Source organism: Oculina patagonica, chromosome 11, assembly GCF_052425735.1.
Source record: "Oculina patagonica isolate OP01 chromosome 11, crgOcupat, whole genome shotgun sequence".
Classification (NCBI taxonomy): Eukaryota; Metazoa; Cnidaria; class Anthozoa; order Scleractinia; family Oculinidae; genus Oculina; species Oculina patagonica.
This window is the reverse complement of record NC_135768.1, coordinates 21808897-21935243: the sequence shown is the minus strand read 5'-3', so window position 1 is coordinate 21935243 and position 126347 is coordinate 21808897. Positions and strand designations below refer to the sequence as shown.

Genomic DNA, 126347 nt, shown 5'->3' with positions numbered 1-126347 from the left:
GATAGGGTTAAGAAATCAGAAAGTTTTGGTCTAGAAAAGGGTAGCATTTGCCGAGAAACTGATCTGTGTTATGACGAATTTAGTCCAGAATAGGAATAGAAACTCAGAAGAGAAAGAGCAGGAGGGCATTTTGCGTACGCATGCGTCGATATGGGCTAGTGCGCACGACAGAGAAGTTCTGCTATCGATTGTTTACATATTTTTCACAATTTATGGCCTAATTTTCAGCTCAAAATAAAAGGTGTTTTAAGTTTTATTTGCTGTATACGATACTAAGAGTCCTTGCTTTATCTTCTGACAACAACAAGCATACTTTGGTGTCGGCGTGCCGTTTATCTGATCGACTTTGGCTATGTGTATTAATTAAACATTGCGCGTGGACAAAATGGCGACCGAATGTCGAGAACCTAAATACCTTGCCCATGTTTTTAATAGCTGGGAGATCTAAATGGACAAAGCGCTACGGCTACTTAGTACTAAAATATAAAACAGCAGTTTTAACTATACGATGTTATAATCAAGTATCCCGGGTTTGAGCGAGTGGTCATGATTTTGTTCAGATTTTTCATAAAACTGCAATTTCATCGTTCTCACGATGCAAAAATCTCAAAATCTAACCTTGATCGCCAGCGTCTACCGATGATATATGGAGCCTGAAGTACTTGAACTATCGTCTAATGCTGCGAAGGTAGCGTTAAAAAATGGTCTATTGTGGTAATTTTTAACTTTCTTTAACGTACGTTCTCGCTGGTTTATTCTAACTGAGAAACTATCGTTTGTGATTATTTCCTTAAACTTAAGCATTGGTCAAAATAACTTCACATTTCGATGTACCACAATTATTCCGTTGAACAAGAAAAGAATTACTGAGATCGGTCTTAATTTTCAAGGTTATGGTAATTCTTTGCTGGTAGACTATTTGTTTACATTTTACTATGTTAATTAGTACATTTTTGGCTCCTTTATCAAAATCTAGCCTTGATCACCAGTCAAAAAATAGCATGAAACGAACAAGCGATATATATATTTTTCAGAAACGTTCTAATAACTGCTGCATAAAATGTCTTAAGAAATAATTTTTAACTATAAACAATGTTATTTTCAAATTTTCATTCAACGTTTGTTTCTTTAAGATTGATGTTCATTCTGTTATAACGACTGTTTTACTTCTGTGTCGCCTAAATGTGTTTTAAAGAACTGCAGTTCTTGTTCCAGGAAACCCTGTTTGCCAGTTGAGGGCAAGTTGGCTTTGCTTTAGAGTCATCAGTGAGCTGCATTATCATGTGCAGAACACCCAAACATGTCTTTCCCCTCAGGGAAAACCCTTTTCTTTGGTGGCCGTCCCTTTAGGCAAAAAATCTCCCGACAAGCTATAATATTGCTCGCACTCTGCCTGTATTACAGCAATTGATTTGATGTGAAGTTTTGATCCTAATATATCACACTCCAGCACACGAATAAATGTTTTCCTCTTTTTACGGCCTGTTTGATTTTTGTCGGTGAAGGCTTTCCTACCTGTCCCACATATTTCCCCATTATTTGCAACAACGATCCCGAAGCAGGCCAGAAAATCTGCTTTATAAGAGCCTTGCCACACACAAAACACTTTTTCTTAGCGAAATTTACGTCTATATTAAATTTTGTGACGATAAAAAGTACAAAAAACAAAGTTTGAATCTTCCACCCCATTTTTAACTCGGAAAGAGTTGTAGTTAGCGAAGTGAATTTCACTCCTTCCCTCCTTCACTCGTTTCCTGTTAGACATAGGCACGCAATGCGTGCAAGTGTTTTAAGGCCTCTAGAGAATCAGACCTGTTCTCTGATTACTTACTTTTCTAGTTAAATTACATAATATTAACATGCTTAATTGCCAGCCGAAGCATTGTTTTAATGTCAGTTTTCTTGAAATAGACCAAAACTTAATTTTTCCAATATTTTGCCTAACCTTCAAAAATCAAAAAGGAAAAATAAAGAGAAAGAAAACAATTTGCAACGGATGGGAACTCTATCTCTTGTCCTTTCGGCCTGCTCTTGATGAGCAGCTAGATGAAAATCAAGCTAAGTGAAGTGAACTGAAGTGTAGAATGTTTAGCATAATTCGTTTTGGCAAATCTTTATTTGTCAGTTTGTTGGTCGATTCTTGTTTCCAAATACATTTTCCGAGTTTTGTGGCTTATAGCCACAGTTATTATTCCCAAGATCACGCGGTCTTTGTACAGCGGTTGCACGCATGCGCCCGCAAAATGCCCTCCTGCTAAGAGAAAGAGGCTTTCCTAAACGTAAATAAAATCATCCCAGCATCGTTGTTGACAGATGGTTTTCCATTAAAACACTGATAGTGATACAGTTCTAAAAAATGCAAGTCTGGGATAGGGTAGGGATTTACGGTGTCTAGTCTGGTATAGGGTTGCAAAAATCAGCTGAACATGGTCTGGTATAGGGCAAGGGCTTCAAATTCCCAGCGGCACACCCCCACCCAAAAATATACAGGGTGCCCCCCCCCCCGGGTTTCCACCTCATGATTTGCGTAATGGAAACAAGCTAAATACCCCAGTTTTAGCGCTAGTACTGTGGTCCCCAACATAATGACAAAAAATATTAAACGTGTTTCCTTTTACGAATATAACCGCTCTCAGAGGCGCGGTATTTTACAAAAATAATAATGTAGAATATGTTTTGTTTAGGAATATTTAATAAACAGTACTGTGTTATTGTAAAACTTCCTGAAGAATTCTGCGCTAGTTAGCCTGAACGCGTTGGAGAACAAGCAACTTTTACAACTTCAGTTCGCAGAAGTACGTGCTGTTCACTTTTAAAAAGTCGTGCCGGCAAACATGGAACATGGAATCGCACACTGGCACAAATGTACTTCACTTTGCAACATACTCCCATGATGTTTTGTGTACGTGCACACTTAGGAAGTGTAGCTAATTTTAAACAAGGCCTTTATTAGGTAATTAACATATCTGATGTGACCATTTCAACGCCTCTGAATTCTTATCTAAGTATATATTGAACTACGAGCAGCTTCCCGCCATTGAACTTAAGAAGTGTAGCTAATTTTAAACAAGGCCTTTATTAGATAACATATCTGATGTGATCATTTTAACGCCTCTGAATTCTTATCTAAGTATTTAACTACGAACGGCTTTCCGCCATTGAACTTAAAAAGTGAAGTTTATTTTAAACAAGGCTCTTATTAGGTAACATATCTGATGTGATCATTTCAACGCCTCTGAATACTTATCTAAGTATTGAACTACAAACACCTTTCCGCCATTGAACTTAAAAGCTAATTTTAAACAAGACCTCTTTTAGGTAACATATCTGATGTGATCATTTCAACGCCTCTGAATTCTTATCTAAGTATTGAACTACGAACAGCTTTCCGCCATTGAAAATAGCAAACGGAAATCTGTCATTGTTTGCAGGTTATAATTATATTCCTGGGTGGAATAATTATTTGTTCCACCCAGGTGCGTCAAATAAAAAATATTTGGAAAATTAAAAAAAATAGTCATTCTTCATCAGTTGATATGAAGAACGTGGCGAGAGCACGTAAAGAAAAACAATCGTCTGTTTTCAATACTGTGAATATGTATTATTATGGTTTATGTGTTTATTTACTGGTTCCCATGGTTATGTTGCCAGCTCTTATTTTTATTTGTTACATCTATCCTTTGGGCTTGGCTCCCAGCTTGGAATATGATGGTATATCACAGGCTTCCCAAGCTCAAAAGTCGTCTTTTTTATGTGTTTTTGAGAGCCCTTCGGGCGGCCGACTCTACATACGTGGTGTATGCGACAGCTTGTGTATATAGAGAAATGTATGGGAAAATCACGGATTCTCTAAAATCGGGTAAATAACTATCTATTTTGAAATAAAGTTTACCTGCCTCAAATGTGTCGCTTACTTGTGTCTTGTGCCGAATTTGAAGCCATTCCGACGCCATTTAGCGAAGTTATTCGAAGTCGTTGTCTCCCCTTCTAAAAAGAAGGAAAGGCAGACCACTCCATCAATCGCTGGCCAGAGCTCACTCCACAAATCGCTCTCTCCTCAAAAGGAAAAGTCCCGAATCGCAATAAAACCAACAGTTCCATAAAGCCCAATAAATTTCACTCCACATACGTGTGCTTCGGCGGTCGAAAGTCTCGTAAAGAACGAGAAATTTTGCTTTAAATTCGCCTATTTGGCTTTCCAGATGTGTTTGTGACCGACCTCGCGCCAACGGTCAAGTTTCACGCCAGGACTCCCAAGGGATGTTTTCTGAAAGCTGTATTGTTCGCTAATCACAGCCATGTTTACATATGTCAGGGAAAAGCCGCGTAAATATAAATCTGACACCTCCACGTGCAGAATAAAGCAAGATATTTGCGAGCATTCAAGACAAGATAATATCCCAAAGTCGCAGGAAATTTTGTTCGATCACCGCGTCGATCAAAAACTACATTTTGTATGATTGCGGCTTCAGGGCTTCAGCCCTAGCGTGAAACTTGTTGTCGTGTTGTCAGCGCGTGACTTGGTTCTAATGGACCAATCAGAACTGGGGATGAAACCAGATACTTGTCGTTGAGTAACGACCGTTGGCGCGAGGTCGGTCACAAGCACATCTGGAAAGCCAAATAGGCGAATTTAAAGCAAAATTTCTTGTTCTTTACGAGTCTTTCGACCGCCGAAGCACACGTATGTGGAGTGAAATTTATTGGGCTTTATGGAACTGTTGGTTTTATTGCGATTCGGGACTTTTCCTTTTGAGGAGAGAGCGATTTGTGGAGTGAGCTCTGGCCAGCGATTGATGGAGTGGTCTGCCTTTCCTTCTTTTTAGAAGGGGAGACAACGACTTCGAATAACTTCGCTAAATGGCGTCGGAATGGCTTCAAATTCGGCACAAGACACAAGTAAGCGACACATTTGAGGCAGGTAAACTTTATTTCAAAATAGATAGTTATTTACCCGATTTTAGAGAATCCGTGATTTTCCCATACATTTCTCTATATACACAAGCTGTCGCATACACCACGTATGTAGAGTCGGCCGCCCGAAGGGCTCTCAAAAACACATAAAAAAGACGACTTTTGAGCTTGGGAAGCCTGTGGGTATATGAGCTCATATACCATTGACCACAAATATGGTAGCCGTAACCCGTTAACGAGAACAGCTGGGGAGCTCAAATATTACAATACTTTGGGTGTTCAAATAAAGCAATTTTTATACTGGCCCCACCGATGTTTTGGTTTATATTATCTTATGACCACAAGTGTGTGACTAAACGATATCAGCTGGGTATGCGTGTCATTATCTGTTATTACATACTTGAGAAGAATAACAAAACATGTAAAGCACAATACGAACGATTATTCCGCTTATTGCATCATACTCGCAGGTTATATACGTGAGAACATAAGAAGTGTAAAGCTAATTTTAAATTAACACCTCTGCATGCCACTATATCTGTGTATTGATGATTACAATGCGCCATTGAAAACCAATGACGGAAATCCGTCAGTGTTCACATGCCATGATTATTACAGTCCTCGATGAAGCATAAAATCCAACGCTTTAAAGAACGATCCATTTCTCAACCTTGGACGAAAAAATCGTCAGTGCAGACGACCTCAGAACACCGATGTATTTACTCAGTATGTGATTTCTCATGTTTTCTTACTTGTACTTGTTGTTTTCTTGCCTGCCATGACGCAGGCACGATATTGTCGATATTGTCTTCCACGTCATATTTTGCGAGCCATTTAATAAGGGCTAAAATAAATGTTATGCTTGTTAACGAACTTTATTTTAACGGTGGGTGGAATAGTAATTGGTTCCACCCAGATGCGTCAATTAAAAAATAAATTTGGAAAATTAAAACCCTTAGTCATTCTATGTCAGTTGACACAAAAAATGTGACAAGAGCACGTGAGAAGTGTAAAGAGAAACAATGGTCTGCGCCAAGGCTGTGTGTTGGGTTTTTCTCTACTGGTTACCATGGTTACGTTGCCCACTCTAAATCTGTCTTTTTTCAAGTCAGCTATTTTGAGTGCACGGCTTTTAGCTTGGGAAATATCATAACTTTGATGAAGTCCCACAGAAATGATATTCTTTACAAAAACGTGTTACGAATTGGAAAGTGAAACGGACATCCTTACATTTTCCGGTTCCTCGTTAGAAAATAGAAACATGGTAATATATGAATACATGGAAAATATTACACGTTAACAACTGATGTCGATGAGTTATTTTATATTGTACTCTCAGCCCTATTGGTGATTACATTATGACCAAATTTAGCGTGCAACAAAAAGATATCACGCAGTTATACGTGTTATTATCTGTTATTGCATACTTGAGAAGAATAACAAAACATGTAAAGCACAATACGGATCATCTTGCACGTTGATAATGGCCAAGGAGCATGCCTTTTAGCTAACGTTTATGCAAAGACGTTCTGCGACAAATGACCAATTTTAATTAAGTACACAGACCTTCTCCGCTTTGCATCATACTATACAAAAAAAAAATAAACAAGTTATAGTACCTGACGGTCACGACTGACCTAAGACTGTTTTATAAGTTTGCCAAATAGTCGCTATGAAACTTAATGTTAGCAAAGAAAAGAAATCACTCCTATGGATCTAAATGACAAAAGTATAGCTTTATTATAAACAAATATGTTTCCCGGGTGTTACAATAAAACGTTAAAAAAAAAAACAAATCAACCTTGATATGAAACTATTTAGCCTAACAGCTTTTAAAAACCAATATCGCAATCCTTTTAATCTTCGTCAATTTGTGACCATCCGTACCTTCTTTTGTATTTTCTGTGTTATTAAAATGTTCCATCACTGTTTTAAGTGGTTATTTTTATTCTTTACTCAATTTGGTGGCCATCTTCTCATGTATAAATTTGGTCAAAATACACGAAACAGTAACTTTACTGGACATTTTCCATCAGTTTTTCAGCAGTCTTCCCTTCATTCGATTGATATGAAAGTTACACTATAGTGATAGTCTCTATTTTGATTTTGAACATACTAAAACAGTGGATGCGTTTTTAGCGCGATGATTAGCCACTCAAACTCCGGATATCTTTTGCTATTCACCTCCGAGCAAAGCGCGCGAGAAAAATTGTACTCGTCGCAGGAATAAATTAGTCAAAATTCATCCTTTCGGGTTATATTATCTTTCTATTTAGCTTGGATCGCACAAAATTCACATTTAAATGATTTAGAGGTTTTCTGCTTGATGGCTATAGCGATTTCCCTAAAAATACCATATACCAAACTTTGATCTAAGAGCATAACTGATATAATTTTCAAATCATTGCTATTATGGCATTTCAAGATTACAAAAAAAAAACTGATCGAGAATGTTAGGTATGGTCCGGAAAAACTGTATCAAGACACTAAGAAGTGTAGCTAATTTTAAACAAGGCCTTTATCAGGTAACGTCAGTCTAATGTATATCAATTCAACGCCCTTGAATGTGTCACGGATGAGTTTAAACCACTTTAATATTATGTTTTGCCAAATACTCGCTATGAAACTTAATGTTAGCGAAAAAATAACTTCTACGTAAAAGAACAACATGTAAATGACAAAACCATAGCTTCGTTACATATACAAACATGTTCCCCCCCCCTTTTTTCGTATCTCCCGTGTTGTTGAAATATTTCTTCACATTTTAAGTGGTTATTTTTATATTTCACTCAATTTAGTGGCCATTTTCTTTTGTCTAAATTTGGCTAAAATCCGTGACACAGTTCTTTTAAACTTCGAACAGATTTCCGGCATTATATTTCAACAATCGGAAATCTTAATTAAAAAATCGAGGCCGCAGAAAAAGTCAAAAAAAGAATCCAGGAAATCTGATGTCTAAATTTGGCTAAAATCCGTCAAACAGTCTAAATTTCGTACAGATCATGTTTCGCCATTAAAAATCAACAGGGCGGCGGAAATTCGTAGTTTTCGCAAGATACGAGTTACAGCCTTCGCGAATTCAAATTATAAAGCACAAAATCTACCGCTTCAAAGAACAATTATTATTTAAAACGAGCCATTTCTTTTTCTAACATTATAGGATGTAGCTCTGGAATAATCATGAATAATCACTGTAGATGGCTTTAGGCCGCCAGTGTATTTCTTCTGTATGTCTCATAAACTATAAAACGCTAGCGAGCTCAAGCGCGTGAAGTTGGTATTTTGTTACGTTAATGTAAAGTAGTTTCAACGTTCCTTTTCCTATTAAAATTTGCTGGTTAATAGGGCATGTGTGTTCGTCAAGACCTAGCGTTAAAGAAATAATCGCGAAATTGAATACGCGCGAAATTTAATCGCGAAATTTATACTCAAGAAGTTTGGCTCCCAAATTTTCGCGAAATCAAGTACGCACAAAAATGAGTAAGAATAAGGTACTAGACGCACGTATTTAGCTTCCCACGTCATATTTTACGAGTCTCTCGAGGGCTGTTTTAAATGTTATGCTGGTTAACAAACGTCACGGTTTCAATGACGGGTGGAATAGTCATTGGTTCCACCCAGATGCGTCAGCTGAAAAAAACATTTGGATAATAAAAAAACCTCTATGTTCAGTTACAAAGGAAGTTAAGAGAGCACGAACGAAGTGTCAAAGAAAACAATCGTATGTCAGTGCTGTGTATTGTGTATAGCTCTACCGGTTACCATGGTTACGTTGCCCAATCTAAATTATCCTTTGTGCCCGGCTTCAAGCTTAAAGTAGATCTTGAATTTAAAAACAAGCTTTGCAAAAAAGCCTTAAAACGAACAAAATAGTCTACTTATAACCTGTTATTAGCTTTATTTATTGGTGAGCATTAGTTCAAGTAAATAAACCCATATACCGTGGCGTGGTTAATGACCGTGCACTTCAAAACAATTGTATGTCCTTGACGTACAAGGCACGTACGTCTTGTTGCGTGGCGTACAAAACAAAACAGCTCTTTTATGTGTAGTGTTAAGGCATCCGTAAAAATGTCATTATCTCTTTGAACCTTAAGGAATATTGATAGCTGTTAAAATTTCTATTGTTTAACAAGTCCTTAGAATATTTTAGCCTTACTATAAAGTTTTATTAGATTCCAATTGATTCAGTTAGAATAGCGTGGCAATCCAACGGGAACACAAAAAATGCCGCAGAGAGCGTTAACTAAATGTTGGTTTCTACCAGTCTTTTTTGTCTTCTGTATCTCCACAGTAAAAACAGAAGATGAATTGCAGAAGAAATACATCAGTGATCCTGAAGCCATTTGTAATGATAACTCTAGAGCCACGTTCTACATAGCACCGGGCTCTCGTAAAAAATGGATCGTGTTCTTCGAAAGTGGTGGATTTTGTGCGTCTTATGAAGACTGCAATGAGCGGTACCTACATGAGAATTCAACAGTGTTGATGACATCAAACATGTTGCCTGATAAAATAACTGGAAGAGATTTGCTTTCGGCATCAAGGTACGAAAATCCAACATTTTATGAGTACACTCATGTTCTTGTGCCATACTGCAGCAGTGACTTGTGGCTTGGTTTAAAAACTAATCCAAAAGAACCGTTTCATTTTGTGAACGATTCGTCTGTCGATAACTTCAGTTTTAGAGGACACACAATATTTCGCTCTGTTTTTCTGGATCTTCTGCAGCAATATAACTTGACTGACGCTGAAGAAATTATTCTTTCTGGAAGTAGTGCTGGAGGGGTCGGAGTTCTGAACCACGCAGATTGGGTTTTGAATCACGTTATCAAATCACATGGATTAAACACTAAACTCTTATCTATAATTGATTCTGGATGGTTTATAGACTTTCAGGGCAGTTTTGAAGCCAAAGTAAGGCCTGGATTTACATCATTTGCAAATATTTCATCGCGTGCTTGCATGGATGTTTCGCCAGGTCACACTTGCTGCCCATCAGCACCATGCATGATTTCGCGCGGGTATTATCCCGCGAGTGTCCCGCTACTGCTGATTTCTAGCATGTACGATATTTTTATGTTTGGAGAAGTGCTTACAAGGCTAGAAGATGAAGGAAAGACAGCGATAGACCACGCTGCGGACTATCTATCCGTTATTAACATGTACGGAGGTGCAATGAACGAGTCTCTTACCTTAACTGAAAGCCAAGCTTCAAACGTAAGCTTTTTCACTCCGGCCTGTTTTCAACACATTTACTTAAGTATGTCAAGTTTGTACGATGAAAATGGTGCTTTCCAGCCTTCAATGGAAATTACATTTGGAACAGGAAAATTTAGGTGAGTCACTCAGTGAGTAATATAAACCGGGATATTTTGCAAGATAACTTGTTATTATGTAACAGGTGCTAACAAGTTACGGACAAAAGTCGTTTAGCATATTTATTTGAAGTTAAAGAATCTCAAAGCCTTTCAGTTATGACTAATTTTTGATCAACAGGCTACGCCTAGGAAATTGTGATGTTATGTGTGCAAAATTAATTTGTAAAGGTTGAAATTTTGCTGTTTGGCTGGGACTCGTGATTCTTCGTGACTCCTTCCTACTTGGAGCTCATTTTGGCTCCCTAATAAATATCCAGTTGTTCCTATCCTGCCAAATAACAGCAGTTTGCATTGAAACGGAAGGATTTTAGTTACGGTTTATGTTTTGGCAAAGCTAAAATCGTGGTTTTAAGAAAAGAACGACTGATATATTTCGAAAAGTGCTTCTTTTCATGAAAGTCCAACTAATTGGCCTAAAGCGAACTGAAGCGAGCAAAATCACAATAAACGATCTTATGTATTATCAAGAGAAAAGGACAATTTCTTTCAAAACGTTTATCTTTTCATCTAAATCTGATTTATTGACCGAATGAAATCTAAAGCGAGCAAATTTGGCATGATTAAGGATTTGAGGTACTTTTGGTTAAATCAATTAGGGTTGATTTGGTTAAAGGCTTGGTTCATGATTAGAGTTGCGGTCATACTTAGGGTTTGGGTTAAGAGTGTTGCGAGAGACCCTCTTTATAGTCATCTGACTAGTTTTGACAATTGCAAATGTTCAGTAAGTCTGATATACGGTAAAACCCGCGAGTAAGAACCTAACATTTAATTGAACCCTTGTTAGGCTAAAAAATGTTTAATTTTGGGAAAATAAGTTTGGATAAGGCTTAACTGTACACGCATGCAATGTCATGCTCTGAATGATTTAGTGCTTCATTTCTTATAAACACTTGTGTGGTATGCAGATTTTAAGTAAATAACAGGCCGAGTATCGCTAAAAGTTCTATAAGCAACAATGTTAATTTTCCTTTAAAAAATAAAGACATATTACGAACCTAAATAGCCTATATTTGTGTTAACTACCATTGTAGTAAGAACCTGTTTAGGCTAACCTGGAAAAACTTCCTTCTTACTTGCGGGTTTTTATTTTTTCCAATACCATTTTTGTAATATTAGAAACAGTTTAAAATCCTAAGCTTCCGGAACAGTAGGCCGCATTACTTTATTTGCAATGGCCAATATAAAAAGCGCTTGTTCCAAAGGTTCTTTTTCTTAGTTTGTGTTGTTGTTTGCTTCTTTCCTTGCAAAACGTTTTGAGGACGTTTCCGAAAAAAAGCTTTTATAAAGATTTTTTCTGTGCCAAAAGTGTGTTCGGAAGCCGATGAATTTGCTGACAATCTTTTTGAAATGTTGCAAGAGTTCTAGAAAATACTTTGAAACACTTTTTTTGTTGACTCTATAAAACAGCTGTTGTTGCTGGTACGTGTCTGTATGAATGTATCAATGTTTATCATCTTATACCAAAAAACTAAAAGGGAAGGCAAGGGCCCGGGGAAAGGATGGGGGAGGGAGAGGAGGGGGCCAGAGCGGGGGGAGAGTTCTGTGACTTCCCTTCACATTTAGTTAGTTTATCTTATACCTATAGAGTGATTTTGTAAATGTTACAGTCAATGGGAACATATACTGAGCAGAATAATTTTAAAATACCTTTTGCAACTATTTAATTTTGTTGTCAGACAAATAACAGTCGATTAAAATTAACCATAGGGCCACGCGCCCCCATGCCACCTTTTTCTTCATTGGAAAGAGACAAGTAAATTGCATGGGCTGTCGGAGCGCCATTTTTTGACGTTTCATTTGCTACTTTGATAACGGATAGTATTACATTCTCAACCTCGGAAATTGCATTTCTAGCTTTCTGATTGGTTCACTGAATCCCGGTAATCAGCTCGTATACCTATGTTTGACCTTATATGGGAAATGGGTGCGGCAAGTGCCGCCTAGCCTAAAATGTTTTTGCGGGAAGCGACAGTTCCATCAGAAAAATGATTGAAAACAGCAAATTTGGCGAGCTTTATGAACAAGAAATAATCAGCGGTGCCTACAAAAACCACAGAAATGCCATAGTAAAATAAACTACGCAAAACAAAAGGATTGATGCGAAATAATTAATTTACTAATAATACTTGTAAACGCACAACAAGAGCGAGTGAATAAAGTAGAAAAGCAGTAAATAATTTACGAAAGAACGGCAAACTTACACAGTTTCACTCAGTGTACGTCATAAAATTAGGATCAGCACTTCTGTAAAGTTTGATACCTTTCAATCTTGGTCTTGTCCTTTTATACTTCAATAAACCTGTTCCACTTTGAGCTCAATTTCGCTTCAAATAATATAGCAGTCTTGATGACTGCCTGCTTCGTTCGATTTGCACAAGACGTGTAGTTTCCAAAAAAGCTTTTGCTTCGGATCTTCCCGTAAAGTTTAACTGTAGTCACAATTTCCAGGATATATAGACGACTTTAGAGGGGATTGTTCGAGGAAAATCTTGGGAAGAAAACCCTCTTGGCCGCTTTCCTCGTGTGTTTCATTCAACTCAAGAAGTGAACACCGCGACACAAATTTTCCCGCCTCCACATACTATCTCTTCGTTTACATCAAAATGAAATGTCCAGTCGATTTAAAGTTAAAGAAGAATTTAATAAAACAGTTATTCCATTCGCCCTTGTTGGATACTAGTCGTTATAGCCAACGATTCGCGAAGCGCCTCGTTGGCTCCCCTCGTATCCAACGCGGGCTCATAGAATAATTGTTAAATAACACGCAGACGAAACTGGAATAACAGTTAACACTGATAGCTACACTTGCTTCTTATCTTATAGGAACACAATACAGAGCGGAAACTGGGAATCAGTTAAAATCGAAAAAGGAGACAATAGCACCAGCATCAGAGATTTCATAGGAACATGGGTCAAATCACGTGACACATCTATAAAGTTAATTGACGACTGTATTGGTGCCCAGTGTAACCCCACGTGTCCCCGTCAATTGCTGTTTACAGATCCTGCGGCGGACTGGGGACTGACTATTGAAACTATCATTATTGTACTTTCGTTGGTTATCACTGTCATATGCTTTGGGTTGAAGTCCATATTTTTGTTTCGTCAATATTACTTGGCGTGGAAACAGAAACTGTACTTGAATGACCACGACAGTTTTTTTACACAAAGAGAGGTGAATAATTATTTATGTACTTATTTAGTTTTATTTAGTAATTTATTTGTTTATTTTCTTTTTTTAGATTTTCTGTGCTGCCTTGTTCCCGCCGGGCGCCGATCGGTCGGTTGGTTAAGGCGGTAAAGGGAAAACAGGGAGCACACGCCAAGGGAACCGAACTATCAATTTACAACGCAAAGCGCGCACAACCAAGCCAGAGGACGTCTGGGAACGAGGCAACGTTTTATCTTTATAAAACCGTTTCGCAATAAAAAAAAAATATCTATATAAATACACTTTTTGTTCTCATTTTTACACCAGCTACCACCGTGCCGTTCAAATGAAATGATCAGTATTGCTTGCTTGTCATTAAGCTACTCAGTTGATGTTGCGAAGAAGATGAAACAGGAAGACAAAGGTGAGATTAAATCCATGTGGACTGAGATTGATCAAGAATAGTGGATATATGGATAATTTTTCAAGATTGCAATCCATTTCCATCCCAGCCATCCCCAGCCAAAACGCTTGTTAACAGTTTCAGTGCTCTAATACAGCAATTTTTAACAAAAATGGACCATTATTTTTAGGTTTCCTACGACACATATAGATTTTTGCTGCTATCTGGTAAAAGCCGACATCATAATAATATTAAAATTTCTTGGGCGCAAGTTAACACATTACTTTGATAAAATGCGCCTTGCAATTAATTATTTATGCTTAACACTAAGTTAATAAGTAGTTGTTAAAAACTAGTTATATACAATTACTGTTAGATATGACTGTGGTTAAAAGGGCATACCGACAGAGGTACAGACAGGACCAAATATAGACGGTGTACAACGTGACATTTATTTTGTTAATAATTGTCTTACCTCCTGTGTATCTTCCCAAGCATCATCCTTCATGTTTCATTTTGCAAAATCTTCGTTTACTGCTGATACATGCATTCATGACGATAAGATATAGCCATTCATACCTAGCGAGAAAATGTGTGAGCAATATTGTGGAGTCATAATAATCATTATTAATTTTGTTCGTCCTTCGTATTCGAAGATGACCAAAGACATCTAGATTCTTAATAATCATCATAACTCATCATCATTGTCGAGCTTTATCATCAACGTTACTGAATTGCCACAATCCATTTTTACCTAGGAGACCCCGCTTTGAAGGATAGCGTCAAACAAACCGAGCCTATAGAAAGCGCCACTTCTCCCAAACATGAGTACGGGAAGTTAGATGATGTTTTAGAAGAGGAAGACGAAGTTTTTAAAAGTGACGACTCGAGTAGCACTGACAGTCAATCTTCTGACCAAGAGAACTACGAAAACCCCAAAGTTCATCCGGCTAACAACTTTGGGTTTGATTCCACTGCAGAGAAGGGCATAGCTCCAGTGCGAAAAAAAGAAAATGGGTTAGCCAACAATTCTGTGCATGTACAATTTATGGAGAACAACAATGAAAGTGATATTGAGAGGGGTAAAGATTTTAATCCCTTAAAAGAACCTCTCCATGTTGATCATCGTACGAGCAATAAGGTACTTCAGCAAAAGCAGATTCTAAAGAACGTGTCAGTATATTTCAATCCTGGAGAATTGGTAGCCATCATGGGACCTTCAGGATGTGGAAAGACAACCCTACTTGATTTGTTGACAGGAAGACGAACACAAGGAAACTGCAAGGTGCGTGGCAGTACTAGAACTCTAAACGTGGCAGCTTTGTTTTATCAGATACAACTGGTGTCGTTGGAGAGGCTTCTTGTATTCAATATGCAGTAAAATCTCTCCTTAGGGACATCTTCATAATTCGGTCACCATTACCAGGTGATCTGGTCGTCTAAAATCAGCCAATCAGAGCCGGGGAGAAAAAATTTTTAAAGCCGCACAGAATTCCTTGCGCGCTTCGGCCGAGGCCACGGCATTTGAAATTGTGATTCGGGTTTAGGAGTTTATTTTGAGAGAAACTCTTCTTCAATAACAGAAGATTACGTAACTTACCGCCATAAGATGCAAAAGACGTTTTATTCGGGGCTGAGAATGCTAATTTGTTTTCGATGAAGCAGAAGGTCGACTGGCCTTTTAATCGCAGGTGGAATGGCGCTTCAACCTTTCTTGCAGCAGCTTGCAGAAAGTGCCTGAATTATAACTCGACGATGTGTATATTTTTGTTCCACACGGCTTTCGGATTTCGTGAAAGGCTGTCAAGAAGATTCAGGGAAGCAAGGTGTACCGCTCTAACCAGTGTATGTTGGATCTTTGAGGACAGGGTAATTTTCCTATCCGAAACCCGTGTAGTCGGACAGCCGGCACGGCGCAAAATTATTTTACAGGGTCGGATTTACGAACACATGAAAGTATTGCTCTTCAAGATCGGAATAGCTGCTCACCAACCGTTGTAAATGTAAAAGGACAAAACAGAAGTGGAATTAAAGGCCTCGATGTTCTTCAAAAGGCGAGTATTTATTTCGTTCTTGACAAAATCGGAGTGAGTTTTACCGTTCGTGGTTTGTTGTTGTTTCTGTATTTCAAAATGATTTTCACGCCACTGCGGGTTTTCAGACTCCATTTGCGAGTGAACTGCCTTGTTTTATTTAAAACTATTTGCCAAAAGAAAACACTATTTGCCGTCATTCAAGAAAATGTGATTCTTTAATGAAAAAAAAGGTATAATTAATTTTCCAATATTGTACCGTGCGTGGACGACCAAACTACGCAATTCATTCAGTTTCGCGGGCCATGTTTGACATGCATGTTCATCAGAATAAAATTATCCTGTCAACGCAGAAATGATTTGTGTGTATAGCTTGAGAAACTGCTTTTGAGTCGGAGTATTTTAGAGCCAGAAAAATTGGCTTAAGGTAACACCCTGCGAGCAGTTTCTTTTAATAAAAAACATAATTTTATCGGGAAGCCGAAATCCATTTACAAGTGTTTAGTTTTGCGGCGTTATATTCACTACTGCCCAATTTCGACTAATTTCTATGCTTTCCTTGACTCTCTGCAGTGCAAATTCAATATACGAACCTTTCTTGAGTACGATACATTCTTAGCGAAGCTAATTTTCGAAATTAAATAGCAAACACTGATACTTCACTCATTCCTACCCGTCAATTTAACTGCAATTTCAAGTTGAAATTGCACAAATGCGCGCGTACACAAACAAAGAATTTCCAACACATTTTTTCTGGGTTTCTTTTCAAAACAAACTTAAGTAGGACAAAATAGAAACATTTTTTGCCGGCCTAGGTCGGTCCGTATAGGAAAAAAACTGTACCCTTCGATCACAGCGAAATCATCCGGGTGGGTTGTTGATCGACCTAATTTTACGCTTACAGACAAATCACCCGGGCGGGTAGTAAGCTATTCGCCCTAATTTTTTTTATTGGTATATAAAAATAATTGGCCTTTTTATCGTCTACGCACATTTTTATGCATTTATAGTACTGTCTTATTTTTTTTTGGAAAACTGGCATAAAGGTTAAATCCCGCTCAGCCACAGCTTTTTAAGGCTATGTTTACACGGGACCGGTCCGGAACGGATCCGGTCCGATTTTCGGACCGGATAGGCCTTCTGTTTACACGGGACCGTTCTGGAACCGGTCCGGAACGGATCCAAACTGGACCTGCTATTTTGCAGGTCCAGTTATGGATCCGTTCCGGACCGGTTCCAGAACGGTCCCGTGTAAACACCTGAATCGGTTCCAAATGGTTCCATGTAAACAGGTCCGGTTCGGTTCGGAACGGTTCCGGACCGGTCCCGTGTAAACGTAGCCTAAGAAACGACCTCCCGGTCGACAACTTGACAATATTAAAGCTTATGTTTTGACAAACACAACACACTGAGATCTTAACAGTAACGGTAATCTTTAATTCTTTTGAAACCTGAACTCAGAACTTTAAAAAGACATAAAAAACAAACACATACAGCAAAACATTCAGGCTTACAGTCAGGATTTTAGTTTAATAAATTAAATCCACGGCATTTCACGTGCATAATGCTACAAGAGTCTACGTTTTCGCCGCAAACGTACGCGTTTTTGAATGCTAAATTTACCATTCCGAAACGTCTCCATCCTATGATGACTTTCTACTGCCTCTGTGACACGTTACAATTTGATGGCTAACATGATAAGGCGCAAAAAGGAATCTCTAAGCTCTGATAACAGCCACCATGAAAGCTTCGAACTCAAACTTACGGGCCGCGCGCGTTTGTGGGATACGGCATTAAAATTTTTCTCCCCAGTCCCCCAATATGACGTCACAGATCACCTGGATGTGTAAGATAGAGTGCTCTACTGTAAGCTAGATGGGGTAGGGTAGGTTAAGTCTGCATAAGAGCCTAGTGGCCCATCAGGCCAGAGCTTATGCCGGTTTCCGTAGCATGAAGCGCCTAAGAGTACTTCTACTCCCAACTGGATGGGATGCTAGTCCATCGCAGGATCACCATGAACAATAGATTCGCCGGTACCCAATTCATACACCAGGGTGAAAAAGACATTATGAGAGTAAAGTGTCTTGCCCAAAAACACAACGTAGTGGCCCGAGCCCCGGCTAAAACCCTTACCGATCAATCCGAGGTTCAGTGCACTAACCATTTGGCCACCACGCCTCCCACAATTTTGACTCTGCTCAGTTATTAATTTCATGTGCGTTCTTTTAAATTGATAGGGTCAGGTATATATCAACGGGATCGCAATGAGCACTAGTGTACAAGACTGGTACTCTCGTAAGATTGGTTATGTATTACAGCTCGCTGTACCTTACTATGAAGAACTTACTGTTCGACAGAATCTCTTCTTCGCTGCACATATGAGGCTGCCTAAATCGATGAGTCACACAAGGAAGTTTGAGCGAGTAGAGCAGATCCTTGAAGAGGTATAATTATATGGTAGTTTGTCATTGAAGGGAGTTGGGGCAAGATTTTGAGATTTTATTGAATTTGATTCCTTAGAACTAGATGTAACAACGATACTTACTTGTCTTTAAGAATTGCAGTTTAAGTGAAATTAAGGAAAGTTTCTTCTAACTTCTGTAATGCCATCCCGCTTCAGACCGGACTAACATCCCTGGCTGATACAGTTGTTGGTGGATCTGTGGGTCAAGGTCTCAGTGGAGGACAGAAACGTCGATTGTGTGTTGCTCTTCAGATGATCAACCTGCCATCTGTACTTTTCCTTGATGAACCAACTTCAGGTAACGATTTTTGTATGTTAGTATAAATCGTTAGTACAGTGTGTTCAATTCGATGTAGTACGTTCGGTTAGTTGGGGATTAGCATGTACGAAGAACGAGCGACGAGCGTCGGAGAGACGAGACAAAACCCAACCTCTTGGCATTTTTGCCATTCGTCGTTCTTCGCGCTAATCCCGTTTTCGCGCTACTCTTCAACTAACCGAACGCCTGGAACAGGCTAAATTCGTAGTAAGTCCAAAGTAAAATACAAAAAGACTCTGCAAAAAACCCGGTAAAGACCCTTTTAGTCAAAGGAAGCATTATCGGATCAATCTTCTTGATAATCGTAATATGGACAACCTTTAAAGGCACTTGTAGGCTGCTAGGAGGTAAACGATGTTGGAATGCTCAAGTAATTGATTGCTATTAGTGCCTTTTATGGATGCATCGTGGCCAAGAATTGTTAAAGCGTTGTTGTACAAATCCGTTTGAATAGGTTTGAGTCTTCCACGCCTACCAATAGCTGCATGCAGTTGTTTTCGATAGTCCGCACTTGTATAATTGCCAACTTGTCCGCCTCCGACCAGTAAAGGTTTCTTAACCATGATTTATTTATTTGCAGTATCATTACCATTATTGTAACTTAGCCATAATGGTAAATTAGCTTCAGTCACACAAACACTCCGCGACATGTGAAACATTTTTTCCTGATGACTTTAAATATAATCACAATTTTCAGGTCTGGACGCGACATCTTCCCTTGAGGTATTAAGTCATCTGAACCTTGTAGCTGAGTCAGGCAGACTTGTTATTCTTACCATTCATCAGCCGAGACTGGAAATCTTCCATATGTTTCACAAGATTATTCTCTTGTATGAGGGCCAGGTAAATTCATTAAACAACTTAATATAATTTTTCTATAGGCAAGACGAGCTAATGTGTTTAATATGACAAAATAAAAATATCATAAATAGAACACACCGGAGTTTGTCTCTTTTGAGGACGCTCCTTAAAACGAAATTTCAAAATTTCATTTGCCTTTTGAAAGTGAACAGATTCGTTTTACACGTGTGCAAGATGAACACAGTCAGCACCTTAATTTATTTTTAGCGTCGTTGCTGTTTACCATTCACAAAAACACATACCAGGCATTTTGTTTGGGGGATTTTTGTTCGGAAAATTGTGTTTCATATGAAGTTTCTCCAAAGAACATGCCATTTCGGTTGAATAAGGCTGTAAAAGCCTGGGACGGGTGCAAAAGATGCAAAACGGGTAAACGGAACACGAATTCAGTCATTCGAAACTTTTTACCTAGAAAACGGGACTACCTTTCTTAAAGTTCGTACCTCTTGGTAATTTTCCAGTGGAAAGAACCAAAACGCCATGTGACATTTACATCTCAACCGGAATCTCCGGAAAGTTTTTGTAAATGGTAAAATCCTATGAGTACCGGAATAAACAGTCCCGACTCCCGAGGGATGGCTTCCCGCCCGTACATGGTTCTTATCTCTACTATTTTGTATACAGGTGGCGTATTATGGCGAGCCTTCCATGGCCCCAGCTCTGTTTCTTAAAGCTTATATGGAGTCAACAACAGAAAAAGATCGGCTCAGTGAGGACGCGCCAAAAATTGATGCTAAAAATCCTGCAGGTTTGTTACTAGTTTTTTTTTTCATGGACTGACAGCTTTAGTAAAATCGTTGTCGAAGACCTCTACTACACAGTTTAACCCTTTCAGCACTAAATTACCGAGGATCTTTTTCCAATTTAATAAATAGACCCCTATACCCATGTATGATAAACCATTTGAAAGCTTTTGACCTGTGTTTTCCAAAAATAGCATTAACAAACACAAAAAACGTGATACATTTGACAAATGATGGTTTAAAAAGTAACAACGAAAAAGTTCAAAAAAGTCAAAATCTTCATATATATAAGGTATACCCCTAAACTATACCTTATATTATAGCTCTCAGCAAGTAGGTTCATAACCAATGCATTAGAGACCGTAAAATTATTTCAGAAAAAAACTTCAAGGGGTGGTGAATCATATCATGTATATGGGGGTTCACCATTTTATCCTTTCAATGAGTAGATCTTTTCAAGACCATTTTGATGTGGAAATTTATCAAAATCGGCCAGATTTCAACCAAACAGTGACGTCATAAGCACATAAGTGCTCTCCCGTGGCGAAAGGTTTAAAGTAAGCCTGCAATACAGGCGTATTTCAGCGAGCGAGCGCATTTTGATTGGGCGAGAGCCATCTTGGATTCGAATCTCGGAAGAGGCTTGGGGACTGGAGAGGGGAAAAGCGTTCTAGGGAGTAGAAGTAAAGCTGAATTCCATTTTCTTGTCTCTATCCTCTATGTTTGCGACTCAAAAACGCGAACAAAATTATCGAACGCTCGTCCATTAAAAACGCCTACATTGCAGGCTAGCTTTTGATTCGTGATCTCATTTTAAGTCACACTTGCCTTTCTTCTTCATTTAAGAGCTCCAATAGTTATAAAATTTTACACAAGGAAAAAGTAAGGGTTTCTCAACAATTAAAACAAGTTAAAACCAGTTTGATACTAATTGGCGCGTACTCTTCTTACAACATGCGAACGCAGACGAATTTCAACCTGTCGTGCGCTCGCCAGCTTATAACTCTCCTGTGACTCCCAAATATTTCTGGTTTTATTCCATGATAAGTTCGTCCCGTTTTTGTAAGAAATCATTAACAACACAGTGACCTAATTTCTTCTAATAAAAGCAGTAGCCAATCAGTCGCTACCTTTCCAAGAAGAAGGCTGTAAGCTAGCAGTCCTGGTTCGACCTTGGTCGGGGTCATTGTGATAGCTTGTGCATGTGATGTGTTCTTGGGCTAGACACTTAACTCTCATAGTGCCTCTCTCAGGTGTATGTATTGGTACCCACGAATTAATGCTGGGGGGGGGGGGGGAGAGTAACCCTGTAAGGGACTTGCATCCCATTAGGTACTCCTAGTCGCTTAATGCTAAAGAAACTGGGATAAGCTTCGGCGGTATGGGCCACTTGACTCGACGCCGACTTTATCTTTCCAATAAAAGCCAACCATTTTTGCAAAGATCTACCCAATTCTGAATGAGCTATGCTATCTTATTTAAATAAAGTCCAAAAATCAAAAAAGCTTTGCAGATAAGGAAGCACCTTGTAACAAACTCAGTAATTCTACTGGTAGTGACTTTAAATCTTTAGTCAGTTTAACATTTAATTTGATCTATACCCAGACACCATCATGGATTTGCTAAACTGCAGTAAAGCTCGCCGATTTATTCTGAATTATTATCAAACAAGTGGTGAACCGCAAGCAGTCCAGGAAGCGATCAAGACGTCACAGAAAAACACCGTCGACGCGTTCACTATAAATAAGAAATGAGAAAAAACAGTAAGTTCATGTGTAAATGTTTGTCCAAAAAGGGGGGGAAGGAGGGGGCCATCGGATCGGATTCCCAATTTTAAGATCTCTTACCGCTTCAACCGCCATTTTGTGCCACAATGAGACCTGTCATGGAAAAAGAGCAACATAGCCCTGTTACATTTGCTTGTATTTGTACACTTTATGATTGTGTCTCTGCTACAAGTGAACAACAACAACAACAACAACAACAACAAGGTAACAACAACAACAAGCTTGATTTTTCTTATGGGAGGCCCACTTTGCGTTATTTAGGACTCAAACTATGGAGAAAATTGTCTACGGCTGACAGATCAGCCAAGACACTTAAAGCTTTTATAAGCCGTATTCGTAAAGCGATCTAACTAGCTAAATGGACACCGACTGCAAGGGTTGCTCCCTATGTTCCACATAGCTTACTTTTGAAATAGTTATAGATTTTAATTAAAGTTTTCACAGATAGGTACAAATTTTAACAATAGATTTTACACAGAGCCATAGATTTTAGATTGTTATTGTTATTTACATATATACTTATATATTTTACTAACATTACTATTAGTGTCCCCTAATAAGTGTGGGTATATCCCAAGCTTCAAGGCTTTGACACTCTAATAAAGCTCTTTATCTATTGAGGTCTTCTATCTACCCCAGAGCCTACAAAAAGTATTCATAATGCAAAAACAATCCATTTAGATAAATAGTAGGGGAACTGGCTACCCAAAATAGCCGTTAAATTTTAAATGTCAGGCAGCCAGTTAAGACTCAATTAATGGAAAAGATATTTTATCTGTTTAGGTCGGGCACACAAACAAACATAGACTCATACGCATAAAGGTCAAAAATTGGTAAAGTAGATAATCAGTCAATTGTATTGTGCAAAACAGCATTTTTATCGAAAAGGAGCGATGTACAGAAAACCAGTAATATTTAATGTAGTGGTGTTTCATTTTCTTCCTAAACAAAGATAAAGAGGAAGATTTCATAACTTTGCCAATGGAGCTCCATATTGAAGGGCCTTGAAATCTCAGTTATTTTGAATATTACATTCCGTAATTTTCTCTTGCTTTTGGAAGATAAGACTGTTTTGCAGCAAACGGCCTTCTGGGTGCGTTTTATTTTAGCAAAATAGGATTGTCACTGAGACATGTCCCTGCAACATTTCCATTCGTGTCTCACCCCTTTATGAGTATCTCCCAAGCTAAGAATTTGTAAAATATTTTGTAAAAAATGACTACTAACCTTCACTTTCTTTTTCTCAATCAGTGTGAATGGTTCGGGATCATTCAACAGATTATTCGTCCTGGAAGGCCGAACTTCCGAGAGACAAACGCTTGGACAGATGTTTTATTTCCCTTTTATATTCTTCATGTATGGACTTGTAATAGGTTAGTAGCAACAAATAGTCATGAAGTATGTTCGGTCAATTACTGTACCCAAATTCGTAAGTAGCCAATCAGAAGCGCGATCTACTGTCCTGATATCCTACGATATCAAGCCACTGACCTGATATGCCACGATATCATGGTCACTGAATTGAAAGAGGTTTTACCCAATAAATCAGAACCTCGTAGTTCAAATTTGGCTGGTGTTTACCGGTCGTAAAAGGAAAAAACTTTCCCGCCCAAACTCAACTTGAGCGCGCTCGCTAATTGTGCAATGTTTGACGACGAGTACTAAAACATTTAGACTGAAAAAAAAAAATGGAGTCGGAGTTTCCAAATTTCCAAATCGTACCTTTTTGGTACGCTTTGGCGGCATATCAGACTCGTTTGGTCTCGCCATGGGTATTTTGGCTCGACTGCGTCTCGCCAAAATACGATCCATGGCCGGACCAAACTCGCCTGATATGCCGCCGAAGCGTACCAAAATGTTACAATTAGGTATAAATATAATAAACTTTCTTGGTGGAATCCGCCACATTTAACATAGGGCAACGTTAGTGTGAAACTCGTGAAGAGTTTGTATGGAAGCTTTTGGAGCTTTTTCACTGTTGAAAACTGAGGCATGTAGCCAGGGTGGGAACCAGTCAAGTTTTTACTTTTTCATACTTGTTTCTATTTCCATACTTGATTTGTCTACAAGGCTGTGCCATGTCTATATCCTGCTGTAAGACTTACAGACGAATTTATAAAAACTCCAAAGGGTGCTATTTTTGATAAATTACATATTAAAAGTTACATGCGTGTAATAAATAAAAGATTAAAAAATGATTTTTCCACTGAAAACAATAAGGACCAAAGTTATTTCAGTAATAAATATAGAATTTTGAAGCATAACTTTTCACAAAAGCGTCTTGTGGACTGACTGAAGAATAAGCAGATCAATCTGAATTAGTTGCTTCACAATGGGCAGATTTTAACTAATTTGAAGTAAACAAAAAATGTATCCAATAAATAATAACTAAGCTAAGATTAAACACACGGTAATTCTTATCAGTGGGTACTTTCCTGAACTGTATATTTGTTATTTTTTTTTAAAAAAAGGAACTGTTTACCTGCGCGCGGAGGATAGAGATGGAATTTTGCTGATGTCAGCATATTGTGTTTACTGCTGCTCAAGTCCTCTGTTCCTGAGTTCCATTCTGATGGCGCATCTCAAAAAGGCTCTGGATGTGAGTAGAGAAATTAATCTTATCCGACATAGGAAGAGTTAAAGGTTTCTTTTATATGACTTGCAAATTTAAATATGGCTTTATTTTCCTTCCTTGAAGGTGGATTTCCACTGACGCGTAATTTTTTACGTGCGTTTACATACGTGAAAAAAATTATAGGCAATGTATGAGCGACTTGCGTAAACGTGCACGCAAGTCGTTCATACATTGTCTCTAAATTTTTTCACGCACGTAAACGGACGTAAAAAAAAATTACGCATCAGTGGAAATCCACCTTGACTGTGTCACGGCTGAGTTAAGTTTATTTTATTAAGTTTTGCCAAATACGCCCAATGAAACTTAAATGTTTGCAAAGAAATTTCCTCTATGGATCTAAATGACAAAACCATAGCTTTATTTCAACCAAATATGTCTCCCGGGCGTTATAATTTACTGTTACAAGCAAACGAGGTTAACATTGAAAACTGTTCAGCCCGACAGTATTTTAAAAACCTATATCCCAACCCGTTACAATCTTCTCCACTTTTGGCCACCCGTTCCTTCTTTTGCATTATTTTGCTGTGTTGTTGAAATATTATCAGTTTACTGATTTAAGCGGTTATTTTTTATATTTCACCGAATTTGATGGCCATTTCCCATGCCTAAATTTGGCTAAAATTTAGGTTATTCTGTGACACAGCTCCTTTACAGTTGCCGTTGTTGTGCTGTTTATCATGCTATGGAACGTTTCACCTTACAGATACTTCACCTTGAGCATGCGGATGGCTGTGGCCGGCCATACGAAAATGTGATTCAAACATACGTACGAACTGCTACCTTGTGCGTGATTCCTATTTTAGTTTGCTCTGCCATGTCATACTTTATGGTAAGTAACGCAAGCTTTAGTAAGCAATGTCACGCAATCGATACAAAAAGTACCTGTATGTACAAACTGCTACCTTGTGCGTGATTCCTATTTTAGTTTGCTCTGCCATGTCATACTTTATGGACAAAAAAAAAAAAAACACAACCTCCACCATACTTTATAGGTAGTGCAAGCTTTAGTTTGTAATGTTGAACGATCGATACAAAACATACATTTATGCACCAACTGCTGCTGTGTGCGTGATTTCTATTTTAGTGTGTTCTGTCATGCCATACCTCTTGGTAGGCAACGCAAGCTTTAGAAAGAAATGTCATGCAATTGATACAAACTCACCTGTGTGTACAAACGGCTACTCTTTCCGTGACTTTTATTGCAATGTGTTCTGTCTGTCATTTTGTGAAGTGAATTGTCTAATAACAACTCTATCATTTAACTGTCAATTACCACAAATAGTGTGGCAAACGACTAAGCCAGAATGCCAATTTTCGAAAAGATTATTTCAAATATTCCGACTTAATAGCTAATATATTGTATTAGGTTATTTTCGACAATGTTAATTGGTATAATAATTTGTATTAATTAACTTTCATTTCTTTCGCTTTATTTCTCAGGTGATGACGTCATATGATTTGTGGAAATTCGTGCTGGTGACAATCATTTCATTGGTTTTAAACCAAACTTGGATTGCAGTCTACATGATGGTGATTTGTGCGTACCCGAGTGTCGCTCATCGTATTTGTCCAATGGTGTCCGCCATTGCAGGCTTTGCGGGGGGCTTTTTAGTACCTCTGCCTGCAATGCCACCTGGGTAAGTGCCTCATTTATAAAAGTTTAAAACACACTGTCGTGTATTGTAGTGATCGAGTTTTTTGTTTCGTTTTGTTTCTTTGCTTGTTTCACGTTTCAGTTTTCCAAACATGTATTTAGAGTTAGGAAAGTATAATGTTGCCTTAGGTGACATGTGCCCCAAACTAATTTCACTGAAGCAAAATGAATAATTTTTGGAGCTTATGAAAAATGTGACTGTTCAGTGGGTACACCTGGAAAATGAACCTGGTGTAATCGGTGATGATTTTGCACTTATAAGTGCCGCCAAGGCAGTTGGCCTATCATGTCCAAAAATTAGAAAATGGAAAGTAAGAGCTTTAACTAGGCTTTATTTTCACCAAGTTAGCCACGTTTGCAAAAATCTAAACATTTTTGTCCTGGGGATAATGCCAGTTCGTAATATAGTTTGTAATATATTTATAGCTTTATTTACTTTCGATAGAAGATGTTAAAAGGCCATTGATATTTCTAAATACCATATGATTTAGACAAAAGAGACTGATTTTTTTTTTGTTTCGATAGACGCTTAACTTTCTTTCTTGTGTTTCATTTTAAGGTACAATATTCTATTCTACATCAATCCACAGTTCTATGGCTACGCAGCCATAACTAAAGTCTTGTTACAGGATGTTAGTCTAAAGTGCGAATACGAGTCAAGAGTGAACTGTATCAGTACAGATGGGAATGCTGTGCTTGCAAGATTTGGATTTGCCACAATCAATATTTATAAAAATTTAGCGGTAAGTTAACGTAATTGAAAGGAGGGCTCTACTAAAACGTTGCGACACATAATGTTTTTACTGCAAAAGAATCTGTCAAGAGGAAACTGTAGAAATCGAAGTGGCTATAAGCCACTAAACTCGGAAAATTTATTATGAAACAAGAATCGAAAACAACCACCTGACAAACAAAAATTTGCCACAACAAATGATGTTAAACTGTTGCACACTTCAGTTCACTTCACTTAGTTCGATTGTCATCTAGCTGCTAATCAAAAGCAGGCCGAAAGACCAAGAGATAGAGTTCCCATCCGTTGCAAATTTTTTTCTTTCTTTTCATTTTTCCTTTTTGTTTATTATTAAAGTTAGGCAAAAACAATATCATTGGAAAAATTAAGTTTTGGTCTATTTCAAGCAAACTGATTCTTAAAATTGTGATCATTTTTTAATATCGTCATCCTCCTCCTCCTCCTCCTCCTCTTCAACCTCTTCCCCACACCCATTCACCTCCTCCTCCTCCTCCTCATCATCATCATCATCATCATCATCATCATCATCACCATCATTATTATCATTATCATCATCATCATCATCATTATCACCACCACCACCACCCCCATCATCATCATCATCATCATCATCATCATCATCATCATCATCATCATTATCACCACCACCACCACCCCCATCATCATCATCATCATCATCATCATCATCAACATCATCATCATTATCACCACCACCACCACCCCCATCATCATCATCATCATCATCATCATCATCATCATCATCATCATCTGAATTATATATAAAGAGAACCACACTATATAAAAGAAAAAAACCGTTACAAACCGTAAGACTTGCACTTTTTATTTCAGATTATGCTCGGAATGACGGTGCTGTCATTTATTCTCTGCTGCTTGTTCCTCGAGATGAAGTATATCAATATGAGCTGTGCCAAAAAGTAAGTAAGACATTTTCAGTTAGATCATTATGTGAATCCCAAGACTCTCCGGGGGACATGGCATGCAAGGGTTTAAAATTGAAAACTTTGAAATATTTTAAACATAATCACCACCACTGTGATAAAAGTGCTCATAAAAAGTTTCCCCCAAAGTTGCAAATACTAGGATTTCATCCCATGTCTCAATACTTTATATGTGTACATTATCAGTTTACCAATTTTTTTTTTTTTCCAAAAAAAACTTGGAAGAAATAACTGTTAAATTAAAGTAAAAAGATGGATGAAATTTAATCTTTGAGTGACTTCTTAAACTCCCGCGAGCAATTTACAGTCCAGATGTGTTCCAATATTCTAATTTTGATTGTAACCCAAGAAAAAAGAAAGAAGCACAGTTAAACATAAAGGCAAGACTAGCAAGGAGGAATTATAAACTTTACTGACCTTGTTCTTACAATTGTGATTTTTAATTTTAGGTCATCAATATGTTCTAAATTGGATACGGTCTCAGGACTTTCAGTGGAGCCACAGCACAAGCCACTTCCTGCAGAGCTACGAAGTCGCCGGAAGTCAACTTTACGAATTATCTCAGAGGACTTGCATACTGTAAAACTTCCAGACCAAGGTGCCAATATTCCAGAGAAGAAACACATTCAACAAGAGACCAACCTCAGAAAAACGTCTAGCGACCGTTCTTCTAGATGGGAAAGCATTCGACGACGAATTAACGAAAGAAAGCTAAGCACCGAGTTACAAACAAAGACTGCCCACCGAATAGCAAGGAGATCTATTAAACAAGCTCAGCTCCAAAGGAGAAAGAGCCAAGAAATCGATGCAAGTGAGGCTAGTAAGATGCGAAAGAGAAGAAATATCACATTTCCTCCTGTGGCCGAAGAAAGTACGCCGAAAACGAGAAAACGAAATGTTTCATTCGACGATGTTCAGGAAAACCCCAAAACAAATAAAAAAAAAAAAAAAACAACAAACTTAACGATGTCGATTTAAGAGACGTAACATTCAAAGAACAAACAAGAAAACGTAATGTTTCATTCGAGGATGTCCAGGAAAACTATAACGATGTCGATTTAAGAGACGTAGCATTCAAAGAACAAAAGGACGATATGAACGGACACGACGAAACAAGATTTTAAGAGAACCGTAGATCCCGGGGGGGGGGGACTCGCGTATGAAAGTGGCGGGGATGCTCGTCGTCTCGCTTAGGGTTATAAAACTTTCGAACCTTTTTGGTCTCTGCTTAGGGTGTTCCGAGCAAAACGCCAATATTTAATTTTAGCCATAATGGTCTCGTTAAGGGGTTACAAACGAAGAAATATACAAATATAAATTCTATTCGTAGTTTTTTCCCTGGTATCTTTATAGGGCTTATTTCTGAAGTGGGAATAGATACAAGGCAAAAAAAGCTTGAGCCACACCCAGATTACTCTCTTTTAGGGTTTCTTTTCAAAAAAAAGTTTCCGACGAGCATCCCCGTCCGTTTCATAAAGGAGAATATCCACCCCGGGCCGTAGATATTTGCAACACATCAAATTTCAATGCTATAGCAATAACCGTTGTTTAGTGTTATAAACAACTGCGTACAGAACAAGACCATTTAATGCATAGACTATATAATATAGTAAAATAACATCAACATCTGACAAAGTAATCTTAATATTACAAATGTGGTATAAAAAGGCTTAAAAACTTGATTTAAAAAAAAAATTTAGGCCCGCGATGATTTTCCTTTCGTAAATACGTTTGTTCTGGACAAAGGACTCTCCATTTGAACGAATGGAATGGATTTCTAGAAGGCCAAAAAAAGTGATCAAGGGCCTTATTATTCAACGTAAACAGCCAGCGTTGAAAAGACAAATCAAGTGTAATATTGTCCAATTATCCCCTTTTGACATAGTAAATAACAAAATATGCATGTACAACCAAAAATACGGGCGGATAGATTTTAAACTGGCCTGAAGAGAGCTGTTATCGGATGTTTAGTTTTATTGTAAAAGTTTTTAGTCTAAATGTTTTGGCTTTTTTAAATACCACCCTTACTTGTTTTTAGCGAATATTATGTCAATATTCAAACACAACTCATTAATATGGCAAGCTATGAAAAGGAAAACGGCGTTATCTGATTGGATGTTACTCAGACGGAATTCTTACGAACCATTGTTTTCAGGATTCGTATATATGTAACCTTTTATGATATATTTTCCCAATGATATCGATTCTTGGACCAGTCTTCACAAGCGCGTCCTTTGCTCTTAGTTCGTTAGAAAATTAGGCCCGGTTCAGACGCCGTTCTTTTCTATGAGCCGAACTCAATTCGAATTTGGACCGACCCAAATTGACAAAAGTACGCCTCTTGATTCAGTCGCCGTACTTTTTGGCCGTTCCGAGGCCGTTCCTAATACAGTTCCAATAAAACCAGTCAAAATACATTATAATAATTTATGAATTCGGATCGGCACATGAAAAGCACGGCGTCTGAATCAAAGCCGTTCCAAAGGCGTTCCACAGGCGAAATTCTCGGCCAAGCCAGGCGGGAAGAACGGGTGAGCCGTTCCAAATTGAAATAGCCGTTCTAATTTGATTCAGACGCCGATCTTTTCCATGTACTTAATTCAAGGAATTAGGTTCGGCTCATGAAAAGATCGGCGTCTGAACCGGGCCTTAGGTATGTAATTGCACACAAATGCATGAAATAAATTATTAATAATTTATACTGTTCCATAATAATTGGGCCATTCACTAAACATGCTAAAGCGTTTTTCTTAGCAAGGAAGCATTTTGCAGGGAAATAGTTATTGTGAAATTTGGTATGAAATAATAAAGTTAAACGCTATTTATTTATAATTCATACAATTAGAATAATCAAAAATAAAACTCTTTATATAGGGTAACACATTATAGTTTTTACACTAATAAACTTGTGACCTTCCTTAAAATATATATTTATAATAACATCTACAATAATTATATTCTATTACGTATATATATAGACACCATAAATCCCAATAAAAATTTACAAAACAAGGCTAAAGCACTTTTTTGTTTAACTATGGAACTACCTTAAAGGCATCTTTAAGGTAGTTCCATATTCAGCTTCTTCGATGAAGAAGCTCAGCCCTTCACTGGATCGTTTCTATTTCCATCCTAGCGACCGAACATATCTGAGAGGAATAGAAAAACCAAGTGTTAAAGGTGGCTCCTTTGATACTTAGGCCGTACTCGTCTACTTCAATTTGGGTCATGCCTTTCTTGGCTTTACCGCAATGGTTTTTTTTTTTTTTTTTATTTTTTTTATTTATTAAAAAAAAAAAAAAAAAAAAAAAAATAAAAAAAAAAATAATTTTCATTCGTAAACAACAAACCATCAGAAAATCTTTCGCCTTTCATTATGTTTTAACTGACTTGTGGAAACAAATTTTCCGCGAAAATTTCATGTAAATAAAAGAGATTTAGGTGTTGAACTCACCATAAATTGAGCCGTTAATTGCTTCCATTGTGAAGCCAAATGTTTCAGCTTAATGTCTTTCTGTCAAACAGTTTTCAAAATAAACTTGGAAATTTTAACTATTTAAATACCATTTTAAAAGTCAGCACATTACTTACCATAAATACTGTGCCGTTTTTGCCGCTATATTCGTCAGATCTTTGCCTTTGAGGGTGGTCAGCATATACTCTTCAGGAACTTTTTACAATGTCTTTTGTTTAACAAGTTGTTTGTATTTATGCATATAAAGAAAACTCTGTACTTGAAACTCTTGGGAATGCCGCTAAAACAACAGAATTTTCACACATTCTAATTTGTTGTACAGCATGATTAAAAGGTAATTATTCAAAAAAACATCTTGTAAATGTATTTCGAGCGCGTTCAGCGAGAGCGCCGTAACAGTTTTGGCTGAGCTAATTATCTTATGTTGTCAAGATGGGAAAAGTGTATTCATCTTTCTAACGAAAAAGGGAGTATACATCTATATGAAAAGAATACTATCTCTGACCATTGAATGGTGATATCAATCAGGTATGGCTTGGAAGGCTAAATACTTACTCCTCGCAATTTTCGCTCTTCACTGTATCTTCGCCGAAAATACATTTTTACGGAAAAAGTATATCCGCAACACACAAGCTATCTGCAATGATAATTCGAGAGCTACGTTCTACATTGGACTGCAGTCGACTAAGAAATGGATTGTGTTCTTCGAAAGTGGTGGATTTTGTGCGTCGTTTGAGGATTGCAATAAGCGGTATTTGAATAAGAATTCGACAATGTTGATGACATCAAAAATGTTGCCGGATGAAATAACTGGTAGAGATTTGCTGTTTGCTTCAAAGCACGAAAATCCGACATTTTATGAGTACACCCATGTTCTTGTACCGTACTGCAGCAGTGACTTATGGCTTGGTTTAAAGACAAATCTAAAAGAACCGTTCCATTTTGTCAACGATTCGGCTGTAGATAACTTCAGTTTTAGAGGGCACACAATTTTTCGCTCGGTTTTCCTGGATCTGTTGCAGCAATATAACTTAAGTGACGCTGAAGAAATTATTCTGTCTGGAAGTAGTGCTGGAGGGGTCGGAGTTCTGAACCACGCAGGCTGGGTCTTAAATAAAGTTATCGAATCACATGGCTTAAACGCTAACCTCTTTTCCATCGTTGATTCAGGATGGTTTATAGACTTTCAGGGTAGCTTAACAGCCAAAGTACGACCTGGATTTACATCGTTTGCAAACATAACGTCACGCGCGTGTATGGATTTTTCGCATGGTCACACTTGTTGCCCATCAGCGTCATGCATGATTGCGCGCGGGTATTATCCCTCGAGTGTACCGTTACTTCTCGTCACAAGTATGTACGATGTTTACATGTTTGGAGACGTTCTCAGAAGACTCGAAGACGAAGGAAAGACAGTAGATGACAACTCTGCGGATTATTTATCTGTTATTAACATGTATGGCGGTGCAATGAATGAATCTCTTACCTTGTCTGAAAACCAAGCCTCCAATGTAAGTGTTTTTGTGCCAGCATGTTTTCAACACATTTATTTCTGTACCTCAAGTCTGTGGGATGAAAATGGTGTGTTTCCGCCTTCAGCTGAAGTTGCACGAGGCACGGGAAAGTTTAGGTGAGTTGTTTGTCTTACAGGGCTGATTTTAAAAACCTAAGTGTTTAATGGATATTCCAATCGAAATTATTAAAGATGATATTGTAGGAGGAAAAATGTTAAGGATTAGAGGATTTGAAAAAAATAGAAAAATATTAAGAAGTGATAAAGACTATCATACTTTCATGTTAAAATTCTAAATCTAACTACATCTTACTTCTTTAACTTTCATTCTTTTTCTAAAATCTACCCTAAAAAGTGTGATGTCCTATTCATCAATGTTTTTAAGGTGACTCGATCGAAATAAATGACGTGCTGTATGCCTGTCAAAAATTTCTAATAACTTCACCATTTCTGACTCGATTTCCCTGGAACTTTCGCATTTTACTCGAAATTTATCGAAGATTAATACGCACGTAATATGTCGATGTAATGATTACGAGTTTTGCGCGATGCTACTTTTATTGAACACACCTATTTGGACTAAACTGCTATTTACAGAAAACTGAGCGCTAAGATTTCGTTTAAACTACTGCAGTTAGCTCATTATAACATCTTATTATGACTCTCTAAGTTTCCGAAATATCATCGGAACAGAAACCTCGATACAATTTGATCATCAAAATATTAATCTCAGGCAAACTTCGAGGCTTGGAACGCTCCAGCACTTCCACATTTCGCCCAAAAGTACCATAACCGAAGACAAAGAAAGTTCAATGCATAAGTTTTGTTAGCTCCAAATCACATTCGGCTATTTGCAAAGATAAAAAAGTTTGAGCAAATATTATAAACTCACCATTTGCGTCAAAATGTAGGAAGGTCTCCAAATTTACGTTGTTTTAAATTACATGAAAACTAACCGTACGAATTAAATAAAACAACCGGAACATTAAATTGAACATCTTACACAAACTTTGTGCTACTTTACGATTCTGGAGCTGCCTTGATTTGGATGAAATAATGTTTTAAAGAGAAGCACTGCTCCAACTCTCTTTTAAACACGGCCATGTTGTTGTTTGAATTCTACAGCTGACGCTATGCAAATTGCCTTTGGTTTGGTGAGAATTTGAAGAATTTACACATAGATAAGGGGGGTGCATTTTACGCCATAAGACGGCGGTTATTTGAATTAAAATAAACAGACTTCAATGTGTTAATTTCAACTTTAGTACCAACCCTTTTCAAATTTCATGTGTCATAAATTAAGGACACCTCTGACATCAGAACATGAAGCAACCGAACACTGTCAATGCACCCCCCTTATCCATGTGCAAATTTTTCAAATTCTCGTCAATTTCAAGGAAATTTGCATAGCGTTAGTTGTAGACTCCAAACAACAACATGGCCGTGTTCACAAGAGAGTTGGAGCAGTGCTTCAATTTAAAACATTATTTCATCCACATCAAGGCAGCCCCAGAAACTTAAAGCAGCGTAAAGTTTGTGTAAGATGTTCAATTTAATGTTCCGGTTCTTTTAAGCAACTCGTACGGTTAGTTTTCATGTAATATAGAAAAACGTAAATTTGGAGACCTTCCTACATTTTGACGCAAATGGTGAGCTTATAATATTTGCTCAAACTTTTTCATCTTTGCAAATAGCCGAATTTGATTTGGAGCTGTCAAAACTAATGCATTGAACTTTCTTTGTCTTCGGTTATGGTACTTTTGGGCGAAATGTGGAAGTGCTGGAGCGTTCCAAGCCTCGAAGTTTGCCCGAGATTAATATTTTGATGATCAAATTGTATCGAGGTTTCTGTTCCGACGATTTTTCGGAAACTTAGAGAGTCATAATAAGATGTTATAATGAGCTAGTTGCAGTAGTTTAAACAAAATCTTAGCGCTCAGTTTTCTGTAAATAGCAGTTTTATCCAAATAGGTGTGTTTCATAAAGTTAACATCGCGCAAAACTCGCGATCATTACATCGACATATTGACGTGCGTATTATTCTTTGATGAATTTCGAGTAAAATGCGAAAGTTTCAGGGAAATCGAGTCAAAAATGGTGAAGTTATTAAAAATTTTTGACAGGCATACAGCACGTCATTTATTTCGATCGAGTCACCTTAAGACCATGACCTTTTCTTCGAAATTATAGTAGTAGATTTAATAGTTGCTTTGGAAAACTCATTTTTAAAGAATAGTTTAATATGTATTTCACAAAATAAATGGAACAAGTTTTTATCTATCCACAGCCAAATCGTACAACATCAATTGACCTCGTAGTATTCACTTTATAGGTTATTTTTGTTAATTTCTTCACGGCTTCTTTTGGTAAATATTTGCCCTCCTTGCTGCAGAGTGTTTGGAACATTTTCATTGAAAGCTTTAACCCTTTTCAGACCCGGGGGGGGGGGGCTTTTGAGGCCCGCGCTGACTTTGAACGCTTATTTCTTTTTCAAGATTCAACCAAACCCTGACAAACTTTCTGAGTTTACCTAACATTTATCTGGAAATAATTTGGTAGGATAGGATGTTGTGTCAGGAACTTGATATCACCATGGCAACGGCATTTTGATAGGCATGTTTTCCTAAATTTGTAATTTTCGTGTTTCTTTTAATGAAAATTAACTTTAAATCTTTAATACAATTATTTTTACCTTTTTGCGGTTTTTAAGCACAGTTTTATTGATTTTGTGTACTTTGCAGTAAGTTTGGGTGGTTTTCTGGCATTTTGGAAAAAATTTCGAAATCCAAGATGGCGGCTGTTTTGACATCATGATGTTATTGTCACGCGATGTGACGTCATCATTCCACGTGACGTATACCAAAAAAAAGATGTTTGGACATACTATATATCCTATAGGTTTCATTGTGAGTGCTTAAATATTCTGGAAGTTACATAGGGGGGCTTCCTAAGCCCCCCAATGTATAACTCGACCAAAACTTTTCTCATCGTTATTTTTAACGTTTGTTAAATTAAAAGTATATTTAAAATTAAAATTACGGCTAAAGTCACCTTATTTTCTCTTGCTATAGTATAAAAATAATCACGATGATCAAAGCTATAAAGAGAAAATAAACAAGTGCAAAAGCTATTCAATGACTTATTTATTTACAAATTAATTCGATGTCGTCACTAACTCCACCTATTCCTTTTACAGCCATAAAATAAAGAGTGGGATCTGGGAATCAACAAAGATCGTCAAAGGAGGCAACAGCACCACCATTAAAAAGTTTATAGCAGCATGGTTCAAGTCACATGGCTCTCCGATGAGTTTGATTGACAGCTGTATTGGAGCCCAGTGCAACCCAACCTGTCCCGGTCAATTATTGTTCATAGATCCTGGGGCTGTCTGGGGCCAAACCGTTAAAACTGCTATTATTGGATTGTGCTTGGTGATAACAGTATTATGCGTCGGACTTAAGACCATATTCGTGTTGCAGCGGTATTACTTGGGGAGAAAGCAAAGACAGTTTTTGCGTGAAAATGAAAGGTCTGTGGCAGAAAAAGAGGTGCGTTTCATGCATTTCCTCAGTTGTTAATTCTCCTCTTTTTGTAATTAAGTGAATTTTCCGTCGACGTTCTACTTTACTTGGAGTTCATAATCTTCATTTATTCTTCTTTACTGTGGTGAAGTTTATAGTTACTAATTCATGTCCATGAATAACGACCATTTGGGCCAGCTGAATTCCTGTTTCTACTTTGCCTGTCTGTTATATTCAACAAATTGCAAGCAATAAAAACCCTGTATGTGGAGGGGGAGGGCAGTATTAGATTTCAAAAAGGCGTATAGTGGTTGCCATGTCAATAGTGCAACCACGTCCTCAGGCTCTCTGTGCAAGGCGTTTCTGAATGGAGTAGTCATTACCTTGGATTTGAACCACACTTAGAGCGGGAGTTACGGCTGAAACTTCAGCCATCATAAGGGGAAAGTGCCAAGGAATTTGTAAAAAAGCACGATATTATACTATCCAGATCTGTCCCTTAGAGCTAAATTTAAATTGTTTTTGTTGTTTTACTAGCTTCCACCATGCACACCTCATGAAGCAATCAGCATTGCCTGCTTGTCCTTAAGCTACTCGGTTGATGTGACGAAGAAGACGAAAACAGCTATAGGTAACTGCATGTTATCTTTCCACCTCAATAATGTTTTTTCAAAGAATGACGCGATCATCACAGTGCTCCCACTAATAAAAGCAATTGGGGAAACAGAAGTCCGATAAAATCAGAGCTTTAACGGGATTCGAACCCGTGGCCTTCGCGATACCGATGTAATGTTCTACCAACTTAGTGATGGAGTCACAAACTGGGAGCCAAATTTTTCCTTTCCATGATTGATTGATTGATCGATCGATCGATCGATCGATCGATCGATTGGTTGACTGACTGACTGACTGACTGACTGACTGACTGACTGACTGATTGATGGATGGATGGATGGATGGATTGATTGATTGGTTGGTTAATTGATTGAATGATTGATTGATTGATTGATTGATTGATTACCTTTCAAACCCTATTAACATATTTAGGAGATACACGGATGGAAGATGAGGTGCCTCGTGAAGAACCGCCAAAGACCATCCATGTAATTAAGGAAAAATATGACACAAATCTTTCGGTCTTAGAAGAAGAGGACAGCAGCAGCAGTGATGACAGCGACTCTATTGTGCTCGAGAAAGTCTTACAGCCCAGATCGCTTCCAGCTGAAAACCTGGGCTTTGACATCACGTCGGAAGAGGCAGCTTCCTTTCAAAATGGCATAGGTTGTGCGTCTGCTGAGTTAACAAGTCCTTCAATGTTGCTTGAAAGTGGTAAACATAGAGAAGAGGAGTCTGGAAAGCATTTGCCTAGGATCAACAATGGTGTAACTCACAAGTCTGTGCATGTTCAGCAGGACAATAACTTTACTGATGTTGATGGCCATTCAACCGTGGCAACAAATGATGAAGAAGACGGCAGGGAGCCTGGGCAAAATATGGCATATTGCTTGCCTGATATCAGAAGAAGATCCAGAACTCCAGAGGTTGATTACGTAAGAATGGACAAAAGTCCACCGAAAAATCAGATTCTTAACAACGTGTCAGTTTACTTCAATCCTGGAGAACTGGTGGCCATCATGGGACCTTCAGGATGTGGAAAGACAACTTTGTTAGATTTATTGACAGGAAGGCGAACACAAGGGCATAGCAAGGTCAGTGTATAGTGACAACTAATGGCCTTGATTGGTATTTTAATACTCCAACTTATCTGGGGTTAAAATTTATAAAGAGTGTGACAGAGTGGTTTTTACTCGAGCGTCAAAAGTAATTCGCGACTGCTTTGGTTTTGCATTGCCATGTTTAGTAATTTGTTTAAAAACCTCGCGCCACTTTCCCAATCAATCACAAGTAAAACCAAAACCAATCGTGAATCTCTTGCCCACGTTTACCGGCGCTTCATGCTGGCTACCTGTATTTGCTTCGAGCTTGGTTGGATAACTGGATTGTCTGCGTTCTTTGTGATTGACAAGAGTGATTACATTGGTTTTGGCTTTACGACATTCAATAGAAAACTGCTCTCACTTTAGTTTGACATAGCATTTTTATAACTGTACGTTTTCTGCACGTTCACAGGGCCACGTGTACATCAATGGAGTTGGTCTGGGTCGAGTACAAGACTGGTATTCTCGTAAGATTGGTTATGTGCTACAGCTCGCTGTACCTTACTATGAAGAACTTACTGTTCGACAAAATCTCTTCTTCGCTGCACACATGAGGCTGCCTAAATCAATGAGTCACTCAAGAAAGTTTGAACGAGTAGAACAGATACTTGCTGAGGTAAGTCAAGTTCTTCATCAAATCTAATTCCACAGAAATGACTATAACTTAAAGGAACTGTGTCACGGATTTTAGCCAAATTGAGACATATGAGGAATGGTCATCCTGAAATTCGGTTAAATGCAAAAATAGTTGCTTAAAACAGTAAAGGAACATTTCGATAACACAGCAAATGCAAAAGAAGGTACGGATGGCCAAAAGTGAAGAATATTGAGAGGGATTGGGATATGGGTTTTTGAAATACTGTTGGGCTGAACAGTTTTCAATGTTAATCTCGTTTGCTTGTAACTTTAAATTATAATGGCCGGGAGGCACATTTGGTTGTAATGAGGCTGTGGTTTTGTTATTTAGATCCACAGAAGTAATTTTATTGCAAAAATTAAGTGTCACAGCGAGTATTCAGCAAAACGTAATAATAATAAAGATCACTCAGCCGTGACACAGTCCATTTAAGGTTAACGTGAAATCAAGTATAGGTTCTATTTCCTTACAGACTGGACTAACACCATTGGCTGATACAGTTGTTGGTGGATCTGTGGGTCAAGGTCTCAGTGGAGGACAGAAACGTCGATTGTGTGTTGCTCTTCAGATGGTCAACCTGCCAGCTGTACTTTTTCTTGATGAACCAACTTCAGGTAACAGATAAAATACATCTACCACGCACTTATATATTCAATTAACCTACGCTACTGGACACCCATGCGCTGTTAGAGTAATTACAATGTGTGGGTGCTCTGCAGTCCCTTTGGCTCGAGCACGTATCTTGATTATATTATTACTAGCGTAAACTATGTAAATGGGATATCTCAGTGAAGTTAAAAAGCTTAAATGTTTTAGGTCTGGATGCGTCATCTTCCCTTGAGCTGTTAAATCATCTGAATCTTGTAGCTGAGTCAGGCAGACTTGTTATTCTTACCATTCACCAGCCGAGACTGGAAATCTTCCATCTGTTTCACAAGATTCTTCTCTTATGTGACGGCCAGGTGGGTTAACTTCTTTTAACTTCAAACACTGAACAAGAACAAGCGGAGAAGGCAGAGACGCGTTCCTCGCTGTGAGGCCACCAATTTAAGCAATTGAAAAAGAAACCAAAAAACTTTCAGGACTTCAACGGGAATCTGATTTTTTTTCAGGTTTCCTTTATTCTTCAATTTTCTGTTTTGGTTCTGAAATGAACTCATTTGATTTTACTTCAGGTTGCGTATTATGGCGACCCTTCCATGGCCCCCACTGTCTTTCTTAAAGCTTACATCCAATCAACAACTGAAGAATTTAGGCGCAGTGAAAATGCACCAAACATTGATGCAAAAAATCCAGCAGGTTGGTTTATTTTAAAATAGTGGTATTTTGGAAAAAAGGTTGAATCTTTATCAATCATGGAGGCCATTGTAGCAAAAACAAGTGTAAAATAACTTTTAGAGTGATTTTCACTTGAGTATCGAGAATTGCATGCTTTGGTTTTGCATTACTTCGTTTAGTGATTGGTTTAAAAAAAACTCGCGCCACTTTCTTAACCAATCATTAGTGAAACCAAAACTAATCGTAACACCTCACGTACGTTTTCCCGCCCTCCGTTCCGGTAACATGTTTCTAAGTGGCCTGATGTGTCCTTTGTGATTTAGAAGAGTGGTTACGTGCGTATGGTGACATCAGACAGAGAAAGCCAAAAGCAGTGATCCGTGAAAGGGTGCACGTGTTTTCATGATGATGATGATAATGATGATGATGATGCCACGTTACTCGTTGTTAAAGATTTCTACTTAATTTGTTAAGGAAACTAAGCAGTTATTCCGTATTGAGCAAGAAATAAAGCAGATATAATTTAGTGTACATGTTTATAAAAGATCTGATTCTAAACTGCATCGTTTCGACAGACACCATCATGGATTTACTAAACTGCAGTCAAGCTCGCCGCGCTATTCTGGATTATTACCAAAGAAGTGGTGAACCACAGGCCGTCCAGGAAGCCATCAAGATCTCACAGAATCAGGCCAGAAACACGTTCACTTTGGAGAGGATGAAAAACAAGAAGAAAAAGTTAAGTACAGTAATGATAAAACTGCTTAATTTTTCTCAACTTTTTCTGTTAGGTGTGCTGAAAACATTATGATTAAAGGAAGAGACGAGAAAATGGTTTCTCAAGAAAATTATAGCAAACACTTCTTATATTTGTTTCTTTTATTTGTTCTCTCTCCAGTGTGGATGATGCTGGAACCTTTAACAGAATCTTTGTCTTGGAAGATCGAACGTCTGAGAGGCAAACTTTAGGGCAGATCATTTACTTTCCTTTTATTTTCTTCATGTTTGGAGTCATAGTAGGTAATGAGAAAAGAGTTCAGTTTTTGTAAAAAATAAATTACGCGTTTTTCCAATTGAATAAAGGATACCTCAAGTGAGTTAACTTCTCGTAGAGGGTTATTGCATACAACGTTTCTCGTAGTTAACCGTAGTGCTGTGTTGAAAGTGTTTGCAATGCATTTGGCACAATAAAACTCGCTACGAGAAAAGAAGTGACACCAGGCGATAGAGCATATGCATTAAGGAAATGGTCAAAACTATTGTACTCAGAACGGACCCACCACTCTGCAAAAAGACAGGTGGTCTCTTCATGTACCCCCTTCCCCACCTTAAAAGATGGTGTCTTGTTTGTATAGCCCCCACTCTATCAGGAGTAGAAACTAAGAAAAAAGATTCAAACATCCTTGTGCCATTTCCCCAGCAATGCAAGCTTCTTGTACACCTAATATGAAAGTCTTAACTAAAATTTTGAAGCAAATAAATTTTTTCCATTTGGCTAATCAGACAGGTGGTATCTTGCATAACCCCCCTACCCCTACACAAGGTGGGTACCCGTCGAGTACACTTGTTATGACCACTTCCCACCAGTTGTTACAAAAATATGTATGATAATTCTTCTTTTCAAATCGTTGCCAGGAACTGTTTATTGGCAGGCAGAGGGAAAAGATGGAATTTTGCTGATGTCAGCATTCTGTGTTTACTGCTGTGCAAGTCCTTTGTTTCTTAGCTCTGTTTTAATGGCGCACCTCAATAAAGCTCTGGATGTAAGTACAATAATTCAGTTTGGTTTAACAAATGAATTAAATAAACTACAGCCATGAATGTAGGTACAGTTGACATGCACTCCAAGAAAAACGTTTTTATTAAACGATGTAGGCATAGATGCGTATAGTATTTTACTCTGACTTGTCAATATTTTTCCTTGTAGATATTTCACCTTGAGCGTGCAGATGGCTGTGGCCGGTCACATGAGAATGTGATTCAAACATACGTACGAACCGCTGCTCTGTGCGTGATTCCTGTTTTGGTGTGTTCTGTCATGACGTACTTCATGGTAAGTCACGCAACCCTTATATAGTCTACGTCACGGAAACATACAATGTACAATCATACTTGTACGTACAAAATGCTGCTGTGTGCGTGATTCCTGTTTCAGTGTGTTCTGTTATGACGTATTTCATGGTATGTCACACAAACCTTGTAAAGTAATGTCACGCAATCGATACAATCATACTTGTGCGTACAAACTGTGCGTTTTTTCACCGTAAATTACAGTAACAACAAACGACATCTTAATTGTAAATCGAGTTTTTTTGTTTTTAATTGATTAAAAATCTAAATTCAATATAAATTCCTACAAGTTTACAAGCAGAATTGTTTCGAACTATATAATTTGTAATTTGTTTTCTCAGGTGATGACGTCATATGATTTGTGGAAATTCGTGCTGGTTACAATCATTTCATTGGTATTAAACCAAACTTGGATTGCAGTCTACATGATGGTGATTTGTGCTCATCCGGGAATCGCTCATCGTATTTGTCCAATGGTGTCCGCTATTGGAGGCTTTGCTGGGGGCTTTTTAGTACCCAGACCTTCAATGCCTGTTGGGTAAGTTGTTAATAACAACGCAAGTTGTTTATAACAACGTAAAGTTGAACATGATTTAAAACTGTTTAGTGAGTTACGGCTGCTTTCTGAGGGTGTTAACTTTAATTAAACCTCTCATAAATAAGTACTTGTTTAAACTCACTTAAACCAATGGTTTAAGCTGTCTTTGACTGCCAATGTTTAGTTTGTGTGAACGGAATAAAAGGTGTTCAGGATAAAAGAATACAATAAAACAACAACATCCATTATTTAAACACGATATAAGTTAAAGTAACAGGCTTTTAGAACCGAAATGAAAGGTCATCTTATATCACAAGGTTGTAAGTGCTATTTAAAATTGAGGTTAAATGGTGGCTTTTGGATATAAATTAGTTTTACTTCTGACTGAATGCGGGCAAAAAAAGCTCAAAATCTGATAATTTTGCATTGAAGACGAGCCACATTCTGCTGAAAATCGCGCTTTCTTTCATGACTCATCAGTTTGTTCTACTTCATTTTCAGGTATAATTTACTGTTTTACATAAACCCACAGTTCTATGGCTACTCAGCTATCACTAAGGTCTTGTTACAGAATGTTCGTCTGAAATGTGAATACGAGTCCACATTGAACTGTATTGCTACAGATGGGAATGCTGTGCTGGCTAGATTTGGATTTGACACAGTTAACATCTACGAAAATTTAGCGGTAAGTTTAAAAATAAACAAGGAGCCTTGCTCTGAAAAGTGTCATTTTTCAATTATTGTGAACCAATCGAGGGATTGTAGAGCAGGAGATAATGCTTCTCTAAAAACTCGACTGTTCCTCTACAAAAATAATCGGTCCGGACTGATGTTTTGGCAGGTCCATGCCCAATTTTTTCTGTCGTGTAAACGGCCTTTCTGCAGAAGAATAAAAGGCATTGTATATTTCATTGTATATTTCATTTGTTTCTCGAAGAAACTAGCTTGTCTTAGCTATATAAAATTCGAGGATAAATAAAGTTTTATGTTTTTATGTTTTTTTATGTTATTGCGAAATTGGTCGTATTGGTCATTGAAAAATAGTTTATTCCTAACGAAAGGTAAGGTATAATTTCCAAAACCAAGACGGCCAAAACTCTGATAATCTCATAGGCAGGAGAGGTGACGTGTATTAAAATAGTGCACGTTCTTGTTCACATTAACGTTGCGTCACATCCAGATTGAAAATAGAACCACCTTGTTGAGCTTGCCTAATCGGAATCGTATGAAAGTAATGCGCGGAAAAAGGGGAAAGGGTTTTACCTATGGTCACAAGGTTCTAGGAGAGAGGGTAAAGTCTGATGAGTTATAATCTTTTGAACCTGATAAAGTCAAGTGGCTTTATTTCAGATTATGCTGGGTATGACTGTGTTGTCATTAATTCTGTCCTGGTTGTTTTTGGAGGCGAAGTACGTCAACACAAGATTCTTCACTAAATCGTAAGTTTACACTTTTTTGATAGCAACATCACCGATGGAAATGAGTTTTATTTTAATTTTATTTTTACTGTTAATCAGGGTCTTAATTGATAACAGTTTTAACTGTAAACCCTGTAAAAATAAACGCTTAACTGCAATCGCGAGTTGCTTTAGGATAGATGGCTGTGCCATTTCGTTATTGTAAGAGTACAACATTACCTACCTTTCGAAAGTTGTATTTGTCATATCATCTTAATATTTTCACAACTCGTTCTTATTTAAAAGGGCTCTATCATGGTATATTTGTAATTCTGTGTGGTGTACAAGGTTACCTTCAATCGAGAAAAAAACTTTTTTTTTCGAGTTGCACCACCCAAGTCACAGGTTTTTTTTTTTTTTTTTTTTTTTTTTAAAAAAGACGACTGCTACTAAGGATTTCCCGCCAAAAAGTTACCGGTTCATACGTGCGCACTCTCTTTACTGTTGGGAAATTTCGCACTTTGATCAGATATATAGAGCGGTTTTCACTTGAGTGTCGAAAGTTAATTGCGTTTGCTTTGGTTTTGCATTGCTACGCTTAGTGATTGGCTTAAAAATTTCGCGCCACTTTCTCAGCCAATCAGAACTAAAACCAAAACCAATCGTGACTCGCTCGCGCACGTTTTCCCGCGCTTCGTGTCAGCTACATGTACTTGCTTCGAGTTTTGATTGGTTCACTGGATTGTCTGTGTCCTTTGTGATTGGCCGGAGTAATTACTTTGGTTTTGGTTTTACGACACTCAATTGAAAACTGCTCTATAGCCTGCAAGCAAGCTGTCTAATAAGCAATTATTGGATGAGGTTGAGGGCATGATATCGTGAATTATCAAAACCGAGGTCTGTGTTATCTGCCGAAGCCGAAGGCTGAGGCGGATAACACAGACATGAGGTTTTGATAATTCACGATATCATGTGAAAACCGAATTCAGTAATTGTTTTATTATACGTTTTCAAACAATTTGCCATAACTTCCTTTAGCGCCGACGTAAAACTTCGTCAGAACATTGGCCAAAGCGGTTTTATCTCCAGGTTCTTCTCCCTCAAATAATCATTCAGAATTTTTACACTTGTTTCTGTTGTTCTGTTGGTGTTTTTAGAATCTATATTCTCGATCAAAACGTTCAATTAAAAGTTTGACAGCACTACACGGACGAGGGGCTTGGAAACTAGGCAGACTTTGAACTCGACATGATAACCCAATATCTGCTGCAGATATTGGGTTATCATGTCGAGTTCACATGCTACTGTATATTGACTGAATGCGCTCGACCAATCACGTGTTTCAAAGTAATTCTAATGTATAATAAAAGAGCTTGCTTGCAGGCTATCAGATTAGAAGCTCACTATTAGTTAGTGATCCCTCTAGAGAATAAATGGGATCATTGTCAATTTTCAGGCCACCCACGTTTAAAGCTGGAAAAGAAGAATGGGAAGCTACCATCGATACCCCTGCAGAATTTCAAACCGCCAGTCGTCGAAGATCGACTTTAAAGATAGTAAGAGAAGATAATGGCTTGCACACCGTCATCCTTCCACGAGAAGATGGCATTGAAGAAGTGAAAGATGAAGAAAGCCAACAAGAAATTGAGCGCAAAATTAGCAGATTGAGTAGGAGAGCGCGATGGCAGAGCACAAAACAGCGTACAGAGGATAGAAAAAACAGCACTGTATTACAAATGAAGAACATTCGTAAAATATCTGCGGAAGAGCAGTTTAGAAGAGACATTGAATTGCAGCGTATGTTTAGAAGCAACACATTTCCTACTGAAACTGAGGAAAAGGTTAAGGAATCAAGGGGACGTACAATTACATTGTGTAATCCTGGTGGTAGTTCTTATATTAGGTTACAGGAGTCTAGATTGAAAGGCTTAACATCAGAGCAGAGCGAGACTGGAACAGAGAATAACCAGATGAAAACAGAAAATGACGCAAGGCAGATATACAAAAGTGAGGAGCACGAAGGTGCTAGGCATAATGAAAGTTATGACAGTGAGGAAAACATGGCGGATTACTGTGTGGAGCTGGATGAAATAACAGTGAATAAACAAGACGGTGAAACAAACAGTAAAGAAGAAACCAGGTTCTGAAAGAACAAACTCATCCATGGAGGCCATTGATCTACAAACCAAATACAACGGATGTAAACGAGACAAAATATTTATGAGAGATTGTAAAGTAGCCTGAAGAATTTTCCAACCTGTGTGTCTTTTTTTCTGATCGGAAATTTTAGTCAGAAAGTCTTCGTGTATTCTTCCGACAGTTGTAGTCGGAAAACTTATTCAAACTTATTTAATTAAATTGTTGTAAAATCTTCCGACTCGGGCTCATGAATTAGCAAAATCAAAGCTAAAGGGCCCAAAGTGACGCTGTAAAGTGGGTTCCTTAGTAGAAGTAAACGTGTTCCTTTCGAATTTCCCCTTAAAATTAAAAGATTAAATTAAGATTAAACGCCGGGCCCCGAATAAACGCCGGGTCTCCAAGTTGTATTTGAAAATAAACCCCTTAAACAATTATTAAAGGTTCAATATGCTTTAAAAATAATGTCTAATTATATAGCTGTCAAAAATAATGAATAAAAATCATTTCTTAGAAACATAGGGCTAGAAAAAGCTCCTGAACTCAAATAAACGCCGGCCCTATCGGGCCAAGTTTGAAATAAACGCCTGGGGCGTTTAATCGAGAAAATACGGTAAGCACAAACGGTGACCTTTTCTATATTGTTTTTTGCTTGTGTGTTTTTTCCTTCTTTTAATAAGTAATACTCTTCTCCAATTAAATATGTTTTCGCTTTATATGATCCATAAGAGCTCTGTTGCTAAATTAACTAGAAGTGATTATGCATAATAAATGCAAAAACATTATAAATGCAACCATGTGAAAACGTCTTTATTCATAATTACTTGTCATGTAAGCCGTCGACCTATGGTCTTAAAAAAGTAGAGCTATCGTTACCGCTCTTTTTCCTTGGTTTGATTTGAAGAGAAATTGTGATATCACATTAAATCGCCAGTTTACATCAATCTTTCCGTTCAGAAAATTTGCTACGTTATATTCGTGTTCGTTGTTCGCGTTGTGCTAACCAGTGCCATAATTGAAATGTCCTTTATGTCAGAATTCGACAGAATGTCACGATGTTTCATAATACGCAACTATTTCAGTAGTATAAACGAATCAGTTATCTTTAAAATCGACATCAAGTTTTTAGCAGATTCGTTATCTTCACAACAAAATAGCCGCGGTGTCTTAAAAGACATTTCAAGACACCGATCGTTAATACCCAGTTCTCAAAACGGCAGATTCTTGCACTGTGATGTTGTTGTTGTTGTTGTTTTGGCGGTCTCGCTCTACAGCTTTTATTGTGGAGTAAGATAGGTAAGAGGTTATTTCTATCACTAGAGTTTTTCCTCAATGTCATTTGGGAGTCGCCACATAACAAACTTAAATACCTCAACATGTTCTTGGCAATGCACCATTTGCCGAGTGCGAGGGCTGCATCCCTCATTTAATGAAATTGTATTTTATATTTGCTTTCCCTGTGACGCTTTAACAAAGGTTGCAATACAGCTCTTCCGGAAACACTTGTAATTTAATGCAGAACAAGAATGACTTTGTGCTCCAATTACACATCCAGAATATCAGTGCCGATATCTAGCTGTAATGACACTCTCTTTACTGGTCTTCCTTTGTCCTTCTTTTTAACTTGTTGGGAAGAATTGTCTTCACGCAAACTCGCACCTTCTACATTACTAGTCGCTTGCTGTTGCTCTTTGGTTTTATCATGCCCGTCCTCCTTTTCCCCTGCAGTACCTGCTTGTGACACGTCTCCCTTTACAGATGCTATACCAGAAACACTTATGCTTTCCCTTCCATAATCGCTTCTTCCATCAAGAAAGTCTTTAACATCATCTTCCTTAAACACGCTCCCTTCATCTTCCACCGACTCTTCCACCCCTGGTCGGAAGAGCTCCTTCCTACAGTCCTCTTGCAAGCGTCCATTGCGCTTCAACACAAATTCTTGCTTCATGGCGTCATTGGCCGCCGAGGCAGCCATGGTGCTTCTACGCGGAACGGCCGCCTTCTCCTTGGCTCTCCTTCGCAGGGATTGTGAGTGCTTGATCGTGTATCGCCTGGCTATGCTCTGCACCTGAGACATGCGCTTGTCAAAGTCAATCTTCCGCTCCTCCATGTGTTGTCGAGTACTTTTCCACAGAACCTTCCCTGAGACGCTGGCCATTCGTTTCCGGCGAATAGCTGCCTGAAGGTTCTGTTGGATCTCCCCATCTATGGCTTGTTCGGTGTTAAAGACGCTATCCGTTGTGCTTGTACGCCGCCTTGGAGCCGGAAGCTTAACAGAATGAAAGCCTTGGTTAACGCTTATCAGCCCCAGCCTGGATTTTGCGGACCTACGGTTGCGGGAGAATGGTTTCACGGGATAGATATCTGGCGTCTCCAATTGGATCTCCTCCATATCTTCTTTAGAGGGAGTTTTATCACTTGTTTGAACCAAAACTTCCAGCCTGTCCTCTTCAGATTCAGCTGAAAATGCTGGGGGACTAAGATTAATATGAAAAAAAAAATTAGTTTTTTCCCCTTGATTTCCGATCGAGTTGGAATTTAAAATTAAGAAGTGTTGGTTTTTTGTGGAGTGAGGAAAACCGGACAACCCGGAGAAAAACCAGCAGCAAGGACGAGAACTGTCCACAAACTAAACCCGCATATGACGGCGGGTCCGGGAATCGAGCCCGGGCCATTTTGGTGGGAGGCGAGTGCTTAACCACTGCGACATGCTTGCTCCTCAATGCATCCCTAATGGGGATGAGTAATGATGGCGAAAATGGAAATGGATAATGATGGAAACATGAAGCTAAGGTTTAAGTTTGCCAAGGATAAGTTTAAAAAAAGAATGAAAATGTAATTATTTAAAAATCAAGGACAAATCAGAGGTATTGCTTTACAAGTGACCAAATTGGTGATGAAGTGGAGCTGTTCGGTTCTACTTTGAACAGAAACGAGGATTTGAAGTGGTTATGTGTTACTCTCTATACTTAATTTGCGGTAACAATTACAATTAATTATGATACTTTAAAACTTACGTTTTAGTAAAGCAACGCAAGGTGAAGTACTTTGCTTCTAAAAATAGCCAAGAGAGCAGCAAAGATATCACTGTCATCCCCAACATGATCTGAAATAAACGACTGATGTGAGTATAAACACAACAACAACTGAAACAAAGACACATAAATATATCAGACTACACTGATCTATCCGCCTTAATGCAAGACCTCGATGCAGAAGCTTTTACATCCAATATCGTGCGTGAACATGGCAACAAAATACACAATTTCGCGAGGCCCCAAGCTATTTAACATAGCCCTCGCATTTTAACCCTCTCTTAAGCCAAATAAAAACGATGGCTTCTTCGTACAGAAGGTAGAAATTCAGGTCCTGTCCAAGCGTTGATTGGTTATGGCGCGTTGCGAGGATTTTATCAACATTTGCAAATATTGTAAATACTGTGGCTGTTCTAGATTTTCTGGCTGTCGTGGACTTTACGGTTAAAGCGATTCTGTGGAAGCGTTTTGCCTATCGTTTGCACTAATGCATTCGACAAGTGCAGAGTGTTCCCCGTCCACACTCGGATAAGATAGGGCTCTGTTTTTTAACGTCTTCACTCCAACTCTGTTTTAAAATGTATGTGCTTTCGGTAAAAACGATGAGCGTTTTCCACCACATTAGTGTGGACAATGCGTGTAAACGGATCTACAAAAATGCATTAGTGTGGACAGGGCCTCAGTGATCTTTCAAACGGGTAACAGTTTAGCACGTGAAGTTAGATTTAACTCAGATTTTACTATTATTTAACTACCTGATTTAACTCAGGCTAGTTTGAGACGATTTCCCATCGTAACTGTTCATCAGCCCCCTTCATCTGCCCATTGGCTTCCATGCATTACTTACCACCAGATGCTCGTAAGTATTGACTGAATCCAATCCAAATCTAGCCAGCACAGCATTCCCATCTGTGCTGATACAGTTCAATGTGGACTCGTATTCACATTTTAGCCGGACATTCAGTAACAAGACTTTTGTGATAGCTGAGTAGCCATAGAATTGTGGATTGATGTAGAATAACAAATTATACCTGAAAAGGAAGAAAACATATAAGTGGATGCTGGGGCACGTGTCCCAAAATCTAGTGTTTTACATAGTACAGGAAATTCCCCAGAACCTAAATTTCTAGAAGTCTTCCACAGTCTCATTAATAGGCTGCGATTCATCGAAAAACTCTTGCAACCCTCTACCTTTTTCAGACACCAGAGTTGTTCATAACACCAGCTAATCTTTCCTAATTTCATAATCTTTTTCAACTTTTACCTCCCTATGACATTTTTATTAATTTTGTAACTCTGTACACACACGTACACAAAAAACTAAAACTTACACAACAGGCATTTGAGGCCTGGGCACTAGAAAGCCTCCCGCAAAGCCTCCAATAGCGGACACCATTGGACAAATACGATGAGCGATTCCCGGATGAGCACAAATCACCATCATGTAGACTGCAATCCAAGTTTGGTTTAAAACCAATGAAATGATTGTCACAAGCACGAACTTCCACAAATCATATGACGTCATCACCTAAAGAAGAAGTTGAAACAATTGGCAAACTAGAAAGACGTATTCATTACGTCACAAGCGTGGGGTAAAGAAAACGTCTGAGTACACGAAGGAATCAAAGTACCCATCGCCTTCCAAACATCGGGCTGTGTCACGCAATTTTAAGCATTTTCAGCACTGATCAACTGGTCATAGAATTAACTGAAATATGACAATAACGGCTTAAAACTGTAGAAGAACTCAAAATAAACACAGGTCCAAAAAGGGGCATGGATGGGCAAAATTCGAGAAGATTAAAACGGATTGCGTTCGGGTAAATTTGAAAAACGTCGGGCCGACTTTTTTCAAGTTTATCTCAATTTGAATAAAAGTGTCATTTACAATGCTCGAAAATCCTCCTTGTTTGTTATTTGGCCGTGATTTTGCCAATAAAAGACTTTTGCTCTGCCAATTTGAAGTTAAGAGCTCTTGAATAACGAAAAGAAATAAAATTACCTAAAATACCGTGACCTAGCTGCTATAAGGTGAGCAAGGCCATTAACTACATGTAGGTTCCAGACATTATCTAGCTCCAGGAGGGTAATGTAGTTATCATAATAAAACGGTTTTCGGTGGTTATTAGTCTTGTCATGTCCTAATAGAACCATTACAACCTACATCATACGATACGAAAGACGTGTTGGTAAATATAAAATAGTTTTCGGTGGTTATTTGTCTTTAGCTAATATAAACCACACAAACAGCACCAAATGATTGGAAAGAAGTGGTGGTTAAAATGAAACAGTTTTCACTGAGTAATTGTATTTGCTTACACTTAGCCATGACAGGGGCCCATTAATAATGGGCTCCTGGCCATAAGCAAACTTGTGGTTTTTTGTGGGTGTGCAAAAGAGTTTGGTTGGATAAAAATTGAAATATGCCAAGGATCAAATGATAGCAAAGTTGCAGTGATTAAAATAAAACAGGATTACCACGGTTATGTTATGCTAATAAAGGTAAAGATAAATAACCACCGTTTAACCGGCATTCTTTCTTATCACGTGGTCCTGTTTGTGGGTTTTTATCAGCTCAGGGTAGATAACCAACGTGACAAGCATACCATGAAATAAGACATAGCTGAACATAATATCACAGGTAAGACGCACACTGCAGTCGTTCGTACAAATGTTTGGATGACATTCTCGTAAGATCTGCCACAACCATCTTGGCGTTCAAGGTGAAATATCTAGAAGAATGTAACATCAGTTACAAATAGACGTTACACTACAGTCAATTATATAAACCAATAAAACTCTACTCGAATAGGAAAATTAAGCTTTAGATACTTAACTCTGTTGTTGTTGCTGTTTGTTCTGTGTTTGCTTTTGTCAAGTTTTGTTTTGGTTTTGGTGGTTCTCGTCGTATTTTACAAACATTTCTTCATTTTCTCAAACTTTTTTTTATTTCATCACGATAAAACTTAGGAAATCAGAACCGCGGTGCGGCTTTGGATATGCGTATCTATTTAGCATAGGCTTTTACGATTTTATTACTCCGTAGCTTTAGTTTCGTTTGAGAAGATGTATCAAACACACAAGAGGGTGTTCATCACAATTCCAAACACCTCAAGGTTCCTCAAAAATACTCTGCTGCGCGTCATATTTTCAACTCTCTTCTTGTTGTTTGAAAATGTGACGAAACACTCTCTCGTCGACTTAATATAAAAACTTACATTCAAAGCTTTATTGAGGTGCGCCATTAATACAGAGCTAAGAAACAAAGGACTTGCGCAGCAGTACACACAATATGCTGACATCAGCAGAACCCCATCTTTGTCCTCTGCTTGCCAGTAAACGGTTCCTAAATACGGGCAAAACAGCTTAAATATTTCAAGAAAAATGAAACTTATCATTGTCATTTTCAGGGCTGTAGCTCATTTATTACAGAAGATAAGCATAAATCAGAAAAATAACGATGTGTGACACTAGCATAACCAAGCCGTTTAAACATGACGTGACACTATGGTGACCCTTAAGGACGTTCGCGCGAAAATCTTCCAACATTGCAATTTTTCTTAAATTTTCACCACTGTTAGTTTACAAGTTACTTATGTCAGAAATGTAAAAAAAATTGGGGGTCACCGAATTCGTTTTCGAGATATGATATCTGAAAGATGGCGCTTTTTTGGGTAAATTTGATTTCGTCACTCGATATGATATCTGCGGCTTCTGGCAACAAAATATTTTAAATGAATTGATGCATGCCACCTTCCTTTGTTCCAATTTATTTGAGTGGGTCTATTGAACAAATATATTTAACTTTTTAAGTCCCTTAGAGTAAACTTTGTCTTTAACAATTGGATTTGCAAACGTTCAAAACAGAAAAATGCTGCAAAATTTGACTGATTCGATCGCGCGCGGGAAGAGAAAATGAAAAAATAATAAACTTCTAACATTCGAATTTTGCTCATTTTTTGTCAATCGGTAGAGATTTATCCCAAAAGGTTATTTATCCCGAAAAAAATGGGGGTCACCGACCGTTTGAGAGAGGAAACTGCAAGCGAAGTTAACGAAACGGCTACCCACCCTATATATGTGTTTGGAAAGTTTTCTCAGCGCGCGCGCTCATGCATGACGTGGCGTGACGTTGCGACATGAATTACGTGCGCTGTAAGGATGCGCATAAACAATGATTAGCGCGAACGTCCTTAAACATGGTGTGACACAGCTGTTAAGCAAGGCGTGACAATAACGTGACGTAGGTGTGACACTAGCGTGACCAGTCCGACTTACCTACTATAAGTCCAAAGGTAAAAAATATCAAAGGGAAATACAAGATTTGCCCAAGTGTTTGTTTCTCAGTAGCTCTGCTCTCCAACACAAAGATTCTGTTGAACGAACCAGCTCCATCCACGCTGTTATTAACAACAAACAGGGAAAGTTATAAAGTGAAAAATAAAATCAGGCATTTGCTGTGCAAGTTGGCAAGAATATGGCCTCCTTTCGAAGATCCAGCGCGTAGGAAATCACGTAGAAGTGAAATTTACCGCTATTCATTTAACTGTGGATTAGGCATGGTAATATGGGCAACATTATCTTCCAAATTGTCGTGCAAAATTGTTGCATTGCAACTTAAAAAATTGTTGCACGTATTAAGACCCGTTTACACAGGAGATTTTTGTCGCGCAACTCAATGCAAGGTTCGAACAGTTTCGAAACCCTGCGATATCGCGATTTAACACGCTTGCAAACTCGCGTCGATTTCATGGCGATTTTATCGCCGCGATATCACAGGAGACTTGATACAACTTCGGCGCAATTGCATTGAGCTGTGCGACAAAAATTGCATGTGTAAACGGGCCTTTACCACCCGTGTTACAAGTTGCGGCAATTTGTTAGCGCAAGATATTGTCTCAACGAGAAAAACGGGTAGTAATGCGTGTGACCGTGGCAAAGCTTTTCAGAATTTGTCTAGTTTGTTATTTCCATTTTGTAGCTATTCGATTTGCCAACTAGACAGTTACACAACATTTCCTTTTTGTGGGCGGGAGGGGGGTAAGGTGATTAAAGTACACAATCATTGCTTAGGAATTTACTTTGCGGCTATAGAAAACGAGCGCGGGATATCTACTTTTATGCAAATCTATTTTTCTTACAGTTGATAGCTACACTTACATTCTCCTCATTCTTTCCATGGTAACGGTTTTACTGGCGCTTTCCTGTGACGTCTGGATAGCTTCCTGGACTGCCTGTGGTTCACCACTTGCTTGGTAATAATCCAGAATAGCGCGGCGAGCTTGACTACAGTTTAGCAAATCCATGATGGTGTCTACATTATTAAAGTAAAAAAACAACAACAATGAATCATCGTTGCAATATTTTTCGAAGAAAACCGTGTCTTTTTGACCAAGAATCGTATCTCCCAGATTTGACTGAGTCCGCGGTTATGGGCAGCGGTAACGTCAAGCATATAAGTCACCTTTTGATGACGGCAACTTGAAGTTGAAATCGCTGAATTTCGCTATCTTTTATAGTAAATTTAAAAACTTTTTCTGAAGAAAAATAGCCCACGAGCAGGCTCTCTATTCGGGGCAACGAGAATTGAACTCCTCGAGCGCCGAAGGCGCGATCCCACGAGTGACGAAGGCGCGGCGGGCTCGCTTCGCTCGCTGACTCGCACCTTCGGCACTCGCGGGACGCGCCTTCGGCGCTCGAAGAGCTCAATTCACCTTGCCCCCGAATAGAGAGCCTGCTCGCAGGCTAGAAGAAAAATAGCTTGCAAGAAAATTCTACGTACCTGCGGGATTTTTGGCGTCAATTCGCGGTGCTTCTTCACTCAGCTGATATTCTTCAGAAGTTGCACGAGCGTAAGCTTTGATGAATATTTCTGGCGCCATGGAGGGCTCTCCGTAGTACGCTACCTGCAAATATTATAAAAAAGCAGCAAACAAACAATAAAATGGCTGACCGACCGACCGACCGACCGACTGACTGACAGCGACCGCTCGATCAAGATTCTAACTCGCTATTTATTGGGCCACAGCGCTCCATGTAAAGTCTATGAACCGAAGAAATTCAGATCGCTTGCGATTACTCCGACAGTTCCCGAAGATAACCGAAATTCACCTAAAATTTATGTTCAAGCCGGTGCAATTGCCTAGACACATCAAAATATCACTTCATCACTGGCTTCAATTCAAATTTGAAATGAAAAAGTTCGGGCTACGGCTAGAGAGCCTCAGAAACAGTTTTATACTTAAACCAACTGGCTACATTACCTGACCATCACACAAGAAAAGAATCTTGTGAAAAAGATGGAAGATTTCCAGTCTCGGCTGGTGAATGGTGAGAATAACAAGTCTGCCTGACTCAGCTACAAGATTCAGATGATTTAACAGCTCAAGGGATGATGACGCGTCCAGACCTGAATTCAAAATGAGACTGAGAATTACAGTGAAAACAATAATAAAACGCGTTAAAAAACTTCACATAGCAAAAACTTGTGACATTGTTTCTTTATAGTCGACAACCTTGTGCTTCATTCATGTTCTCTCTGCAATGGAGAGAGAACAAACATACCTGAAGTTGGTTCATCGAGGAATAGAACAGATGGCATGTTAATCAGCTGAAGGGCGACACACAGGCGACGTTTCTACAACAAATGATATTACTTTAAGTGAGAATCAGTGTAGATCAATTCTAATAAGGGACAAGCCTAAACCTAATGCAGGACTTCATTTCCTGCACGAGAAATGCGGCCTGCACAAAGATCGTCAGAAGTAAGAGAAATGTCTGTTTATTGACATTGACCTCTACGAGAAAAGGTTTCTTACGTCTTGGCTTAGTCACTTCTTCGAGGCACATTACCATTGTAGACCTTATTGGATAGAAGCTTGCACTTGATGAAGGAAGTTTTGACTCCACTACAGCGGTTTTCACTTGAGTGTCGAAAGTAAATTGCGTTTGCTTTGGTTTTGCATTACTACGCTTAGTGATTGGCTTAAAAATCTCGCGCCACTTTCTCAGCCAATCAAGAGTAAAACCAAAACCAATCGTGACTCGCTCGCGCACAATTTCCCGCGCTTCGTGCCAGCTACATGTATTTGCTTCGAGTTTTGATTGGTTCACTGGATTGTCTGTGTCCTTTGTGATTGGCCAGAGTAATTACTTTGGTTTTGGTTTTAAGACACTCAATTGAAAACCGCTCTATTCTTGCAAAGACGGTGGTAGTTGATTTTGGCTTGAAGTTTGGTTTATGTTATTTATTCAGTCGCGCGAGTGATATCAACCGAACCGTTAATTTGACAACTTACTTGTCCTCCACTTAAACCCAGGCCCGTTGATCCTCCAATCACCGTGTCGGCCATTTGCGTCAGACCAGTCTGGTACCGAGAAAAACAAGATCCGTTACAAGCAATAAAGATAAAGCAGCTAAAGCAGTCGGTCGGTCGGTCAGATCAGAGGAACAAACATGCTCAACTAACACAAACTCCCATGAAAAATCCTAAATGTCGCAACTGGTAAGAAGAAAACGGTTACTCAATTTTGTTTTGGACTAAAAACAAAATACTTTTACCTCAGCAATAATTTGTTCAACGCGCTCGTATTTCTCTGCGGCGCTCGTCTCCTTGGGAAGCCTCATATGTGCAGCGAAGAAGAGATTCTGTCGGACAGTAAGTTCTTCATAGTAAGGTACAGCGAGCTGTAATACATAACCAATCTTACGAGAGTACCAGTCTTGTACTCGACCCAGGCCAACTCCGTTGATGTACACTTGCCCCTGAAATACACGAAGAATAGATTGGTTTGTCAGGAATGCTACAGTTTATTTAGAAACAAAATTGTATACCTTTTAACCAAGCGCGGCGAGGGCCTTTGTGAGAGAATATCGTAATAAATACGTAATTTTGCCCAGCAAATGTCTTTATGTGGGAGGCGCGGCGACCTAATGGTTAGTGTGCTGGACTCCGGATCGAACTTGTCCGAGTTCGAGCCCTGGCCGGGGAACTGCATTGTGTTCTTTGGGCAAGACACTTTACTCTCAAAGTGCTTCTCTCCACCCATGTGTATAAATGGGTACCAGCGAATTTATTGCTGGGGGTAACCCTGCGATGGTCTAGCATCCCATTCAAGGAGGAGTAGAAATACTGCTAGTCGCATAATTCTACGGAAACTGAGAAAAGTTCTGGCCTGTTAGGCCACTAGGCTCGAACGCAGATTTTGTCTTTTTTTTATACCAATGTATTTATAAATACATGGTTCGTACACGTGATTTTCTCCATTCTGAGGGCCTCCTTGGGAGGGGGGGGGGGGCATGTTCCCTTGTTCCCGACAAAATTTTCCCTGTGTTCCCGTGTTCCCTGTTCCCTAAAATACGCTTTTGTTCCAGCTTTATTTTATTTTGTTTCCGTGTTCCAAAAACGTTAATGGCCATGTTCCCTTCTTCCCTGAAACCCCTGGTGGAGCTCAGTTCTGTAGTTTACCATCCAGGCTCTGATACCAACCTTGAAGTCCCCGTGCCGCCGTCTTCCCGTTAACAAATCAAGTAGCGTCGTTTTTCCACAACCTGATGGCCCCATGATCGCAACCAACTCGCCCGTGTTGAAGTACGCCGACACACCTTTAAGAATTTGCTTTTTGGAACCACCATCCTTCTCATTCGTTGAATCAGTTGCATCCATGGAGACTGGCGCGGGGCAACTCACTGACCTCTCTCTGTTACCATGGTTACTGTGTAAGAGCGCCATATCACTTCCGGCAAGTGACCCCCATGTAGAATGGCCGTCCATACTTGCTATAGCGGAGTCCGTTTGTTGTTCTTGGGGAGTTCCAGTTGAATCCGTATCCCTGCTAGTGCCATTTGTCAACCTGCGAGGTAAACTCCAGACGCCATCCGCTTCATCGTCTTTATTTTCTTCATCTTCTTGTAGATCACTGCCAGAGTCCTCCTCGGTGATTGAATCTCGCAATGTCAGTGATGTTTTACTGTCTCTGTCCCTGCTGCTTTCCTCCGATCCGGGATCTAGCAAAGAAAACAAGACGTCACCGTTTCGAGCTTGTGCCAGGTTCTCGGTCAGTGGGGCGCGAGACAAAGCGGGCGAGCGAAGGCGCGCGAAGGGAAAAAGGGGGAACCTGGAACAGGCTCAATCTCTTCGCGGAAAGTTTTACCGCCTGGCCAAGCGGAATCACACTGAGTAGACGCAGTGGGATCAAATTTCAACGCAGTTGATGCAAGTTTTTTAACGCTTGGCCACGCAACGCAAGTCAACGTAAGTTGATCACACGTCATTCGTTTGCACTTTGGTAACATTTTGCCGCCATGAAATGGAGTTTGATTTTTGCAACTTGCATGAACTTGGCCAGTAAATTAGCCTGCATTGCAGACGGACGTGTCACAAAATCCTCGATATACCGGCGGTTTAGACTGTCGTCTGCGACGCAGGCTACGAGGAAATGCAGTGTGCGAGTCTAAATTGTCAACAAACCCAAGTCTGTTAGCAAGTTTAACTTGCGACCACTTGCAACTACTTGTGCCTCTGTTAGATCATGCAGGATTTCACGCCATGTCAAACCATATACGCGTTTTTTTTCCTTTTTTTGTGGCCAACCAGGAGCAAAACTTCAGACTCATGAAACGCGATTGTATGATTACGAAGAAGAAAACAGTGGTAATGCCTTTGAATTCTCTTAACCTATGTGAACTACAAATATATATGCACGTTCGTAAAAAAGAATGTACAGTTTCGGAAAGTAAACTTTAATAAATCTCACCATTGTCAGTTTTCTTCTTTTTCCTCTTTATCACATCTACTGTGTAAGTCAAGGACAGGCAAGCAATGCTGACAGCTTCATCAGACTTACACAGTGGAAGCTACAAAACAAGTCACAAATAATACAAGTATGCATGAGTAAATGTAGTAGACAGGCCTGATAAGTCAGGGAGGGGAGGGAGCGTGCCTATCCATCGCGCGAATTTCGTTTATGAAATGTGTCATGTTGCAGTTTCGAAAGGTCCGCGTGCTGCTGTCAGAATTTCGTCCAACGACTTTCATACCGTGAGTAAATCAAATACTATACAGAGCAAGAGATTTTCAGGCATCATAATAAGGCACTTAAAAATGTTTATTTAATGTCATTTCTTGCCAATAAACGTTTCTTAGCTGACATGTTTTTATCAGGCATTTCAATACTGCAGTTAAAAGTGCTTTTATTTCTCGACCGAATAAAAAGGACGCATTTTTACTTAAGTACACAGAGCAGAAGTTTTCTCGGACATTTTGTGCCAATTCTCGACCGAAAAACATTTCTCCACTAACAAAAATTTTCGCAACTGATGAAAGTTTCTTGAACGATTAAAAAATTCACCACCGGTTAAAAATCTTATGAAGTGTGACCACGACAGGCCGTAATTCTTCTACTGGTGGCCTGCTGTTTCAAGTACCCATCGTCAATTCTTCGTTCAAAGGTAGATTGCATCTCGCTAATTATAAGTAGAAATAATGACATCTGGGCTTAATTGCCGCAAAATTGGACACATTACAGCCGACAGACAAGTCACAAGATTGAAATCTGAAGGGAACTATTCGCAGAAAATTAATGAGAAAGGACGTTACTTTTCAATTTACAGTTGAGAATGGGCTGGAAGGTGGGGCACATTTAAAAGGGTGCGGTACAATTAAGGGTTCCCTGAATCTAACTATCTGTTACCAGTAACATTTTAATACCTCTTTTCTTGCCTGAGAAGTTTCACTGTCATTCAAATATTTTTTCTGTCTTCTCATCAAGTAACGGTAATATAACACAAAGCTTGCTTTTAATCCAAAGCAAATTAGTGTGATCACTAGCGACAGTGCAATGATGACCCCCTTAACAACGTCGCGCCAGACCTCGCCTGCATCCACGAAAACCAGTTTGTCAGGGCAGGTTGGATTACAGTGAGCACCAATACAACTGTCAATCAACTTGATGGAACTCGTGTTGCCCAACTTGACCCATTCAGATAAGAAATCTCGAATACTGGTGCTAGTATCACCCTGTGTGATTTTTGTTGATATCCAGGTTCCACTCTTTACTTGATGACTAATGAAAAGAACGAGTGATAAGCTACATTACAATGATAGTCGCATACTACTTTTTTTTTTGGGGGGGGGGGGGACAGGGGGGTCTGAACCTCCAGCTTCCCGTACATTTTTCTTCCGCTTCACAGCCCTTTCTATAGTGGTTAGCTCCTCTTTGTCCCATTTCTTTTGCAAAATATAAAAAAATGTTGCAAAAAATTTTCGATTTCTTCTGGTTCCCGCCACCTTCTCCTGCCTCCTGACCATTTTCTCCCGAGCTCCTGCCCCCCCCCCCCCCCCCACTTTTTTTGCTTCAAATCTGACACTTTCAAGTCCTCTCTTATGCATATTGGGGACAGGAGGTTTACTTAAATGAAATGAAGGATAGAAGTTAAATATTTTACAATGGAGAATGCTTTCAAGTATATTTTGTCTTTTTGCCCAATGCTCTACAGACAAAACGTTGTGATGCATATTTTTTACTATCACCCTGAAAATTGGGGTCTCAAAGTGAGATGAGTTGAGGACCCAAAGCATGAATACAGACTTGTGTAATAATGAATTTTGTGAATTGTTGTTGTTATGATTTCTTTTATAGTGGGTTATTTACTTTACTTACTTATTATTTTATTCTTCTCCTCGTACAAAACTTTGTACAGTTCTCCCCACTCTCCACAGTTCATCAAAGTCACCTGATAAGGAGGGTCTGAATGAAGGGTCTTGAGGGGGTGGGGGGTATAAATCCCATTTCCCATCCCAAGTTTTGCTCAATCCAATTTCCCAGCCTATGTTTTGCCAAAATCCAAAGACCATTCTCATTTTCGAGCTTGTGATTTCCAATCCCAGTACCAGTGACCCAAATCCCATTTCCCCAGTGAAAAAATAGAAAAATAAATCCCAGTTCCCATTTTACCCCTTGAGGTCTCTGGATGGAATCTCGGTCAGACCTTCAAGACCTTCATCTTTGCACATCAATTATCTTACCTAAACTTTCCATTGTCTCGAGTAACCTCTATCAGAGGACTTAAAATGCCATCTTCGTCCCACAAACTTGACGTGCTGAAATAAGTGTGTTGGAAACAAGCCGGAACGAAAAAACTTGCGTGACTCTTGTCAGAAATTTCCATCGATTCGTTCATCGCTCCACCATACATGCTAACAACGGATAAAAAATCGGCTACATGATCTTCTGCTGTTTTCCCTTCATTTTCTAGTCTTTTAAGCACGTCTGCAAACATGTAAATATCGTACAGGCTAAAAACAAAGGCTGTTTGTATTTGAGGAGGAACGTAACCGCGCGAAATCAAACATGACGCAGAAAGACAACATGAATATCCAAGCGACATGTCCACACAAGCAGGCGAAGAAATATTCGCTAATTCGCCAAATTCTGGTTTAACTCTGGACTTAAATCCATCTTGGAAATTTATAAACCATGCTGAATCAATAATAAATCGAATTCTGGCTTTCAAACGTTGCTTAGTAAAGCTGTGAGATGCAATCATTTTTGCATGGTTCAGAATTCCAACACCTCCTGCGCTGCTTCCCGAAACTACAATCTCTTCCGCCAAAGACAGATCGTATTTCTTAAATAAGTCCTCGAAAACTGAACGAAAAATTGTCTGACCTCTAAAGCTGAAGTTATCCACGGATGGATCATTCTTAAAATCAAACGACACGTTCTCGCTTGCCTTTGTCTTTGATCCGAGCCATAAATCACTGCTGCAATACGGTACAAGAACATGATTGTAATCGAAGAATGTTGGATTTTCGCTTTCTACGGAAGACAAAATATCTCTGCCGATTACTTTATCAGGGAGTAATCTTGAAGTCATTAACACTGTTGAATTCTTGTTCAAATATCGTTTGTTGCAGTCCGCCTTCGACGTACAAAGTCCTCCACTCTCGAAGAAAATAATCCACTTTCTACTTGACCGTCTTCCGATAAAAACCACAGCGCGTGAATTGTCGTTGCAAATGGCCATCGGATCGCTCAAGTTATACTTTTGCAACACATCCAAGGCGACCACGTCTTGAAAAAGTTGAAGGAGAATGCCTCCAACGAGTAAATGTTTCCAAAACATTGCCGCAAACAGCTGTTTGGAGCGACGAAAAGAACTTGTATTTACGCGCGCGACATCGGAATCTAACACGTCTTAGGTCTTGACAGAAAAGCAAGGAACGTCATACCAAAGATAAATACGGAAGTAATGTCACGTAAGTTCAGTCACGCAATCCAACAAACTGATAGACTCCGCGTGACAGCCAAGTCTTCTTTACGGGTGAAGACAAACAGAACATGATTTAAATGACTTTTATTTTGCAATAAATGCAACTGGTGAAGAATAAATAGGTCTTCTTTTGAGTACCTTTATTCTTAACAAAGCTCAATCTGGAATGGATGGAATTTATAATCAGTTTATATCCATTATTTCCTCTGTTTTTTCTTTTAGCTTAAAATATGTAAGAGGGTTTACTTTGCCCTCGAGGACACGCCGTTTTTCAGACTAAAATCATTTATACTTAAGCTTACATACTTCACTGTCTTTACCGACCGGTTCTACAGTTCTTCAAAGAAAGACATCTTTCCTCGGTATAAAAATGCGCACTACAACTATAAGATACAGAGCGGGTGGAAAATAACGTCTAGGCTTACTTTACCGTGAGTTGTGATTTTGTTACCGTCAGCCCCAATTTCGAGAAAGATCATGTAAAATGTCAGTGATCTGAGCCCCCTCTCCCTCCCTTCCCACCCCGGCCCCACCTTACCATTCTTATAGCACATTTTTGAAATATAACATTGGTATTACATAGTTGAAGATAAAATATCCTGCCCCGAATATAAAATTATGTGAATATTTCTGTCATTTCTGTTGAATCCGCGATAAACTTACATCTAGATCTCGGGAAGATTTTTCACAATGCGTCGGGAAGACGGAAGACTGGTGTCGAGATTGATACGCTTTCTAGTTACCAGGTTTCCGCCGGTCTAGTCAAAATGGCGGTACAGCATGCAGAGGTGATTGCAGATTGACAGTAAATTCTGGTCTTCCGAGCTAGAATGTCAACCGCGAGAATGGTTGATACAACAACTGAAAGCTCCAGTGATCCCTTGTGCTCTTCATGTGCAAAACTGAAGGAGGTTTGTATCAAATCTTCCAAGGAACTTTTCTCAACAGTAAAAATACGTACCCGTGACGTCCAACATGTATCTTGTCAAATTGTTGCGTTGTTTCATCTTGAAACCGTTTAAAGCATCATATGAAGTATTCGATATGTTGAATGATTTTAACAATAGTACAAAAATTGTTTCATGCCACCATCAGAGATTTTAAATCAACTGTATTGTAACTGGTGCTACCTTGGTATCCATTCGATTCTCATTCTACAGGCAGCTGTGCATGTAGCACTTTTTTCGTCTTTTTCATGTCAATTTCTTTATCATATGCACGCGTGTTTACACCTTCAAGAGTTTCGTGTATACATGAAAGAATTTCATTAAGCAGCAGAATACAGTGCTCACTAGTAAATGTACGTGGGTCCTGTTTATTGGAACAATTAAAAGTCATATTATTTTTGCAGGTACAGTGTATGTACATGTAAGAGTTGTTGGATGTCAGAATTACTGTGAAGTTATGTCTGTCATGGCCATTATTTTCAAGGAGTTAGTGTTACATGTAGTTAATTTGAACCTATACAGTACAACCTGTTAATATAGGCTTGGTTTCCGCTGCTCTCTTGAGTCTGGTCTTTGTTCATGAAATTGAGCCTCTATTCATAATTATGACAACCCCACTCATACAACTCTATTATTTTTATGGCTAGACAATGGTCATGTATTAACAGTGTGTGAAATCTTTCTAGAGTTAGTCGGTTTTGCAGACGAACTAAAACCAGTACTACACCAGGGCTTAGTTTGTCTGCAACCCAGGCTAACTAGTGTTTACAAGGCAGGGTGTTTTTGCAGAATGTAGAATACCAAATGCAGAATGAGAGTGATGGTCAGCGGTTTGCTTGCGTTTCGCTTTCACTCTGGTTTGCTTGCGGTTAGCTTTTACTCCGGTTTTGTTTGCGGTTAGCTTTTAATTGTTGGTTATACTATCACTGTTGGTTAAACTATCACTGTTCTGCCATTTCGCCATTCCATCATTCTGTGTTCTGCATTCTGCAAAATACCCCTGCTAGTAAATACATTATTTTTTGCTTGAATACATTTGTTTGTTGTATTATCTCCTTGAACTAGTTACCTTTATTGTGGCAGAACACTTTTTGTGCCCCTACAGTAATTTAACTTTCCTTTCCTTTTTTCAGGCACTTGAGGCTTCTAAGAAAGAACATTCACTGACTTTAAGGATGGTCAAAGAAAAGATTATTTCAACAGAGTGTGTATATTATTACAGTTATCATACGGATATTCTTTTAAAACCATAAGTCAGAGATTTTCATTACAAAATGTAGGTTGTTTACTAAATGTGCTTCTTGTGTTTTTTTTTAGTGAGCTGATAAAAAAGTACCAGCAGAAATGCCATGGTATCCTTTTATTGATCCTTACAATCTAAATGCATTTACAAGCACAGTGATCTCTGATTTTCATCTGACATTTAAAAATATTGAACATACTGTAGAGTGTATTGTGATTTATACAGTATAAATGCTGACAGTCACTATATAGGGGTGTAAATAACAGATTTAGGTCTCAGAGAAAGCCAATACTTTAAGCTTTTAAGGTTTTGTTTAGAGCTGCATGTGAAGAAAATTAAATATAAAAGGCCATTATACAGAGTTGGCAGTCTAGACCGATCTTGCATGAAAAACAGGGATGTAGCTAAGAGCCGGCTACTGGCTAATTTCACCCGTTGAAAGAGAACTTATCACCGGCTGAAATTTCACCTTGAAACAAAGATTTGGGCTAATTTTGAAGGTATAGAGACCAGAAGAGCCAGCTGGGCTTTTCAGCAAGCCTGTGAAGTTATTTCTTAGCTACATCCCTGGAAAAATGGTATCTTTTAGGGGTAAAATAACTTGAGACATGCCCAAATTGGTCTCCCTTAGGGGTTTAATTCAAATCGGGGATGTACATGTAGATATACATTAGGTTGTGGTTCAATTTTACCCTTGGTACACTTTGGTATTTTCGATCTATGTTCTTGACTTGTGTATGGTAATTTATGATTATAAAACGAATGAAGCTACCAGACTGTAGCAAGGGTAAACTTGAACCACAGCATATACAAAATGTATATTGATACATTGTAAACAAAGAAAAGTGTAAATGGTTTCACACAATCGTACCAGTGCTCGATGCAAATACATGCAGAGCGGAATACTATTAATAATAAAAAGATAGAGACTGCACAGACAGTTACTCAAGTTTCACACACAAGGCAATCATCAGACTGTGCCGTTTATGGCAGTCGAAAGAAAATTTAAACTACACTCATAGAGGGCGGTTGAATTAATCACCAAGTGCAGGCACGAAAAAAAGTTTTATGCAGCCAATCAGAAGCAGGATCACTCAAACCGCCCTCCATGAGAGTAGTTTAAATTTTCTTTGGACTGCCATTAATGGCACAGCCTGATAATCGCCTTGTGCATGAAACTTGAGTAACTGTCCGTGCAGTCTCCCCATCTTTTTATTATATTATTGATACATAACTGTATGTGACTATCATATCCCCTCCTTAACATCCTGCAGAATCTGATAAACATCATCAGCAGGCCACAGACAATGCATTAAAGTTTGAGGCAGCTCAAAAGTGAGACAGCTACACAACTATACTAGATATACGATTTAAATGTGTATGAGATATACATGTAAATGATAAAAAGATGGGAAATTATTAATTTAAAAACAAAATAATGTTTGCCAGTGTAATAGGCCTTATGCGTGATAACGTCATATGCTTAAAATTCACCACCAAGCCTCGTTTACATGAATTACTCCGAACCTTCTGCCACTTTCATGCAGTTTTCACGTGGGTATTCTTTTCATCTTTGCTGCATTGGGAATTTGTTTATGATAAAATTTACAAGTTTGCACTTCGAAAGCGAGGCTTGGTGGTGAAACTAGGCAGTCTGACGTAAACATGCATAAGGGCTATTGGGTGTTGTTAGTGTACACTTAGCATACAGTTCTATTAAGAGGTCCTGAAAATGTTCAGCTGGGAATCCAGTATTTAATCATCTGTCAGAAGGTTGTCACCATTAGTCAATACTAAAGCTGGGATGAGAATCCCAATGCTACTTCCATTTGCTTAAATTATGGAAAACATCAAGAAACTAAGGAATGATGTTTGCCCTGACAATGCCACATAGATTATGTTTAGAATAACAGCCCTGGCCGACCACAGTTTGCCATTGTCAGATGAAATTCCAACTGTGGTCAGACGGAATGTCTGGACAACTTTTCCTTTTGCTTTCCAGTGCAAACACTTCCAGTGCAAACACCAATGTTCTGCGTTGACAACACATTTGATTAGCAGGTTCACATATCCAGCAGTGCTGTAATATGATGTCGTCCAACCTCACTTTTGTTGTGTTCTATCAAAATGGTGACTTAGTCGGACACATGTCCTTTCAAGGGAAAAAATATTTGCAGCCCTGTAATAACCCATTGGTTGTAATGAGTTTGAGGTGGGAGCATAATTATTTATGTTCTACATGTACTGGCATGGAAAGGCAAAAGTGAAGTGGTCCATTGCCATCCAAAAGTTGTGGTACATTTACATGTGCAACCTGCCTTCTGTTCCAACAGAATGTAGACAGTGACAAATGATCGTCGCAGTGAATTTCCAATTTAAGCAATTGGAATAAAGAAGCCTGAAAAAAATTCAGGGCTTCAACGGGATTCGAACCCGTGACCTCCGCGATACCGGTGCGATGCTCTACCAACTGAGCTATTGAAGCCACACGTTGGGAGCGAGGTCAATTGTGAGTTCATATTTTCCCGTGAGAGGAGTGAAATGATGTAATGTATATGAAATGATTCATATATGAACTGCGGATGTATATGAAAGTGACAAATGATCGTCGCAGTGAATTTCCAATTTAAGCAATTGGAATAAGTTGGTAGAGTCAGTAGAGAATCAGTTGGTAGAGCATCGCACCGGTATCGCCGAGGTCACGGGTTCGAATCCCGTTGAAGCCCTGAATTTTTTCAGGCTTCTTTATTCCAATTGCTTAAATTGGAAATTCACTGCGACGATCATTTGTCACTTTCATATACATCCGCAGTTCATATATGAATCATTTCATATACATTACATCAGAATGTAGACACTTGTTTTGTGTGCTGATTTAATTGCAGGAAAATAGAAGCTTTGCAAAGTCAGCTGGACAGATCATTGCATTCCAGTGAACCGCTTAGAAAGGTACTTATGAATCGACTTCATTGCATGTATTTGCCCTGTTTGTCTGTTTGAACTTAATGTAGTGCGTTAGTGTGGATGGTGTAGTTGTGGTCTAAAATTTGTATGCATTGGATTCAGGATCCAGTGACCAACAATTTGAGCTTTGCCATTTTACACTTGTTTTATCCTTTGGCAAGAATCTTCCCAAGCACAGTCCTTTGATTAAAAAATATATAATATTTTTACCAGCAGAGGCTGGGTGGTATGTTCCTGGGATCATCTAAGCATCCTATATCCTGAGTATATAACTTCCAATGTTGAATTATGCACTGTCATAATGTCAAATTAGCAATGTCACAATCTAATTAAGTGGCAGAATCTGAACATATTCTTGTTTGTTCCAGAATGTAGCAAGATTGCACAGGGAAAAATCTTTAGCTGATTCAACCATTACAGAGTTACGTGAAAAGCTGCAGAATTTTGAGGTATTTGACTGTTAGTATTTACGTAATGATTTGTTATTTGATTAAATAACCAAGTTGTTTTTACTTAATTTATTGAAAATTAATAAATTAATTAATAATCATTTGCACAATATTATGAGAACCCTACAAGAAGGAAGTAGGCAATTTTGGACAATTTTTTAGTGCATTTGTAACTCTTGTGTTCATTGCCGTACAACACTTTCTGCTCAGATTAGCTTGAAATATTAAATTATCATCACTGATTTATTGCCTGGCCATATTAACATAAATTATGAAACATGTACATATATGTTATGAACATCTCCTTGAGCAGTTGATAATGTTCTCTATTAGCAACACTGTTAGATGTTGATTATCTTGTTTAAAGGATCCCGTATCATATTGCAGATGTTTTGCATACAGGTTGTACACCTTAGGAGTTTGTAGTGCATCACAATATATTGTTGATAAGTTGACTTGTCTAATGAGTTGTACACATTCATATCTTTTATACAGAAAACAAATGCTGAGTTGCTGAGTACGGCAAAAATCAAGGAGGAGCAAGAGTGTGCATGGAGATTGGAGAAACAAGTTCAAGCACATGACATGCAAAAACAAAAGAAAAGGTCAATTGATATTTAGTTATAGTCAGTAAGAATTTTTTTACTAGCCTCTTGTGTTGATCATAATGGTAATGCCTGTAGAACTGGCTGAGGTCAGTTTTATACATCTTGTTCTAAAATCATACCTTTCCAGTGATTAATGAAATTGGAAGATACAGTACTGCCCAAAACTACTTACCCATTAGCACGCGGCGAAACCTCCTCCTTGCTGCGCTGTTGTGCCGCAGAAAGCTCAACCTCCTCTTGGACAAACGTCACTGAACGCCGTGTTAAGCAAGACGTAGTATACCGCTGTGAAGAAACAATAGTTACTAATTGGGATTGTCAAGCCATTGTTTCTGGCAACCTCTTTCCCAGGGTCTCTGATCAATTGCAATGTTTCTTTCACAGCTTGCAGAAAAGTGAGACAACCATTGCCAAGCTGCAGGAACAGCTGAAGAAAGAAAAAGGTTTGTTTCTTCTCATTTCTGTTTTTGTGTCAAGACAACTGTTTGTTGTTTAAGTTTCATTGTTTTTAAGGTGATGAACATTCTTTTCTTTCTGTAGAGCAAAGTAAAGAATTGAAAGGATTGCTGAGTCAAGCCAAGAGAAAGACTACAAAACTTGAGCAACAGCTTGAGAAATCAAAGGTAAATTGTTGCTGTTACATTTGAGCCTCCTGTAAGCAGACACCCTTGGGCCAGAAAGTGTCTGCTTAGGAAAGGTACTGTCTGCATATGGGAGGTTAAAAAAATGTAATGATTGTATGTGGCTGGGACCTTGAGAAAGTGTCTGCCTAAGGGAGGTGGCTGATAGTAGGGGTTCAAAATTAACTTTCCTGGTACAGAGATGCAATTGATTTAACCTTTTTCTTCTTAGTCAGTGGCAATACATGTACACCTGCGTATATTGGAGGGCCAAAACGTGTGTACAGACTTTGATAGATATTAAGTAACTGTGTCTGATAGTTATTTCTCTCCTTCAAAACAGGAGGAAATTCAAAGTGTCAAGCTTGATGCAGAGTTTGGTTAGTGTAAGATATGTCATGTACACAGTGCCATGTATGTGTTTTGGTTTAAACTGATTTTTGGTTTGATTGTTTTATAACCAGTTTGCTTCTTATTTTTCTTTGTTTGTTATCATGACCATAATGAGAAATACTAAAATAATATTGATACCTAAACAGTGTTGGAGTTTCTTAACATTGCCAGTTCTTCCAAATTATTTGAAATAAAAACGTGTGCACTAGTAAGGGAAATTTGTGATAATATTTTTTTTTTTATTATGTTGACGTCAGGGCTAGCTTATGGAATTAGTTAAAACCTACTGCATTCTGCATGTATAAATTGTCATTTGTTCACTCTACACTGTACATGTATGAAATGAAAAGTAATATTTTATTCTCTATCCTTGACATAGCTTTCTTTAACGTTTGGTTTCAACCGTCTGTATCTACATGTAGTCAACTGGCTTATAGTTTTCTAAGATTTTTTTTTTCCATTTTCCACTCTTCTCTGTCCCCAGATCTTGTTTTTACAAATTGCTCCTTGATTGCTAGCTTATCTGACCTTTGATTTTTACAGCAAAAGCCCTTGAAGAAAATATAAACGGAAAGACGCCTAAACGAAGGTAGGGTGAGCTCTAACAACAGACAGATGACTGGTAGCATGGTACTGTTTATGCATTAACTTTCTCAATAAAAAATTCCGTCTCGTCCTCCTATCCTATCCTATAATATTTTTATACCTTCTATTGTCGTTCTCTTCTCTCTTCCGGTTTGGCTGTAGTTGGTCGCGCTTCCGCTCTTGACTCGACTTGTAGGCAAGTCTATTTTACAGGTGTAGCGTCAATTTTACAGACGTTAGAAATGAGGTCATAAAATACTTGTAACTCTGCTGCAAATAGCTTTTATCTGTAGCGAATGAAAGTTTCAAGTGCTATAGAGCTCAAGTATGACACGCTTTTAAGTCCCAGAGATGACGTCGAATCAAACATCTTTTTCGCTGTAGTTGTTTCCGGTCGCCATTACAAAATAACCTTTCGTGAAATCTAAACTTTTTTAAATCATTTCTTGCAGGCAGCGACGAAAAGCCCCTGAAATACCTCAGATCTCCAAGGAACCTAAACAGACTTCATCCTCAGACCTGCATCCAAATCAGCACCTGACGCAAGTTATTGAGGAACTTACTGTGCTATCCGATATAGGACCTGCTCTCAGTCCCCTACCGCCCAGTCCCGACAGAGAGACACTGGAATCCAGTAGCGCCTCCGAGGAAGAAAGTGGCAGTGGAAGTAGCAGCGAGGGTGATGGGAATGCAAGTGATGATGGCGATAGTGATTATAGTCTGGGTGATCTAGCAGACATGCTTATTGGTGATCATAATAAGGATAAGAAATTAGTAGCGAGTTCTATGAAAACTAGAAGCAAAGCTCAAGATGTTCGTGATGATATGGAAAACCGTTTTGAAGAAGCAAGTAACACAAATAATAATGCAGATAATGGAAAAATTGAGAGTGAATCTTCAATGAGACAGGCTACAAATGAGGCGAGTGCTTCTAAACTAAAAGTTTCTAAGGACGTTTCTTTCGCCAACTGCGACGCTGCTAATCCAGAAGAGGGGACTTCAAAACGCTTAACAATGATTCAAAAAGGTGATGTCCACACAGACATGAACGAAGATTCGCACAATGTAAAAAGTGAGTCCTGTAATACTGAAAAAGACGACGATGAGTTTGCTCAAACTACAAAACTTTCAAAGGCAGAGAAACGCAAAGCAGTAATGCCCAGTCCTCAACGGAAAGGAAAGCGCAGAGTGGCGTCACCGAAGCCGCGTGTCATGACTCGATCCAGGGCTAAAGCAATGAAACTTAGTACCTCGTCTGACGCTGACAGTTCGTCAGAAAGAGAGACTGGAAAGGAGCTAAAATCAACCCGGGAACAGCCTTTAGAGATGTCTGATACCGGCTTAAATAGTAATTCTAAAGCAAGCAAAGTTGAAAAATTGAAGGCTGCAACAAGTGAAAACAATGAAAATGCGCTTGCAGATACTAAGGAGGCATTCACTGAAAACTCGCAAGCAATCGAACTCAAAGTACATGTTGAAGAAAACTCACAAAGTTTCTTGTCCGATGCATCGAGTTCTCATGTTGATGACGTCATTCTTCACCATGAAAACGTCAATGAGCGCTCGGTAGCTTCGCTGTCAGACTTAGAGGATCCAGTAGGAATCGAAGACAATTCAGATGTATTTTCAGCGGAAGTGGAAGCAAATGTCACCTATCACCATGGAAACGATGGCGGGCTTGAGTTACAAGTAGCTAATGAAGACAACTCTGATGTAATTTTGGCGGAAGTAGAATCGGATGTTACTTGTCACCATAGAAACGGTAATGAGCTTGATAACACAACAGCCCTGCTGTTAGAACAAGTAGCAAATGAAGACAATTCAAATGTGTCCTCAGTGTCTGAAGTGAAAATTGCTACAACCGTATCCACTGAACTTGAGAAAGACATCGAACAGAATTTTTCTGCCACTTCCGAATCTGGATCTAAAATTAAAGGTGATGCTCCTGTTAACATGTCTAATGAAGAAAATCCCAACGTCCATAATATGCTTTCACCCAAACTTTGCAATGAGAATATCGAAAGCACTTTGACTAGTAACATTGAGAATGAGGTAACAAATACAGAAAAAGACCAAACTTCACAGTACAGTAAAATTACCGAAAGATTTCATTGTAACGGCCAGACCTCACAGTCACAAACTGACGAGAACATATCTAAACGGACAGAGAAATCTCTTGAAGAGAATAACAACATCCTTGAAAGTTTGGAAGCAGTTCACGAGGAGTTGGATGTTGATTTTGTTCTTGAAGTCGATAAGGAAGCGTCTCACCAAACTGAGTCCCTTGGTCATGATATTCAAGAACACTCCAGTTGTACAACAGAGAAAAAGAGTTCAGATTTATCTGAGCAATCTGCAATTTGTGTTGGTAGTAAAATTGAAAATAGAACAATGGAAGAAATTCTCTCCTCATCAGAGATGGAGAGTATTGCAGATTCCTTATTATGCGAAGTGTCTGGCAAAGATACAAGTACTTCCATTGGCTCTTCAAAAGGTGAAATAAGTGAAGCTGGTAGCTCGACTGTCGAAGTTGGTTTTAATCACCTTTCTGCGATTTGTGAAAAGAAAACAACAACAGAAGCAGCAGCAACAACAACAACAGAATACTCCTCGACAGGGAAACATAAGGATGAAACCTCAAAACACAGCAACTTAATGATAGAAGGAGACGACCTTTCACATGCCTCTGACAAGGCAATGCAAGAATGCTCAACTGAAGAGCAGTTGGTTAAATGCTCTGAAGAGCAAGATTCCAGTGCGCAACAAAAAATATCTATCGTAACTGTGGAACCTTCGAGAAAGAATTCTGATTTGGAGGGAGATGTGCTTTCTTCTAGAGCCGGAATTCAAGAAGGTTCCTCAACCTCTGATGAGGTTAGAAAGAATCCTAATTTAGAGAGAGATATGCCCTCTTGCAGAATTGTGATTGAGGAAGGGGAGGAGTTTTCGACTTACAATGAGCCAAGAAAGAGTTCTGATTGTGTGAGAGATGTGCCTACGTCTAATACTGTGGTTAAAGAAGCTAGGGAAACTTCGAAATCCAGCGAGGAAAGAAGACATTCTGATTTTGAGAGACATGTGTCTACTAAAGTTATGAGTAAAAGAGGGTCCTCGACTTCCAATGAGGAGATGGAGCATGCTAACTGTAAGAGAGATGTGCTCTCTGCTGACGCTGTTAGGGAACCATCGACTTCCAATAAAGGAAAAAGGCAATTGGTTCCTAAAAGACATACGTCCTACGCTAGAACTGTAATTGGAGAATCTGGGGAAACGGCAAGGCCCTCATCATCTTTGCTAGATGCAGAGAAGATTCAACTTGAAGGAAGTCAAACAACTTTTAGTCTGCCATGTTTTTTGTCTACTAACAAAGCAGTGCCACCCGAGCACTCCTCAGCTGCTTGTGATCTACAGGAGGACTCCCCAATGAAAGCCTTGTTTATCAATCTTGAAGATCTCTTGGATGACTTTCCTGCACTTTCTCCTCTTCCTCCTTCGCCTTGTCCTTCAGACGATGCACTTTCTCCTCTTCCTGCACTTTCGCCTCTTCCCTCATCACCTGGTCCTTTGGACGATGAAGCATGTCCAGCCTCTCCAATTTCAACCAGTGACATGAACACTGAAAAGCCACATTGTGCTGCAAGCTTGACTTTGACCAAAAAGACTTTTGATACACGTGGACAAATGAAGCAAGGCCTTACGCTGAACTTTACTGGACTCCCATCAAAGAGCGTTGACTTGAACACTGAAAAGCCACACTGTGCCGCTAACTTGACTTTGACCAAAAAGACTTTTGATACACAAGGAACGACCTCTCAAATGAAGAAAGACTTACCGTTGAATTTTACTGGACTCACATCAAGGAGCGTTAAAAGAACATCGTTAGGAAATACCACGACTAGTTGTATAACAGGATCGAACAAAATGGACATTTCAACGAAGAATCAGCCTGTTAAGGACAAACCAGGCGTTTTGGAGTCAAGAGCAAATGTCTCAACAGAGCGTTCTTTACAACAGTCCTCATCAACGCACTGTGCAGGAGAAAACGTCTCGCAAAAGCGTTCTTTTCAGCAATCGGTTTCTGAATCAGCAAAAGACAAAAACGCCTCGCAGAGCAAGAAAATGAAAACAAACCCGAAAGTTCCACAAAAACAAGAAACCTCAAACTTAGAAAAGCGGTTGGATACTTGTACAGCTACAAATAAAAAAGACACATTGAAACAACCATCGAAGAAAAATAGTGCTAATAAAGGGCCAAGGCTGGTTGACAATAAGAAGCCAACACTGGTTGCCAATGATAATCATATTGATGGGTCAATAGCAGGGAGCAATGAGAGGCCAGTATTAGAAGAACAGTTAAAATATACAAGTAATACGCCAAAAGCAGCTGACAACAAAGCAAGCAAATGTAAATCTCTTTCCGTTCGTCCAAGTCATATGGCTGAAGTCAAGTACGTATTTAGAACTCTGAGCCGTGTGTACGAAGACAATGTTGAGTTACATGTTGTAGTCGAGAGACTAACCACTAAAAGATGCATTTCTTCCAGCACACCAGTAGCTTCGGCTATAGTTCAGTTTCTAAAAGAACGCGAAGACGACCTTATGCCTCAGATTCTGGATCAACTTGAACAGTTTCAGCCTGATGACAGGTTAAGGAACTGGAAACCTATTAATTCCGGTTTTGAGTCGCGGCTGCTGGAAGTGGTCTCCCTGCTCTCCAGTGAGACTTTATTTGGGAACCTAATTTCTCAGTTGGTTTCCCTGTGTTCTCGGAGTTTGATGGCAGCCAGTTGCAGCTCAAACGACAAGAAAGTGAATAAAGGGGATCTGTCGCTTTGGTAAGTAGAGTAACTATAGAAATGTCCACTTAAAAGCGTAACAGAGCGTGGAGCCTCGTGCATGATCATTTATCTTCGTTAATTTAATTTCAGCCAGTTAATTGAAACACGCCTGCCATCAGTTATGTGTTTTCCCGCGCTTGCCCCCATCGGTTACATGTTTTCCCGCGCTTGTCACTGACTACATCATATTTTCCCGCGCTTTCCACTGGTTTCACGTTTTACCGCGCCTACCACGGGTTACATTTTTTCTTGCGATTTGCACTGGTGACATGTTTTCCCGGGTTTGGTACTGACCAGAGTCGTTTTATTGGCTCATTATCTGATTGGTCTACCGCATTGTTTGCCGTCCTAGTGAATGAACCTACATCGTTGTGGTGTTATTTTTATTTCTTTCATTTTACGCCACTTTTAGCAATACAGGCGCTGTACAATCCGTTCCCTTCTTCTCAAAACGTAGAAACTGTTTGAAAGTTTTTTTTTCCTTTTTATTCTAAACAAACGAACCATCTTTAACCTAATGGTCTCTAATTTTCTTCTTTTTGTTCCCAGCCGTGTCTTGACAGCCTTATGCCGGCACAAAGAAGATCTTGGTTGTGCTCGGACGGTTTGTTATGACATCATACGTTCCCTGTACGGTTTCCAGAACGCTGCCTTAGAGCTTATAGTTGCCATGGCTACAGTTTGGCCAGAAGTTCTGAAAAGGTCTTCCAATTGTTTGCCTGATGAACAATCGCCCGTTGTTCGCACACTGAAGTTAGTGTTATTGAATTGGGCTCAAAATTCTCCGTCAGCGGATCTTGGCAAGATTTTGCGTGTCCTGTGCTGCTGGGGAGATGATTCGGTAACGGAGGAGGGAATGAAAGATTTTGGGTCGCAGGTTATTAAACGGCTGCATGAGGAGGGAGTGGCTGGTGTCAGAATTGGCAAAGGTAAGACGAGATGCTGTGCTCATGACTTGTACAGTATAATAAACAGTACCACATGAAGGTACTGCTCAATAGCTTTTGTTTTCAGTTTTGGTCACACTGTAGGGTTTCATCCACAGACTTAAAAGTTAGAACCACCTTGTACATCATAATAAATAGTACCCCATGAATACCTAACTTTCACTTGAATGTTCACATACTAGGGAATCATTCACAGACTAAAGTTAGAGCCACCTTGTACAGCATAATAAACAGTACCACATGAAATTACTAGCTTTCTTTGGAATGGTGATGCTTGGGTTTCATGACATATTAACCATATTGTATAGCATAATAAATAGTACCACATGAAAGTACTACTAAATAGCTAATATTTTTATGGTCACATTCTAGGATCCACTTAGACCGTTTTGTCTCTTATTTGTTTTCTTTTTAGATGGAAGTGTGATCCTCGACAGACATTCGTTTGAAGCTGTCAAGTCGCTCGAGTTATTGTCGTGTGTTCTTGGTTGGCAGTGGACTCTAAATGAGCTCATAATCAACAACATCTGGCAAGTATTGAAATGTTGGGCTGATAAAGATACAAGTGATGAATCAACAAAGGATATTTCTGAACAAGAAACGGCGTCCATCAGCGAGCAGAACAGAAAGTTAACTTGCTACTGCCACGATTCTACTGTTTCTAGAGATATGTCAAGTGTTACTGTCTTGGCAAATAAGGATACAAGTGATAGAAAGGGCTTCGCAACTGCTGGAGAAAGGAATGAAGATCAGAACCACCTTGGAGATAAAGAAGTGCTTGAAGTTTGTTCCAATTGTGGAAAGCTGACGGGAACTAGGCTACCAGAATCACCGATTGTTTTGTGCGTTCAACTCCTAGGTACGTTTGCCTCGAAATAATAAGTTTCTGATGTAGAAAAAACAACAAAGAAGTAATGAAATGCGAAAATAATCAAGGATGGTTTCGACTGACGATATTAAGAGGGATTATGATCTACAAACTTGAAAAACTTGGCCAATTTTTTATAAGATTTGTTGTCCGTGACGAAGCTTCTTAAGGGAGAACATTATTTTTTTTGGTTGGTTATTTGTTTCTTTCTGTCTTTGTAACAAATATTATTTTTTAGAAATATTTCTTTCGTTGCGTACCTCATGTTTTTGGTAGATTTTAGTAGTTTAAAGATTTTCTTGACAATGAATGAAATTATGTGTCATTAAATGTACATTCTATTTTCCAGGCGTTTTATGCAGAATTGCCATTGAAAATGAACAAAGTTCAGTTCCTGAAATAATGAACTTGTTGTGTGGACTGATCGAGGAGACAACACCGAGTTCGAAAAGCAAAGGTATGAAAACTTTTTCTTTTCTAGCAATGCATTACCCTTTTGACTTGATTTATGATAAAATATATCCTCTTACTTTGTTTTTCTCCTCCTGTAGTGACGTACGTCATTCAGCTAGCTACAGCAGTTTCTCTTCTCGACATATCGCCATGGCAACCAGAAAGAGTGGCCGCGGTTCTTGGCAAGTGGATCACAGCTTTGAAAGAGTCAGGCTCTCTCCAGGCTCCTGCGTGCGTGGCACAAGGCCTGATCTGTCTTAAGAGCATTTTGAGGACAAATCAAACTTAAAGAGAATCGTCCTTTAGGATTAACTTTTTCCCGTGACTGGTGGTTGATTGCCGCAGTAATAGACATTTAACCACGCTTAAATTTGTCTGAACGCGTAGCAGTTGCGTATTTTACACAGAATTGTCGCGTTCTCTGCCAAGCTGATGTGTGGTGTGACATTTTTATTATCCCAACCCAGATGAAACTCACTGGACTCTACTTTGCTATTCCCACGAATGATACCAGGAGAACTCTTTGAGATTTAACTTAAAGGGACCGTGTCACTGATGTTAGCTAAATTTTGGCATGGGAAATAACCATCAAATTCGTTTAAATATAAAAAATAACTTCTTAAAACAGTGAAGGAACATTTCAATAACACACCAAATACAGAAGAAGGTACGGATGGACAAAAACGACGAAGATTGAAACGGATTGCGATATGGGTTTTTGATATAATATTGTTGGGCTGAACAGTTTTCAAAGTTAATCTTGTTTGCCTGTAACTTTAAAGTATAACACCCAGGAGACACATTTGGTTGCAATGAAGCTATGGCTTTGTCATTTAGATCCAAGAGAGAAACTCCTTTGCAAACATTAAGTTTCTTAGTGAGTATTTGGCAAAACTTGATAAAATTAACTCAAATCAGCCGTGACACAGTCCCTTTAACTAAATATTAATTTGAAGTTGATAAACGTGATTTAACCGCCGTAGCGAATATGGAAAGCTTTTTTACCTTTATCTACTACAAGTTGATATTAAGTTTAGTGTTTATCTTACCTGCCATCGCAGCTCAACAGTTTCTTTAGAAACTTAAGGCTTCGTTCATTCTTTGAGATTAACTTAACGCATTGCATCGCCCGAAACCCTGCTTCCTTCGTCTCGTGCTTTCTTGCTTTTCTTACCTCGCTGTAATTCACCCAGCAAACGCTGTATCTCCGTCGTTGATGAGCTGAAATGAGTTGACCGAAGATACATGAAATGTAAATAAGTGCAATAGGAATATCGAATGTAGATGAATAGTTAGATTAATTTAGGAATACTTTAAGATGTGTCAAAATTTATGTGAAAAAATATAATTATAATAATATAAATATAATTTGAAAGTTGAAAAAACTTGTGTATATACATACTATCTTTTGACCGTATCTTCTAGTAGAAATCAATAGGCGGTTTGCATGATGGCATCATTTGACTACAACTACCAGAATCCGTCGCTTCATCTTTTTATCATTCTAATTAGAGCAATTGTTTTTTAAACCCACTAGGGATTCATAATTTAAATAACAAAGGAAAAGCGAGTTGAATTCTGGTAGTTGTGGTCAAATGACGTGCTATTGGAGGTAATGGAGTGACGGGTCAATTTGCATAATGCAGTGCAACCCCGTTATAACGAAATGCCAAGGGACTTGAAAATATGTGTTGTTACAACGGGAGTTCGTTTTATCGGGTGTCACTGTATCCATTTTACTGTAACTTGATTTTACCGGACTAGTCCCTGGGACGGCGCGAAAAAAAAAAAAAAAACGGGATTAGCGCGAATGAGTGGAGAGTGGAAAAAAATGGCGAGGGGATTGGAGCAAAGATAGCGGATGAACGCATCTCTCTGACTAACCCTCGTCTTTTGTTTTTTACTCGCAGTACTTCGCACCGGTCCCCAGCTGACTGGAACAGGCTAGCCAGGCTGAAGAATATCGTTCGTTATACTGGGGACCTCGTTGTAAACTGAAAGTTTCGTTATATCGGGGTTTCATTGGGAATCAAATCAAAGTTGCGGAGTTCTGGATTGATCGGGTCTTACTTTAAATGTTGTACTCTTTATTTGAAGAGTTGAAAAATTGGTTTGAAACCGGCAAAGACTGAAATCAAATCCCCACGTTTTCACTCGTCCCTTTACGGGCAAACACAGACTCGTTCCCAGTCCCTACTTATTTGTTCCTAAAGGCAATAAAAGACTGGGGTGAAATGAGGCAAGGGTTGCTGGGCAGGCTGAGAAGGGCGAAGAAAAAAAAAACTCCGATTTTCTTCCGGCCTTCCCTTGATGCAATGCGTTCTAGTCAATACCGCCTCGGGAGCGACTGGGAATGAGTCTGGGGCAGTCAGCTTATGAATCGCCAGTGGAAGACTTGCAACAGTTGTTACACAACAAAGTCTTTTTTATCAGCTATTCAGTCAGCCGGTGAGGGACTGGTTAAATATGCCAATTTTTTTCCACAAAGAAACTCGGCAAATAGGGTGCAAGATCGGCAGCGAAAAGTTTATTCAGCAAACAACCTTAAGCTTTGAGGCACTTTACAGGGAAAGATTTTTTACGTATTCTAGCACCCAGTTCTCTTCTTGGCGCGTTAAGGTGCCAATAGCGTGTACTGAGTACGAGTCAAGATCACCTTAAAACGTCCATAATATGTGCAGTACTGACTAAGGACGTGTACCATTGCTCACTGTGGCATTTATCAAAGTCTTCTTTGTTTAACAAACACTTCACACTTTTCCGTAGACTGAACTTCAAACGTCTTCCTCAGGTCGCAAACTCCCGAGAATAGACGAGTAAGCGACCAGAGGAAGACGTCTGAAATTCAGGTTAACTTCTTTTCAAATATGGGAACACGACTCTTCCCTGAAAGGATTAGCAGCCTGGGCTGCGACCTTTGGTAACGTTTGTACATATAACTTAGTAGCCCTAAGAACGCCTCTAAAACCCGAGTAAATACTGTAAGTAACGAATCCAAAAAGCATTTCAGTTCATTATTAGGAAATCCTTGCCGTGTTAGACTGAAAAAACAGACTTACGTTTTCCCAAAAAAAAAAAAAAAGAAAAAGAAAAAGACTGGACAACGCAAAGCGCGAAAGATATATACATATTGAGGAGTGTAGACTGCCGCCTTTTCACACAAAAACGAATTAATTTGACCGTACTAGGAGCAACTAGAGGACCTAAAATTTAGCGGGTAGACGCATACTCACTAAAAAACAAAATTTCAATAACGCTCAACTAAATGTCTTCCGCACCTCTCCCCAGTCCCACTCCACATTTTAATACTCTGCCCAAGGCTTTTCTGAGCGCCTTGTTTTCACACACAAAACTCACGCAAAAACTAATAGTGTTCTTTACAGTCTATCACAACGGTAAACCTTGTGACAAGCTGTACAACCAACAAAGAAACGCTCTTTCACGATATACTATCATTAGAATCTTTTTACCTAAATATCTACAACATAGGGCCTATCGTACCCAGTCCTAAACGTCGTGTTAAGACGATAGATGTCAAGTCAATCCATACTTCTTGAAACGATTGTTTTAGCTGGAAGAACTGTATACACGATAAGGATAATATCCCAAACAAATGCAACCTTCAACTAGAGATAGCCAAAACCTCTGGCAGTCGAGCAAAAGTATTTCTTCGGAGAAAAAATTCCGAATGCAAGTCCTCAACTGCTCAACTAAACAAAATCTGTTTTTCTCGTTTTCGTGGTCTTTACGCAAGCCCGGCAGTTTTCGGGACACTTTTACCTTCCGCGGAGATTCGTTTCAAAATAAATGGTAGGTCTGTGACATACGTGTTAACTGTGTTGCTCGTTATTTAAGACTGGGTACGAGTCGATAAATTTTTAGTTTTAAAATTCTTAGCTCTCATTGTCTTCATTGAATATTAAACTTTGGAAACATTAGTTCAATCCACTCATCCTTGTCAATTTTGCCATCTTTATTGCCATCTACCAGCGCAATATCTTTCGCTGCTCTCTCCAATGTTATATCCTGACCAATGTCCTCACAGAAATCTCTTAGCTCGGCCGCACCAATCAAACCATCTTTATCTAGATCGAGTTCGGCGAATAGCTCTGATAGCGTCTGCTCTTTCGTTCTCATGGCCTCAAATTCTGCCAGGTTAGGTACGAATGTAAACTGGTGCAGGTCTTCGTTTGCCCAATCTAGAGTTAAAAATTGATTTATTAGTTTTGCGCATTCTAATGCTGACCAAGCAAAACTTTCAGAAGGAGTACGCATTGCGCCTGTGAATTTCCCGAACAAAGAAATATTAATAAAAACAAAATTATGCGAGTCCCTTCTCTATCATTCATTTAGTCCCTTAGTGAATAAATATGAACGGGTGAAAGAATGGTGCGCCATCTTTAGACAGGTCTACAGTCTGACTTTTTAAAATTATAGTGTTATCATTGCCATTATTGAGGGCTAACCGTAAACCTGGCAATATTTAGGGTAACTGGAGTGCAAGTCACAGTCAACGTGTCTGCAAGTCTGCAGATGTACAGTCTGTATTTTTCCGGGGGGGGGGGGACAGGGGAGTCTGAATCTCCCGGCTCCCGTACCTTTTGCTCCCGCTTCCCGTACCTTTTACTCTGCCTCCAGCCCCTTTCCGTAGCGGTTCTCTCCTCTTTATCCCATATCCATTGCGAAATATAACGAAATGTTGCGAAATTTTACTCTTTTTCTCCCGGTTCCCGCCACCTTAGGAAATCCGCTTCCCGCCCTCCCTTCTCCCGCTTCCCGTCCCTTTTCTCCCGGGCTCCCGCCCTCCTGTCCCCCTCCACTTTTCCTGTCTGATATAAAAAGACAGCGGTGTATAAGAATAAATGAATGAACCACGGAATTGAATTCGACTCGAAAACTTTTCATACTGCTAACGTAACTTTAGAGAGATCAATCCGTGTAGACATGAGTGCATACGGTTTCTGATTACTTGTCATTACAGCGTAAAAGTTCATAGCTGTGCAAAAACCAATCAGATATACAGAACTCTGTTCGGTCAAAATCTCGAGCGGAGGAGCAGAGGATCGATAAAGCGCAATGATGGATACAGAGGCCTGTTTTCTCAAGTCATTAAGTTATTATTAAGGAGAGAGCGAGCGCGGAAAGCGATGAGCGATAACTCGTAAGGGAACGGGTGAAAGCTGCAAGTGGGTCAGCAACCCTAGTTCGCAAGCGCTTGTGGGATATTGTCTTCACTGCTTGGTATCCGCGCTTTATAAAACTCAAGATGGCGGACGATTTGAATTCAAATGGCTGAATAATTTGCATCTTATCTACCATAGGCTGGATGACGAGGTCCCGTACAATTGCAAGTAAACTGTAAGTGTTTTAAGCTTACTAAAAGCGATTTATTTTTAGTTTCTATTTCCTTGATATAAAAAAATAACGCACGTTTAGGTATTTCTCGTCATCGATCATGTTTATATGACCTGTGTATGCAGTGTATGTGAGTAGCGTTCTTTTGCTATCGGAAGTTGCCTGTCAGAACATAAACTAACTCTTTTGGCTTTTTAATATATTTGATTAGATGATAAAAGCAATTCTAGATCATTTAGTACGTGCCCAGACAGACACAGTCCTTGAACTAGAGTGACCCATATTATATTCTTGTAAGTGTTGTTGGGTTTTGTCTTTTAATATCTGATGAACATTACACGTTTCTTTGCAAAAAGGTTGCTGCAAAATTTGACCTGGCGTATCATACCATGCTATATCTTTTACGTACCCATTTTAATAGTTATACAGTATTAAATTTCATATCATAGCAATTTAGTGACTTGCACTTATGTAATACCATACTGTTCCTAACTAGAATAGCCTGAACATGTAAATATTGCAAGAGAATTTCTAATGAGTTTTTTTTTCTTCTTAAAACTGTTGAATGACTGCTGGTATCTAAATCAATTCCAAAGATGCTTGAAAAGCCCTTGCAATTAAGAATTTCTACAAGAAATACCTGAATGCTTTTCGAATATAAATTCTCTGCCGTGGACAAAAATTACCCCAACTTGATGCTATATAGGCTGTGGAAATTGTGCTCATAAGCTTAACTGGGCAAAGCTTCCCTAAGTATAAATTGCAGAGGAAGTAGTTAAAAGTTTATTGATCACATGATAAAACCTTCTAGAAAGCTTGCTAAAAATACTCCTAGTAAAGATTACAATTTCACTTTTTGAGATCAGCACAAATTGCTCTGTTTATATTTACATACTTGCTTAGCTAATAGCATCTTGAAATGAGCCTTCCTGATAATCTTGTAAAAAAATAGCCACAGAATCACAGAATCTACAGACACTAGTCTTATCTGGAGATGTTACAGATGTAATCTGCACATTCTTAAAATTCTCTAGAAATCATTAAGTAACACTTTAATCCCTAATTCCTTTACTTACAAAGCTCAAAATATTACCTATCAAAAGTGATTACCATGTGTTTCTTCTAGTGCAAGATCTGTGATTTTGATAGTAGGCCAAGACACGTCCCCTTGTCGATGATTTTTTATTTTCTCATCACAATGTCTGCTTTAAAATGTATGATATGGTTAAAAGAAATTAGCTGTTGATCAATCAACCTGTTTTGATCCCATTAACATCCTCTTGCAATTCTCTTGTTTCTAATCGTTTCCTAATAGCCTTTGTTTTTATTTTGCTTCCTTTGTAAGAGGAAGGTTTAAGTCTTAAATACAGGCTCCGTTTTCCAAGATTAGTTTCTCTTGTTCCCAAACGCCTGGTTTGATTGCAAACACGCCAGCTTTATTCGCTTTTCAAAATGAATTTTTGTTGCAAGGGAGTGAATCAAAACAGAAAACGTGCCTATTAGCTGTTGCTTTGTTCTGCGTTTTGCCAAAAATTACATCGCAATCAGTGATAAAGGACTCCACAGACAACTCGACGCCTTATTAGAAAGGGACCACACAAAATTACGGCTCTTACATTAAAGTTTGTCTTTCATGTGCAAATATCCAAACCGAACTGCCAGTTCTTAACCGTTGAAACCACCTGCACTGAAATTAAAGAGACACAAAGCTTTCACTTTCGTCCTAATTAAAAAAGCAATATTTCTTGTCTGCAGGACGCGCTTTCTTTACGTTTTGACTTTTGTACCTTTAGATTGGAAGAAGTGTAACCCGATATTGTTCGATCAATTAACTTGCACTTCTAATTACTTGCAAATTTATTGAGTCAATCGAAACGATGAAAGAACTATAATTCTATGTATGGAAGGCCGTGAAAGTTTCTCATTCGTCTTTTATGCTACAATTCTTTTTCGCCACCGAAAGTCGATATCAATTTTCCGATTTAAGGCCAAAACAAACAATTTAACAGGCAACTGAGATAGTTTACTGTTTCTTTGAATAACTCCCAGTAGGCGATATAGCTAATTACCATTCAAGGAAGCCAGTATTCAAACGGTGACAATATGCACAAAGCGTTTTAGAGGAAGCGAAGTGTAAAAGAAAAAAAAAGCACTAACTTTCAAGAGCGTTTTTAATGCAGCACTTTAATTAATACTACAGCTTTTGTTCACAAGATCTTTCAGTGAATCTGCCACAAAAAAAAATTTAAAGTAGCGGTCTTCTCGTCTGTGTGTGCTTTAATTTAAGTGAATTGTTTACACGACACAAGAAAACGAGCTTATGTAAATTTTGATAATCGTCAACCACATGTGAAGTCTCTAAGAAAACGTTGATAACAAACCTCGTGTCGATAAAACTTGGAATGTTGGCGAGTGTAACCTTTGATATTTCTCCATATCACACGCGATGAAACCGACAATTTCTGATATGGACTTTAGCTGACTCGTTATTCCTTAATAAAGGGAGTTCTTGAGAGCTTATTTGTGTATTAGAAGAACCCTTATTCAACCCTAAGGCAATAACTTTGAACAGCGACTCAGAGTCAAAACAGCGTCGAGAAAGCATGTAAAAATGATTATACAACACATGCACACTCGCAAATAAATTTTAATAATGAAGAATTCAATTTTCGTTTTGTTGATTGAAAATTATCGAGCCCCGGAAGCTATAGACTATAATCACAGTTAGAAATGACATCCGATGGAGTCTCTTAGCGCCATTGCCTTTTATTTTGAATGAAGCTTCGTGAGATGCTTTGCATGGAGTGCACGCGTTTTGTACATTTTTTGCGTGCCATGTCAAACGCCCAAGTGTGCAGAAATTGATCACTTCGCGTGGCTTTAAACGACTTAATCGCAGCTCAATTTATTTCCGAACTGCCGATTACTCTGCCTCGCCTTAAAGCCCCTGAATTAATCAACGAAAACAATCATGAGCTTTGCCATTTTCTGGCGTAATAAAATACCGATAGAAAATATTTCACACTCTTACCTTGTGCTTCGCCATCGGGTGAATTTTTGACCCTATCGACTGCCTCCTGTCTGACATCTTCCGGGATAGCCTTGTCCTCGAACAGGGCTAAAAGTTCTTTCCTATCCTTAACATTTTCAATCAGCCAGTCTAGCGAATTGTATCGCAAATTCGACTTGGATTTGTGCATGAATTTTAGCACAAAAGGAGTGTCCTTGGGATGTTTCAGATAATCGGCTAGTGACATGAAAGCTCGGAGGGCTACCATGCCATTTTGTGAGGTCGAAATGTTCTTAAGTAATTCCAAAATCTCCTCGGAATCTTTACCCTGTAATTTCAACCCTGCGACGCCGGTAGCTGCAGCCAGAACGTAGTACAATTGCTTTTCTTCTCTTAATCCTTTTAAAAGCCATTTCAGTCGCTTATCTTCGGGCATGATGTGAGGGAAGTGAAGTAAATTCGACACCATTTGATGTTCCGAGTCCCAGTTGTATTCCAAAATGTTCTGTATCATATCTTTCTCGTACGCCTCTAGCTGAGCATATTCGATTTTCTTGGACAACCGATTCGCTTCGTCTAGATCGTCCTCGTTCAGAAAGAGCCCTAAAGAAATCCACAGAAATGGTGTTTAATCAATTAGCGAGCGATAATTGAATCAATGTAATGGTAAAAAGAGATAGAATATTATTACACTCCGAATCTTACCTAATGAACTAGCCATGTTTCGGAACTGACTTCAGACGCGCTTGTTTTGGTACAATAATATCCCAAGCACTTGATCTTGAAACTTTGAATTGTTCGCGCCGCCAATATCGGGTGAAAACACTCACATTTCTGACACTCAATTGAGCGTGGACGGCAAGAGCTGTAAAATTACACACGTCGATTGTTTGAGTAGAAGTCTGGCTGAGTCGTGTTGATTTTTCACAGCAAAACACTTCAGTTCTGAACAGGATCTTTTGGGGCGATTTTCTCGGGTGTAGCGCGAGTAATTTTGCGTGATCGAAGCACAGATCGGATCGTAGCAAACACCGAAGACAGCTCGCTATTCGCAAAGATCTTGAAACATGAGCCGGTCGAGTGTTTGTGTTGACTGGGAATTCAATGTCTGCTCAGCCCAGGGGGCTGGGGGCTGGGGCTTTGATTAAGGAAGGGCCGATATTCGATACCAAATATTCGATACACCGATATTTTGACAATTTTGAAAAGGTATCGATACTTTCGAAAAAAAAAATCGTACTTTCGATACGTTTTCGATACTGCACACGTGACCTGTGCCTGCGGTCTTCTGGTCAGCACCTGAGGTTAAAAAAAATGCAATTTTGCTCAAACAAATTAATATTGATGTTCTTGTCAATATTTGAATTTTTCTTGCCTTGACTTGATGCCACAAATTGCTTATGCAACAGTGAAACAAAAAGACCAAAAATCAACATTCTTGGCTAACATTTATAATGTCAGAACTGTCCTTTCTATGGTCAGACAAATCACATGACAAACCAATGACTTCAGGAGGGAAATGGCGTCACAATATCGATATCGATATCGAGAAAAAAGGCAAATATCGTATCGATATCGTATCGTTTTGAAAATCCTGTATCGGCCCATCCTTAGCTTTGATTGAAGTCACAAGCTGTCGATAACATCCGGGAACGTAACCTTGTGTCTGTCACACTCCACTAGAGTTTACTCGAGTATCGATCGAGTATAGTGCACGCACAGTAAATAAATACCGATATCAGGTTCTTATTTCGATCATATATCCATCACCCAGGACTGAAATGCTCTCAAAATTTGGCAAAATCAGTGTTATTAGCTGAGAAAATATCGAGTCACGGAAAATAAATTCACTAAAAGTCTAATTAATCTTGCGCACTCGTTTCTAAATTGTACTGCAATGACCAATGGGAATGACAGTTGAATTTGCGATTTTAATTTAAAGCGTCTAGACAAAACTTTATTAAAAAGCAGATTACAGATGGTTTTTGTTCGGGTTTTCCTGGCTTTAGATTTTGAATAAACTATTATTATTAGGAACAATACCAGTATCATTAAAGGAAAAAAAGGAAATTATTTTTTAAGGCAACATCTGGAATGAAAACGACAGATTTTTTGAAGGTTCGTGGAATATGGCTGGTATAAAATTAAAGCAAATATGAATTCGAAGGTGAAAGGAAATTTCTTCTCATTAAAATGCGATTCTGTCTAATTTGTGTGTGTGGGTTGGTTCATAATTTTTTGTAAGGCTAATAAATTCGAGGCAGAATCCACTTGCTCGACTTTTGACACGAAAAAAAAAACAACAACAATGTTTGGATTAGTTTTAGTTGGGGTGTTTTTGCGAAAATTTAAAATTTTGCGCAATTTCCAAGGTGTTTCTCTGTTAAAATATTTGAGTAAACCATTTGTATATTAATTGCCAAGTTTTTCTTCCTTCAATGGTTAATCATTTTCCATAATTACTAGGCGTCGGATAAAGGATTCGGCTAGAAAAACAAATTATGTAAATCGAAGCAGTGCCATAAAAATTGCCAAAAGAAAAAGAAAACAATCTTTTAACCTTGTTGGAAAGTTGAATAGAAAGTTTGCCCATGAAACCTTTATTAACATAAAATTTTGAATTATTTTTTTAGATCGATCGATCCTCTCTTCTAGAAATGAACTATACATTTGATGCGGGTAAAAACTTAACGTTGATATGTTATCTAGCTAGTCTATGCAAAAAAGCAATTAGCTAGAGCCAAAAAAGGACCATTTTTAAACTAAATCCAAAATCGTAAAGCAGCTTAGTCGGATTACTACGCAAAAATAATTTGTATACTTGCCTGGGCTAATAAAAGTGAAAATGTATTAAATTTAATTTTTTTCATCACTTCTTCTAAAACACTTTTTGAATATTTTGGCAAATTTGAAACCGATTCAATGTAGAGAGGCACGCGCTCACTTGTAGGATTTCCTTGAAATTGCGTCGTGCAGAAATTTTACGATTCACATCGATTCAATGTAATAAGCTTGGTGGTCTAAGTCACGCAAAACAATTTTTCGGCCTATTTAGTGAGTTATTTCCGGTTGTCGGCGCCTGTTTCAGTTGTGCAATTCCTACACTTACTTGTTCTGGAAAAAAAACAAACCGTTATTAAAATGACTCAAGTGGGGTCTCTAGTTTTTCTGGCAGTCTGGCAAGGTAGTTTACTAATACAGTGGGTGCTTACCATCTGTAAGAAAAATCCGGTTGGTGTGACCGTTGCATAATGGTAAGCGATTTTCCGAATATAACGACCAACCGGATGAGATTTCGCTTACCATTATTCTACCAGGCGTTCCTTTCCGCTCATTCTATCTAGCGCGAAATTCAGTGTTGTTTTCTGTCGATATAGCTGAATATTTTGAGGAAGAAAACAAACTTTTTGACGAAGAAGTTGGGCTGATGCTGTTTACTGCCGTCAGCTGTTCCATGAGACGCGATTTAAACAAAATACAAGGTTATTTTAAGGTTAACTGTTCCCACCTACGCACCGAGTGAATTTCGCAGTCGAGTGACAATTGCATCTATGCCAACTCTCCCGGATTATCCGCCCCGGGAGTCTCCCGAATACAGGCCGAATCAGTCCCGGTCTCCCGTACGGGTCGTCAAATCTCCCGGATACGAAGGAAAGTTCTTAAAAATGCGTGGTTTAACGCTTATTTTGGCCAAATCTGGGAGAAAAATTTTAAATATTTGACGCATTTTTGTGGATGACTCGGTGAAGCTCTATTTTTTGTGCTGTTTTGGAGGTTGAGAAGAGGTATCTTCTCGCAAAATTGGTGGTCTCCCGGATCTCGATTTTTTTAGGTTCGAGCTTGATCCTGTCCGAGTGTCCTGAGAAAAAAATATTAACACATTTCCAACGTGGAATACCAGAGGCAGGCAGCTTATTTCTCCTGTTAAACAAGTGCTGACATTTCTATGGTCGAAGTGAACATACGCGTTCTGTATCGGTGTGAAGACGCCATATTGTAAACATGTGAAAAACCGCGCGGAGGTCCTCAAAAGGGCCTGGAAACGGAAGATTTGTTCAAATGGTAAGAAAATTTCCGTCGTTTCGTTCCAACCGGAATAAAAGGACTACCTCAAAACGTATTCCACAATTTTCGAACGGAATTTCCGGAAAATTGCTGTTCCATTTGACTTTCAACCGAAATTTCTGTTTTTTTGGCTAAATGGTAAGCACCCAGTACCTCTCAACCAAATAGTATAAATGGGCACCTGTGGATCGCCAAGGCAATTTAACACAATGTTAAACAGTATTATATGGCTACAATAGTACGCGCGCTCTGATTGGCTGCTGAGCGGGCATTATTTTCTTGTAATGACCGGGCATTATGAAAATTTTTCTCGGCTCGACGGTTTTTTGAGTTCTGAGTAAAAGCTACTAGCGAGGGGGCAAAAACAACAAAAAATGCCGACAAAATATAACTAACTTTTCAATAACTGAAAGAAAAATATAAGCATACCGATACTTCTTTAGTATGAGCGACAAAGAGAGCCACAGAGAGCGAGTTTTACCTCCAGTGTTTTTTCCCTTGATTATACTCTTTTTCTGAATAGTGCTTAAAGGCCATATAATAAATAACTTATTAACCTCGTCCGTTCGGTCATTACAGGGGAATCTCAGACCTCGACCTTGATGTATTGACCTCGCTGTCGCTCGGTCAATACATCAAGGCCTCGGTCTGAGATTCCCCTGTAATGACCTCACTCTCGGTTAATAAGTAGTATGTATTCTCAGATGGACTAACATCCAGCTACAAATAACAGTCGGACATCGGACACTGACAGACCACAATTTGCCAATGTCCGATTTAGGATGTTAGGGTGGGTGGGGAGAGGGGGAGCTGGAATAGCAATACAACCGTGGAATGCCAGTGCTTTGAGATCTTGAAACTTGCGTAGCACTAGCTGTATTAAGTGTTCTTGCCACTGATAAAATTGCACCCAGGACGCCAACCATCCGAATGTAAAAAAGCAAGCAAAATGTAAAGTAAAGCCTTTTGGAAGCCTAGTGGCTTTTTTAATAGGCCGACCATAAACTTGTAATTAGTGTACACATTGTAGGGATTTGTAAGACGATGTATGTGATGCGAATAGTTGTCAAAAGATAACTGCATACAAGGCACTGTACAATAACTAACAGGGGGGTCAGTGCCCGTTGCAAATAAGTCCAATAAAGCTTGAAATAAATCAGGCCATGCCTTACTCCTTGCGGAACGATGTAACAGGTGAGCGGCCACCCTGGGTCAGGTTAAAATGGCCACTGTAGAGAGCTTTTAGTTATAACAAAAAGTATGGAAACTCTTGTCCGCTGGGAAGAGGTTGTCATTAGTGGAGTTTCGACTGTAATTCTCACCCACCCCCTCCCCTCCCCTCCCCCGTTACTGACACAAAAAACGTTCAACGCCCTCTCCTTCACAAACTCATCAGAGAAAATCACATTTTCGGGAAGAATGTTGCGTCCACGCACCACGAAGATAGGCTGTTGACAACCGCAAGAGAACTGGAGGCCGGCGCAAAACACGAGGGAGTGAGGGCGGGGAGCGAGAAAAATCGCCCCGCTCATCCTTCCCTTACCCTTACCCCCTTGTGCTTTGCGTTCCCCCGTGTAACCTGCTCGCTTCGCTAGCTGTTATTTTTGCTTTCCTTTGCGCTGTAAAATTAGAGAGGCTATGCGCAGTCTAGCACGAAGACATTTCATTACATACAACTGCAAGGTCACTTTTCACAATAGTGCATTGGATCGTTCTTTACCCTGCTTCCGGACAAAAGAACTATCATGCATCAGCCCTTACATTCCGCTGGCTAAAGGAGAATACTCATGCACCAAATGTGTGACGAAGCTGTGACTCGATGAGTCACTTGCACTAATATATAGATTTAGGCAAGCCTAAAAGCGAAGCTCCCATTAATTAATTAATTAATTTATTTTTTGCTGGAGTAACAATGTTTTCATTTTGATAAATATGCGGTCAAAGCTTTAATGCATACGCTGGCCCATAGGTGCAAGATAAATATAAATCCATCATAATCTCGAGGCAGAACAACTAATGGCCTAAAAATTAATTAAGAGTTTATTTTCTCCTTTCTAAAGAATAGAAAATAGTTTTACGATCTACTTATTGTTTTGCTTTAATACAACTCATGGCCAAAAAAAATTAAGAGTTTATTCTCTGCTTTCTAAGAACAGAAAATAGTTTTACGATCCTTTTATCGTTTTGCTTTATACAAAATGACGTCAATATATTTTATAGGCATATTCCCGTCTTACTTTTCTTTCCTATATTTGTCTTAACATCGGCGCACTGAAATGGGTTGCTCAGTCACGTACGCAAATTTAAAACTTATCTTTTATTTCTTACCGTGTGCAAAGTTTAAACAAATTTAAACGTACACTAAATCATCTCTATTCACTGTAGTTATTCAGTGTAAAAGTGGGCTACACTAAAGCAAAATAATTGTTTGAACTACTCGCGCTTTGAACTATACTCGTTTCACCTCGCGCTCGAGCTAGACTGGGTATAAACATGTTTTTCATAGCAAGTTTAGTATAAATAAATTTATTTTGTTCGAGCTTTTTGCTTTGTCGTCGTTTAGCACTTCGAATAACGTCACTTATACTGTATGAATTTCTTCCGCCGAGAAAATGTAAGGCTAAAAGTCGGAATAAACTCACAGCAATAAGAAATAAACTCTCAAGGCAAAGGACAAGGATTCGACTTTATTGACGGCCAAAGAAAATCAACTTACGGCAATATACTAGTTATTCAAAATAAGAATAGTTTTAAGCAACGCCAAAAGCAGCTTGCAGCTCTTCAACAATGAAAAATATATAGATACTCAGCTTTTTGCTTAAATGTCCCTCCAAAAATGCTTGAAAAATTGTAGGGAAAAAGTTTTCCTCCAAAAACGCTTGAAAAATGCAGAAAGAAAGGTTTCCCAAACCGTTTCTTCATCTAAACACTCTAGACTGCTGTAGTTTTATACGTGACATATCGGTTGTGTATCTGCGGGGAGCCGCGGAAAGTGCGCGAAAAACGAAGCCTCGTTTCGGTTTAAGACCTTTTAAAAATCCCGGATGACTATGGCCGCCATGTTGCACGACGTACGTCGTACGCGCCCGCGAACCGTGCCGCTAGCCATGATGACCATGGAAACTCAATTACATGGTTCTGTTAATTTTCTGTGGGTATGGGGCTCTGCTCTGCGGCCCTTCGGGCCGCTGGGAGCTCCGCTATGATTTCACCAATGTTTAGTCCTTGCTGTTTCAAATACGGTTTGAGCTGCCAAACCGGTCCCACCCCTAACCTCTCCCCTTAGTGTAATAACGATTTTGCACATGCCCCGTCCCCTCCCTGCGAAGTGCTTTGTTTATAAATCCGATAGCCTTGACTTTCACATCGGAGGGTGGCGAGCCTGCTACTATCCTGTAGCACAGGGTAGTAACACAGAATGGTATCCTGTGTTCAAGACGAGCGGCACCACGCCCAAAAAGCAAACAAACGAATAAGTAAAACAAACATACTCTGTCCCTTATAGTTTTGCCAACTTATGTCAAGACGTCTTCGCTCTGTTCGTTCCATTTTGCTGCGTCGACGCGTTTACACAGTTTGTTCGGAGGTTTTCTGCTTTGCTTTTCCTTGTAAAATTTGCCTTCAGAGCCCTAATGCAGTTATAATTTGATCAGTGCTTGCTTCCACAACTCATGAGTGATCATTCTCGTCCCCATAGCCCTTTCGTTTCTCTTAGCCGGCTTGGCACGTAAGTCCTAGAATCTAGGACTGGAAATCCTGTGTCCCCAGAGCCCTTCGTTTTCTCGTGCCAAGGCCCAGCCGGCCAAGAGAAACGAAAAGGCTATGGGGACGAGAATGATGAGTGATGTACAACAACGAACGTACGGGATCTCGGATAATCTCGCGAACCTCTCGGGCTCTTCGGCTTGTGACGGAATTGTTCGGAAAAAGAGCGACGCTGGATAGTGTCCCGCTTTTTTTTTACGATTTAGCTTTGCTGTGTTTCGGTGAGCGCGTTGGGATAATTAAAGTACTAATCATTACCTGACGTTTCTATTAAGACTTTTCTTTCTCGAAATCTAGACTTCGAATTTTCTCAACAAATTCCGTGTTAAATTTCTACTCGTTTCGCGCTTTGTTTATGCTCTACTTGCCAAAAGCTGGATAATAGATGCTCTTATACATTTGTCGGCTTTCAATTGACCACTTTCAGTAGACAATAGGGATATATTGCTTCGCGCCGAAACAATACGGCTAACAAGCACTTTCAGTTAAGTCATTTGTTTATAATCACTTGAGTGAAACGAAGTCTAAGATCGCATTTTTTTTCACCAACAAGGCAAGGGCATTAGAAAACCCACTATATTGAGGTCGATTGAGGTCCCATAAACGGTCATCAATTTTCTTTTAAATGTCTTTGCAGTATTTTCTAGTGTGTTTAGGTGCCTCGTATCTAGAGAACTTCATAACATGCCCCAAGGCGGTTCTTTTCAATGATTTGATGTCTCGCTGCGTTTCGTGGCGATGATTCAAGAGTCATTCCCTGTTGGATATTTTGAAGCTTGTAAATATTACACCGAAATCTTCTGCAAATTATCTGTTCACGAAACAGTCCTAAACTCCAAATATATAATGGCGGTATTTCTAAAGCACAAAAACTTGAAAATTCAGCAAGGGCAGGTCATATCATGATGTTTCCATTAACAATATTTTTGTTCGTACAATATTTTGACACTTGCATTTACATAACATTAACGTGGAATTGTACGCGCTGTTTAACATAACATCTGCCCTGGCTAATTTGATTGGTTGCTTCGTGTACTTGTATAAATTTCTAAGAATTTTGGCCTAGGGGTCATAATTGCCCTGAAAGATTTTTAGCTAAGTCGCTCGTTGCTCCTAATATTATTCCCTCTAGTTTTCAGAGTAAAACATGGCAAGTTTTAAGATTTTTGTTTATTAACGCAGTTAATTGAACACATACACAAAAACTTCATTTTGGATATTGGTTTTATGTAATTAATCGCAAAAATAACAGTTTGGATCGATCGCGAAGAGATATCTGCCCCGTGTGATCAATATACACCTTAAAGTTTTTTTTATCGCTGTATAAACGAAGTTTAATTAAAATTTAAAAATGTCTGTTTGAATTACGTTTTCTTGTTTCATTTATGATTTATCTGTTTATCGTTGATACAACTCGCATATTTTTTTTTTTCTAAAATAGAATACCAGTTGACATTCGAACCGTCTTTCATCTTTAATATTTTATTTCTACCCCTAAGGTCATTACGAATGTATCGAGCAAGGTGTTAAACGCCACGACTTTGTAAGATTTGCAACTGATGTTTTCAATTCAAGGGAAAAGAAAAGAGCTGATTTTCAACATTGTCACGTTCATCACGCCACGCTGAATACATCACGCACATTTCACGCTTCATTAAACCCGCGACCCAGGGAGTCGAAAGTCACTCGGTTTCTGTCTGTTCTAGAACGAGTGATCTGTAAACTCCTCGCCTGTTTGTCCGTAGACAAGCAGATTTTCTCTTTTGTTGATGCGCTGTGTACGCCCCTCAACGTAATGACAAAACGCTCTTGGATCAGGAAATGCGACGGTACTTACCACAGATGACAAAAAGGTTTTCAAAAGCTAGGATTATGTTCTGTAGATGTGATTAGAGTGCAGTATTCATCGCGCAGGAAATGGCTGCGAAGAGGCGGGATTTGTCGTTTGGTAGGTAGTTTATTTCTCGCCCTTTCTTGTCAACTTTTAAATGACCTACACGGATATTTTACAACCGCTAATAGTAACGTTAGAATGGATCGAAATAAACACTTTAATTTAGCTAAAAAAATGGCCAACGCGTTAAATGTCATTGACTTTATCATTAGTCCTTCAATTCGATTTGTAAAATTAAGCTTATAATTTCACGGGCCTTCGGTTATTGCTCTGCAATGTGGTCTTGTATGCGTTTCGTATATCGTCTTCTAACTATTCACAGCAGAAAGCCGTAATGTTTAGATGTTTGTAGTTAGTTCGACTAATTGAGCGGTTAGTTTGAGGCACAACCTTTTAGCATTTGAAAGATAAGCTCTCCCTGAGCTTATCCATCATAAAGTTCTCTCAAACAATCTGCTTATGACCTTAGATTTTCGCTAAGTTGTTGCAGATTTTCACCTAGTTTCAATTTAGCGACGGAGAAATGCTATCAAGTTTACATGTATGTTTTATTGTTACTACTAATTTATTCATGCAGGTTACACTCTCGATAAGAAAAAGACAAAATGCAAACAAGACATAAAATGCATACCCTTCATGTAAATAAGATTTCTCACTTCTTGAAGAAATCTTTTTATTAAAACAGTTTTGTTATCGAAGCTTTTTACAAATCGTGATCGCCTATATAATGCATCAGACAACTTCATTACATCGAGCAGAACTAAAAATCTCATACCTTATTTATGAATTTGTACAGCGCGTTGAAGATCATTATGAAGCAATTAATTATTTAACAATTAATTGTCCCGCGGGTAAAATGTAAGTCATGCGATTTCTAGTTTAAATTCCTTGTTAAGTTCGGACTTGTTCGACGGATCAAGTATCAAATACAGATAACAGATCAACAGAGTATGTTGTTTACATTTAGAATAATAGATATTGCTCAACCATTGTTTAAAGTTTCAAAAGGAAGTAAAATAGGAAAATATGCCAATTAGCAGAGAGCACTGTTTTTATCTGTCAGATTCTCACGATCAAAATAATTTATTTTGGCATCTTGAATTAAAGCAGGAAAAAACTAAATTTCTGCTAAGGCAATAAGAAATTCAGAAAATTTAATTCAGATGCCAGTATGGACTAAGCTTTTATTTTTGGCTTGATGATGTTTGTCTGAAAAATATAAAGATCCTCAATATGGATAAAATTTGTTTGATTTTATTGGTATGCTCATCAAGAAAAATGTTCATTTTATTTTATTTTTTTTTTTTTCGAACGGATTAGTAAAACAAGGGACTAATTTATGCTAAAAAACATCAAAGCTCTAGGTAATAATAACCTTGAACAGAAACAAGGATGATTAAATATTTTGGAAGATAAAATAAATGCAGTTGCTGAAATTAAATGGGTTAGATTTTAAAAGGTTAAGCTGAGTATTATAGGGATCTAACATTGAAGAGAGGAATGTTGGATGCCACCAAAAAAGTATGTTTTTTAAAAATGTTTATTGAATTTCTTATTATTTATTATTATTATAATTATTATTTATTTATTTATTTACTTATTTTGTTTATTTTATTTTTCATAGTCACACATATTTTAATTATGTAAAAATTGGTTCATGATCAAAAAGTTGCCAGGCATATTTCTTTTCTTGGACCTTCTGTATTTGGTAGGATAAATATTTTATTTGGTAATGGCTCACTTCAATTCTAAAAAAAGATAATATAAATTTCCGTATAGCTTTTTATGACTGTAGATATCGATGGGAGAGCGTGGCCTAAGGAAAGCTGCAGAAATGCTGGCCATATACTTTTAAGTACTTCAATTCTGGCGCTGTTCTGCTGGCTTCGGCAGACACTTTCGTCACTGCCCTTTCCACCCGGTGATTCTGTGCAATCTGGTCCAAAGATACTGCTGGGAGTAACTATTTTTTGGACTAACATTCTCAACCAATCCCAGTGAGTATATTAACGGTATCCTGTTTATTTTATAAATACAGAATACTTAATCTTGTAAGAATTAAATATTGCAAGTACATGTAAAATAATTTTATTGTGACTAGAGACCAACAAATACTTGTACTTGAATGCGACAGTGTATCATTGAAGTACATAAGTATTTATTAAATGTAGGTAATTTTAATGATGAATTTTTCCGGCATACTGCTGCCTCAAGTGAAGCTACATGACACAACTTGGTTCTATAGTTCAGTTGGTGTTGAATTCTCCATTTAACATTCCTTGGTGCTGTAATCTCTTGTCAACAACATAAAGATCTGATTTGGTGCAAATGCAGATTTTGTTTTTATCAGCTAAATTTATATAAATCTGTCTTCAGCATGCCATTATGACCTTCAGGATAGTTGCCAGAGACAGTATTTTTTTCACTGTTTGCACCTCAAACTGAAAGGTTTGCGATTATTAGAGGGAGGCATTTGTGGGGGATGTATTTGATAGAAAGCAATGGGATTAGGATTTATATATCGACCTTTAAGTCAATACCTGATACATTTGTAATGTTATCTGCAAATGCAGTTTTCTTGCATGGCAGTTGGCAAACAGTTATAGGATTGTAGATTGTATGTATTAAGTTACAGTAACAATTGAGCAAAGCAGTTGCTGAACCACAATCATGTAATATCTGTTGTTAGTGATACATTTTGCTAAGCCTTAGAGAGCCCTTATATAAGAAACAAATGGAGGAAACTGCAAATTATATATTAACTTAATTTATTTAGCAAATCGCTCACAAATATTATAACAGCAATGTTCACTCAACCTAGCTAGAGACTGGATTCATCATTATTCATAAAATAACTGATGAAAGACATGGTCATGTTCATCTCCAAAATGTTGCATTCTATACATACTTGGCTATATAATTTCCCACAAAAAAGGCTTGCCCTTTGGTCAAACTGATTATAGCCATGACCAAGGATCTTGTAACCAAAAATATCAGCTTTCACAGCTGGATTAAAGTTTACAAGTTATGTAACACAGTTTTGCAATTAGTCATTCTATGCATACATGGCTGTTTAATTTGATGATTCATGAAAATTATAAGCAAAAAGTTCAATAGATTATTCATATTGTAAACAAGGAGGTCCCCCCAAAAAAAAAACCCCCCCCCCCCCCCCCCGGAAAAAAAACCCGAATAAGCCCCCCGAAACCGGCCGAACCCCCCCAAAAACCCAAAAAAATATAAGAGAAAACCCAGGGGTATAACCGAATTTTACGATGTACACTTATGTACAAACAATTTTGATTTTTTTGCAGTATGACATTGGGATAAGTAGACCTGTAGGTACATGTTCAAATGTACATGTTATTTATTCATTAACACCAAGGCAGGGCATTAATAAGATTTTAAGTACCGGTAGGCAGGCTAATTTAGCCAGGATTTAAAAAGTGAGAGTCCAAAATTATTTTTGTAAGGCCTGACTTTGTCCCCGGCCCATAGGAGGGCCTGAGGAGCATGCAAGGTGTTTTTCTGCAGTTGCGAGCGCAAAGGTATCTAAAGATTTCCAAATTTGCTGAAAAACCCCTCTGTATACAGTTTAATAATTTTCTCTGAAAAATGGCTGTCCATAGGACTCCTGGACTCCCACCTGGCTAAAAGCCTGCCGGTAGGTGGCTACCCTTGATGTGCGGCACTTGGCAGAGAGCATATAAGAAGCCTAAAACCAAGGATCTACCCTTTTAATGCTGCATGAATTTCAGTCAGTGATTCACAACAGATGCAGGTGCTAGGCCTTATTAGAAGTCCTGCCAGAGTATAGTCCAATAAATCATTCCTGATCCTGGTACTAATGTTGTTCATTTTACACCACACAGTATTTCAGCCTGTCATCCACGAGCCGCTCTCCAAGCCAGAGCATTCAGTACAACAGAATGGCGTCAATGGAGACGTAGTAGTAAATGGGGGTTCTTCACATGAGCCACCTGTTCAAACCAAGGAAAGCCAAGGTATATAAACAAAATTAAGATGAAACATAATGAGTGAATGAATCTGAAGAAGACCACAAAAATTTAGAGACAAATTTTATTTAATTTTCAGATCTGTTTTAAACGTTTTAAAATCTCTAACTATGAACCGTTCATAGTTCATTTCACTCCAACAGTTTTATCTCAAAAGTAATTTCTCTTGCGACATGCCTAATTTCTCATAAGACGTACATGACAAAGTAATTAGTTATTGAAACTGCCATGACAAATAAAAATAAATTTATTGCAGCAGCTTAATAATAATGGTACTAATTAATTATAGCGGAGCTCCCAGTGGCCCGAAGGGCCGCAGAGCAGAGCCCCATACCCATAGAAAATTAACAGACCCATGCTTTTGGTTTTTCATGGTCATCATGGCTAGCGGCATGGGCTCGTGGGCGCGTGCGACGAAGTTGCCCCAACATGGCGGCCATACTCCAGAAATCGGTTTGAGGTTATGGTTAATGCCAGCTTACATCTTTGATATTGGACATCCATGTAATGTCAATTGACAGCTGTCAAAACAAGGTATCCGCTGACCAGTATCACATGGCCATATCGCAGGCTCACATATAGAACTCATCAAGGTCAAATGTTTTTTTGAAGTTTACCGCTGACCAAATAATGGTTTACATTGGATCGCGGGCTCAAGTGCTGTATTTTTTCTGTTATCGGTCAGTAAATTGGGAGCTCCACTTTTAAGCTTGGCTAAATCTATTTAATAACACTATGTTTTGCCTGACAGTTTTCTATGGAGCTATGAGGGAGGCATTCCAAAGTAAAGTGCAACATCCAAGGAAGGCAATGTCACTGTTTCTTAAAGCAGGAAAAGGTATGTTTAATGTTCTCATCTTTCTGGGGACTTAAACAGTCACTGAACTGTGGATTGAGCGGTCGCGCCAGGGTCACTGCATTGTGTTCTTAAGGCAAGATACTAAATATTTCTCTTTCCACCCAGCTGCAGGTGTAATGGGATTAATTAAATGCTGGGAAGTAACCCGGCAATTGACTAGCAATCCGTCTAGGTGGGAGAAGAAATACTCTTAGTCACTTCATGCTACAAAAACCAGGGTTGCAAAGTCTGCTTTGCGCCAAGCTTAAGTGGGCCATACCACCAAAGCTTATCCCAGTTTCTGTAGCATTAAGCTACTAGGAGTATTTCTACTCCCCCCATGCCCCCCCAGATGGGTTGCTAGTCCATCGTAGGGTTATCCCCAAGCATTATTTCCGGCACCAGTACCCATTTATACAACTGCGTGGAGAGAAGCACCATGCAATATGAGGGTTAGTGTTTTGCCCAAGAACACAACGCCATGACAGTGACCCAGCCAGGGCTCAAACCTGGACTGCTCGATCCCAAGTCCATCACACTACCATGCCTCCAAGGACTGGTCTGATGGGCCATTTTTAACCTTTTTAGCTTTGGTTTCCCTACCCTGTATAGGTCTTGTGCTAACTGGAAATGATGAAGCCGCCTTGGAATGTTTTGAATCGCTGATTCACTTGGCTAAGGAACAACTTAATCGTGTTTTCGCTGAAAAGTCAACATTACCTCCATTATCACCTGATGAAAGGGCAGAAGTGTATCGCAGGGTATGTTCATTTAATGACTTTGCCTTTTTAATTGTGGCTGAAAGATTTACCAACTTAATTACATTCATTGCAATATTTTATATTTACCTATTTACTGCATATAGTATTGTTTATGGGGCATCCTTCAGTATGTCTTGAGGTAGTCATCTGTCTTTTACTCCACTTCTCATCCATTGAATTTGTTTCCCCTTTTTTGCCATCGTCAATACAGTGCTTGTTTTGTTTGTTCATGGTAAGTTTTCTTCATTCATTTGTTTGTTTGTTGTGGCTCCTTCACTGCTTAACTTTTGTTTCTTAAATATGTTCTGGCTTATATTTGTCCACTTGTTTGTAAATACATTCATTTATATCTGATTCATTATTAATGTTTGTTTGTCTGTCTATCTGTCTATCTGCCTATCCATTCGTCTGTCTGTTTATCATCCATCTGTCTGTTCAACCATCTGTCCCTCTGTCGGCTGTCTGTTTGTCTGTCTGTCGGCCTGTCCATCCCTCTGTCTGTCTACCTGTCTGTCTGTCTGTCCATCCATCCATCTGTCTGTCTGTCCGTCCATCCATCTGTCTGTCTGTCCATCCTTCCATCTGTCTGTCGGCCTGTCCTTATCTTTGTCTGTCTGTCTGTCAGACTGTCAGTCAGACTGTCCATCTGTCAGTCATTCTGTCTGTCTGCCTGTCTGTCTGTCCTTCCATCTGTCTGTTGGCCTGTCCTTTTTATTTGTCTATCTGTCTGTCAGACTGTCCGTCTGTCAGTCATTCTGTCTGTCTGTCCTTCCGTCTGTCTGTTGGTCTGTCCTTTTCTTTGTCTGTCTTTCAGTCAGCTGTCCGCTGTCGTTGTTCTGTTTGTCTGTCCTTCCATCTGTCTGCCTGTCCTTCCCTTTTCCTCTGTCTGTCGCCTGTCGGTCTGTCTGTCTGTTTGTCTGTCCTTCCATCTGTCTGTCGGTCTGTCCTTCTCTTTGTCTGTCTGTCTGTCGTAATCTGATAAGATATGTTTTCCTATGTGTGTGCCTGCATGCATTTCTTCTTCTTGTGACAACCCAGAGCATGGAATGGATTAATCCTTATACACAGCTGTTTCAGAAAGAATTTGTGAATTAAATGTACTTCTGCATGTACATTTTTTGTACTCTACCAGTACTTTAGACTGGCTGGACAGTCCAGATAAATTTTAATACAGTTAAATGTAATTTTACACAGTTAACCACAAGGAGCAAGAGCCTGGTCATTAGCGTGTTTCTGGCATTGATTTTGTTTGTAGGGTTTAGCGTTTGGCGTATGTTTGTAGCATTTGGGGGTGTGATTGCGATTGCAGCCCCCGGGCCCCTTGGGTTCCTAACCTCCACTTTGCAATGTGGGAGTTAATGTGCTGTATTACATTTAAAGATTAATTATTTTTTTCTTTCATTAATGCAGAAGTCACTTAGAAGACAAGACTCCATCAGGGAGGAAACAGAGCAAGAAGTAAAAGATAGTCAAGGCCAGAGTACACAAAATTCAGAAAGAACAACATTAGTGAATGGTTACAGTGATACAGCACCAGAAAATGTTACAGTTATTTCAATTGACAGCGATCCGTTATCAGACTCGAAAACAAGTACAGTTGTAGAGGAACAGAATGAAGTTGTCCAAGTTTGTGATGCTACAGACATGTTTGTAGTGCAAGAAGAATCCACAACGTTCTATTCTGCTGAAACTGTTGTCGAAAGGCATTCTGTGGCTTCTTCTGAGAGCTCCATGTCTGATGACACAGGTGTTGGGGTCCCTGTGGCATTGAGTGAAACAACTGTGCAAAATTGTTCAGAAGGCTCAGTGTCCTGTGCAGCAGAGCTAGCGCAAGATGACATGCAGATGTGTGTCGTAGAATGTGTGGAATCTGCGGGAGAGGATTTTGAAGTTGCTACATGTACATTAGATTATGATGATTCTGTGAGTGTTTGCAGTCTTGGAAGTACAGAAGAGAATATTGTACAGACTCACGAAATTGTTATGGAGTGCGGAGAACAAATCGTTGAAGAAGTTCCTATGAGCCCACAGGCAAAAGCACTTGTAAGAAGAGGGTAAGGAAAGAAATACTGTATGTTAGAAGTTCTTGTCTTTTTGATGAGTCCTTATAAGACCTGTAAGTGCAATATTGGATATGGCTCTAGAGGTACTGAATTAATGCACCCAGCCTTTGGCAATGGACTAGCATCCAATACAGGAGATTATAAAAACTAGCAGGTATATTGCATTCCTGACTTTGTGGTGCCACTTGGTGCCCTTCACGTCAACCACCTGGGAAGCCCAAATTTCAGTTCTTGGCGTCCTTAATACCATTTTCCTCACGTTGTTGGATTGAGATAGTTGCCTGGCACTTGGCCTGCGCTGTGGATTTGTTATATTGTCCTAGGCATTTCTTTAGTGTGAGCATGTTTTCCTTTTCTTAAAACTTAGGAAGCAAGCTGTTGAATACTTGATATTTGTAGATTATTCTCCTAACTTGATCACAGGTATGTTGTGAATGAACTGATGGATACAGAACAGAGTTACATTCAAGATCTTGGTTATGTTGTCAAGGTGAGGAGGAATAGCAGTAGTAACAATAGTAAACCTCTCCTCTCCTCTCCTCTCCTCTCCTCTCCTCTCCTCTCCTCTCCTCTCCTCTCCTCTCCTCTCCTCTCCTCTCCTCTCCTCTCCTCTCCTCTCCTCTCCTCTTCCCGCCTTGCCTCGCCTCCTCTCCCCTCCCTCCCTCCCTCCTCTCCTCTCCCCTCTCCTCTCCTCTCCTCTCCTCTCCTCTCCTCTCCTCTCCTCTCCTCTCCTCCTCTCCTCTTCCCCCTTCCTCGCCTGCCTCCCCCTCCCTCCCTCCTCTCCTCTCCTCTCCTCTCCTCTCCTCTCCTCTCCTCTCCTCTCCTCTCCTCTCCTCTCCTCTCCTCTCCTCTCCTCTCCTCTCCTCTCCTCCTCTCCTCTTCCCCCCTCCTCCTCCTCTCCCTCCCCTCCTCCCCCCCTCCTCCTCTCCTCTCCTCTCTCCCCTTTTCCCCTCTCTCTCTCCCCCCCTCCCCCCTCCCCCTCCCTCCTCTCCCCTCCCCCTCTCCTTCCCCTTCCCTCTTCCCCCTTTTTCTTTCTCCTCCTCTCCTCTCCTCTCCCCTACCCTACCATCCCCACAACTTCCCCTTCCTTTTCCTCCTTTCTCTCCTTGCCTTATCTCATCTCTTCTCTTCTCATGTTTTTTTGTTTTCTTGTCTAGTCTTGTCTTGTCTCACATTCCCATGTTTCACTTGTACATTTCTAACTTCCAACTATCTTTTTGAATAAAACAGTTGATTATGACCAATGTTTTATTCTATATAACAGGGTTACATCCCAGAATTTTCCTCATGCAACCTTCCCATAGAACTGAAAAATAAAGAAAAAGAAGTATTCTCAAACATAGAAGATATTTATGAATGGCACTCGAGGTAAGTATTCCATTTTCTCCGAATGTTAATCTCGTATTGACCGATGTACAATGTAAAAACCATTTTTGATGTGCCTAAAGTTTGCCCTATTTTGTGGCCTCTGAACTACTCTTACTTGTGGTTAAAAAGGACCAGTTGTTCGAATTGTGTAGTGTTTCTTTTCCTTAAATCCGACAGCAAGAACTAATTATGGTTTTATTACATTCTCAGAGAATTTTACAATGATTTGAAGTATTGTGAAGATGAACCTGAGAAGATTGGTGAAGTTTTTGCACAATCGGTGGGTAGTTAAGCCATTGTTATTATTATTTTGCATGTTTCCATATAGCTAGTGTAACATGTAATGGATAGTTGGACCAGAGAAGAACAAACGATAACATGTTCATTAATTACCTGACCCCTTGTTCAAAGGTTGCAAAACGACCTATAGCCATCCACTGGTGAAATCATTATCCAGTAAATAAGTACTATTAAAACCTGCTGTGAGTGATTCATGGATAGAGACTTGATTAGCTGGTGGTTTTAACAACTGGGGCCAGATAAATCACTAACAATTTACAGTCAACTCTCTCTCTCTCTCTCTAAGACGGACACCGTTGGGACCCGCTCCAACTGTCCTAGAGAGGTGTCCGTCTTATAGGGAGTTTAGTTACAGTAAAATGACTGAAAAATGGTGGGGACGGGACCAACAGCAGGAGTCCGTCTTATAGAGGTGTCAATCTTATAGAGGTGTCCGTTAAGAGAGAGGTGACTGTTAGTTAAACCAACTAATATGCTTCCGCTATTGTAGTGATTCATCTTATAGATAGCACCACAAGTAATTATCCTTTGTTTGAACTTCAAGCAAGCCAGGGCTAAGTAGCAGGGTAAAGCGTTGACATGGTTTAACAGTGTTTTGTTGTTTGAGCGCTTATTCCGTGTAATTAATTAATGAACAAACCATTTTGTTTTTAAATTTTCAACAGGAACAACAACTTGACGAGCTGTATTCAGAATACTGCAGGAACAAACCCAAATCTGACTTGTTGGTTCAGAAATATGCCGACACCTTCTTTCAGGGCTGCAAAGAGAAGCTGGGTCACAGGCTTCAGCTGGCAGATTATCTTATCAAGCCTGTTCAGAGGATAACTAAATATCAACTTCTGCTCAAGGTTTGATAAAATAAAATTATGCAAAATGTTCTTACTATTACTGCGGCTTTAAATAACTCACACGTGAACGCTGAAGTTCAGAACCGAACCAAGGATTGTGTTTTTTGCTGCCAACAATCAAAACTATGGCAAAAGGCAATGAACCTTGAAAACCAAAAACGAACAAAATGGATTGAAATCCACCAATTGGGCAATTTTTCTTGGCAAGATACTTTTTTTCTCTTCTTTCTTTTTTTTTCTTTTTTTTTCTCATGGTTCCCTTTGCACGATTTTGTTTTTCAGCTTTTTTTTTCTGTGCAGTATTTTTCTTTGGTAATTGCCCAAACTCGTCCCTAAAGTATATTTTCTTTTTTTACCCCGTAGCACTAAAATGGTTTGTTTATTATATCACTCCGTATGTATGCATTGCAGAATAAAAGCATTTACATGTAAGCCGTAAAGTAATAACGCTGTAAATAAATATATCAGAAGCTGTAGACTGATTGTCATTCAGGTAAAATGTACTTTTACATCTGAAAAGCTTTTTATTTTCTTGCGAACAAGCAGCGCTCTGGTTTCTAGATAAATCCGTCGTCGATGAAGCTTGTGTAAAACCCGATTTAATTTTCGAATGTTCCTTCATGTACGACGCAAGCTGTACAGATAGACACGAAAGTCATCGATCGGTTATGGCTCTCAATGTCACTTTTTTGGCGGTCGATTACTTCCTACACGTAATTATCAGCCATATTTTTTTTTTTTTGCTTTTTGTTTTTCTTGTAAACCCCTTTAAATTTAAAAAGTCGCTTTTATACGGCCGCCATGCTACACTCTTTCTACTAGTATATCTGCTGGTCAGCTGAGTTGCAATGAAAAGTTTACGGATGGTGGACCAACCAACCAACCAACCAACCATGGCTAGCTACTAAACTTTCTCAATTAAAAATTTAGTCGTAAAAGGGTTAGGAACCAACGTGGCCTAGTGCCGAGTTAGGGTCTGGCTTGTAATCCGGAGGCACTCGGTTCAAATCCTCTTCTCTGTCCCTAGATGGATTTGTGTTCGGTAGTCCCGAATTCAACTCCTCCACGCTTTGTAAATTCCCGTAGAGCTGTCTTCATTGTCTGAATGACGGTCTGCCGATCCGTTGTTGTCTTTGTCGGTATTGTTCATCATCAACTTTAATCTGAATTTCTCAAACTCATTAATAATTAAACAAGATAAAACAAAGAAAATCATAATCGTGAAGGAGGTTTGGATACCCGGTCTCAATTGGCATAGATATGAAACATAGAACCCTTTTAAATGTAACCCTTTTTTATATTTAGAATAATTTTATTTTTTAGCTGTACATTTTTAACATTTTATTGTAATTTGCCCTGAAAAACCATTTTTGGAGAGGTAAATAATTTTTTTTTTTTTTTTTTTACGATTTTATTTCTCCGTTTACGCCGTAGTTATTGTTTCGATCGAGAAGATATATCAAACACTCGAGACAGTGTTTCATCAACTACCCATGGCAAACACCTCGAATTTTGTCAAAAATACTCCGCTGCGCGTCGTATTTTCAACTCTCTTCTCTGTGTTTGGATATGCCGATGAAACACTGTCTCTTGTGTTTGATACATTACATCAACACTTAGCGTTGTCAAACTGTTTAATTTTACACCTGAAGGGACCAAATAATTCTTCACTTCGTTTCAGCAAAAAGCATATACAAAGGTGAAACAAAGCTGGAGACGCCCAACACAGTATATTAAACACAACATAGTTAAATGCATTTTCTAAAACATCCGGTGATTTTAATCAGCTGCTTATTCTGACGTTTTTCGTGAAATGTGTTCATTACCTATTCATTTTTGTCGGAATAGGGACATCGAGTCTTCGCGTAATTGGCGTATAGTTAGAATTGGTCCAAAATATAACTCGGATAGCGTTTGATTAAACTTCTGGTAGTTTACTGCGCCTTTTTTCATGGAAGTTGCGTTAAACTATTCAGTGTTATAGTTCACCACTAAATTTTCTCCGATTCTGATTGGTTTAAATTGAACACGTGACGCGATAGTGCCCGTCCGCCGGAGGGCACTATCAGCCCATAGTGCCCTCCCGTGAAAAATGCCCGGATCGATAGTGCCCGCCCGTGACTGTTTTTTGTAAACAAGCTGCCTGCAGACAAAAAAACCCAACCAAATTCACTGTATTTAGTGGGTTTCTCGTCTGGTTTTGTTTCGTTTGTTAAATTTCGGCTTTCAATTGAGTTTTTTATCCTCAAAAGTAAAAATAATTCGCGATGCTTGTTTTTGTATGTGCGCGCGGAAGAAAATTTAGTGGTGAACAATAAAGACAATAGAGTTTTCTGTCTCGGAACTATCGGTCTGATATTGCCCCTTGGAAATTTGATGTTCTTAAAACTAGCATATTTCCCTCGAAGCTGCGCTTCTCGGGCTAATATTTGTTTTAAGAACATCAAATTTCCGCGGGGCAACTATCAGCCGATAGTTCCTCGACAGAAACACTCTATTGTTAAAATAATACAGTCATTCACTGCCTCACTTACGCAACAAGCACCCTGCTGGTTGTTAGAAAAAACATCTAATAACGAGTCAATATTATCTTTACTAGTTTGCACATTTTATTATGTGCAAATTGTTATTTTATTGTATTTTATTTTCTATATTTTATTTTTTTTTTCATCATCTGTTTTTCGTCATTTGTCAATCCTATTGTTTTTCGAATTTAAATTTAGTTGTACTTCCATTTAACGGTTACTTCTGAAGATGTATGAAGAAGCATACAAAACGTCAAGTAAAAGGTCTATTTTTTCTAACAATGCGTTTGTCCGTAATGTTCATCACCGCAGTTTGCGTGTTATTTATTTATTTTTTTTTTGAGTCAATATTAGCCCTGAAAGTACAAGAAACAGCTGTAAACATGCTAAGGCGAAGTTTGTGCTTATTGTTGGGACCATAATATAAGCAACTTTAGTAGGTTTACAGATGATTTTTTTTATAAATATTTCTTACTTTTCCCAGTTGATCTTGAATCGTAGAATAGTCTTATTTCCATTCCACATTCAGCTGCTCGATGGAGTATTGATGTTATAAAAATCAAGAAAGGGAAAAGTTTGTTGGATATGTAATGCAATTCTTTAAAGTAGTGCTATAAGAAATGCACGGAGAGAAGTTATGAGAATTTGTATCTCAACACTGGGATAAAATCTTTGTTACTTCATCAAATTCTCCTAACTAATACTATAAGAAAGGTACACTGAATTGAAGTAGCTAAGAAACTTACATGTTGACACTGATGACTTCCTGCAAATGAGTAACTGACCTTTTAAAAGCCACTTCCAAAGGACATATCTCGTTTTCGTTTACTGGTTTATATACGGAAATAACTTGTCACTTTTCAGATTCAGAAGTTTTACAATTCAGTCCTGTCTGTGAGAGATCAGTTCAAAATTGCAAATTCGTAAATTAGTCAGTTTTTGAATAATTTTTCTCTTTAAAAGGAAATTATTTCAAGCGATCGTCGATCTATATCACGAAATATAATTAGAGAAATAAATAGCATATAATATCATGTCGTACGTGAAGTTCTTTGGGGATGCCCTATTTTACTACTCAGAGTTACTCTATGAAAACGCCGAGCAAAATATTTCAGTACACCTTGATAAAATATCACGAGGTCTTGCAAGAGTCGTTTATATCTTATTTACTTACAATTCTTGTTTATTAACAATTTCTCCAACATGAGCTATAAAACTTACTGATAATCGAGAAAAATACGAACACTATCCTGCCATGTATTCTCTTTACATGCCTTTTCATTCAAAAAGAAGATAGCGTTTAACTTTCTTCAGTTTGTTTACATAACATCTGCTTTGCTGTCTTTACAACTGCCGCGCGAAGCTCGCGAAGACGCCAGCAATACAAAAATGGATTGATGGACGAGTTCATGAATACTGCAGTGTGAGCAAATTCCCATTCTGTTTGCCAGTCCTTGTTGGATATTCCATGGAGACTCAATATAATGAACATGGGAAAATAACATATAATTAAAGCTATGTAGAAAGTAAAAGTGTTCATTGCACTTCTCTTCAATCGCACCATGTTTAAGTTGTTTTCAGCATTGGAACTTTGCACTGCCTGTTGTTGAGCGTGGATTTGTAACTGATGCCGACGAACAATTCGATAAATTATGATGTAAGAAAATGTTGAAATTGTTAGACAAATAATAATAACAACGCCTGAAAGAAAGCTATGTACACGATTATTCCAAAAATGAAAACTTGATACAAGGAAGCTAATTAACCATACGAACACTAAAGTATATAAAACACGGGACTTAGTCACCAAAGTAACATATCTCATGTGATAGTGAAGAGCCAGAAATCGATCCACAGTGATGGCTGTTATTGTCAAGATAGAGGCTGCGCAAACGGGATAGCCCATCTTTACCGTTAGATTCTGCAACAATGTTTTTTTCGTAAGTTCTTTAGCGATATATAAGGGTTGAACAAGGAAGCCAACAAAAATGTCGGAAACAGCGAGACTGCAGAGCATAATCACTGAAGTTGAGCGAATGGAAGGAGTTCTTTTTATGGCGGCCAATACCAAAGCGTTGCCCAGAATGGATATGAGCATCAGTGGAGCATTAAGAACACAGTTTGTGATGACAATAGTTCCAGGCGTAGAGTTGTCTTCATTTTCTGAATGATGGTCTGCTGATCCGTTGTTGTGTTTGTCGGTATTATTCATCATCAACTTTAAACTGAATATCAACACTTAGCGTTGCCAAACTGTTTGTTTCACACCTGGAGGGACCAAGTAATTCTTTTTTTCCTTTGGACATATGCATGCATATGAAAGCTCATTCAACAGTGGAGACGCCCTATATTGTGAAGCGAACACAGTTTGATGCATTTTCTTAAACATCTGGTGATCCTTTATTAACTCCTTATTCTGACGTTTTTCGTGAAGTGTGTTTATTACCTATTCAGTTTTGGCGAGATTAGCATGTAATTAGAATTTTTTCCTTATTCCACCTGCTGACTCATTAACATTAAGGTATGGGGAGACTCCTGTCGAGCGGAAATGACAGGGAGCACAAAAGTAGACGAGTCAGCAACAGGGATGGGAGGGAGGTGCAACCATTTCCCAGATGTCTTCGCGAAAATGGCACACCTTGCATTAATTATCACAACTTTTATAATGCTACTAAGTCATCACGTGGGATAATGAATATTACATGAACTGTGAATAGCTCATCATTATTTATTTATTCATTTATTTTAAATTTAAAAAGGTGCTGTATTGCCATTATAAATGATTCAGGGTTTTTACAATTCCTCTCTGAAAGAAACACAAAAAGATGAGAATGGCACAATTCGTCGTAATTAACCATTAGTTTAATAGTTTTCCGCTTTGAACGGAGAGTAATTTACAGCGGTGGTCGATCGATAAGAATAGGCTCTCTAATTAACAAATTGACAATCGAAAAAAGGAAAACAAAAATTACCGTCTGGCTGTATGCTGTTGACATTTCTTTTTGTTCAGAAAGATAGTTTCTAGTTTTGTTTACAAAGCGTGCGCCTTGCTGTTTTTACAACTGCCGTTCGAAGCTCGCGAAGGCGCCAGCAATACAAAAATGGATTGATGGACGAGTTCATATATACTGCAGTAAAAGCGAATTCCCATTCTGGTTGCCAGTCCTTATTGGATATTCCATGGAGACTCAATATAATGAACATGGGAAAATAACATATAATTAAAGCTATGTAGAAAGTAAACGTGTTCATTGCACTTCTTTTCAGCCGCGCCATGTTTAAGTTATTTTCAGAATTAAATCTTTGCACTGCCTGTTGTTGAGCGATGATTTGTAACTGATGCCGGCGAACAATTCGATAAATTATGATGTAAGAAATTGTGGAAATTATAAGACAAGTGATAATAACAATACCTGAAAGAAAGCTATGCACACGATAATGCCAAAAGTTAAAACCTGATACAAGGAAGCTAATTAACCATATGAACACTAAAGTATATTTAACACGGGATTCAGTCACTAAAGTAGCGTATCTCATGTGATAGTGAAGAGCCAGAAATCGATCCACAGTGATGGCTGTTATTGTCAAGATAGAGGCTGTACAAACGAGGTAGCCCATCTTTACCGCTAGATTCTGCAACAATGCTTTATTTGTAAGTTCTTTAGCGATATAAAAGGGTTGAACAAGGAAGCCAACGAGAATATCTAAAACAGCGAGACTGCAGAGCATAATCATTGAAGTTGAGCGAATGGAAGGAGTTCTTATTATGGCGGCCAATACCAAAGCGTTGCCCAGAATGGATACGAGCATCAGTGGAGCATTAAGAACACAGTTTATGATGATAAGAGTTTCAGGAGTAGAGTTGTCTTCATTTCCTGAATGATGGTCTGCCGATCTGTTGTTGGGTTTGTCGGTATTGTTCATCATCAACTTTGAACTGAACATCAACATTCAGGGGCACTCCACGAGCAAATTTTGCTATAGGTGTTAGAACACCGTTTTTACGTTATAAGTGTCTTTTTTGTGCGATTTAAAGCCTTATTTTTAAACGCCAAGAAAAGTGTATCCTTTCGGAAACGTAAGCTGGATTTTCAAACTTCAAAAAATATTTGGGAACGAAATATTACCCGAATTTACGAGCCGCTGTTGCCTTCTAGAAAATCGTAGGTGGCCTTTTTTCGTACCCAAACCGCCTCCGAAACAACAGGTGTTACTTTCCCCATGTCACGAATGTTTGAGCTAAAAAAATCTCCAATTTTTCATTACGCTTTAATCCAAAAATCGTAGGCGATTATAGGTCTTGCGTACAGATATTCACCGAAACGATTTGTTGGGTGCCCTTGAACACTTAGCGTTGTCAAACTGTTTGTTTTTACACCTTGAGGGGGGGGGGGGGGGGGTTTTGGGGGGGGGGGGGAAAAGGGAAAAAAAAAAGCGGGGGGGAAAAAAAGGAAAAAAAGAAAGAGAAGGGAGAAAAAAAAAAAAAAAAAAAAAAAAAAGAAATATATGTTTTAAAAAAAAGGAAAGAAATTGGATAAAAATGGGGGGGAAAAAGGAACAAGAAACCCCCTTTGGTACCCTCCTTGAGGGACCAAATAATTATTTTCGTCGTTTGAACATGCATAATAATGAAAGCTTATCCAACAGTGGAGACGCCCATCCCCGTGAAAAAAGAACTCAGTTTGATACATTTTCCAAAACATCTGGTGATCCTTAATTAACTCCTTAGTCTGGCGTTTTGCGTGAAATGTGTTCATTACCTATTCAGTTTTGGCGAGATTGGCATGTAATTAGAATTGGTCTTAGATATAACTCGAAGCGTTTAATTGAAATTCTGGTAATATACCAGTGAGCCTTTTTAGACGGAACGTGCCTTACATTATTCAATACTACAGCCTTTCAATAATTCGCTTAAGCAACAAAGATCCCAAGAGATCGAGTTGAAAATTATTTTCGAGTCAAAATTTGCTGTATGAAAAAAAAATGAAATTGCTGTAGACATATTGAAAAATTGTTCCTTGTAGGGAAATTTCATTTAGTGGTCAGCTTGCTGTTTTATTGTTAATCAAAGCGCCCTCTGGGCTTTCTCGTGTAACCGTGATAGTTAATCGTTAGCTACTTTTTTGAAAAGAAATTAAAGTTTTACTACTTTCTCACCTTAAAGAAAACGCAACATTTGTTACGCGATTTGCGGTACAATCGATCTGTGAAGAGATAACGAAATTTTCTTTTTCTTTTCTGGTTTCACTGTGCATAGGCCCTTTCTTGGAATCCATTTGTATTCTTTTTGTAATGTAAAATGCGATGCCCTCTTAATTTGAATTCATTTCCCCCAAGCCTTAATACAGCGCAAAAATCCCCAACCTTCAAATCCTCCCTACCCCCTAAGCGTTGACCAACAGACCCCTCTCCTTTCACTTCCAATTTCGCATACGTTCATACTACAAATATCATACTTTACAGCCGCAAATCAGTTAGCTAACAAATATGTGAAATATGCACGAATGACTGACGCATCGTCTGGCTACATTTTCTCGTGTGTAACTATGACTACGTCATGTTACACCAGATGAAAACTGGGATAAGCTTTTGCAGTGTATAACCAGTTAGTCTTAGTGACTCTAATATTACCTTTTATAAGTACTTGGAGAGCAACAACGAGTCATTAGGCTTGTTATACTGATAAGAATTTGATTATTTTGTTACAGGACATTCTGAAGCATACTGAAAAAGCAGGAGAAGATTGCACTGAACTACAGGTAAATGCATTTAACTTGAGTGTCGAAAGGAATTTGCATTTGCTTTGGTTTTGCATTATGATGCCCAGTGATACTCCCGCCACTTTCTCATTCAACCAGAAGTATAAAACCAAAATCAATCGTGACTCGCTTGCGCAAGCTTTCCCGCGCTTCACACTGGCTACATATCATGTAAATGTATTTGCTTCGAGTTGTGATTGGTTCACTGGATTGTCTGTGGGGGAGTGTATTCTTTGTGATTGGCCAGAGTGAAAACTGCGCTATGGTGTACAAAGTTGACAAGCACGTCTCCTATTGTCAACATAGGAAAACGTTGACCTTCAAAGCTTTGCTCTAACGAGTTCTTCTTTCAAAGACCTCCCCTTTTTGTGTAATGCATTACATGAATTCTTCTTTGATCATTGTCGCTTTGTTTTAAGTGTCAGAATCACGTTTTTGTTGCTTCCCTGTATAGAGAGCACTAGATGTTGCACTTAGAATTCTTAAGCGAACCAATGACATGGTGAATGTGGGGATGCTTCAAGGGTTTGAGGTGAGTCAGATGCACTTGTGAATCCACAAAATTCTTAATGACTGAAATAAATTCAAGGCTAATTCTGTGTTATTATTTTGTCTTAATAGGTGAAACCTGAGGAAACAGGAGACCTTGTACTGCAGGTGAAAAATAAATAACTTTTCTAGAGTTGTGTCCAATCAGTGAAGTATGTTATTATGAATTCTGCTCCCTATCGATTATTCTCATTGGCTTAGAGCATACAACAAGTTCAGGCTGGGTCTTATCTACAGAGGATTTTGGCACAATTGAACGTCTTTTCTACAGACATCGAGATTATACATGGATCGTAATACGTCATTCATATGTGGCACATGTCAACCTCTTTTTTAAGGGTATCGAAAAGGAAATGGACCTTATGCATGTTTACGTCAGACAAGAGAGGATGACTGGCTAGTTTCACCACCAAGCCTCGTTTTTGAAGTGCAAACTTGTAAATTTTATCATGAACGAATTTCCAAAGCAGCAGAGATGAAAAAAAACCGCACGCGAAAACTGCATGAAGGTGGCAGATGGTTGAGAAAAACTCGCGTAATCGAGGCTTGTTGGTGAATTTTGAGCATATGAAGTTATTATAAATAAGGCCTATTAACGGATTCCACAGTCAGTAAACGAAAAAGCTCTAAAATGCTTCCAATACGGAGAAAAAATATATACAGAGAAAATCTCAGCAGAACGTAATATCATGTAACAGATCTTCCTTCATTGAGGTCTTCTGAGAGACGTTGCTACGACTATATGAATTTTAGTATGTGCAATGATTTGCTTTATTCTGGAACTAAACAGAAATGAACTAAAAATGTTCTCTTTCATGCTATCAAGGACGAGTTTGAAGTTGTTGATGGTAAAGCCAAGACAAAACCGAAAGAGAGAAGAGTGTTCTTGTTCGAGAAAACTATTATATTCAGCGAACCGATGACAAGAGAAGGTGGACTTCCAGAATTCAGATTTGTGCATAACATGAAGGTAGATATCAAACTTATTCACTTATAAATCATGTCTGTAAAGGTTTATCAGATTCCCTTAAACCAAAACCATAAAACGCGTAGATTCCTGTTATGAGAACTTGTATGTTTTAAAGGATAATTTATACAGTATGTTGACATGGTCGCCTAATGGTTAGTGCCTTAGACTCTGTATGATTAATGAAGAGATTCGGGTTCTGGCTAGGTGTGCGTTTCTCAAAAGGCCTAAACACCGTTCGTGGCCGGAACGGTGTTTAGGACCTTTACAGACATGATTTATAAGTGATTATAAATGTCCGAGTAATTGCGCGCCTGTGATTGGTCAGTTCGACTTCATTATTTATGGGTTGAGACTGTTGTGAGTGTTTTGTTGACAAATATACGCACGCGCTGGCCGCACATGAACGGATTTTCAATACTGCACGAGGCGTCACCTTTTAGCGCGCCATTTCTTTAACATTTCATAGAAATAAAACTTTCTCCTCGTGCATTGTTGAGTATATAGCACTTGGGAATTTTCAGGAACACTTGAGAAGTGCGAGAAGCACTCGGCTGCGCCTCGTGCTTCTCTATGCACTTCTCTCGTGTTCTTGAAAATTCCCGCGTGCTTATATAACTCAACAATGCACTCGGGTGCGTTTTTTATTCCTTTAATAAGTTATGTGACTCAAAAAAGCTCCAGAAAACGCTTTCTAGTGTTTCCCAAAACGCATGAGAATTTCGGGCCCGAAAAATTCACGCCATTTTTTACCGATAATTTACGGGAGCTCCTGAGTTTCCGAGAAGCTTTTTCGGGTCTTATTTGCATTCTCCGAAGTATATTTGCGAAAAATAGGCCAGTATTCTTGTCTATGTACTCAAGTTTGGTAGATACTTGTCAGGGTGCCTCTTTCCACGACGAAGCATAAATGGGTACTATTGAAATGTTTATAGTGCAAGCTGATTAAATGCTGGGGAAAGGGGGGGAGGGTAGTGTGGGACCTGCTTCGACGGACTACATGTAGCCTCCCATAAGCCTATTCATGGAGAGCTAACATTGCGTCTACTTGCTTCATGTTTGAGAAAACAGAATTAACAACCATCAGTCCTTTAGAATTATTATGGCATATAGGTAAAAACAAAACTGTACGCTAATGTCAATGCATTTGTTATTGACAGACTAAAGGTATCGGCCAGACGGAGTCGGTGGACAGTGATCCTTGTAAATGGGCGGTTTGGTTCAGAAAGCTGGGAGGTGCTGAGATTTATCTGCTGAAGGCATCTTCACCTGAAACGAAGGAACTTTGGATCAAGGCTATTAAGGAGTGTCACGACAAGAAAAGACCTGGATTGCTTAAAGGTTTGGAAGTGCTTAGTTTGTGAAGAACTAAATAAACAACACGACATGCACAGCAACCATAATAACGACATTGTGGCTTTTTTGAGCCGACGACCGACGCGAGTATAACCATAGCAGTTGCCATAATGGCGTCAACAACCATTTTGACCATAGCCAACACAGTAGGGGAATCCTTGCTGAAGTCATTGTTTACATTTGCGTCATTGGCATACGACTTTGCATAGAGAAGGCATCATGCTATACAGTGACTCCAGATGTTTAAAGAGCTTGAGAAACTGAATAATCAGCGACATTTTCAGCTGAAAGTTCGGGCCATATCCATTCTGGATATCGGTCTCGTGCGTTGTGATTGGCTGAGGTCAAAACCAAAACAAAGTAAATTTGGCCGTTAGATACTGGAAACGAGTAGAAACTGAACACTTTTTTAATGGCCGCCATATTGCAATGCGGCAAACGGTCGAAAGAAAATTCCGAATAAAGACTGCACGTTTGTCTGAATTGAAGGAGATATTAGCTTTCAAAAAGTGCAAAATTTCTGTTTGGCAAAAGCGCTTATGAGCCCATACATTCTTCGTAAAATTCTGAGCTTTTAAAGCCGCATCACAGAAAAGTTATAGGGCTGAAATTTATAGCGAAAGTTAATCGAGCCGTGTTCACCAGAATTGATTCTTTATAGCTCGATCACAATCCAAATTGCTTATGGTAATGAGGCAAATATTGTAAACAAGTATTCCCTTTTATATCCACAACCGCTTACACCCCCGCAATGGCCACAAACACCACTACTGACACAACCCCCCACAGTCACCGTTGTATCCTATATTAGAAATAAAATACTAGAATATATAGTGGGTGATTGCCATTACAATATATATTTAAAATTCTTGCAGTTTTAGATTGCAAAACGTTCTGTTCATTTTTTCAGCTTGGTATAAGTACAGAGGGCGCAATTCAGAGTCCGAAAAGGATCACGATGAGTAAGTGAATCTGACTGATAACCTCCTCAAACACTTGGGTTCGGCTACTGGGCGATTTTTCTCAACCCGAATCTTCTCGATTATTTGTCAAAGCGCGTGGAGATCTAGGCTTAGGAGAATTTCAACGTTAGTTAAGAAAAAGCTGGAAGGTATCTTTCTCATCTGCTTGTTTACTGTTCTTATACTAATCGTCGATGGATATAACGCAAAAATAAGAAATGTAAATTAACATGCTGTTTCATTTAATGTTTTTTTGATTGAAAATGCTGGTATCTACGTCATGAATAAAAAAGCTAAAAGTCTTTCAAGTTCGTCTGCGTTATCCGTCTCAATCTTTCCCAATAATCCTAACCATTTGAGTAAAACTTCATCCGATGTAAAGTTTAAAAGATCAGATCGGATGAATTTTAACTGAAATAGTCAGTCTACCGATCGATACAGACAAAGTGAATCTTTACGATCTTTGTTTTTTGTTTTGTTTTTTGTTTTCGTTTATTATTACCTCAGTCTTTGATGTTTTTCTACCGTAGTAAGCAATTATTTCTAAGTAGTTACTTTTGTATCGCAAAATATGACCTAAAATATTACGACTTACCTCCTTTAACTATGTTCTGTGTAGCTCCACGGATGGGGGACTCCTCAGGATCCGTACACAAAGGCCACACGGCGGATCACGCCGTACAACAGTCAAACGAAAGTCGTCCAAAGGCTCCAAGACTGGAAAGAGAAAAGACCGGCAGGAAGGCGAGTTGAGTGCCGCAGAGAGACTGAGGGAAAACATAAGGAAATTCCGAACAGAGGAGAGATTGTTAGCAGTAGATCCATCTTCTATTGGTGACGAATGTGAAGGACTTATACAAGGAAGCTCATTGGAAGAATCATCCGTGCCCCAGTCCCCCAGTGTAGAGATGAACGCTGAGTTGAAAGTGGCCGAGCTGTCATCTGCGGAGCGTTGGCTCAAGTTGGAGATTGAGGTGTGTAAATACCCCATTCTCGTCCCCAGAGCCGCTTGTCCCTCTTAGACGGCTGAGCCTTGGGCACGAGAAACAAGTGGCTCTGGGGACACATGATTTGATTGGCTAGATTTAAATTATATTTGTTAAAATTCTAGCCAATCAAAACATGTGTCCCCAGAGCCACCTCTTTCCCCAGGCTCTGCCGGCTAAGAGGGAAAAGCGGTTCTGGGGACGAGAATGGTAAATACCAATACCATCGGAGTTTGCTCTACAGGGAATCCTTGTTTTCAACATTTGCGTCACTAGCATAAGCGCTTTACTTTCTGATCGAGCTACAAAAACATCAATTCTGAATATTAAAAGAACATGGCACGATTAACTTTCACTATAAATTTGAGCCCGTTATATAAAATACATTTTTGTGATTCGCGTTTGAAAACTCAAAATTTTACAATGTATGTATGGACTCGTTAGCGCTTTTGCCACCCAGAACCTTTGCAGTTTTTAAAAGCTAATATTTCCCTCAATTTTACACGCAAAGAGCTGAAAATGTCGCCGATTAATAAGTTTCACAAGCCCTTGAAATATCTGGAGTCGTTTCGTAAATAGCAGGATGCCGTCTCTACGCAAAGTCGTATGCTAATAAGGCGTCAGCGAGGATTCCTCTTTATATAGTATAGCATAATCTCGATAACGAACTGGCCATTTCTAGAGAATTGACTGGAAAACGAACTCAGATGTAGCAAATATAAATCTTGGGGAACAGATCATTTCTAAAAGCTCTGACTGAAAAACTTGCTTTCTTTCGCAGGAAAACCAGCTAAACAAGCTTTTACATTTGACCAGGATGATCGCCGCGAGACTGTTTCAAATGCGGGACCGTGAGCGGGCCCTGGAACTATACAGTGACGTCATTGCCACGATACTATCGGTAGAGGAATTAAGAAAACTCGAAGGAGTAAGTCAACGTAGATGCGTAATTTTGTTCAAAACATTTATTCTCCATACTTCTTTTAATGCCAGTTGTGAAATTTTTAAGTACACTCTTTTTGGCGAAAGATCACTAACCGAACCATTTTTGACGTGAAAATCCGGCAAAATCTTTAAGTAACTGAAACTCCAAGTCTGAGCATTTCTCAAATTTGTTATATTTTTTTTTAGTTGTTTGCTGCAAGGGACCTGTTGCTTAGTAAAAGCGTGGAAGTTTACGAAGGATACAGAAAAGAACATATGAATGCCAGGTATATAATAAACTTGAAGATCTTTAATATCCTCCATATGGTACTATCAAGTAACAAGGCTGTTCTTTTATTGCAGTTTTGACGTTGAAGACTCATATAATTCGCTGGCTAATCTTCTCAATGAAACAGCTGGGTATGTTGCCTTGTAACTGTTGAACAACAAGTTGTTAACCCTAGTGTGTGACCATTTAAATGAAAGCTATTAAGCAGGACTTTCATGTGGTACTGTTAATTATGCTGTACAAGGTGTTTCTAACTTTCAGGTCTGTGGATGAAACCATAGTGTGTGACCATTCAAATGAAAGCTATTGAGCAGTACTTTCATGTGGTACTGTTTATTATACTGTACAAGGTGGTTTCAACTTAAAAGTCTGTGGAAGAAATCTAGTGTGTGACCATTCAAATGAAAGTTACCGAGCAGTACTTTCATGTGGTACTGTTTATCATGCTGTACAAGGTGGTTTTAACTTTAAAGTCTGTGGAAGAAATCCTAGTGTGTGGCCATTCAAATGAAAGCTATTTAGCATTTTCTTTAGTGTGGTACTGTTTATTATGCTGTACAAAGTGGTTACGGTTACGTTAGATGCAGTAGACCAGTGTGTTACTTATCAGTTCCGGCTGAAACTTCCCTTTGTTTCTTTGTAGATTTTCCAGTATCAGTAAAGGCACCACGTGGTCTATTGTCCTGTACAGCATAACAGCTGCAGCAGCTTCTAGAGAGCAGCACTGGCGCGAGGCTTCACAAGCGTTTTACCGCGTGTCAATGGTGTACAGCAACATGCAGGCCACCGCAAATGCAGGTACCACGCCCAACCTCCACGTGTTCGTAAGTGTTAGGGTTCGGATAGAAGAGAAGAGATGAAAAAAAAAAACGCAAACATATTGTCGTGTTTGTCTGAGAACTGGGAAGCCAAAAGGCGGGAAATGGCCAACAATTATGTCATGTCATTTCGCCCAGTGTTGGAAGTACGTTGAAACCGTTACGAAAACTTGTTGCAAGGGAGGAAGCAATTGTACTTCTGAAAGCGCATATGCAGTGGTTTTATTTATATTAAGAGCAAGCACTAAGAAATCAAAGCGCGTACGTAATATAACGCGCTAATTTCAGGGGTGGACACACGGTACAGTTCAAACGTTACACACACCATTGCACGTTGTGTTAAACAGTGTGACCTGGCTTCAACTTAAATAAGAATACGGTTCTAACTCCCGCAGTCGTAGACCACCGCTAACGTCCAACTTTCTCTGATCAGACATCTCCCGTAAGCAGACAAGGCTCCCTTTTTCAGTTCGTTTTGGTTGATTGTCAAATTAACTTGCCTCCTCCTAAACACCCACCATTGTCGGTTTGAAAGTACTGATCTCTGATCAATCTGTTTGCCTTAGTTGATAGCTTACTTGATGCACACTGGATGTGTTGCCAAGCAGAAGATTATCTCACTGCTCTACAGTTTCTTTATAACGGATTTATTCGAGCGCTGGCTGCAAAAGACTTGATGAGATGTCTTCGGTAAGAAGCCGTTTGATAATTCTGTTGTCATTTACGATCACCCACGCCAAACCCTCTAGTTAACCAACCAATTTAAACTTTGCTGGCACGCTCAGTAAGTATCGTTATGTTCCCTCAGCTAGAAAGAATAACGGCGACTTCATCACCCCCACGAACCCCCATTTCTTATGGAGCATCTCATCCAACTTTCTCTTTCCAGAGAAAACATGTGTCTCTCCGCGCGCTCAGTTCTTCGCTGCGACTCGACCTGAAGTTCCTAACTGATGACGTAGCTTTGCAAAGATCCATGCGCTGTCTCTGATTGGTTGTTACTTGCGCGCGAAAATCGAAACCTAGCAACAACCAATCAGAGACTCTTCACGGATCTCTGAAGAACTACGTCATCAGTATGGAATTTGAGAGTCGGAAATCAGACGTCAAGCTAGGCGAAGATATAAGTGCATTAAAAGAGTTCTGTTTTCTTTTTTCTCACTTTTTTCTTTCCTTTTCTTTTAAACTGAAACCAGGCCTTTTCAATAGAGGTACGCAAATCCGCCTGTCCGTGCTATTTTTTGGCCAAATCCGTAAATTCGTCACTTTTTTCATTCCAATTTGAATCCGCATAACTTGAAAACTTTGTATAGTTTCACTGCAACGGACAGTAGATGTTGATTTTAACGCCTTTTTTAAAGAAGTTTCGTTTTATTGCTTATTTCTGCGACTTTTTTTTAGTATCCACGATCAGAGCTTCCTGACATGAAAAATCCGGAAACTGCGCCAAAATTCTCAGCTAATCCGCGATCCGCTGCATTTTCGAAGTCCACGAATCCGCTCAGTGTATCGCAGAGAATCCGCAAACCGCTTTTTAAGACCAAATCTGTCAATCCGCAAACCCATTCACTCCCCCCCCCCCCTTTTAATTTTCAGTGAAAATCTATTAAGTGTTTTTTTTGATATTTCAAGAGCCGTTGATTTCTCTTTTCACTCAGACTTGAACAACAAGCGTTGCACTTGGTGGACAAGATAAAGTCACTCGGCGCCAGAGTCCACCAGATGGTGAGTGACGAGGAAGAACTGGACGCCAGACAACAAGTCAGCACTCATCACGTGGAGTTTCTGGTCAATATGAGTCGAGCAACTAGACGTAGGGACTGGGCCTGGTTCGAAATCGCAGAAACTGAACTGCAAAAATTGTATGTATCACAGTGAGGTTTTTTCTATAATTTAGGAAACAACCATGCATGTCGTGGGAATTGTTTTATGTTCCCTAAACGGAATTGTCTCGACATTTAAATCAGTTCTCCTAACTACTAATAAGTAAGCATACATGTTATGTGCCATGCTACTTTGACTCACATGGTTTTGGAATAAAAAAAAAAAAACAGCGTTCCCGTAAAGAAGCTGACGCTAGTTATACTTTTTTGTTAATTTCGTTGTAATTTTGTTGTCAGAATTGTCACATACAAATGTTGCATTTTTTTGTGCTTTTTTCTCGTTGGCTGTGTTTAATTAAAATACCGTTATTATGTTTTTCTCATGAAGTAAGCATAAAGCTTTTCCTTCTCAGTCTGATTGTCTGAGCCCGCGATATTCTCTGTGAAACGATGTTGCTAAGTAATATGAAGGAGCGTTCGTGTTTTTATTGTTTGTTTGTTTTTTAATTGCAACACACAAAACATGCTTACATACTTAAACTACTGACGATACTTACAATACTTATATTGCAGGACGATTTTAACACTAACGATTTTGAAATTTCTTCCGCTACTTACAATACTGAGACAGCTACTTTACGTTACATTACAATACAATAAAATACCGCTACTTCCTTCCTTACAATACAGCACAGCTACTTTACACTACCTACAAAGAATACTGATATATCTTCTTTCATTAGAAGCGTTCGTGTAGCTGCTGATTGATCATTAACAGATTTCAGATTCAGATTCGAAAAGCCTTCGTTTACTACTACTTGCACGAAGATTTTCCGAACAATTCCGAATTTGGTTGTCAAACAGTTTTATTAAAATGAAATCCTTATTTGTTTGTACTCCTCACCCCACCCTACCCTACAACATCCATTGCCCTGCTGACGGCCTCCTCTCTTGTTGCAGCTGCTCTGGTCACCAGGCCGACGCGGTCCTCCAGGCTGTGTTTCTCAAGATTAAGAAATCCTTACCAGGCCCATCAGAGTGTTGAAGAAGAAAGACAAACAACTCAAGGCTTTGTGAAGTCTGTGACACGTGACACCAAACAAAGGATACGACGTCATCATGGAAGGCTGCACGCTTGTTTGCGGTCAACTGCTCACCTAGAGAAAATGATTATGAACTTATGAAGAAAAGAAAGAGAATATTTTGCGAAAATTATTTAAAAGTAATACCATCAGTGGGATTTTATCATGGCCGTTGAACATTGTATTTGCTTCTCTGTAGTGGAAGCTTACGTACAAAATGTCAATTTTGTAATCGCTTTGAAGCTATTCTGTATGTTTAGTGAGATCAAATGATGCTCAGCTCGCATTTGCGCAGGGGTTGATGAGAGTTTTAGCGCGCAGAATGATGGGAACTTAAGGAGAAAGGCCTGACGGGAAATTGCGCATAATAAATAACGGGACGCTTTTCTATAAACTGAAGATTATCGTAAAATAACCATTATAATGACTGCACGTGCGTAACACATCTTAGTACATTTCGTAGCTGTCCTCTATAAAACAACTTAAAATGAAATAATTCTGGTTTTATGGGTTATGAACTAGCCATGACCTCGATTGTCGTATGTTTTCATTTCATTGGAAACTTTGCGTATTTAGTTACCAGACATGCAGCTGTGGCCTAAAGGACTAATTGAAAAAAAAAAAACAATCGCTAGATAATCTTCAAAGTGTGAATTCATCATTTCATACCTTTAGGCTTATCCTTTCCTTGCCGTTGTGATTGTACATAAGCTATGTAGAAAAGACAAAAAACAGCTTATAAAAGACTTAGCATATAAAAGAGATTTGTATTACACCGGATTCCATTTAGTAGAATAAAATTTATAAAAAAAAAACATATAGGTTGAAATCAAGACAAACCAGTGCATGGAGTAGACTTGGGGATTTTGCGGAAACCTGAAGCTCTTTGTAAAGATTTTTCCGCGCAAAAGTTATTATTATTGTCAAAAAATGTATATTTAGATTTATCATGTACAAAATAAATTGAACAGAAAAAGGCAGCGAAACGAATGGTGTGTGTTGTAGTGGCTTTCCGTTAAAGAGGAGATTTTTTTTTACTATATTTAGCGGCGATGTCAACCATATATTACAGTGCAACTACTTCAACCAAGGCCACTTGAATGAAAACCTCGGATGTCAGCAATAGATTTCCGAAGAATGATCGATCTAAGCAAGCTGTATCATACAGAAAAAAAAAATGGGGCAGTTTAGTTGGTCAATTTGCATTAGGCCATTTCCGAGTTACCCCTTGCCTGTTTCAAAACGAGTCTACGTGCGAAACCATTCAAATGAAAATGAGTTTGATTTGCATGAAAATAGACCTGAAGGTGAAACTCATTTTCATATGAATGGTTTCGCACGTAGACTCGTTTTGAAACAGAGGCAAAGGGTAACTCGGAAGTGGCCTAATACTTGAGTGTAATTGCACTGTAATGGTGGTTTTCAAGCGGACAATTTTCTCAAAGTTTGAATTGAGAGCAGCTCATTCCGTTTTCTTCTATTGAACAAGTCGTATTTTTTTCAAGTTAGTCGCGCATATTATTCCTGCGCTCGATAACTTGGCTCTATAGCCAAGAGTTCCTTTTGGGCTGATCACTGTTTGGTTAATTTGTTTTGGCTTTTTTCGCGCGCAAGTAAAAGCTAATCTAAAACACTATACGGGACTGTGTCTTTTTTCTCGGACGTTGTCATTATAATGTGGCGCGTGACAAGAATTAAGCAAAGAGACCTAACTTCGAGCTACCCAGTTTCGAGTAATGTCGCACTTGCATGGATCTACAATATAAATTTTGGGCATTATAGGAACAACAAATACCCAACTTATTACTTGGTCATTCAACATCAAATAGCGTAACATGACAAAACCAATGTCAGCACGTCAAAATCCGTAAAATCTAAGGGACGGAATATTTCAATTTAGGGCTGTTTACAAGCAGGTAGGGTAACCCAAGTGCTAGGGTTACCCTAGCGCTCCCACATGTCTTCTTTTTTTCATCGACGTGTTTACAAGGCAGCTAGGGTTACCCTAGCGCCAGGGTAACCCTAGCGCCTTGTAAAGCCTCTGCTAGGGATAACTCGCCTACCCGGCACAACTTTATTTTGGCTCCAAGAAGCTAAATATGTTTAAAAATACCGACAAAAACAGCGAATTGTGACCAAGAAACATCGTGTTCATTCACAATTTGTCGTATTTTTGCACTGGAACGGAATTATTTTCGAATAATAGCTTCTTTACGACAGAGTTTGTGGTAAAATGTTTGGCGCTGCATATGTGAGGTCATTCTATAACATAAGTATTTATAGTTTCTCCGTCAAACGCGTTCTAACGATAAAAAAAATTGTGCTTGGGACGTTAATGAGCTTGAAAATTGAAATATGATTTTACTGGAACTGATAAACTGCGTAACTAAAACGAAAATCGGTTTTGGCGCTATTTAAAGTTTAACCAAACATTCTTCCCACTACCCACAAACATTTAAC

At 38.9% G+C, this 126347-nt stretch overlaps 7 protein-coding genes and 1 pseudogene across 9 annotated transcripts; 4 read left to right on the top strand and 4 right to left on the bottom strand.

Annotated features, from left to right (window-relative positions):
• The first annotated feature begins 9122 nt into the window (after window positions 1–9122).
• Window positions 9123–29033, top strand: LOC144629761 (uncharacterized; annotated as a pseudogene). Its single transcript, XR_013566416.1, has 16 exons — window positions 9123–10253; window positions 13119–13470; window positions 13774–13870; window positions 14608–15134; window positions 18120–18326; window positions 18503–18644; window positions 19363–19508; window positions 20151–20274; window positions 21875–22032; window positions 23308–23429; window positions 24528–24655; window positions 25395–25520; window positions 26132–26328; window positions 26905–27088; window positions 27946–28031; window positions 28505–29033. The product of XR_013566416.1 is annotated as an uncharacterized LOC144629761 (transcript).
• A 2250-nt stretch (window positions 29034–31283) lies between these two features.
• Window positions 31284–46349, top strand: LOC144629760 (uncharacterized). The gene is made up of 17 exons (XM_078487973.1): window positions 31284–31331; window positions 32145–33160; window positions 36240–36591; window positions 37102–37195; window positions 37612–38273; window positions 38695–38898; window positions 39392–39533; window positions 39736–39881; window positions 40095–40218; window positions 40773–40935; window positions 41096–41217; window positions 41833–41960; window positions 42125–42250; window positions 42609–42805; window positions 43307–43490; window positions 44156–44244; window positions 45659–46349. Exons 1-17 carry the CDS (start codon window positions 31284–31286, stop codon window positions 46347–46349), a joined length of 4488 nt encoding a protein of 1495 aa, XP_078344099.1.
• Window positions 46350–47876: 1527 nt separating this feature from the next.
• Window positions 47877–62567, bottom strand: LOC144630670 (uncharacterized). The gene is made up of 17 exons (XM_078489036.1): window positions 61400–62567; window positions 60083–60437; window positions 59130–59229; window positions 57863–58380; window positions 56935–57138; window positions 56672–56740; window positions 55938–56010; window positions 55637–55782; window positions 55156–55279; window positions 54534–54687; window positions 53652–53773; window positions 52592–52719; window positions 51980–52105; window positions 50705–50901; window positions 50221–50404; window positions 49356–49444; window positions 47877–48815 (listed from the first exon to the last, which is right to left on the bottom strand). Exons 1-17 carry the CDS (start codon window positions 62497–62499, stop codon window positions 47882–47884), a joined length of 4623 nt encoding a protein of 1540 aa, XP_078345162.1. The 5' UTR covers window positions 62500–62567; the 3' UTR covers window positions 47877–47881.
• Window positions 62568–63396: 829 nt separating this feature from the next.
• On the top strand, window positions 63397–77954 carry LOC144629535 (uncharacterized). 2 transcript variants are annotated; one of them, XM_078487765.1, is made up of 17 exons: window positions 63397–63557; window positions 64727–64797; window positions 64911–64945; window positions 66111–66171; window positions 67722–67785; window positions 68169–68249; window positions 68745–68854; window positions 69242–69300; window positions 69398–69480; window positions 69821–69857; window positions 70414–70459; window positions 70908–74128; window positions 74258–75290; window positions 75843–76222; window positions 76656–77099; window positions 77458–77565; window positions 77660–77954. In XM_078487765.1, the coding sequence occupies exons 1-17, from the start codon at window positions 63477–63479 to the stop codon at window positions 77848–77850; spliced, it is 6105 nt and encodes a 2034-aa protein (XP_078343891.1). In that variant the 5' UTR covers window positions 63397–63476; the 3' UTR covers window positions 77851–77954. The 2 variants fall into 2 exon arrangements, with proteins under 2 accessions (XP_078343891.1, XP_078343890.1); XM_078487764.1 differs by having other exon boundaries at window positions 70908–75290.
• Window positions 77955–81326: 3372 nt separating this feature from the next.
• LOC144629906 (uncharacterized) lies at window positions 81327–86717 on the bottom strand. The gene is made up of 3 exons (XM_078488153.1): window positions 86632–86717; window positions 85948–86529; window positions 81327–81760 (listed from the first exon to the last, which is right to left on the bottom strand). The coding sequence occupies exons 1-3, from the start codon at window positions 86645–86647 to the stop codon at window positions 81471–81473; spliced, it is 888 nt and encodes a 295-aa protein (XP_078344279.1). The 5' UTR covers window positions 86648–86717; the 3' UTR covers window positions 81327–81470.
• Window positions 86718–95441: 8724 nt separating this feature from the next.
• Window positions 95442–124140, top strand: LOC144630679 (uncharacterized). The gene is made up of 23 exons (XM_078489048.1): window positions 95442–95704; window positions 99523–99654; window positions 100418–100504; window positions 101117–101265; window positions 102676–103319; window positions 103752–103818; window positions 104593–104696; window positions 104907–104976; window positions 105662–105847; window positions 114081–114131; window positions 114586–114663; window positions 114753–114788; window positions 115507–115650; window positions 116808–116988; window positions 117914–117965; window positions 118585–118939; window positions 119733–119879; window positions 120083–120162; window positions 120239–120295; window positions 120808–120962; window positions 121549–121672; window positions 122641–122844; window positions 123766–124140. Exons 1-23 carry the CDS (start codon window positions 95674–95676, stop codon window positions 123848–123850), a joined length of 3219 nt encoding a protein of 1072 aa, XP_078345174.1. The 5' UTR covers window positions 95442–95673; the 3' UTR covers window positions 123851–124140.
• On the bottom strand, window positions 109651–110827 carry LOC144630125 (histamine H2 receptor-like). Its single transcript, XM_078488414.1, has one exon. It carries the CDS (start codon window positions 110585–110587, stop codon window positions 109673–109675), a length of 915 nt encoding a protein of 304 aa, XP_078344540.1. The 5' UTR covers window positions 110588–110827; the 3' UTR covers window positions 109651–109672.
• Window positions 110831–112699, bottom strand: LOC144630124 (histamine H2 receptor-like). Its single transcript, XM_078488413.1, has one exon. It carries the CDS (start codon window positions 112321–112323, stop codon window positions 111394–111396), a length of 930 nt encoding a protein of 309 aa, XP_078344539.1. The 5' UTR covers window positions 112324–112699; the 3' UTR covers window positions 110831–111393.
• Window positions 124141–126347: the final 2207 nt, after the last annotated feature.

Coding starts and splice junctions, on each gene's coding strand:
- LOC144629760 (XM_078487973.1), top strand. CDS start 31,284: ATGCCTTTCTTGGCTTTACCGCAATGGTTTTTTTTTTTTTTTTTATTT. Junction 33,161..36,239: donor CGAGGCACGGGAAAGTTTAG/GTGAGTTGTTTG, acceptor TTCCTTTTACAG/CCATAAAATAAAGAGTGGGA. Junction 43,491..44,155: donor ACATCTACGAAAATTTAGCG/GTAAGTTTAAAA, acceptor GCTTTATTTCAG/ATTATGCTGGGTATGACTGT.
- LOC144630670 (XM_078489036.1), bottom strand. CDS start 62,499: ATGTTTTGGAAACATTTACTCGTTGGAGGCATTCTCCTTCAACTTTTT. Junction 55,783..55,937: donor CCTCGATGAACCAACTTCAG/GTATGTTTGTTC, acceptor TTTTGAATTCAG/GTCTGGACGCGTCATCATCC. Junction 52,106..52,591: donor ACCTCAATAAAGCTTTGAAT/GTAAGTTTTTAT, acceptor ACATTCTTCTAG/ATATTTCACCTTGAACGCCA.
- LOC144629535 (XM_078487764.1), top strand. CDS start 63,477: ATGTCAACCGCGAGAATGGTTGATACAACAACTGAAAGCTCCAGTGAT. Junction 66,172..67,721: donor AAGTTTGAGGCAGCTCAAAA/GTGAGACAGCTA, acceptor ATTTAATTGCAG/GAAAATAGAAGCTTTGCAAA. Junction 67,786..68,168: donor CCAGTGAACCGCTTAGAAAG/GTACTTATGAAT, acceptor TGTTTGTTCCAG/AATGTAGCAAGATTGCACAG.
- LOC144629906 (XM_078488153.1), bottom strand. Junction 81,761..85,947: donor ACCCGATGGCGAAGCACAAG/GTAAGAGTGTGA, acceptor TTTTAACTCTAG/ATTGGGCAAACGAAGACCTG.
- LOC144630679 (XM_078489048.1), top strand. CDS start 95,674: ATGGCTGCGAAGAGGCGGGATTTGTCGTTTG. Junction 119,880..120,082: donor AATTAAGAAAACTCGAAGGA/GTAAGTCAACGT, acceptor ATTTTTTTTTAG/TTGTTTGCTGCAAGGGACCT. Junction 120,296..120,807: donor CTTCTCAATGAAACAGCTGG/GTATGTTGCCTT, acceptor GTTTCTTTGTAG/ATTTTCCAGTATCAGTAAAG.
- LOC144630125 (XM_078488414.1), bottom strand. CDS start 110,587: ATGATGAATAATACCGACAAACACAACAACGGATCAGCAGACCATCAT.
- LOC144630124 (XM_078488413.1), bottom strand. CDS start 112,323: ATGTTGATGTTCAGTTCAAAGTTGATGATGAACAATACCGACAAACCC.